The 139,833-nt window shown below is 47.5% G+C and overlaps 7 protein-coding genes and 1 non-coding gene across 9 annotated transcripts; 4 read left to right on the forward strand and 4 right to left on the reverse strand.

The window, feature by feature from the left end:
• Window positions 1–11,614: 11,614 nt before the first annotated feature.
• VAMP8 (vesicle associated membrane protein 8) lies at window positions 11,615–14,865 on the forward strand. Its single transcript, XM_068982146.1, has 3 exons — window positions 11,615–11,763; window positions 13,040–13,195; window positions 14,449–14,865. The coding sequence occupies exons 1-3, from the start codon at window positions 11,761–11,763 to the stop codon at window positions 14,590–14,592; spliced, it is 303 nt and encodes a 100-aa protein (XP_068838247.1). The 5' UTR covers window positions 11,615–11,760; the 3' UTR covers window positions 14,593–14,865.
• Window positions 14,866–17,411: 2,546 nt separating this feature from the next.
• RNF181 (ring finger protein 181) lies at window positions 17,412–31,426 on the forward strand. The gene is made up of 6 exons (XM_068974441.1): window positions 17,412–17,454; window positions 28,645–28,799; window positions 29,432–29,562; window positions 29,749–29,858; window positions 30,056–30,130; window positions 30,408–31,426. Exons 1-6 carry the CDS (start codon window positions 17,452–17,454, stop codon window positions 30,465–30,467), a joined length of 534 nt encoding a protein of 177 aa, XP_068830542.1. The 5' UTR covers window positions 17,412–17,451; the 3' UTR covers window positions 30,468–31,426.
• Window positions 31,427–31,524: 98 nt separating this feature from the next.
• TMEM150A (transmembrane protein 150A) lies at window positions 31,525–35,679 on the reverse strand. Of its 2 annotated transcripts, XM_068978828.1 has the most exons (8): window positions 35,634–35,679; window positions 34,926–35,107; window positions 34,455–34,502; window positions 34,051–34,137; window positions 33,150–33,217; window positions 32,722–32,849; window positions 32,436–32,613; window positions 31,525–32,212 (listed from the first exon to the last, which is right to left on the reverse strand). In XM_068978828.1, exons 2-8 carry the CDS (start codon window positions 34,988–34,990, stop codon window positions 31,971–31,973), a joined length of 816 nt encoding a protein of 271 aa, XP_068834929.1. In that variant the 5' UTR covers window positions 34,991–35,107; window positions 35,634–35,679; the 3' UTR covers window positions 31,525–31,970. The 2 variants fall into 2 exon arrangements, with proteins under 2 accessions (XP_068834929.1, XP_068834921.1); XM_068978820.1 differs by having other exon boundaries at window positions 32,722–33,217.
• Window positions 35,680–41,766: 6,087 nt separating this feature from the next.
• Window positions 41,767–43,878, reverse strand: C1H2orf68 (chromosome 1 C2orf68 homolog). The gene is made up of 4 exons (XM_068977177.1): window positions 43,772–43,878; window positions 43,570–43,688; window positions 42,256–42,407; window positions 41,767–41,889 (listed from the first exon to the last, which is right to left on the reverse strand). Exons 1-4 carry the CDS (start codon window positions 43,876–43,878, stop codon window positions 41,767–41,769), a joined length of 501 nt encoding a protein of 166 aa, XP_068833278.1.
• Window positions 43,879–47,249: 3,371 nt separating this feature from the next.
• USP39 (ubiquitin specific peptidase 39) lies at window positions 47,250–84,122 on the forward strand. The gene is made up of 13 exons (XM_068971011.1): window positions 47,250–47,517; window positions 51,575–51,644; window positions 54,781–54,875; window positions 56,312–56,448; window positions 58,345–58,497; window positions 62,886–63,111; window positions 64,453–64,530; window positions 65,540–65,607; window positions 66,489–66,677; window positions 73,865–74,007; window positions 80,982–81,117; window positions 82,614–82,700; window positions 83,649–84,122. The coding sequence occupies exons 1-13, from the start codon at window positions 47,250–47,252 to the stop codon at window positions 83,694–83,696; spliced, it is 1,698 nt and encodes a 565-aa protein (XP_068827112.1). The 3' UTR covers window positions 83,697–84,122.
• Window positions 80,349–80,421, reverse strand: TRNAG-CCC (transfer RNA glycine (anticodon CCC)). Its single transcript has one exon. It is a non-coding gene; the product is annotated as a tRNA-Gly (tRNA).
• Window positions 84,123–100,912: 16,790 nt separating the features above from the next.
• Window positions 100,913–110,903, reverse strand: SFTPB (surfactant protein B). Its single transcript, XM_068982699.1, has 10 exons — window positions 110,840–110,903; window positions 110,137–110,264; window positions 109,687–109,758; window positions 109,220–109,345; window positions 107,448–107,600; window positions 107,147–107,236; window positions 102,929–103,112; window positions 102,626–102,786; window positions 101,735–101,815; window positions 100,913–100,975 (listed from the first exon to the last, which is right to left on the reverse strand). The coding sequence occupies exons 1-10, from the start codon at window positions 110,901–110,903 to the stop codon at window positions 100,913–100,915; spliced, it is 1,122 nt and encodes a 373-aa protein (XP_068838800.1).
• Window positions 110,904–132,700: 21,797 nt separating this feature from the next.
• LOC138074939 (antimicrobial peptide NK-lysin-like) lies at window positions 132,701–136,443 on the forward strand. Its single transcript, XM_068966794.1, has 5 exons — window positions 132,701–132,752; window positions 133,695–133,798; window positions 134,276–134,377; window positions 135,768–135,936; window positions 136,391–136,443. The coding sequence occupies exons 1-5, from the start codon at window positions 132,701–132,703 to the stop codon at window positions 136,441–136,443; spliced, it is 480 nt and encodes a 159-aa protein (XP_068822895.1).
• Window positions 136,444–139,833: the final 3,390 nt, after the last annotated feature.

Genomic DNA, 139,833 nt, shown 5'->3' on the forward strand with positions numbered 1-139,833 from the left:
AAGATCATGGCATGTGGTCCCATCACTTCATGGGAAATAGACGGGTAAACAGTGGAAACAGTGTCAAACTATCTTTTTGGGCTTCAGAATCACTGCAGATGGTGACTGCAGCCATGAAATTAAAAGACCCTTACTCCTTGGAAGAAAAGTTATGACCAACCTAGATAGCATATTCAAAAGCAGAGACATTACTTTGCCGACTACGGTCCGTCTAATCAAGGCTATGGTTTTTCCTGTGGTCATGTATGGATGTGAGAGTTAGACTGTGAAGAAGGCTGAGCGCCGAAGAATTGATGCTTTTGAACTGTGGTGCTGGAGAAGACTCTTGAGAGTCCATTGGACTGCAAGGAGATCCAACCAGTCCATTCTGAAGGAGATCAACTCTGGGATTTCTTTGGAAGGAATGATGCTAAAGCTGAAACTCCAGTACTTTGGCCCCCTCATGAGAAGAGTTGACTCATTGGCAAAGACTCTAATGCTGGGAGGGATTGGGGGCAGGAGGAGAAGGGGACAACCGAGGATGAGATGGCTGGAAGGCTTCACGGACTCGATGGACGTGAGTCTGAGTGAACTCCGGGAGATGGTGATGAACAGGGAGGCCTGGCGTGCTGCGATTCATGGGGTCGCAAAGAGTCAGACACGACTGAGCGACTGAACTGAACTGTGAAGAACTGGAAAAGTTACAGAGGAGGAAACAAATGATTCAGTTGTGGCCTCTGTCATAAAAGAGTGTAATAATAAAAGCATACAGAAATAATAAAATAATAATAGAATATAGGAAAGTTTTAAATGAGGTTCAAATTGCTGTAAGAGCACTGAGGAAGAAATGAATTATGACTGGAGAAATCAGAAAATTTTTTTTTGAAAGCTTGGGCCTTAAAGCATGAGTACAATTTTGAGAGGAGAGGGAAGTCAAAAACTCTGGGTGAACTGAGAGCATTCTCTATAGAGAAATGCAGTTAATAAACGAGATGTATTAACTCTCTACCTCTCCATCCCATGATCTTAACTTGTTTTTGTTCAAGCTGTTGATTTCTGGTTTACCCTTTCAGGACCAAACTTTGGAGACTCGTGGCATTTAGCATTCACTTATCCAAAAATACTCCAAAATTTGTGGTGGCTCAGTGGTAAAGAATCTGCCTGCAAGGCAGGAGATGCAAGTTTCATCCCTGGGTCGGGAAGACCCCTGGAGGAGAGTATGGCAACTGGAGAATCTCAGACAGAGGAGCCTGGTGGGCTCCAATCCCTAGGGTCGCAAAAGAGCCGGACACTACTTAGCAACTAAATGACAAACAAAAGTAATTTCTTCGTGGTTCTTTCCTAATGAAAAATATTTCTGTCTGCACTGTAGAGAAAGAAGCCCCCTTTCAGATTTTTCAACTCAATACCCTAAACTTTTAGTGAGTGCCTACTAAGTACAGGATATATGTTATTTTCCACGAGGGGTACCAAGGTAAAGGCATAGCTCCTGCCTTCACAGAACTTAAGAGTCTTGGAAAAGTCAAATTGGGAGATTGGGACTGACACATACACACTACTATATATAAAATAGATAACTAATAAGAACCTACTGTATAGCACAGAAAACTCTACTCAATACTCTGTAATGACCTATTATATGGGGAAAGAATAAAGAATGGATATATGTATAACAGATTCACTTTGCTGTATGGCAGAAACAAACAACATTGTAAATCAACTATATTCCAATAAAAATAAATTTTTTTAAATGTGTATGCAGGGGACTTCTCTGGTGGTACAGTGGATAAGAATCTGCCTGCTAATACAGGGGACACCGGTTCAATCCCTCGTCTGGGAAAATTCCAGGGTAACTAAAGCCCCTGGGACACAATTATTGAACCCGAGTGCTGCAAACTGCTGAAGCCCTTGTGCCTAGAGCCCCTGCTCCACAACAAGAGAGGCCATCGCAATGAGAAATATGCACCGCAACAAAGAGTAGCCCCCACTTGCCACAACTGGAAAAAGCCTGCGTGCAGCAACAAAGACCCAGCACAACCATAAATAAATACATAATTGTGTATGTATTTTTTAAAAAAATCCACCTTCCAATGCAGGGGACTTAGGTTCAACCTCTGGTTGAGGAACTAAGATCTCACATGTTGCGGGGCAACAGATCCCTTGCTGCAACTACTGAACCCACAAGCCATAATGAGAGAGAAGCCCTTGATCTTCCAGGAAGATTCCATGAGCCAAAACTAAAACCGACCACAGCCAAATAAATATATTTTTTAATGTGTCTGCAGTTTGAGGCTTCCCAGGTGGCGCTAGTGGTAAAGAACTGGCTGCCAGTGCAGGATAAGATACTTGGGTTTGATCCCTGGGTGGGGAAGATCCCCTGGAGGCAAGCATGGCAACCCACTCCAGTGCTCTTGCCCGGAGAATCCCATGGACAGAGGAGCCTGGCAGGCTCAGTCCATAGGGTCGCAAAGAGTCAGACATGACTAAAGTGACTTAGCACACATACATGCACATGCAGTTAATGGTAAAGCTTATTGTAGATTTTATAAAAGATACGGTGTGATGGTGATCAGAAGAGGAAGAAATTGAATTTCAGTGGGGAAATCTGGAAGACTTCATGGAAGCAATGATGAATGAAGCAGGATATTGTCTCAATGAGGCAAGTCCACTTGAGCAAAGATGTAAAAAGGGATGGTTTGTTTTGGGAAGGACAGGTAATTTAGTATGGCTAGGGGGCTGGAAGATGAGTCTCTTGAGAGATAATCTTCAAAAAGCAGGTTTAGAACAATCTTGGCATACCAAACTAAGGAGTTTAGGCTTTACCCTGGGGGTAGGGTGCTGCATTCTCAGATTGGTGTTTTAGGAAGATAAGGAGCAACCATAGAAAGAATGGATGGGAGAAGATAGTCAGTTTGGAGGTGGATCAGAGAAGAGATCATCCTGGCATTACCTAGGAAGCAGAAGCTGGTATGAAAAGGATGGTATATTTGAGAGACTAAGACTTAGTGGTGTCTCAGATATGGAGATGACACCATCCTTATGGCAGAAAGCGAAAAGGACCTAAAGAGCCTCTTGATAAAAGTGAAAGAGTGAAAAAGCTGGCTTAAATCTCAACATGCAAAAAACTAAGATTATGGCCCCTGGTCCCATCACTTCATGGCAAATAGATGGGGAAACAATGGAAACAGTGACAGACTTTATTTTCTTGGGCTCTAAAATCACTGCAGACAGTGACTGCAGCCATGAAATTAAAAGACTCTTGCTCCTTGGAAGAAAAGTTATGACCATCCTGGACAGCATATTAAACAGCAGAGACATTACTTTGTCGACAAAGGTCTGTCTAGTCAAAGCTATGGTTTTTCCAGTAGTCATGTACAGATGTGAGAATTGGACCATAAAGGAAGCTGAGCACCGAAGAATAGATACTTTTGAACAGTCATGCTGAAGAAGACTCTTGAGAGTTGCTTGGACTGCAAGGAGATCACATCAGTCAATCCTAAAGGAAATCAGTCCTTAATATTCATTGGAAGGACTGATGCTGAAGTTGAAGCTCCAATACTTCGGCCACCTGAGGTGAATAACTGACTCATTAGAAAAGACATTGATGCTGGGAAAGATTGAAGACAGGAGGAGAAGGGGACAACAGAGGATGAGATGGTTGGATGGCATCACCAGCTCTGTGGACATGAATTTGAGTAAACTCCGAGAATTGGTAATGAACAGGGAAACGGGCATGCTGCAGTCTATGAGGTTACAAAGAATTGGACATAACTGAGCGACTGAACTGAACTGAACTGATTGATTGTGTGTATAGGATGGCTTAGGGGTTCCTAACTTGGGACAGTGGTATAATGGGAGTACTATTCAGGAGGAGGAACATGGGAAAAAGATAAAGGGTTTGGTTTGGCTGTCGGATGTGTCTGTGGACTGTCCAGGACATTGGAGAGGCAGCAGTGGCAATTAGAGAGAGGTATGGCATTTGGAGGGGGACGGTCCTTCTCAGGTAGCTCAGGGCTTCCCAGGTGGGCGCTAGTGGTAAAGAACTTGCCTGCCAATGCATGAGACTAGAAGAGATGAGGGTTCGATTCCTAGGTCGGGAAAATTCCTTGTAGCAGGGCATGGCAACCCACTCCAGTATTCTTGCCTGGAGAATCCCAGGGAGAGAGGAACCTGGTGAGCTACAGTCCATAGGGTTTCAAAGAGTCAGACACGACTGAAGCGACTTAGCATGCACGCACTCACAGTCCTTAAATGGCTGTTGAAACTGTAAAGACACTGAGTACACTTCCCTAGCAAGAGCAAAGTTTCTAAACCTTGGCAGTATTGACATTTGGTCTGTATATTCTTTGTCTTTGGGGTGGGGGTCATGGGCTATCCATGACATTGTAGGAAGTTAAGCATCCTTGGCTTCTACCCACTAGATGCCAGTAGCACCACTACCCCCATCAGTTGTGTCAACCAAAAATGTGTCTAGACATTGTCACATTCCCTGGAGGGCAAGATCAACCCCAGAGAGAACTATTGCTCTAGGAGAGAGGAGTCAGAAAATAGCCAAGGGCAGAACCTTCCAGTTCTAAGCGCAAGGTCAGAAAGAAAGAGAGCACCTGGGGAGAGATGGGGGTGACTCGTTGTGTAACAGTCTATAAAGAGGGAGACAAAAGAGGCCTTGGCAGCGGTGAGAGGTTTATGATCTTTCAGGAGCAATTCCAGTTGAGCCTCCTGAATGTGCTTCCTCATTCTCTAGCCTTTCCCCTGAAAGGTACAGGAGTCAACTGCCCACTAGGGCCATAAATGAGACTGGGGTATATGCCAGTGTACAGCCAAGCTTGCCTGATTGCTTTGCAGACTGTTTATATTCCTCTTCCCTTCTGTCATTCCATTTGTTCTACTAGTCTCCTTTTTCATTTGTAATATGCTTTAGCAGAAATATAGACATATATACCCATACTATTTAATCCTAACAATAATCCTGCAAAACAGCTTTCATTCTTGTTCCCATTTTGCAGATGAAGAAACCAAAGCTCCCAGAGGGAAGTGATTTGCCTAAGACTCCACAACAATCGGCTTCCTAGGTGGCTCTAGTGGTAAAGAACCTGCCTGCCAGTGCAATAGACATAACAGATTCTGGTTCGATCCCGGGGTCAGGAAGATTTTCTGGAGAAGGAAATGGCAACCCACTCTAGTATTCTTGCCTGGAGAATTCCATGGACAGAGGAGCCTGATGGGCTACAGTTACAAAGTTGGGGTTGCAAAATCAGACACGGCTGAATCGACTGAGCACACAAGGATGCATGCCACAGCCAGGCAGCAGGGGAACTGATGCCCAAATCCAATCACACAGGGACTGAGAAGACTCTTCAGCATACTCCAATTGCTTCTTTGGCTGCAGCTCCTATCACATAGCGTCTTTTCCTTACAAAGTGACTGACACTCCCCTCCTCCTGGAACAGAGCCTTCCTTGACTAAAGGAATCAGTGACTTCTGTTCTCTTGTTCCCTGCCCACAGCACTATTTCTGCTCATTGAGTACCATTCAGTACCTTCTGAATGTCTTACCTTGTGAGGGTGGTAGCCAGATCCTCTTCCTTTTTTTTGGCCACACTAGCTTGTGGTATCTCAATTCCCCAACCAGGGATTAAACCCAGACCACAGTAATGAAAACCCAGAACCCTAACTACTAAGCCATTTGGGTCCCCGTTACTGTGCAGGCTTTTCTCTAGCTGTGGCTCATGGGGGTGACTCTGTCTCAGTGGGCAGGCTTCTCATTGCTGTGGCTTCTCTTGATGCAGAGCATGGGCTCTAGGACTTAAGAACTTCCATAGTTGTGGCGCCCAGGCTCTAGAGCCCAGGCTCAGTAGTTGTGGCTCACGGGGCTTAGTTGCCCCAAGACCTGTGGAATCTTCCCAGGCCAGAGATTGAACCCACATCTCTGGCATTAGCCGGCGGATTCTTTGCCAGTGAGCCACCAGGGAAGCCCCCAGATAGTTTTCTGATAAAGGATCACAATGCAGTGTTTGTACAGGTGAGGCTAAGCCTGCAGCAGTTCTGTAAGGTGAAGACGAGGACACAGTTCTGTAAGGTGAAGATGACGATGAACGGGTTACAGGCCCAACCATAGGTGCTGCTGAATCTCCCTGACAGTTGCTAGATCTAGGCTAAGGGTCAGCTCCCTCAGGGACATCAATGTATGTGCAAGGTTTGGGGTGGCATACCAGACCCGATAGCTCAACCGTTGTAACTCTCCTTACAACAAGGAACATCCAGGGAATTCCCATCCAGGGAACCCTCTTCCATTTCTTCCTGTTCCCCTCAAACATCCTACTCTGGTCTTTGTTTCTTGGCATCTCTCATGTTCCCTTACCTACCAATTCACTTAGCTTCTAGAATTCTGAGTAATCACAAAAGCCACCATTTACTGACAATTTTTTAAGTACCAGGCACAGAATGGAGCTTAGAGATGTTACATAAATCTGTCCAATGTCACAAAAATGTTAAAGTATAGATCAGTGTGTCTGTAGAAATATAATTTGAGCCACACTGGTAATTAAACATTTTCTATTAGCCAAATTAAAAGAGAAAAGAAACAGGTGAAATTAATTTTACCAATATTTTTTAAGTTAACTCAATATATCCTAAGTGTCTATTAACATATAAATGGATAAGGAAGATGTGGTATGGACGATAGCCCACCAGGCTCCTCTGTCCCTGGGACTCTCCAGGCAAGAATACTGGAGTGGGTTGTCATTTCCCTCTCCAAGGGATCTTCCCAACCCAGGGATCAAACCTGGGTCTCCTGCATTGCAGGCAGACACTTTATGCTCTGAGCCACCAGGGAAGCCATGTATATATATATATATACACACACACAATGGAATATTACTCAACCATGAAAGAGAATGGAATTTTTCCTTTTAAAACAACATGAATGGACCTCAAGGGTATTCTGCTTAGTGAAATAAGTCAGACAGAGAAAGACAAATACTGTATGATATCATTTATATGTGGAATCTAAAAAATATTAATACAAAAAACTACTGAATTTAACAAAGAAGCAGATTCATAGATATAGAGAACAAACTAGTAGTTAGCAGTGGGGAGAGAGAGGGGAGAGGAGATTAAGAGCTACAAGCTACTATGTACAAAATAAGCTAAAAGGATATATCACACAACATAGGGCACCCAGCCAACATTTTATAGTAACTATGAAAGTGAAAGTGAAGTCGTGTCCGACTTTTTGCAACCCCATGGACTGTAGCCTACCAGGCTCCTCCATCCGTGGAATTCTCCAGGCAAGAGTACTGGAGTGGGTTGCCATTTGCTTCTCCAGGAGATCTTCCCAAGCCAGGGATCAAACCCGGGTCTCCCGCATTGCAGGCAGACACTTTACCATCTGAGCCACCAGGGAAGACTCTATAATAACTATAAATAGAGTATAACCTTTAAAAATTGTGAATCATTATATTGTATACCTGTAACAGTGATCAATACAAAGCAATAGAGGAAAACAACAGAATAGGAAAGACTAGAGATCTCTTCAAGAAAATCAGAGATACCAAGGGAATATTTCATGCAACGATGGGCTCAATAAAGGACAGAAATGGTAGGGACCTAACAGAAGCAGAAGATATTAAGAAGAGGTGGCAAGAATACATAGAAGAACTGTACAAAAAAGATCTTCACGACCCGGATAATCACGATGGTGTGATCACTCACCTAGAGCCAGACATCCTGGAATGTGAAGTCAAGTGGGCCTTAGAAAACATCACTACGAACAAAGCTAGTGGAGGTGATGGAATTCCAGTTAAGCTATTTCAAATCCTGAGAGATGATGCTGTGGAAGCACTGCACTCAATATGCCAGCAAATTTGGAAAACTCAGCAGTGGCCACAGGACTGGAAAAGGTAAGTTTTCACTCCAATCCCAAAGAAAGGCAATGCCAAAGAATGCTCAAACTACCTCACAATCTCACATGCTAGTTGGAGAAGGCAATGGCACCCCACTCCAATACTCTTGCCTGGAAAATCCCATGGATGGAGGAGCCTGGAAGGCTGCAGTCCATGGGGTCGCTGAGGGTCGGATATGACTGAGAGACTTCACTTTCACTTTTCACTTTCATGCATTGAAGAAGGAAATGGCAACCCACTCCAGTGTTCTTGCCTGGAGAATCCCAGGGACAGGGGAGCCTGGTGGGCTACCGTCTATGGGGTCACACAGAGTTGGACACAACTGAAGTGACTTAGCAGCAGTAGCAAACGCTAGTAAAGTAATGCTCAAAATTCTCCAAGCCAGGCTTCAGCAATACGTGAAACGTGAACTTCCAGATGTTTAAGCTGGCTTTAGAAAAGGCAGACGAACCAGAGATCAAATTGCCAACATCTGCTGGATCATCAAAAAAGCAAGAGAGTTCCAGAAAAACATCTATTTCTGCTTGATTGACTATGCCAAAGCCTTTGACTGTGTGGATCACAATCAACTGTGGAAAATTCTGAAAGAAATAGGAATACCAGACCACTTGACCTGCCTCTTGAGAAACCTATATGCAGGTCAGGAAGCAACAGTTAGAACTGGACATGGAACAACAGACTGGTTCCAAATAGGAAAAGGAATATGTCAAGGCTGTATATTGTCACCCTGCTTATTTAACTTCTATGCAGAGTACATCATGAGAAACGCTGGACTGGAAGAAGTACAAGCTGGAATCAAGATTGCCAGGAGAAATATCAATAACCTCAGATATGCAGATGACACCACCCTTATGGCAGAAAGTGAAGAGGAGCTAAAAAGCCTCTTGATGAAAGTGGAAGAGGAGAGTGAAAAAGTTGGCTTAAAGCTCAACATTCAGAAAACGAAGATCATGGCATCTGGTCCCATCACTTCATGGGAAATAGATGGGGAAACAGTGGAAACAGTGTCAGACTTTATTTTTGGGGGCTCCAAAATCACTGCAGATGGTGACTGCAGCGTGAAATTAAAAGACGCTTACTCCTTGGAAGAAAAGTTATGACCAACCTAGATGGCATATTCAAAAGCAGAGACATTACTTTGCCAACAAAGTTCCATCTAGTCAAGGCTATGGTTTTTCCAGTGGTCATGTATGGATGTGAGAGTTGGACTGTGAAGAAAGCTGAGCACCAAAGAATTGATGCTTTTGAACTGTGGTGTTGGAGAAGACTCTTGTGAGTCCCTTGGACTGCAAGGAGATCCAACCAGTCCATTCTACAGGAGATCAGTCCTGGGTGTTCTTTGGAAGGAATGATGCTAAAGCTGAAACTCCAATACTTTGGCTACCTCATGCGAAGAGTTGACTCATTGGCAAAGACTCTGATGCTGGGAGGGATTGGGGGCAGGAGGAGAAGGGGACGACAGAGGATGAGATGGCTGGATGACATCACCCACTCGATGGACGCGTGAGTTTGAGTGAACTCCGGGAGTTGGTGATGGACAGGGAGGCCTGGCGTGCTGCAGTTCATGGGGTCACAAAGAGTCAGACACGACTGAGCGACTGAACTGAACAGATAATATTTACATCAACTATAATTCAATAAAAAATAAAGCACTTGGCACTTCCCTGGTCATCCATTTGTTAGGAATCTGAGCTTTCACTTCAGGAGGTATGGGTTTGATCCCTGATTGAGGAACTAAGATCCGGCATGTCATACAGCATGGCCAAAAGTATAAATAAATAAAGCAAGTTACAAATTTTTAAAAAAAGGAGAAAAAAGAAAAAGATCCAAAACATTATTTCAATTTTATATATTGATGAATACATAAAATTACTAAAGTGATATTTACAGTCTCTCTCTCATAATAAGTCTTTTAAATCTGGTGTGTTTTACATCTCACCTCAGTCAGACGAGCCACATTTCACATGTTCAACAGCTACTTGTGGTCAGGGGCTACTGTACTGGACAATGATAGTATATATCAACAGGGACTTCTCTGGTGGTCCATTGGTTAGGACTTCTAGTTTCCAATTCAGGGGATGCAGTTGTGATCCCGGGTTCAAAACCTAAGATCCCACATGCCAAGGGTAACTACTGAGCCCGCACACTCTAGATCCCATGCACCGTAACAAGAGAAGCCTGAGCACTGCAATGCAGAAGTCCCCGCATCCCACAACGAGAGAAAGCCCACTCGCCCCAAGGAAAATCCAGTGTAGCCCAAAAATTTAATAATAATTTTAAAAAGAAAGAAAGGATTCTTCCCTTTCTTTGACCCACCTCTGCTTCACTTCATTGTTGCCTTTTTAAGAATGATGAGGAGTGGGGTACCACGTTCTCTGTGAAAGCAGGCTGATACTATCCATCAAAATTCAGGTGTGTGCATGCTAAGTCACTTCAGTTGTGTGTGACTCTTTGCAGATCGTGGACTGTAGCCCATCAGGCTCCTCTGACCATGGGATTCTCCAGGCAAGAATACTAGAGTGGGTTGCCATGCCCTCCTCCAGGGGATATTCTGACCCAGCGATGGAACCTGCATCTCTTTATGTCTCCTGCACTGGCAGATGGGTCCCTTACCACTAGCACCACCTGGGAAGCTATAATAAAGGGTCTTTAAATGCTACGGAGGTCCAAAATTTATTAAGGTCTTTAAAAGTTTGTCCAAAAAAAAGAGAAAGCATTTGTCAAGAGAAGCTGCCATTTCCCTCTTGGAACTTTTACTTCTGGGATGGGACAGGAATGTTTGTTTCCTTCTGAACGGGTCTGTTATTGTTTTTCTGTCTTGATAAACACGATCCGGGAAGGGTGGATTTTCTCTGGCCTGCAGCCAGGTCAGTGGAAAAATCCTTTGCCCTGGGCCCCCTCTCTGGTCCATAGGGCAGTCATCTGCTCATTTCTGTTGGGGTTCCCTAACCCTCGAGGTGGCCCCTGAAGGGACGTGCAGGACGGTTGAACTCTAGAATAGGAGAGTTGGTGACCCAGCATTTCCTGATTTGAGCAGTGGGCAGCCCTTTGTTCCAGGCTGTGCTAGGTACATGGTGTAAGCTTTTCTTTTACTCCATACCACCACCCTCTGAGGTGGTGGATCAGCACCTGCAGGATCAGCACCTGCAAAGAACAGAGATGTGAAGAGGTTCACTCAGGGTCTGAAGCTTCTGACACCAGAGCCCAGGATCACAGCATTTCAGACTTTGGGGGTTTCAATGCTTTCTGCACTAAAAAACTTGGGAACAAGGGTTGTCCAGTAAGAAATGTTCATACCTGCATTCTGTTTCCACGTGAATAAGATCTGACAGAGTGCTTAGGGTTGATTTCATTCCTTTAACAATTGGGGATCAGATACTGAGGACATTAAAAAAAGTTGTTTTTTTTTCAAAGTGAGAGACTTCTCTAGCCCTGCAGTGGTTGACTCTTCGCTTTCACTGCAGGGGACGCAGTTCCAGCCCTGTTGGGAAACTAAGGGCCTGTATGCTGCGTGTGCGGCCAAAAAAATAATAATAATAATGACAAAAAATTTTAAAAAGGAGACGACTGCCCTTTCTACATCCGGAAACCTAGGAGGGCTGCCTGATCTTTTCTTGTTCCTAAGTTAGAAGAAATGTGGTTCCTGGGAACCCTGTCGCTTTAAGCCTAAGCCCCGGCTCCGGAGGAGACTGGGAGGGCAGCGCGGGGTGCCTGCCTACCTGGAGAACCTGAGCGAGGTGTGGCCGGAGCCGCTGGGATGCGAGGTGGACGGGGGCGGGCTGAAAGTTGGACAAGCAGGAAGTGAACCGACCGCCGCCTGGGAGGAAACCGAGTAGTCAACGAGTTCAGCTGCCGGCAGGCCCGAGCCGCTTGGAAACATGGTGAGAGAGCTGGAAACGAAGAAGGGGTCGGGGATTACCCAAGGAAAGTTGGTTGGCAAAGTCGAAGGGCTGGGCCAGCGGCTGCCAGAGAGGTCTCTTCTTTGACAGCTTGGAGGCAAATAGGTCTGAGCTGCCTGCGTGGGTGTTCCTGCTCTTTCTCTGCTCCCTCCCTCTCCTGACCCCTGAGCTGATCTGGAGTGGGCTTCGGTGCTTCGGGTGGCTGGAACCTAATTCATCTCCTCCTCCAGCCGCTGCCGGCCTGCGGGTTTTGTGACATTCCTGGGCTGTGCCTGTGCGGTTCCGAAGGCAGAGCCCAGCCTGTCGGCTGGAATCCCCCCTCTGCTTCTCACTTTATCCCTGTACAGAAACCCAAAGAATTTGTCTCCCTACTGAGTCCAAGGAATCTGCCACCCCAGGGGAAGAGAGCTGAGGATTTGTAAAAGACTCAGAAATTGGTTCTCTGTGATTATCTATCAATAGTTTCGACCCCCACCCCTGATCTGTTTTTGGAATTCGAGTGGGTCAGGGAGGGAGGAGCTTAACAGTGTTTTCCCCTCCCTGTTCAAAAACCTTATCATGAAGCCTGGGGACGAGGCTATAGCCTGGGAGGACTTGCCCTCCATTTCCCCCAACGCCAAGGCTGTCTGTTTTCTTTTTATACTTGCCTGAGCAGGCCATGGCCTGGTGCTTGCGCGTGGTGCTAAGTGGTGGGGAAAGCAGAAGTTTGTGGCCCAACTGTTCTCTCTCCTGGGGCCTTGTGAGGGACTTGGAGCCTGGTTGCCACAGCCAGGCTGCCTGGAAGGCCAGAGCAGCTCTCCAGCCACTGTCTGAGAGGGAGGGTGGCCTTGGTGAGGGTGGTCTGCGCCCAGCACAGGCATTTTTAAAGAGGACCCCTGGGACCTGGGAATTTCGTACATAGTGGTGGAGCTGTGCATTGGGAGGTACTGGCTCAGCTGTCTCCTCTGACCCTCTCTGAGGAACAAGGAAGCAGTGGAGAGGGGTTTGATGTTACTTCTTGTTTTGTGAAGGGCCCTGAGAATCCACAAAGAAGTTGGGTCCTGTCTGTCTTCTACCATGGATGGCTCTCACCATCTGGGGCTTATAAAGGCATTTGGTTTTGATTATGCGGTTCTACAGAAAAACATTTTCTTTGCAAACAGTTCAAGCATTGCAAAAAGCTAAAGTCCACCTCAGGCCTCCCCCTCCTCTGGCCTCTGAGGCTGGGTCTCAGTCCCTCCAGCTTTTGGCCTAATTAACCTGTTGTGTGGCTGTCCAGGAGGCTAGTGGCGGTGGAGGAGATGACCGTGTGCGGAACCTCAGGGATGAAGTGGAAGGGGTCAAGAATATCATGACCCAGAATGTGGAACGGATCCTGGCCCGGGGAGAGAACTTGGACCACCTTCGCAACAAGACAGAGGATCTGGAAGCCACAGTGAGATGACAGGGAGCCCCTCACCCTACCCCCTGGGGAGCCCCCCCACCCCCCACTCACTCCCAGGGGATGAGAGGAAGAGGGGGAAGGAAGATTACTGGGGGCGTGGTGATCATGGTGGCAGAGTGAAGGAGGGAAGTCTGTCTTCATGTGTGCTGGGAATTGATGTGAGCTGAGTCCCACTTCTGATTCTGCTGTACTCCACTGATTGGAATTGGGTTTAAGGACAGATTTGGGAGTGCGGGGGTGGATCCATGGAGGCATTTTCTGAGACAGACGGCTCAGTCAGCCTGTGCTTTCTTAAGTTTCTCTCCTATGAAACTGACTTTCCCTTTGAAGGCTGCCCTTGACTCTCATTTGGATCTGGCCATCCCAGGGCAAAAATATTGGCCCCAGAACATCCTCTTAGGGCCGCTGGCCTTCCCCAAGGTTTTTAGAGAGGTGGTGAAAAACTGTTAGAGTCTTGCTGAGCCAGCTTTAAAAAGAAGCTGGGAAGAGCAGTATCTTTGATCCCAGACTCTTCTGCTAGCTGAAGGCTAGAATAATATCTCCCACACATCTAGCTAGATATTCTCCTGTCTCTCCAGCTAGAGGCCAAAGCCAGCTGCTCAGGGAAGGAGTGACTCTAAAGTTCAGCAGAGGTCTGGAGCCTAAGATTCCATGTCCACAGGGAGAGACTGGCATGGCTTTTGGAGTCCTGCGTGTAATCTTGAGTGTTGCTCGTTTAACTTCTGGAGACTTAGTGTTTCTGTCCTCAGCCCGATCTGGGGAGCAGGGCCCAAGGAGACAATTTTTGCAGCTCATGCTGGGAGAAGGAAGGACACTTGCCCTCAACTCCAGCCCCTGTACTGCCCTGACCCTCTCCTCTGGCTTCAGCAGTCCTCGTGGGGTCAGAAGCCATAGAACCAGGAAGATATGTGCCCCCTGGAGCCTGCGCCCCCTCAGCCCGATTGTCTGCCCTCCTAAGGGCAGGTTGTGCTGCCCTTGTCACAAGCCTGGGTGGAAGCATGTTTTAAAAGCCCAGTGTGGAAGGCAGGGCAAGGCAGGGGTGAGAAAAGAAGGGGGAGGGCAGGGGGACCAGAGGGAGCCCCACGAATTCTAAATTTGAACTTGGCCCACCAGATGGTTCTGAAGGTACATTTGTCAAGATAGGAGGACATAAGCTGTCTTACTTAGCAATCTGTTACCTCCACTTAGCACTTCAATATTTAGATGGATGGCATGTGGGTCTCTGTCTGCCTTATCCCCAACAGTCAGAGCACTTCAAGACGACGTCACAGAAGGTGGCTCGGAAGTTCTGGTGGAAGAACGTGAAGATGATTGTCCTCATCTGTGTGATTGTTTTTATCATCGTCCTCTTCATCGTGCTTTTTGCCACCGGCGCCATCCCAACTTAGGGAACCCCTCCCTCCCTGCCCTCCTCCTCAGCCGCCACCTTCCGTGGTGCATGCCAAGGGGGGCCCTCTCTCCTGTCCTTCTTCATGTGGAATGCTGCTCGGTCCTGCCGCCCTGCACTCTGAAGCCCCCTGTCTACCCCAGGGAACACCTTGGTCTCCAGAAAGAGAGAGCTGGACTGTGGCTGCATTTCAGGGGTCCTCAGAGTTGGTTGGAGAGACCCAGAGGGCCTAGCACATGGCTGGAAAACTGATGGAACTGAGGGTGGCCAGTGGGCAATAAAGACCGTTTGGTATCCCTACGCGTGTGAGGTCCTTTCTCCCTTTCCACTGTGCCTTTGGCCCTTCTATTTTGTTTCTTCCCAGGACACTCTCTGGCAGAACTCTCCCATTGGAGGCCCAAGCTGTTGGACGGGTAGAGAGCATAGGATTGGAGAAGAAAGATGGAAACTGTTTGCTTGTTTTTTATCGCCCCTCGTTCCATCATGGGTCTCAAGAGCAGGAATTTTCTGGAACTCTTGGAGTATGGAAAATTCAAGGCCTTCCCAGCATTTTAGGGTGGTATATAAGACTCCTAAGTGTCCTCTCTGGGTCTTGCCATTGTCTTTCATTCTTTTTCTTTTTTTGAAAAATTTTGGCTGTGCTGGGTCTTCATTGTTGAGTGGGCTTTTCTCTAGTTGTGGCAAGCAAGGGCTATGCTATAGTTGCAGTGTGCAAGTTTCTCATTCCAGTGGCTACTCTTGTTGCGGAGTATGGGCTCTAGGGCCTTTGGGCTTCAGTAGTTGCGGCTCCTGGGCGCTAGAGCACAGACTCGATAGTTGTGACACACAAGCTAAGTTGTTCCGTGGCATGTGGGATCTTCCTGGCTCAGGGATTGAGCCCGTGTCTCCAGCATTGGCAGGTGGATTCTTTACCATCAAGCCACCAGGGAAGCCGCTTGCCATTTTTTAAAATTACTTTTTGCAGGAAATGTTAGCTGAGACATTCAGTGTTCCTAGGCAGACTATTTAGAAATCTAAATCCTCCCCTCCTCCCACCCCACCATCATTGGCATTTCTCTTCCATGGCCCTGTTGTAGTCTGGAAGGGAGGGGTGGGGGAGGATGGAGGAACTAAATTGCTCTTCCTTCTCCTGTGGTTCTGCAAGTTCTATTTGTCTTTTGTCTGCCACTGTCCTTCTGGAACTTAGCAGAGCCTCTGGGTCTTAGCAGTCCTGAGAGGGTGAGCATCTCTCACCGTGTCGCGTGGCTGGACACAGTCAGTGTCACAGGACAGGGCCTGTGGCTTTCCTTCCCCTCCTGGACAATGGACCTCTCTGTCTTTGGGCCTCCCTCCTCCCCACCAGGTCCCACCATCACTGTTACTCTTTCCAGTGCCCAGTGCATCTTAGTTTGGGGGGAGGGTTCTTGTCATCTCTCTGCCCTGTTTGGGGGAAGAAGTCTGGAAGGGGCGGGGTTGGGAGACAGGATTGGGGCCTAGTACTGGCCAATCCAGTTCTAGAAGCATACTCTGAAAACTAGGAAGGGAGGAAAGCACCGAAGAGCCCTTGGGGGGTCACTCTTGGTCACCATCATGTCCATCCTCTCCCTGCTCGGTCCACTCCTAGACTCAAAGTCCAAGCAACTGGGGTGAGTGGGACCTAGACCTTCCAGGGTGAGGGTGGGGACTGTGCTCACAGGGGCCTCAACCTGGGAGAGGGAAGTCAACACCCTCTTCCTCAAGAGGGGCCACATTTGAGATGTTGGGTTGGTACGAGACCGGGTAGAGAACTGGTTGGTGTTGGCTTCTGTGCAGCAGTGAAAGGAGAGGGTGAAGATGGACAGATTCAGCTCAGGAAGGCTCTGGACAGACAGACACGCCAGCCTCCCTCATCTTCCAACTGAGGAAGCTGGTCCTATCAGGGCAGGGCTGCCATGGCCCATGCGGTGAAGAGGAAATAAAGAAAAAGCTGGGGCTAGCACCTTCCCCACTGGAGTCTGTCTTATTGAGGTGAAATTCACAAAACATACAATCAACCCTTTTCAAATGTACTATCTGAGCTTGCCTGGTGGTTCAGATGGTAAAGAATTTGCCTGCAATGCAGGAAACCTGGGTTTGATCAGTGGTCAGGAAGATCCCCTGGAGAAAGGAATAGCTAACCACTCTGGTATTCTGGCCTGGAGAATCCCACAAAGGAGCTTGGTGAGCTACAGTCCATGGGGTCGCAAAGAATCAGACACAGACTGTGTAACTATCACACACACAAATGTACAATCCAGTGTCAGGCAGTGCATTCATGATATTTATTGTGAATAAACTTTATTCAGTTTCAGAACTTTGGAGGGGTGGGGGTCGGTTTTTGGTTATGGGTGAGTTGCAGCGACACTGGCCAGGCTGTTCACTGCGTCTGCAGTCCCCTAGCGCAGCGCGGGACAATGGTGCTCCGTCGAGCGCCTGCCTGTTGAATGAACAAATGATGCCTGTCCAGATGAACTCCAGGTGAACTCGTCTGCCTGATTTGGATGCAGTTCCAGAGAGGATCCGCTGAGCTCGCGTTCGCGAGCCCACTCCACTGCGACTGTTTCATACACAGGACTCCTGAGGTGTAGATCTGGCACCAAGCTGATTAGGTGGAGACCCCACTTCACGAGGCTGGGGAATCCTCCCGAGCCGGGCGCCGCCAGCACCGCAAGAGGCGCTGTGTCCGGATCCCGGGAGCCATCGCCGGCAGCTTTCGATTTGGCCGGGTCTCGGTTGCTGCTCAGAGGAGGCGCGCCCCCCGCCCCCTCCGGGCAGGCCCCGCCCCGCCCTCCGCTTCCTCCCGGGCCCCTGGCACTGCGGCCACTTGGGCAGAAGAGCCGGAGCGGGCGAGGCGGCTGCGGCGATGGTGAGGGCCCGGAGCGGGGCAGGGGGCAGAGGGCGAGCGTGGGGGTGCTGGGCGGCAGTCCGAAGTCCAAGGGCGGGGGCATCCTTCGCGACCCGCGCCCGTTCCCCGGCGAGGTGACGACGGCCGGCCGGGAGCCAGGACCCGTCCGGACCCTTCGCTCCCCGCGCGCATCCCGGGAGGGAAAGTACGGAACTTGCCGGTCCTGGCTGCCCCTCGCCCTGTGAGTGAGCGGGACTTGCCGGAGCCGAGCAGTTACGCACCAGCTTTCTTCGGAGTGAGACTCTGTGCTGAGGTCCTGGTGGCGGCCACTTACACACTCTGTGACCCCGGGGCAAGTCACTTAGCCTCCCTGAACCTCCTTTTCCGCATGGTGAAGTGGGGTCAGCAGTACCTGCCTGGCTGGGTCCTCAGGAGGTTGAAGGAGATACAATGGCAGAGATCTGTCTGGCGCTCAGAACCTGCTTCTGAGAAGTGGTGGGTAATATGATGACCTCTGTAGCCCTTCCTGGGGCGGTGAGGAGCCAAGTCTGGCCCAGGAGTTGGAAACCTGAGCAGATGGGGTGGTAGAGGCCAGGCCAGCCCTGTGACAGGGTGTTGGAGGGCAAACTCCTTCTCCTGGGGAAAGAGAAAGGAAGATGTTTACAATAAAATTTCCACTGAAGTTATCAGTGGGGCATAGCTTGACTCCCGTCTAAGCCTTACCTAAGGACACATTCTTGAGTTGAGTCATCCCCTACTCCGTGCTGTAGACTCTGGCCTCTGTCCCTGCTTGTCATTTCCAAGGCAAAGGTGTTAGAAGCAGGTGGTGTCAGTCGCTTCTCCCCTTCCCTGGAACTCAGGGGAAGTTGTGTCCAGCAGGAAGCAGGCTTAGTGCTTTAAAATTCTGCCATGCAGGGACTTCCCTGGTGGTCCAGCAGTTACGACTCTGACCTCCCAATGCAGGGGGCATAGATTCGATCCCTGGTCAAGGAACTAAGATCCTTGCATGGTGCAGCCAAAAAAAAAAAAAAAAAAAAGATCCTGCCATGGAGAAGCAGCAGAGGTGTGATGGATGTGGTCTGGCTGGAGGTTGAGATGCCAAGATGGCCTCATCTCCAGGGAACTGGAGGCAGGAAGAGGAAGCCAGGCAGGAAGGTAGCGATGAGCTCTAAGGCTGGGCCAGGAAACCGAGGGAGGCCTGGAGAATGGGATAGAGCCTAGAGCCCATTTTCCAGCATGCAGAGCAAGAAATCAGGCAGGGTTAGGATGGGCTTGCAGCTGGCCCTTAGTACTTGGTGAGAAGAGGAAACTCCTGAAATGAAGGCTGAGGATGGGATCATTTATTGGGGAGTACTGGAAAACTCTGGGACTCTCACAGGTTCATCTCAGGCAAATAGTGGATCTGAGCCTGAGATTTGATCTCTCTCCCAACCATCTCCTGGCCCCTTCCTGTCTGTGTTTTCTCTCACTCCTGCCCCTTTGTCCACCCCTAGCATTTTCCCTTTCTTCTTCCCATCTGGTCCTTCCCTACCTGGTCCTTCTTCTTCTTCTTTTTTTTTTTTAATGTTTATTTATTTATTTTCGCTGCTCTGGGTCTTTGTTGCTGTGCTCAGGCTTTTCTTTAATTGGGGAGAGCAGGGGCTACTCTCTAGTTGTGGTGCACAGGCTTCTCATTGTGGTGGCTTCTCGTTGTGGAGCACAGGCTCTAGGGTGTGTGGTGTTCAGTAGTTGTGGTGCATGGGCTTGGTTGCTCTGAGGCATGAGGAATCCTCCCAGAGCAGGGATTGAATCCGTGTCTCAACCACTGGGCCACTAGGGAAGTCCTTTTCTTTGCTGATTCATTCAGCTAACAAGGGTTTCTTGGGCATTTCCTTTGCTAGTCATGGTGACAGGTACAGGGAATAGAGTAGGAACAAAATACTGATGGGAAAGGTAGAAACTGAGTGGGGAATGACTTGATTTATTCATCTTGTAGATGGTCCTCACTTATGCACTGTGCAAACCATTTGGGTTTTTGAGCCACAGGCCTTCCTCATTTGCACATAAATTGAGTTGGCAGCATCAAAAGATCTGGTGGGTCTTTAGCCAGTCAGCTAAAGCATTTGACCTCCCTTTAACGCCATCCAGTTTAACACAAGGGTTAAGAATGTGATCCTTGGAGTCTAAGTCGGTTCAACTCCCAGATTTTCTGTTCACTGACTCTGTGACCTTGGCTGGGTGATTTAACCCCTCTGAGCCTCGGTTTCTTATAAAACTGAGATAAGGGTACTTTTCTCAGTGTATTGTTGTGAGGCTTTAATGAGATAAAGTGAGCAGTCAGCTAGCAGCTCAGTGCTTAGCTCAGAGTATGTGCCCATTGATTGGGAGCTGTTATTACTGTCAAGATGTAAAACCTTCTCAATAGCCTGCAATGCCTAATGGAAATGCACTAGATGTAAGTTATCAAAGGCCCATGTCAAATTCTATATATAGGTTAGAAACAATTATGTGCACAAGTTGGCCATAGGGAAGAGCTTGCTTGGCTGTGTATTTTGTAAAAATATTTGAGTTTTATTTAAAACATTTTTTTAGATTCATTTATTTATTATTTTATTTTATTATTTATTAAAAAAACTTTTTTTGAGCATGGTGGGTCTTTGTTGCTTCACGCAGGCTACTCTCTGGTTGCGGCGCGCGAGCTTCTCATTGTGGTGGCTTCTCTAGGCGTGTGGGCTTCAGTAGTTGTGGCTAAGAGGATTTATTAACCACAAGTATTGTGTGGTTCCTGGGATCTGACAGCTAAAAAAAAAACACTAGGGAAAATTGGGCTATAGCAATATATGAAATGTTCGTCTCTCAGCTGTGTCTGACTCCTTGAGACCCTATGGACTATATCCCACCAGGCTCCTCTGTCATGGAATTCTTCAGGTAAGAATACTGGAGTGGGTTGCCATTCCCTTCTCCAGGAGATCTTATAGCAATAATAATGGCTGTTATTTATTGAGCATTCAGGAATTGTGCTAGGCATTTTATTTCTCATACATCACATGCCTTAGCTAATGTGGGAGATGTTACCACTTTATAGATGAGAAAGTGGAGGGTCAGAAAGATCATGTCCCCAGTCTTTAGTCGCTCAGCTGTTGAGCAGCAGAGGCAGGATTTGAAGGTGCTGGGGGCTATAATGCAGGGTGCATCTCTTAAGCTCTGAGCTCAGCTGTGAACTGACCCAGGAAGGAGTTGATACACCAGGTCACTGCCTGGGTGGGTCTCTCTAAGGATGACAACGGTGACAGCTGGCCTAGTGTTTCGTAAGCACTAACCAGGAAAAAAGGGCAGACAGGAGCATTTGAACGGGAGGTTTTTTGAGAGCTTTGTCTTTCCGAGGAACCAGCTGTTCTGGCCAGAAAAACCTGAGGGGAGATTTGAGAAATGAAGGAGGCATGTTCTGCACACAGGAAAACGGTCTGTCGATTTCCTGTGTAACTACCACCCTTTGTCCCTCAACCCCCACCCCTTCCCCCACTCTCGGAGGTGCCTCTCACCCTTCCTTCCTCTCTCACTCACCCTTCCTCTCTCTCCTTCCACCCTCCCCCAGCCTCCGGACATCTCCACATACCCTTGCTGATGGCACTTCTACATGCCTTCTAGTGGCTTCTGGCCTGAGTTATCTCACTTTCGTCCATGCCAGTCTACCACCAACACAGAAATTCTCCTCCAGGCTCAGAAACCTACACTAGTTTTAGGTCCATCCGTCTCTCCCTTTTCGAGAGCGTCCTTGTTTTATTTGGCTACTTCACACTGCATGTGAAATCCTAGTTCCCAGACCAGGGATCAAACCTGTGTCCCCTGCAGTGGAAGCGTCAAGTCTAAACCACTAAACTACCAGGGAAGTCCCACTTCTTGACTTTTTGCTGCTTTCTCGGGCCCCACCCTGCCCCTCCACCCTTACTACCTCTGTCTGGAGTATGTTTCTGTCTGAGTGTGGCAGAAGTGTCCAAGCTCTACCTTACCTGGTCCATCTCGGTTCTCAGGAAATCACTTGTCTGTCGGCAACTCCAACACTCCCTATTTGTATCTCATGGTGTGAAGTGATCCCTCTCCTCTGATTGTACCATATACATCTCTTTCCCCCAGCCTATAGCCATCTTTACAAGAACAGCCCCAACTCATTCGGAAAATATTTTCCATGCATCCACTGTGTGCCGAGTGTGATGCTGAGTTCTGTGTGGCAGGAAAGCCTGCCCTCTGGTCTCTTATCTCCTTTTAAATCCCACAGTTTTTTATTTTAATCACTGCTGGCAGAGACTCATGCATATAGTGTCCTTTCTGCTCTGCTTGAGAGAGGCCAAGGAGGCCCAGAGACTTGAACCTTGGGCCTGTGTGTTCCCTGGAATGAATGTGTTCTTTTAGGCCTGGGCCCATCTAGGCTCCAGACAGGCCTGGCTTTGCCATTGGAGGATGGAGAGTGCAGCTTGCAGTGGGAGGCACAGCCAGCTCCCTAGAAGAATGTGACCCAACATCACCCCATGCTGGAGAATAAGATAACAACAGCTGTAGCATTTAGAGTAGGAAAAAAAAAATGACATGCAGTGTTCCAGTTTCTAGCAGTGGTTCTCATTTTTTTTTAATAGTTTTAATTTATTCATGTCTTTTTCTTTTTTTTATTTATTCATTTATTTTTCTTTCGGCTGCACTGGGTCTTCGTTGCTGTGTGTGGGCTTTCTCTAGTTGCCAAGAGTTGGGGCTACTCGAGTTGTGGTGCGCGGGCTTCTCAATGCAGTGTCTTGTCTTGTTGCGGAGCACAGGCTCTAGGGCACGTGGGCTTCAGTACTTACGGCTCATGGGCTCTAGAGCGCAGGCTCAGGAGTTGCCCCAGGGCATATGGGATCTTCTTGGACCAGGGATTGAACTCATGTCTGCTGCGTTGGCAATCAGATCCTTTACCAGTGAACCACAAGGGAAGCCCTGGTTCTCGTTTTTGAATCCTTCCCAGGTTTTTGTCTTGGACTATTTGAATGTAGGCATGCCTTGGACTATTTGAATGTGAGAGACTCCAAGTAACAGAGTGTGAGTCACTCAATTGTGTCTGACTCTTTGCGACCCCATGGATGATGCAGTCCATGGAATTCTCTAGGCCAGAATACTGGAGTGGGTAACCATTCCCTTCTCCAGGGGATCTTCTCAACCCAGGGATCAAACCCAGGTCTCCTGCATTGCAGGCAGATTCTTTACCAGCTGAGCCACAAGGGAAGCCCAAGTAACGGAGACTTGCTGATTATTCATATAGTTGTAATAACAGTGGTGATGGTGGTTGACTCAGGAAAAGATAGAGATGAGTACAACTTCCCAGCTTTCTTCATGATATTTCCTCGTTCCCCAACTATGGCTTCCCCCAGTCCGAATGTACCCTTCTATTGTGGTTTGCTGGCCCCCCTTTCGAAACAGGCTTTTCTAGCTCATGAGTAAATATTGACCTACTTGGGTTACAGATGCCTGCCCCCTCGAAACTCCTGCTGGGTTAGAGAAATACACTGGGGTAACAAACTTGAACATCAGTTGCATTTGGATAAGTTATAATTGGCCCACTCACTGACTCCCTGTGATGGTCAGCATTGTGCGCTGGCCTCCTGGGTCCCCAGGCTGGTGGCAGACAAAGGCAGGGCACTGGCCCCTGCCCTCCCCCTGGGAGCTTGTGGTCCAGTTGGGGAGAGAGGACTCATATACTGGGAATGCTTGGAGGTTATGTGCAAGGCAGCTGCGAGGATCCTGTATGGGGATTCTTGCCTGAGTAGGAGGTGGCCCTCTGTGACCAGCAGATCCCTTTCCTTTTTCTGGTTTTAAGTGGAATTTAGTCAAATGCTGAAACGTCTGCTGCAGACAATGGGCAATATAGTCTGGCAGGAAAGTGAGCTTGGCCCATGCTCTGCAGGGAGGAGATGAGAACAGGGTTGGGCTCTGGGGGACTGGGCTGGGAGAGTCGCTGTGGTTTGTTAATCCGCTGGGATTTATCTCATCCTGGCAGTGTGTCTCTGGACTCCAGCCTCCTGCCATGGGTCTCTCCCGGTGCATGTATCTGAAGCCCAGTTTCTTCCTTGCTTGTGACGCATGCTTTCTTCCTCTTCCTGACCTCTCCTCCAGCCTGGACCCTGAATCTCCCTTCCCAGTCCTCTGAAATGAACCACATTCTTTTGTCAGATGAGGCTGCTGCCCCGGCTGGGAAATCCAAGAGCTGAATCCCAAAGAAGACCTCGGCTATAGCTGAACAGCTGGAGGTCAGAGGCCAGGAAGGCCAAGGCTCCCAGGCAGACAGGGAGTCAACTCTGAGCACTGATGCAGGAGCAGGGTCAGGCCAGGAGGCAGAACTGGCCTGACCAGTCAGAGGCTGGGGCAGGGAGGAAGGGAGATCTAATCTGAGTGTGTGTCTATGGGGTTAGGCAGAGGCTATATGAGATGTGGTGGTCCAAAATGACCTCTCTAGCTCTGTGGGCTGGATCTCCTCCCTGTCTGGCTGTGGCCAAGTAGCTCAGTTGCTTGTTCTTCGGTGCCTCTTTAGGCCAGTGGAAAACCCCAAGGCAGGTGCACACTGAGTTGAGGCCATCCTGAACAGGTGGGGCTTCCCTGATGGCTCAGACAGTAAAGAATCTGCCAGCAGTACAGGAGACTCAGGTTCAATCCCTGGGTGGGGAAGATCCCCTGGAGAAGGGAATGGCAACCCATTCCAGTATTCTTGCCTGGAGAATTCCATGGACAGAGGAGCCTGGTGGTCTGTAGTCCACGGGGTCACAAAGAGTCAGACATGACTGAGTGACTTTCATTTCACTTCACTTCGAACACGTGAGCCGAGTGTCTGCTTTGTGGGAGGGTGGGCAGGTCCTGGGAAGGTCTCATCCTGGGGCACCTTAGACGAAGCTGAGATGCTGGAAGTCAAGGCTGACCTAGGACCTGCCTTGATGGGTATGGGGGGGGGAGCCAAAGGCGAGCCATACTCCCCAAGAGACCAGCCCTTCATTCAGCACATATCAGACCCTTATGTGAATAATGCCGTTATAATGCTGTTCCCCTTACTCATACACTGCGCGCGTGCGCACACACACACGCGCACACACACACACACACACACACACACACATACATATACATTAGGGGCAAGGACGGCCTCTGGGTCTCATGGCCAAATGAGGGCCATGTGGGGGCATCACGTAGCCCTGACCTTGGGCTTGGTGCCCAGGCAGGGAAAGAGTTGGAGCGATGCCAGCGGCAGGCGGATGAGGTGACAGAAATCATGCTCAACAACTTCGACAAGGTCCTGGAGCGTGACGGGAAGCTGGCGGAGCTGGAGCAGCGTTCAGACCAACTCCTGGACATGGTGTGAGGCCTGGGGAAGCAGAGAGGGAGAGGGAGAGGCTAGAAGGGACCCTCAGAGGGAGCACTCAGACTGTGCCCGGGGCTCTCCAAGCCATGGGTGGGGCCTGACGCTTACCCAAAGGCCGGTGTGGGTTTCTTGAGGGCCCCCTAGCCCAGGTGGCAATGGGTGGGGAGGCCTTGTGAAGGATGAAGGGCTTGGTTTGAAGCTGTGGATTGTCCTAAAAAGTTGAAGACTGGCATTGTTAACTGAGAGTGAACCCGCAGGGCTGTGAGTCGAGGGCTACACCAGTGTCTAGACCAGGAGTCAGGCTGGGAGGGTCCCAAGACAGGCTTTGTGGAGAAAGGGAGCTGCCAGGTTGGGGAGGCTGAGCAAGGAGATAAGGAGACCCTTTGTGGGGACGGGGTTGGTAGAAGCTGGTCTGGGGCTCTGGGGAAACCCCTAACTCCCACCCTGTGTCTGGGGGGTGTCTGCAGAGCTCAGCCTTCAGCAAGACAACCAAGACTCTGGCCCAGAAGAAGCGCTGGGAGAATGCCCGGTGCCGGATCTACGTGGGGCTGGCAGTGGGCGTTGCCCTGCTCATCCTCCTGATTGTGTTGCTGGTCATCCTTCTCCCACAAAGCAGCAAGGGCGGCAGTGCCCCATAGGTCCAGGATGCAGGCCCTGCCTCGGGGCCTGGGGAATGACCCAGCAGGGCCTGGAAAGAGGCTGAAGAGCCACACTGGCCAGTTCTGGTCTTCAGAGAACCCTGGAGTTCGCTCCCCTCTGAGCCACCCCAGTGAGCATGGAGGGCAGCCTCAATGTGTGCACCTTGGTTACTTCCTGTCATACCACAGACTGGCCCTTGAGGGCAACCTGCTGCACTGGCCATGCCAAGCCAGCCCCCACCTGGAGCTTAGTAAAAACCACTGTTTGGGTAAAAACTGGTGTATGTGTATGTGTGTTTGAGGGCTTCCCAGGTGGTGCGGTAAAGGGCCTGCCAGCCAATGCAGGAGACAAAAGAGATGCGGGTTTGATCCCAGGGTTGGGAAGAATCCCTGGAGGAGGGCACAGAAACCCACTCCAATATTCTTGCCTGGAGAATCTCATGGACAGAGGAGCCTGGCGGGCTACAGTCCATGGGGTCACAGAGTCGGACATGACTGAAGCGACTTACATGTGTGTGTTTGAAGATCCTCAGATTGGTTCATCCTGCTCTGCCTCCACCCCCATGGCTGCTTATAAAATAGAAAGTTCCAAAGGACTTCAGCCCTGGGAGATGACATCTTCTTCTCCCTTCCCCATTGATCCAGTCTTACAGACAGATCCCTCTAGGGTGCAGGTGTAAAGATACAACAGCCCCCAAACCAGAACCTTCAACTGGTGCCCTTTAAGTCTGTCTTCCTGAGGATGAAATCTGTTATTCTTCTGAGTTTGGGGCTGTTCAGAGGACCCATAGGATGACAAAGAGGAAGGCACTCCCGTGATCTTTATCTCACAAGGCTCTCACCTTCAGGGAGACTCTTCCCCCTTGGGTACCTTCTCTAGTTTCTGCCCCCAAGTTCTTCCTCAGGCTCTACACCAGATTACAGATGCAGCATGCCTGTATTTCCAGTTGTTCAGGTGTGTCTGACTCTTTGCTACCTCATGGACTCTAGCTAGGCTCTTCGGTCCATGGGATTTTTTTCCCCGAAAGAATACTGGAGTGTGTTGCCGTTTCCTACACCAGGGGATCTTTTCCCAACCCAGGGATTGAACCCAAGTCCCCTGCATCTCCTACATTGGCAGGCGGATTCTCTACCACTGGGAAGCCCATACAGATGTAGCAGGTGGCAGGAAAAGGGAAGGGCTTTTTTCTATGTGATGCTGTAAGGTGCAGAGTCACAAAGGATGGCCTGGAGTTTGCCCTGTGGGAAAGAGCTTTTCAAAGCTCTAGGACTTCACAGGGCTAGGGAGGCAGTGTCTTCAGGACACCAGGAAAGAGCATTGGGTAAAGGCCAAGTAAGAAGGAAAGGTCCTACCAAGAACTGGGAAGCAGGGCAGCCACTGCTTGAGCTACTTAACTGCATCTCAAACTCAAGTGTAGGTGGGAAGAGGAACTCAGGGTCAAGTGTGTAACAGAAGCAGTTCCTTGTTAGGGGGACTGAGGGCTACTGACAAAGAAACAAGAACAGACCCTCCAGTTGTGTGGAGCTGTACCCTCACGGAGCATGTTACTTCCGCTAGGCTCATCACCATCAGCCTTTCCTGGGAAAGATGAAGGGAAGCCCCGGGTATTGTACTTAGGTCTGCAACACTGCTTAGAGGTCCTGTGGAATTGGACTTGGGTTCTTACATATGTAAAAAGCAATGATACTTCTTGTTGTTCAGTCACTAAGCTGTATCCAACTCTTTGTGACCCCATGGACTGCAGCATGCCAGGCCCCACAGTCCTCCACTGTCTCCCAGTGTTTGCCCAAATACATGTTCACTGAGTTGGTGATGCTATCTAACCATCTCATCCTCTGCCACCCTCTTCTCTTCCTCCTGCCTTCAATCTTTCCTAGCATCAGTCTCTTCCAATGAGTCAGCTCTTTGAATCAGGAGGCCAAAGTATTGGAGCTTCAGCAACCAGTCCTTCCAATGAATATTCAGGGTTGATTTCCTTTAGAATTGACTGGTTTGATCTCCTTGCAGTCCAAGGGACTCTCAAGAGTCTTCTCCAGCACCACAATTCAAAAGCATCAGTTCTTTGGCACTCAGCCTTCTTTAAGGTCCAACTCTCATAGCCATCAGAGAAGGCAATGGCAGCCCATTCGTGTTCTTGCCTGGAGAATCCCAGGGACAGGGGAGCCTGGTGGGCTGCCGTCTGTGGGGTCACACAGAGTCGGACACGACTGAAGCGACTTAGCAGCAGCAGCAGCTCATAGCCATACACGACTACTAGAAAAACCATAGCTTTGACTATAATGATACTAGCTCCTGGATAATTGTGAGGAGTATTTATATTTATACCCTGTGTACAACATAAATGGAATGATTCTAGTTGCCAAATAAATGATAGCTAGCAGCCAAATCATTTAGCACACATACACACACACACACACACACACAGGCCTAGATCAGTTAAATTTGATCTTTGAGACTAAACAACAGTTGTGGAGTTTTTTGTTGTTGTTTTCCCCCTAAAGCTGCAACCTCTCCTTTCTTCCTCCAAGAGATTCCTGGGTGCCAGAGATGCAAACTACTTATTAAATTCAAGCCACTAATTTTACAGAAGCTAGGGGAAACGCTGAGCAATGGGCTAAAAGATCACACAGACATATAGTTCCCTGAGCTGGTAAGGCCTCTACTCGGGTGGGGGAGTTTACCCCACCTTCTATTATTGTGCCTAACACAGCAGAACTGAATAGGAAAGTTTTATTTGTTTTGCGGGAGTCGAGGTGGCGTCAAGTGTCTAGTCCTGAACCGACTAGAGCGCAGCGGGTGCTCAAGCGCTCGGCGAGGATGCGGCAAAGCAGCGAGAAGCCCCGACTCCAGGCTTCCCCAGGCTCGCAGAACCCTGACCCCTGAGTCAGCGCCGCCCTCTTTCTGAGAGGCCTGTAAGATCTGACCTGCCGAGATCCTCTGAGCCGCAGAGCGGATGGAGGACCCCTATAGCTCAAACACTTGGCTTCTCAAGATTATGCGATCCGCTCACGTCTCCCAGAAACCTACCCTAGACGAGGGGTCCAAGAGGACTGTTTTCTGACCCACCTCAGTACCTGCCATTGGCTTTAGCCCTTGGTCACCTGACTTATTCGAGCCAATGAGAAGTGACAAAATGAATACTTCCTCTTCCTATGTGGCGAAAGAGCCACTGTGCCCGCCTCTTGGGGACTCTGATTGGTCGCCCTCCCTCAACTCGCTAGTTTATTGGCCAGCGCCGCGAGACTGAGGTACGGCCGGGTCTGAGGGCTGTGTCAGACAGCCCGGCTGCCATGGCGTCCTATTTCGATGAACACGACTGCGAGCCGTTGGATCGTGAACGGGATCCCCGAACAAACATGCTGCTGGAGCTTGCAAGGTGGGTGTGCGGGTCTGGGAGGTAGAGCCCACACAGCAGGTGTCTGGGCTGAGGCTGGCTGGAGAACGCGGATTATGTGGGGCAGCAGTTTCTGGGTAAAACGGATAAATAATGTGCAGAGTTAATTCCGCAGTGAGATTCGGGGGGAAGTCGATAATTTCGGTCGTCCTTGGACGGACTAGAGCAAGGGAATTCTGGAAAAAGCGATCTGGAGTGTGGAAGAGGGGGTGTCCAGACTGGAGGGCAGTGGGCTTTAGGAGGTACTGAAGTAGGCGGGTCATGGGAGCAGGGTGGAGGCCATGTGACTGTGAGGAGGTATATCCGTTAGGCACTTCAAGCATGGAAGCTACACTGCCACTTGGAATTTGGCTTTATCGGGTCATTCCTGAGTGGCCCGAATAATTTCTCTCTCGTGTAAAACTGGAATAAAAAACCTGCATGCTTGGGGTTGTCTGATGGCCTGGGGTTGTCTGATAGCCACTGTAAGCCATTTCCCACTGTGCTTTTTATCTAGAGCACTACTGAGGGGTAGCTATTAGTATGACTAGTCGGGCAGAGTATTTGTCTGTTAATGTTTAGTGGATTATGGGGGCAAAGATTCTTTGGTTCTGACCTTGCATCCTTCTTCCCAGGTCCCTTTTCAATAGGATGGACTTTGAAGACTTGGGGTTGGTAGTGGATTGGGATCACCACCTGCCTCCACCTGCTGCCAAGACTGCAGTTGAGAACCTTCCCAGGACAGTCATCAGGGGCTCTCAGGCTGGTGAGAACACTAAGTCCTTCCACTAATTCTTTGGGGCAGGTCTGCCAGACTGACCAACTCTGGAAGCCAGATTACAGTCTGGCCCTTCAGTTTTCCAGGTCAGGCTGGGGCAAGTGTGTCCTTCAGGAGTGGGAGCTGGGAGGTAGGGCCTGTGGCAGCTCTCCTGATTAGCACTCCCTCCTCAAGAGCTCAAGTGCCCCGTGTGTCTTTTGGAATTTGAGGAGGCGGAGACCGCCATTGAGATGCCTTGCCATCACCTCTTCCATTCCAACTGCATTCTGCCCTGGCTGAGCAAGGTACTGTTTCCTTTCTCCCAGCCCTCACCCTGCCTTGGGCCTAGTCCTCAAGCCTCCTCTTTTTGTTGATGGACCTTTGGGGTGGGGTGTGGGGTCAGAGATGGGAGAGGGGTAAGGGTAGGGAATTGGGAGCTGGGGATGGTTGTTTGGAGTTTATGAAAACCAGACGGGCTGGTACACTGCACTGCTTTTCTCAGACCAATTCGTGCCCTCTGTGCCGCCATGAGCTGCCCACTGATGATGACACTTATGAGGAACACAAGCGAGATAAGGTAGGGGGCTGGGCAAGTGGAGGGGGTGGTCACAGGGCTCCCTGAGTCCCTGTTCCTGATGCCATCATTCCCCACCTTAGGAGGCCTGAGTCGGCTCACAGTCCATGAGTCTGGCCACCTTCCCAGTGACTGTGGTGAGGGGCAAGGGCCTTGGCAATGTTCCTGCCCCAATGTTAGGGGCCTGAAAACAGTGAGCCAGCCCCACGATGGCTGCCCTATCCCTTCACCCACAGGCCTTTGGGGATGGCCCCCGACCAGTGTGCACTCTTTGCTTCAGGCTCGCAAGCAGCAGCAGAAGCACCGCCTCGAGAACCTCCACGGAGCCATGTACACATGAGGCGGCTAGGGCTGGACACTGGTCCTCTGCAACATGTTCCTCTTGCATCTCAAGTTCTCATTAAAGGTTTCTTCACTCATCCTGCTGCTGCATTGCTCTCAGGCCTGGGAAGGGGCTCTGTACCCTCCATTGGGTCTCTACTGGGATGGGGTCCTAAGCCGTGGAAGGTCCCAGGCTGGGTATCCCTCCCTACCAAGCCTGCTGGCCCGAGGATAATAGGGCCCAGGTCAAGAACCTGGCTACCAGACCAGCCACAGCCTGGGCCTACGTGTCTGTGGTTGGAAGACAAAATGTGTCAGGCAGGGCACCTAGTAGTGACTTAAAAATGGTAACCAAAAACTAGCCAACATTTCTCCCTCCCCACTGCAATCTTTAGTCAGTGTTAGAATCCCCAGGGCTTTCTTTAGCTTCATTGCAGATTGCTTCTAACATTTTCAAGTTATTCTCTGTACCCCGCCCTTCATCATATCCCTTAGTGTGGAATCAGTCTTCAAGCCAGACAATTGAGCAGGGTGAAAAAAAGTGAAAGTGTTAGTTGCTCAGTCATATCTGACTCTGGGACCCCATGGACTACAGCCCACCAGGTTCCTCTGTCCATGAATTCTCTAGGCAAGAATACTGGAATGGGTGGCCATTCCCTTCTCCAGGGGATCTTTCCAGTCCGGGGATCGAACTGGGGTCTCCTGCACTGCAGGCAGATTCTTTATCATCTGAGCCACTAGGGAAGCCCCTGAGCAGGGTAGGAAGTGTGAAATAATCAGGTCAGCTCTTCAGACTGTTTAGAGGCCCAGAAAGGGCTTCAGGCCCTTCAGGGGTGCTTGGATAGCACTTGGCATCCTTTGTTCTTGGCAGCTTTGCTCTCAGTGGGCACTCAGGACCCTCCCTGTGGGCAGGGGCTTTCTCCCATCCTTTGTCCAGGGAAGCTGTTCTGCATTAAGGCCCTCTTCCTTTCTTCAGAACAGACTACAAACATGCAAATTAGAATTCTTTTAATAGATATATATATAAAAAAAAAGTACTAAAATACCCACGTGGTTCTGCTGTGTTATTTGCCCTAAAGAAAGGGGCAGAGTGAAGAATCCCAGTGCAGTTCAGTGGGCCCATAGGGGGCCTTCCCATAGACTAAGGAGTGCTCACCCCCACCCCCGAGACTGGTAGCCCTCTCGCTGTTCCCAGCCCCCAATTCCTGCAGCAGGAAACCCCAGTGGTCCAGCCTTGGCACTGAGGGAGTAGAAGGCACCTGAAGGGGTGGCTGGGTGAATGACATGTGACCTTTAAAACAAAGATAACACTGCAGTGTGGGGAGTGGGCTGTGTGGCTTGGGCAGCCTGCCAAGAGGCCCGCTCCTCTATGGCACAGGTGTGGGACGGCCCCTCCTCCAGGAGTGAGGCAGCCTGTGTCCCAACAGAATACTTTTCGCAAAATCGGGTTTTTTTGGTACAAAAGAAATGCAAAGGAGATGCGGGGAGCTGCGGAGGCAGGGCCAGCCACCCTCCCCAGACCTCAGATCATGGCGACGCTCTCAGGGCTACAGTTGAGGTGGGTGGAGGTGCTGCTGCTCCCGGAGGACTTGCAGGCCCGGCCGGGGGTGGGCTGCAGCGCGGCCACCAGTGTGTCCAAGGAGACCGCCCCAAACTCGTAGCTGAAGGTGCCGTAGAAGATTAGAATGTCAATGACGAACACCCACTCACACAGGGCTGCCCCATGCTGCAGCTGAGAGCTCTCATGGATGAAGAAGACCCCACCTGGGAGGGGGCTAAGGAAACGTCCGGAAGGAGGTATGGGAGCCTGGTGACACCCTTCCTGGATATAGGCTGGGGCAGAGGACCAAGTCTCAGCTCCCAGGAGTAGGGGGCAGAAGACCAGACTGGGCAGGGGTGTCTGTTCCCCCCTCCCCCCCAGCATCCTGGGTGGTAGAGGGTCTGGGCTACAGGAGGCGTTCTTGGCCACCCCATCCTGGAAGGATACTGAGGATCAGAGTGACAAAGGCGATGGTTGCCAGCACAATCCGCAGGTAGGCCACAGCCAGGTCCTGGGGGGCCGTGGCCCCGTGGTAGGAGAGGGCACAGTGCAGGCAAACGAAGAGCAGGCCAGCAGTGAAGGCCACACCGGTTCCGACATAGTGCAGAGACTTAGCGTGGTCCACCTGGGCCCGGAGAGCAAGCACATATCAGCCTCTCCCCTCCACCCCTTCATCCCCCACCCACCTCGCTGTCCCTCTAGAGGAAGCTGAAAGGCGGGCAGGCGGGCGTACCTGGAAGTTTCCCACCACCACCAGACCCGCAGCATTGGTGCAGCCTGTGATGAGCGTCGTGGTGTTGACCCAGGAATGACGGCTCTGCTCCAGGAGCTGCCCATAGCGCAGGAGGCAGATCAGGGCCACTGGGGGAGGAGAGCACAGCGGGGGCCGGCTCTGGCGCCTTCTCTGGCCCCGATCCAGCCCAGCTAGCTTTCCCCAGATGCTCTGAGGGCCGGAAGAGAATGGACAGGCAGGGGGTGTTCTATACCAGGGTGGCTGTGTGGGAGTCAGCCTTGGGCCTTCATGGAATGCAAGTGAAGTGGCCCCGCTGGCCTTAGCCCTTGGTGCAGTGGGCTGCACAAAGCCAGGGCTTCCTGGGGAGTGGAGGTGAGGGTAGGCTGGACTGGGTGGGGTGGTGGTGGGGCGCCGAGGGCACAACTCACCCATGAAAGCACCCAGGTTGCCAATGAGGCTGAAGAGGCAGCTCTCAGGGGGGTACGAGCCACACTTGCTGAGAGGAGGGGGTGGGGACAGAGTGAGAGGGGCAGAAGCACTGGAAAGCCCCCTCCTGGCCCACTTGCTCTCTCTAGCCTTATCTGCACCTGTTCCTTTGCAGGCCAGACCCTGATGGATAAAGGCCAGTGTCCCTTACAAACAAGTGGCCCCAGGCTGACCACACCTCCCCCCCCAAGGCAGAGTGCTGGGTGTTTGCTGGAGTTGGGAGAGCCCAGGATTGCCTAGTGGACCCCAAGGCTCCCTGGGATCCCTGAGACTGTTAAGGTCCACAGTGGGTCTGACTTCCCTTATGCCAGGGCTTAGGCTGGGCAGAGAAGTAAAGTAAGTAAGTAAAGTCACTCAGTCGTGTCCGACTCTTTGTGACCCTGTGGACTGCAGCCCACCAGGCTCCTCAGTCCATGGGATTCTCCAGGCAAGAATACTGGAGTGGGTTGCCATTTCCTTCTCCAGGGGAATCTTCCCGACCCAGGGATCGAACCCGGGTCTCCCACATTGGAGGCAGACGCTTTAACCTCTGAGCCACATCTAGGTGCCTCCACTCACTAGCTGAGGGAGCTGGATGGATGACATAGTGCAGTCTCAGTTTCCTTGCCTATAAAGTAGTGAAAACAGTAGCTGCCTCAATGCTGGGAAGGTGAAATGACCTTAGGCGGGTAAAGGATTCAGTGCAGGGCCTGGCTCATCCTAATTGGTAAGCAGTGTTGGCATATGTGCTCTTAACGGAATTATTATTTCTGGGACCCAGGGATATGCCTTGGCTTGAGACACTTGGTTGGAAGTTTAGCTGGGCCTTGGGTCTCTGTGACCTGCCAGGTTTCTAGGCCTCACCTGATGAGGGGGATGTCATCCAGGGTGCAGCAGGTCTTGGGGCCCCCTTGCTTCGTGGGGTCAGGAGAGCAGGATTCATTGTAAGACCTGGCAGGTAGGACAGAGCATAGCCTGGGGGGGAGGGGTTCCCTCAGGTTTCTGGGAGATACCCTCCCAGACCTCCCTTGGCAGGGGCAGAAGAGCCCACTTCCCAGGACCCCCGAGACAGAAGCCAAAGGGGCAAATGAGGGTGGGAAGCAGGTAGGTGGGCACGAAGCCATGCCTGGGGAGGAGGCAGGCGCTGCCAATGTCAGAGAAGAGCAGTGAGGCCCAGTGTCTCCATCTGGCTCGAGGCAGCCCCGGCCCAAGAGGGAACAGAGATGAAGGGAGCTTTAGAGTGAGGCTGTCTGCAGAGTGCGCCATACCAGTTCTCCACGGGGCACACGTGGTGGTTCATCACGGCCATGGCATACCTGCGGGAGCACAACTGTCACCCCGCCCCACAGCGCGCCCAGCCTTCCCCCACCGACTCTTCCTTCATTCAGTCTCACTCTCCTTTCTGGGGACTTGAGTTGGGGTGGCCCTGTGGCCCGACGCTACTCTAGAGAACCCACAGCCTGGTCCCAATTCTGAAAGTTGCCCTGGCTAGAAGTGTGTCTGTCTGCACCACGCTGCTGGACAGCAGTGGTGCCAGCTTGTCCCAAGGGGCTGTGGGCCCAGGCGCCAGGCCAGGCTCTGGAGACAGCCAGAGTGACCCTGGGTACCACCCTGGAGCCTGCCACAGGACAAGGGGGCTTTCTGTGTGCCATCAGGCTCCTGTTGGGTCCTGGCTGGGCCCTGTCCCTCCTCACATTTTGTCCCCTTGTTGCCTTCCCCCCATCCCCCTCCGTACTCACACAGTCCATAGGCCAGTGATGGAGAATGCTGACAGGCTGACAGGAAGGAGGATCCAGGCGGTCATGAGGGAGGGAGGCCAGGGTGGTGGTGATGGGGAGGGGGGAGGACAAGAGGTAGCAGGAGAAGAGGGGGTGGGCCGGCAACCTTAAGATACTTCGTCAAAACCATCAGCTGCCCGGGCCTGGTGAAGAGAGACAGGTCAAAGTCCAGGGTCTAGTGACTGGCCAAAGCCGGTGCGGGGAGAAAGGTGGTCAGCACCAGACGCAGGGCTCCCTCTGCGGCTCTGAGCGCCCACGCTTGGGGCTGAGACCCCACCACAACGTGGACACCCTCCGGCATTCACCGGGGGTCCTCCGCGTTCCAGCCAGATGTTCAGACACCGCGGGGCCCTAAGCTCTGGAAAGGAAGCCACCCTCCCTGGCCTGAGGGTCCCGGGCTGGGAGAGGGTCTGGAGTCAGGACAGTCCGGAGCGAGTCACGCCAAGAAAAGCCTGCGAGGGGGTCCGGGGCTGGGCGGAGAGGCAGCGGGGCGCAGGCAGCTACCTGAGCGCCGGCGCCGCGGGGAAGGGGCGGGTTCACGCGGTAAGCCCAGCCTGGTCCCCTGCCCGCCCGCCTGGGCACCCGCAGCCCATGGTCCGCAGCCCCCAGCACCTGTGCCTTCGCAGGTGATCTCTGGAGGTCTGGGGGAGGAAGGGGCCCCGAACGCACCTCCCCGGAGCGTCCCGCCGCCGCGTCCTGCTCGGCCCCCGCGTGGCGCCGTCCCCGGCTGCGGCCCTCGGAGCGACCCTGAATGGTTTAAAGGGCCGGGCGACCCCGCCCCCAGCGCCCGGGGCCGAGTCGCGCCGCCCGCCGGGACTTGGAGTCCGCACCACCCCCGCCCCGGCGCCGCAGATCGAGCCGGGAACTACAGTTCCCGAGTCCCCGCACCCGCGTCATGCCGGAACGGTGGGCGGTGCCCCGACGTGGGGGGAACCTGGGATTTGTGGGCGGTGGCGTGGGACCCCAGCCGAGGAGCATCTGATGCGGAGATATCAAAAGGATAACCCCATCTTCCCTGCTCCTGTGGTGGAAATTTCCGGAGGCGGGAAGCTCCGGGCTCTGCACCTCCTTCCAGCTGCACCTGTGATTGTCACTGCACACGTGGCTAAAGGATGCCTTCCTTTGCCGCCGCCGGGCACATTTTGCAACCTGGACTGGCCGACGGGGACTTCGGACAGCCTCCCTCAGTGTGACGCCCCTTGCCTGCCTCTGTCCAAGGCGAGGCCGGTCTGCAGAGCAGAGAGCACAAAGACCTGGCTGTTCCTTAAGAAATTCTAGCGCCCTACATTTGGCTTCTGCTTTCCTCGGACTCAGCAAAGTCTGGAGGAGAGCTACTTTCATCAGATATATTTTATTTTCAAGGGTACAAGTACACAGAGTACCGTCCAGAAGTCAGCGTCCAAAACATGTTTCCTGACTGCTGAGCACTGGCTTGAAACATCCAATCTAAGCACACCCCCATGGCCAGGGGTTAGGAGGGAAAAGAGAAGAGGACGGCTGGAGACCCAGAGCAATCTGGGAAAAAGCAAACAGGATAGTGTGAGGATAAATTACCCAACAGCTTCACCAAACTTTAGGTTGACTGGAAGAAAAAAGCACAACCCAAAAGCTGAGAATTGTGTTTTATTTGGCAAACTTTCTAAGGATTCCAACCGGGGAGGCAGCCTCTCATAGCTCTGTGGGACTTCTCCAAAGAGGCAAGGAAGAAGTGAGGATATAAAGATTACAAAAAGCTGGTAGTTGGAATATCAAAAGCTTTACTCTTAATTAAAGACTAGTAACCAGACATAATGAATGTAGTGTTTTTCTTTGTATGGGAAGATACAAGAGTCTGGGCACACTGAAAGCATTCCTTTGATATGCACCTCAATTATCTGGGGCCAAGAGCCAGCTTTTCTCCACCTTGAATCCCCTCAGGGTGCAGCCGGGGGTGGCTACAGTGGCTACTCCCTTGATGGCCACATCCTTTGTTTACTGATAGGGCAGGTGACACTCCATACACACTTTAAGGCCAAGGGTGCCCTCTTGGACATTGTTTTCATGATTACAAGAGCAGGAAAGTACTCAAACTGGCAGTCCAGCATCTGTTGGAGTCCCTGTGAAGCAACACCGGGGCCCACAGACCTTTACTGAAAGGAACATTGTGCCCACGCTGCCAGGAACCGGGGAGCTTAAATTCACCAGGACTGGTGAGGCAAAGGTAATAGGCAGAAATGGCCTTGGACTGTGGGGGAAATGGAGTAGATACACTAACCAGACAATGGGGGTGTGCTTCCTTGAGGAAGAAGAAACCTTTCTGAACCTAGTGGAAGGTAAAAATGGAACCAGGAAACCTGTTGGAGGACCCTCTTCCAAACTGCTTTAGGGTAAGTAGTTAAAACCGGGTCAAGAAGTATGGCGGTACAGAACGACCCTGTACAAGAACACCTGGCTGAAGAACCAGGCAGGTATAAAACCAGTCCGCCTTCTGCTGGCCAGGCTTTGTGCCCCAGGACAAAGGAGTGCCTCTGTCTAATTTATGGAGATCACCATCTTCTTGCCCAGGGGTGTTCCCCTGGGAGCAAGCACTTTTTCCCATCTGCCCAATAGTGCTGTGAGCCCTCAGCATTTCCTACCTCTTTGGAAGCCTGGCGATTCTTAATTAACACTTACTATCGCCTGTTAAGTTGCGTTTGCGTTCCTTTTTAGCCTTGATTGTGGGGAAGGCCTGGGAGGACTACTCAGGTTCTAAACTGGCTGTTCTATCCTAAAGTGGGGGTAAGGCAAGCACTCCAGAGCCTTGACAAGGAGGCAGATTTGGCTTAATTGCTGGCTTAATACAACAATCTGAGTAGTCCCTAGAACAGAGAATTAGACCGAGACAGAAGGGCTCTTCAAGGGATGCTGAGAGGGATGAGTTGCATATCAGTAGAAAGTAGGACCAGATGTCTTTAAAAGGCCCTTCCAGCTCCAATGCCATGTGAATCTACTTGTTATGCTCCAACCAGGACAGTCCTTAAAATAGTCAGGCAGAACAAGAGATGAGATTTTCAGTGCTGATTCTGTGCTGAATGACTTTAGGGCAACACGTAGTCTTCACTTCCCTATGTACACAAGTGATTTCACAACTCTTGGCAAAAACAGTACTTATAAAAATAGTACATTTATTGGTTAAAAAGAATACTGTATTTGCAAAGTACCTTCCTTCCAGGATTTTCAAATAAATTTGCAACATGTCATTTTATTCATCCACACAGCAGGAACATTGGAAATGAGAAAACAGAACAAAGTATGGCTTCTGATACGTTATACAACCAGTGCAACCAGTTCTTCATTCTGGTGGCTCTGGGAAGGCAGAGGGGCAATTCACTCTCTTCCCTTCTGGCATCACTCCACCTCCTGGGGAAATTTGGGGTGGGTGCCTGTTTCTTGGTCATATGATTCCTCAGGGACAGGTTAGGAATTCAATGAGGGAACTTAAAAGGTTTCAGATAACTGTCAACATTCCATGATGCTCCTCCCCAAAGAAGGCTCATAGGTAGGAAAGCCACCTGTCCTTACGCTTCTGTCTGCAAAAGGCTGCATTTACATTTGCGAACCAGTTGGGGGCCCTACCTTACCACCAACAGATGGTGCCACATGCACAGTAAGCTGGATACCCACCACTCCACAGGGTTTCTTCTAGTTTCATGGGCTAATCTCTGCATGGCAGCGCCCCTGGGAGTGGAGCAGTGGAGATGGAATGTCCCTTTAAGGCTTGTCCAGAGAGAGAAGCATTTCTTATTGCCCACGCTGGTCCTGCTGGCCGGTTTCCTACTCTCATTCAGGACAGAAAGCTTTATGTTCTCCTTTCCCATCTTGTATTACATTCTTCAAAGACTTTCATCCTTGCCAGCTGGCTGGAACTCAAGTGTTAGTGTTTACTCTCGCACAGCCCCAAACCCCTGCAAACCCAGCTTCCTTCTGTTAGTAACATCACCCACTGTGGCCCGGGACACACAATGCCTTAACATCCAAGGCTTAGCCTCAGTAAATGAAGAACACTTCATTTTGGATGAACGTGAAATATGCTTATTAGGCTCCCAGACTTTTTTTTTCTCCTAGGTGGCTGAGACTATATCTAATCAAATAAGTGCTGATTCTGAAGCAATCTGCCAGAAAGCTAGTCTAATGCTGTAGCCAATGCACGAAACAGCAGGGACAGTCCTCTTTTGAGACAGCTCTAGGGCCTCTGGGAAAAGCCCTGGAAACTGCTCCTTGAGGGCAAGGCACCAACAACTGAAAATAGCTGAAAAGACAGCAGGAGGCAAGTCCAGTAAATATACTGGAGAGTAGGACACCATCTTGGACTGCAGTGAGGGGTGAGAAGCAATGAGTGGAGCTGTCAATGGGCTGAGAGCTGTCAGTAGAGAAGCATTTCGGACACACCTGGAGCCATGGCAGCATCAACACCACTAGGCCTGCCCTGAAGGACAACCTCTCACTTAAGTACCAGGCTTAGTGCTTCCTATAGTTGTGCAGCATAAACTAGCTAAGAATTAGAATGCTTTCTTGGAAGATATTTTATATCCACTCAATTAGCAAAGCGCCTCAACAAGTTTATACGTGAGATGTTCCCATCAGTCTCTTACCTGAGAGTGTGAGGATTACACAATCAACACACAGAAGGACAGAATTGGTACGATTCTCACAACACAGGGTTGGAGGCTAAACTCTAGAGGTCATGCCCCCATGGACTTGTTTCTAAATTCTATAATAATTCCAGGAAAACAGGCCATCCAGCTATGAGAAGACAAACCCAAAAAGTATTTCCAGACTAGGAAGCCTAAGAGTTTCGGTGAAATCCTATGTCCAAGTGAGAAAATCAGCTGAAGATATGCAAGACGAAAATGTCTGGTGCTCCGAGGTGCAGGAAGACAGGGGACAGAGTATGGCACAGTCTCCTCAACCTGGGCGGCTCTGGAGGGTAGTTAACCTTAAGAGTCAAAAGGCACTTCCAGCCGGGCCGAATGGGGGCAGACTTGCTCCCCTGAAAGAGAACTGAGCCCAGGACCGGCCGGTTTAAGGCACTGGCTTTGGGCCAGCTCTGGGAGTCAGGATCATGCTGGTCCTTGTTTGCCTTCACAACCAGGCCCTTCTAATTTATCCACCTCACTCACCTTCCCAGCGAGCTGTGACTTGCTGCATTTTAATGATGTAGTTGAAGTAGCTGCCTTGCCCCATTTCTGAGCTGGTAGATTTTCAGGGCTGTAGGGCACAAAGCAAAAATGCCCTTAGATGTCCTTTATGAGAAAAGTTGCTGAGAGGGACCAGCTAGACTTAATCTTGAGACCCTGAGGTGAAACCTCTGGGGCAGGAGGAGTGTTGGTCTGAAGTCCCAGTGCTCATGGGCTCACTTAAATCACCCACTTCAAGTCACTGAGGTTAGGCCCATTTGCTTGGAACCGTCGTGTACGGGATAGCTGGTGGATTTCTCAGACCTTAGTCCAACCCTTGTTAAGAAGAATGTTCACTTCAGTGAAAGCAGTGATTTCCCGGGATCTTTGGTATTAGGATCTCTTAGGAGTTTTATGTACTCTTGGGAGGTAGCACAGGAGAAAGAGAGCAGGGAAGGGAAGATAAAAGAGGCTTGCTTAGTTCCCTCCAGGACACTTTTCAGGCTCCCCTCCTTTTCCCAACTAGGGCTCCAAGTGAAAGAGAAACTGTTAGTTGCTAAGTTGTGTCTGACTCTTCTATGACCCCATGGACTGTAACCCGCCAGGCTCCTCTGTCCGTGGAATTCTCCAGGCAAGAATACTGGAGTGGGTTGCCATTCCCTCCTTCAGGGGATCTTCCTGACCCAGGGAATTGAATCCGGGTCTGCTGCATTGCAGGCGGATTCTTTACCGTCTAAGCCCTAGGGCTCCAAACAGGCAATAATTGCTCAAGTTGAATTTGCCTTTGTATGGACATTCAAGACTGTTAAATCACATCTGGAAACACAGTTTCTGGCTTGTTTTGATAGTTCTCCTTTAGCCTGAGCACAGATGGCCTGTTCACAGCTAGGGATCAGGTGGGAAGCTGGAATTATGTAGTCCTAGCTCAGGCAGGTTTTGCGGCAAAAAAACCTCACAGTTGAGTTCTGGCATCATCTTTCGAGACTGGGCGAAGTGTGGAGCATGGGAGAAACCTGCAAAAGCCATGTAAGGGGAGGGAGACATGCTTGCAAGTAGGCATCAAAGGAGGTCTCCCTTGACTGGTATCAGAATTACAGGCAGAGCTTGCCAGAAAGGCAGAGGCCAGAACCCCCACATCCAAAATCCTTAGCAGCTAAAGGTGGGAGGTGGGGGGGAATGTGACCGATGCATTGGGAGACAAAAAGATGAATGAAAGAAGAGAACAAAGAAACGCCAGAAAAGATCTAGGAAACCCATAGAAGTGAACAGAAGGTACAGAAGTAAGGATCCATAAATAGCAAAGAGGGCTCACGGAGCTGGGTGGAGCAGCAGCGGCCAAGTGCCCTGGGGGATATGACCTTGGTGAGAAAGCAGCACTTTGGCACAGGGTTTCATAAACCTCAACTCTCCCCAGAGTCTTTGCTTCCACAAAACCAAGCTAACCAAACAAAATTCTCAAAAATTTTCAGAATATTAGGGTGGTCAAATGGGCCAGCATGTAAGAAAAAATGGCTACAAGGGAGATGGCCAGGTCCAGTCCCTGTGACACCCTTTTCCTGTGGATGTGGCAGCTTTGGTGGGGGTACAGGAGTGTCTTAAGATCAGCTCAGACTGGCCCCAGCACCCCCAAACTAGGGATGGCTCCCTGGGCAGCGACTCCAGTCTGTTCAGTGTCGGCTCTGGCGCTTTGCAATCTCCTCCTGGATGCGCAACTTGAGGGCTTCTCGCATGAGTGGCTCCAGAGGCGTGTGGGCTGACACCTCCTCGCTCACCCTTCCTGGATCATCATCCTACATGAAGGAAGAGTCAGGAAGCTCAGGGCCCAGTCTCTTCTGGAAAGGTGGCCTGCCCTGTCCCTAGACAACACTCTCACAGATCTCCGTGGGACTCACAACTTCTTGCCAGTGCCTGTCATTGCCCAGGTGTCCCCTTAATAGTGATTCTCGACTGTGGGCCACGTGCCCTTCCCATCGCCCGCTGAGAATCACTGTGTGATGGGAGTGGCTTGTGCTCAAAAGCACCGCCCAGCAGTCTGTGCTCCCATGTGAGACAGATACTTCCCACCAGTCCCTGAGGAAAACAGTGGCTCCGGGTGTCACAGTGATTTCTACCACGGCCCAGGACCCTCAGGCTGCAGCTGTTTCCACCAGGCGTACCTGATACACGATAACTGAGGTGATGTCTCCGCTGTCCGCCTCATACTCTAAGCAGAAAAGCTGATGGCCAGGAGGCTCTGGCTCAGAGCTGCCACTACTGCTGCTTTCACCGGACTCCTCACAGTCTGGGTTGCTTGGATGGGTAGAACCATCTGGAGGGATGAACCAGAATGAGAGGGAAGAAAGGAAGGCTGCTGGAACCCTTGCCCAGAGATGATACAGGAAAACAGACTGTAAAGAAAACCCGGTGATCCAGTGGTTGGGAATCTGTCTGCCAAAGCCGGGGCAACAGGTTCGATCCCTGGTCCGAGAAGATCCCACATGCCTCAGGCCAACTAAGCCTGCGCACTCCAGAGCACAACTACTGAGCCTGTGTTCTCGAGTCCGGGCCCCAAAACAAGAGGAGTTACCGTAATAAAAAGTCAAAGCACTGCAAGTGGAAAGGAGCCCCTGCTCACTGGAACTAGAGAAAGTCCGTGGGCAGCAACGAAGACCCAGCACAGCCAAAAATAAAAAAAGAAAAAGCTGAATTTAGGGGAAAAGAAAGCACCAGTCTTCTCATGGACCCAGAATGTGTGTGTGAAATGTGCTGCCTATCAGGGATTTTATTCACCTTTGCACAGTCACATCACACAGGAGGTACACAACGCACATCTGTCTACAGTGTTGGAAGGTGGTAGAGAGGTGGACTGCGCTCTCCCCGGGTTCAAATCCAGGCTCTGCCATTTACTTCCCTGAGATTTCAGGCAAGTTGCTGAACCTCTCTGTATCCGTTTTGCAGACTGTGAAACACAAATGATAATGGGTTCCCATCTTATGGGGTCCTCTGAAAGCTAAATGAATGAAATGTATACAACCTCTAAAGGCACTCTTAGGGAAGATCAACAAATTTAGCATCATATGTTATCTACTGTAATTGCTGGGTCGAAGGGGAAAAAAGGCCATTAAGTTGGTTTGGGCTTCATTCCACAAGTATGTCCTTGTCGCCTAGAGCAGTGCCAAATTTTTTTTTCTGTTAGGTGACGGGAATACGAAAATAGTGTGGCGGAGAGGAAGCGAAAGACAACTTGCAGACTCCCAGCTTTGTCCGGTAATAGTGATGCTTCACTTGAGCCCTCTGTGTTCTACGGGGAGAACCACTAGCGGCGACTGGGGACCATCGAGGTAGATGTTCCGAGAAGGGACGAGACGAACTGAGCCTTGGGGGCTAAGAAGTAGCTTTTTCCCATATAGGAAAGAAGAGTGCACTGAGGCTGAGCCGGCGCCAAAAGAGCGCGCGCGGGCTCGAGGAAACAGGCGGGTGGGCGGCCTCACCTCGGTGTCGCGGCAGGTACACTTGCAGGTCGGGCTTTCGGGGCCGAGTGGGCGCAGGCGTGTGCCGCCTCCTTGCCTTCTCCTTGGCCGCCTGCTTCACCTTCTTGTCGTAGTCGTCCCTGCGGGGAGCCGAGCGGGAGTCAGGGACGGCCGGGCCAGGCCAGGCCGGGGCCGGCGGCGGTGGCGCGGGGCGGGGCGGTACCGGGCGAGCTGGTTCCGTCGGATGTGGTGCACGAAGCCGTGGCTCATGTCCAGTCGCCCTCCAGGCTTGTAGCAGAGTCCCGATCCGGGACTCGGCGCCGCTTCCATCTTAACCCCTGTGCGCGGAGCCGCCGCCGTCCCTGCCTAAATGCCCCCAACGGCCACCCTCGCGCCCCGAGAGCTCAGCACCGCCCCTCGCTCGACTTTCGGCCTCTAGCCCTGACGACGGGAAAAGGAGGGCAGGGCCGAGCTTCTCTGCGCGCAGAGTTCCAGGCGCCGGCGGGGCGGGGCGGGGCGGGGCGGGGCGGGGCGGGGCGGAGGGACGGGACGGGGCGGGGCAGGGCAGACGAAAATACTACAAGCTCAATTTCCTCTTCCTGGCCGGGGTTTTCCTTTTGTGACACTATCAAAAGGAAAAGAGGATTTAGGTTTAGTGCTGATATATCAGAAAATCCAGAAAAACACAAAGCACCCATCACACCACTCAGAATTCGCTGTGGAGCCTTCCCTTCCTTTTTCTTCTGCTGGGATGTGTGACACTCTATCACCAGCCGTGGCATAGGCCGACTGTTGAACCCAGCCGTGCCTCAGTTTACTCATTTGTAAGTGGGGGCACTGACAGCAGCTACCTTCAAAGAGATCCTGAGGAGGTGAGTGCCCGGGCTGGGCACACAGCGGCGCCCTGGCCTCGCAGCCCAGCCTCCGGCTCTCCAGGGACCACCAGCGGCTGACACTCCTCCCATCCCGCCCAACGCCCGATTTCTGCGTACTTTCCCGCCGCCCGGTTCATCTCGGCACCCACCGGATCGGTGTCTAAACTCTCCCCGTGGGTGGCCCCAGGGCCTTTCAGATATCTGAGCCTGTGCCATTTTTGGATCCTCTTTAAAAAGAGACAAAACTGGGAGTTCATGAGTAGAACAGGGACAGACTGGTACATACACACAGTTGAATGCCGCTGAGCAACCAAAAGAAGTGAGTTGTTATATACCCAACAAGGTGGATGAATCGCAAAACAAATAGGGGGAGAAAAACAGGCCAGGGATTAAGAAGAGGACTCGAGTGTGCTTCCGTTTGTATAAAACTCTAGAAAGTGACACTGATCTGTAACAACAGAAAGCAGATCAATGGTCAGGGCAGGAAAACACTTTTGGTGAATGGTGACTAAATTCGTTTTATATATCTAACTATATATATTTGGCTGCACCGAATCTTAATCGCAGCCTGTGTGATCTAGTTCCCTGATCAGGGGGTCAAACCCAGGCCCCCTGCTTTGAAAGCTGAATCTTAGCCACTGGATCACCAGAGAAATCCCTAGGTTCATTATCTTGATTGTGGTGGTGGTTTCAGAGTGTATACATATTTCCATCAATACTCAGCAAAATGTACAACAAAGTTAGTGGAGGTGATGGAATTACACTTGCGCTATTTCAAATCCTGAAAGATGATGCTGTGAAAGTGCTGCACTCAATATGCCAGCAAATTTGGAAAACTCAGCAGTGGCCGCAGGACTGGAAAAGATCAGTTTTCATTCCAATCCCAAAGAAAGGCAATGCCAAAGAATGCTCAAATTACTCCACAATTGCACTCATCTCACACGCTAGTAAAGCAATGCTCAAAATTCTCCAAGCCAGGCTTCAGCAATACGTGAAACTTGAACTTCCAGATGCTCAAGCTGGTGTTAGAAAAGGCAGAGGAACCAGAGATCAAATTGCCAACATCCGCTGAATGATGGAAAAAGCAAGAGAGTTCCAGAAAAACATCTATTTCTGCTTGATTGACTATACCAAAGCCTTTGACTGTGTGGATCACAATCAACTGTGGAAAATTCTGAAAGAGATGGGAATACCAGACCACCTGACCTGCCTCTTGAGAAACCTGTATGCAGGTCAGGAAGCAACAATTAGAACTGGACATGGAACAACAGACTGGTTCCGAATAGGAAAAGGAGTACATCAAGGCTGTATATTGTCACCCTGCTTCTTTAACTTATATGCAGAGTACATCATGAGAAACGCTGGACTGGAAGAAGCACAAGCTGGAATCAAGATTGCCGGGAGAAATATCAATAACCTCAGATATGCAGATGACACCACCCTTATGGCAGAAAGTGATGAAGAACTAAAAAGCCTTTTGATGAAAGTGAAAGAGGACAGTGAAACAGTTGGCTTAAAGCTCAGCATTCAGGAAACTAAGATCATGGCATCTGGTCCCATCACTTCATGGGAAATAGATGAGGAAACAGTGGAAACAGTGGCTGACTATTTTTCTGGGCTCCAAAATCACTGCAGATTGTGATTGCAACCATGAAATTAAAAGACATTTACTCCTTGGAAGGAAAGTTATGACCAACTTAGGCAGCATAATAAAAAGCAGAGATATTATTTTGCCAACAAAGGTCTGTCTAGTCAAGGCTATGGTTTTTCCAGTGGTCATGTATGGATGTGAGAGTTGGACTATAAAGAAAGCTGAGCGCTGAAGAACTGATGCTTTTGAACTGTGGTGTTGGAGAAGACTCTTGAGAGTCCGCTGGACTGCAAGGAGATCCAACCAGTCCATCCTAAAGGAAATCAGTCCTGGGTGTTCATTGGTAGGACTGATATTGAAGCTGAAACTCCAATACTTGGGCCACCTGATGCAAAGAGCTGACTCATTGGAAAAGACCCTGATCCTGGGAAAGATTGAGGGCAGGAGGAGAAGGGGACGACAGAGGATGAGATGGCTGGATGGCATCACCGACTCGATGCACGTGAATTTGAGTGAACTCCGGTAGCTGGTGATGGACAGGGAGGCCTGGTGTGCTGTGGTTCATGGGGTCGCAGAGTCGGACACGACTGAGCGACTGAACTGAACTGCACACTTTAAACGCGCTTTTTATTGTATATCAATCACACCTTAGTAGAACTGTAAAGTAATTCAGGGTTGTGGAAGGGGTCATGAAAATCACAGGTCCTGAAGCTTCAGCTTTATTGGCTCCACTCTCTAGTTTCTCTCTGCTCGTCATTCTCATTTTTCTGTGATTCCTCTAAATGTGGAATTAAGAGTCGCCAGGTTGCTCCAAGAAGGGTATGACTTGGGAATGTCGCCTGGTTCTGTGCAGGGGTGTTGATCTTTGAGTCCCGGAGACTGTGGAGACGACCTCCCTATTCTCGTTTCGGGATACAAAGTGTCTTGAAGACACCGGGCGTCCAACGACAGCTTCTGTTATCCAGAAATCCCCAGTCAGTAAAAGGTTCTTGCCTCTTTAAACCGGAAAAGGGTAAAGTGTAGTAGATCCGCCTACTGGTCTCCGGTGCGCACGCAGCAGCAAAGAAGCCACAAAAGGCACAGTACTTCCCCGAAGTTCTCTGCGGCGTGATTTGTCCCCGTCGGCGACTCGTAGAGAACCTTGGCCTCCATAACAGCGCCGCTTCTGATTGGCTGCTTGCCGCGCGCTCGGTCTTGTCTGGAGGCTGCGCCCGGTGACTCGGCCGGTAGTGGCGATGTCCAGCCGGTCCAAGCGGGAGTCTCGCGGTTCGACCCGCGGGAAGCGCGAGTCCGAGTCGCGGAGCAGCTCGGCTCGCGTCAAACGGGAACGAGATCGGGAGCGGGAGCCCGAGGCGCCGAGCTCCCGAGGCAGCCCGGTGCGCGTGAAGCGGGAGGTCGAGCCGGCGAGCGCGCGCGAGGCCCCGACGCCGGTAGTCCCGGCGGTGAGGGTGAAGCGGGAGCGCGAGGCCGACGAGGACTCGGAACCTGAGCGGGAGGTGCGAGGTGCGCGGGGCCGGGCGCGGGCTCCTCTCTCGCGTTCTTCTTTTTCTCTCTACAACCTTCTCTCCCCGCGGGAAAGTCACACTTTACACGCGATCCGACTCGACTGCTTTTTAATGAGGACTTTACTAGTCTTGGTAATCGTAGCTCTAATGTTTCTAGCAACTTTAATAATAACAGCAGCTTTCGTTTATCGGATGCCTAGCTTCGGGGCCAGGCTCTTTGTTTTACAGGTGTTACCTCCTTGAGTTTTTACAAAACACCTGAGGAATGAGCCCTGCTGTAATTTTGAAATCAGACCATTCAGAGTGGAGCGCCTGAACTCTGGGCACTTGGACTACACTGCTCTGTCACTTGGGGTTGTAGCTGCCAGGAGGTTTGGATTCTAGTCTGGCCTCTGAGACTGGGTCACTGGTTTGGGAATCTGGGTTTCATGTGTCTGTCTCTCTTTAAGTCGATGGAAGGAGTACTGGAACCCATGAGCTTTGAGAGCCCTGTCAGTCACTTCTGTGACTGTACCCTCTGCCTTCTGCTGGACTCATTGTGCTTCTCCTGGTAATTGCTGTAGATCTTTTGTCCCAGCCTTGGTACTCTGAAGTGTGTACACTGTTTTCCGACTTGCTGATACCTTACCAGTCACTAAGGAGGTTTCTATCACGTCTGAAGCTTTTCCTGTTTAAGCTCAGTTAATCTTTTCCATATCTGAACTTGGAACTTCTGATTTGAACATGTTTCCTATATACTTGTTTTCTGGTGAGTTAGCAGGTAAACATATCACTAGGCTACACTGTAGGGGCAGTGGTCTTTGTTCCGGGATTGTTCATTCTCCAAGACTTTATGATTCTGTCTCTGTGCCTGTTTATCTGTTTAAGATTATATTCTTGGGGAGTTCCCTGCTGGTCCAGTGGCTAAGACTCTACCCTCCCAATGCAGGGGGCCTGGGTTTGATCCCTGGTCAGGGAACTACATGCCACTAGATCCCACATGCCACAGCTAAGAGTTTGCATGTTGCAGTGAAGATCGAAGAGTCTGCGTGCCGTAACTAAGACCTGGCACATCCGAATAAATAAAATAAATACAAGATTATACTCTTATATTAACTCTTAAATTTCTTGCTCAAGGTTTTGCATTTGACATATTTTTGTATTATGCACAGAGTCTAGGATCGCACCTTGCTCATGAAAAGTACTTGATAAACATTCTTTGAATAATCTAGTAATTTCAGGGTATTCTTTGGTTTCTTTTCTTATATATTCTGTCAGCCTCAGGTTTCCCTTTCTCTGAAAGAGAAATTGTTTTTCAGATATTTTGCTTAGTTGTGGTCAGGAGATTGTTTTCTCTGGGACAGATTAGGATACCAGTTGTGGTTACTGTCTTATTTCTTTTTTTCCTTTTATTTTTATTGTGAAATAGATCATAGGTACTAAGATAGACTAAATGTCATGCACATGTATAGTTTAAAGAAGAGTGTGAGTATATAGCCTTAAATCTACCACTTGTCAAGGATTGTGAAGGGTCTGACCCTATTTGTACACTACCAAGTTAGCCTGGTAGTGGCTAACTTGGATGGATGGTAGTGGCTAATGGTTTCATGGGTGCTGTTAGAAGACTTTGAACTACTGGGCCTCAGACAGCATTCTGCAGCAATAACAGTAGCCAGAATATAGCATTGTCATGGTTTCCTAAGTTAGTTCCTATAGTGCAACATGATGAGAATCCATACTCACGGGGAGTGGGTGCACAAGACAACAACTCCGAACCTAGAGAACCTGAATCTTCTACAATGGGCCTTGAGCTTGCCTCGCCTTTGTTCTGTAAGGACACACGATCTCTGACTTCCAAGGCTGTACAAACAAACTTCACTATGCCAACATCTTTGGCAAGATAGTCTGGAGGCGGTCTATACCTCTGGTCACAGTATATGCAGAAACAGGAGAGAGCAATGCAGAATTGCCTCCTGACACTGTTCAGCTTCAGAAGCGGTGCTTAACTAGTACCCTGTTGTTGTTGCTCAGTCGTCTCCGATTCCTTGCAACCCCACGGACTGCCGCACACCAGGCTTCCCAGTCCTTCACCATCTCCCGGAGGTTGCTCAGACTCATGTCCATTGAGTCGGTGATGCCATCCAACCATCTCATTCTCTGTTGCCCCTTTCTTCTCCTGCCCTCAATCTTTCCCAACATTAGGGTCTTTTCCAATGAGTCGGCTCTTTGCATTAGGTGGTCAAAGCATTGGAGCTTCAGCATCAGTCCTTCCAATGAATATTCAGGGTTGATTTTCTTTAGGATTGACTGGTTTGGTCTCCTTGCTCTCAAGGGACTCTCAAGAGCCTTCTCCAGCACCACAGTTTGAAAGCATTAATTCTTCGGCACTCAGCCTTCTTTATGGTCCAACTCTCACATCTGTACGTAACTACTGGAAAAATCATAGCTTTGACTACACAGGCATTTGTCAGCAAAATGATGTCACTCCTTTTTAATATGCTGTCTAGGTTTGTCATAGCTTTTTTCCAAGGAGCAATCATCTTTTAATTTCATGCTGCAGTCACCTTCCACAGTGATTTTTGGAACCCAAGAAACTAAAATTTGCCACTGTTTACACTTTTCCCCCATATATTTGCCATGAAGTGATGGGACTGGATGGCACGATCTTAGGTTTTTGAATGTTGAAGTTTAAGATGATACCTTAGAAGGTCCAACAGGCCCCTTTCCAGTTGCATCTGCCTTCCTTGCTTACTGGGGTAGTCACTGTTCTGAAGTTTTTCTGCTTTTACTTTTATTGTTTTATAGTTTATATATATGTAAAACTATAGATATAAACTATAAACCTGTATAGTTTATATATATTTACCTCATGTATATATGAGGTAAATTATAGTTTCACCTCATATATATCCCTAAGTAGAGCTGTATTTTATTTTGTATTTATTACAAGTGAAATCATACTATATATAGTCTTCTGTTTTGCCTATTTTTTTTTTTTTAACTAGTCATATTGTTGAGGTTCATTCAGGTAGATGTTCATGGCAACAAAGTGTTCTATTGATATGTGTGTGTATGCTTAGTCCTGTCCAACTCTTTGTGACCCCATGGACTGTAGCCCACCAGGCTGCTCTGTTCATGAAGTTTTCCAGGCAAGAATCCTGGAGCAGGTTGCCATTTCCTCTCTTCCCAACCCAGGGATCAAACCTGATTTCTCCCGTTTTTGGTATGTGGTAAGCATTTTGCTTGTTTCCAGTTGGATCTCTTTCAAATATTGTAGCTATAAATATTTTTTAGTAAAATATTCTTAATTCACCTGGGTGAAAGTTCTCTAGGGTAGATATAAGTATTAATGGAAGAGAGATTGCTGGGTCAAAGGGCCTGTGTATTTTCAGCTTCAGTCTAGCTGTACTATTTTCTAAGAAATTGTCAGAGTTTACATTCCCACCAGCAGTCTACAAGCCTTCTCATTGCTCCTCATATTTGCCAACACTTGGAATTGCTTGATTTTGTTTTATCCTCTCTGGTAGCTGTGAAGTGGTATATTATTGAGCAAGGGAATTTGCATTTTCTTGGTGAGATTGAGCATCTTTTCATATGTTTGTGGGCTGTCTTCCTCATTTTCTGTTGGGTTGTCTTTTTATAAAACTCTTCACCGGATTTCTTTCTGTAATTGCAAGCAATTTCTTTGTTGGTTTTATGTGTTTCAAGTATACTGTCTCAGTTTGTAGCCTGGTGGCTCAGGCTATAAAGAGTCCGCCTACAACGCAAAAGACCTGGCTTCGATCCCTGGGTTGGGAAGATCCCCTGGAGAAGGGAATGGCAATCCAGTCCAATATTCTTGCCTGGAGAATCCCATGAACAGAGAGTTATAGCCTATGAGGTTGCAAACAGTTGGACACGACTGAGCAACTAACACTTTCACTTTCCGTTAAAGTGGGCATTTTGGGGTGTTTTCAGGCTATTTGTAACGGAACTCGTCCTGATTTGTTTTTCCCGTTTTTGTGTTTGTTTGTACTGGTAGTTGACCCTGAGTATGGGTTTCCCGTTTTCAGAGCTTTTGATGATTTTCCTTTCAGCAAAGAATGGCCGCGTGGATTCTGAGGACCGGAGGAGCCGCCACTGCCCATACCTGGATACCATTAACAGGTGGGTAGCACACGGATGCCTGGGACAGCCGACATACAAGGGAATCTTTGTAGAAAGTTCTTTGTATTATATGATATGTTCAGAAACTTTCTCTCTCCTAAAGCTTTCTGCCCAGAAAACTGTGCTTCTTGCCAAGTTTTTTTAATCTTTCCCCTCAGTTTAAAGTGTCATCAGAGGGCATGTTGTTTTAGGGTGGCACATGCAGAAAGAGCTTTCAGCTTGTTTTGAAGTTGTATGAGGAAATAAAAGCATATGTGGTATCAATGGCAATTACCAACTTACATTTTTATTGAGCACTCAGTATGTGCTCAATAAGATGATGCTATGAAAGTGCTGCACTCAATATGCCAGCAAATTTGGAAAACTCAGCAGTGGCTACAGGACTGAAAAGGTCAGTTTTCATTCCAATCTCCAAAAAAGGCAATGCCAAAGAATGCTCAAACTACTGCACAATTCCACTCATCTCACATGCTAGTAAAGCAGTGCTCAAAATTCTCCAAGCCAGACTTCAGCAATATGTGAACCGTGAACTTCCAGAAGTTCAAGCTGATTTTAGGAAAGGCAGAGGAACCAGAGATCAAATTGCCAACATCCACTGGATCATGGAAAAAGCAAGAGAGTTCCAGAAAAACATCTATTTCTGCTTGATTGACTATACCAAAGCCTTTGACTGTGTGGATCACAATAAACTGTGGAAAATTCTGAAGGAGATGGGAATACCAGACCACCTGACCTGCCTCTTGAGAAACCTGTATGCAGGTCAGGAAGCAACAGTTAGAACTGGACATGGAACAACAGACTGGTTCCAAATAGGAAAAGGAGTACATCAAGGCTGTATATTGTCACCTTGCTTATTTAACTTCTATGCAGAGTACATCATGAGAAACGCTGGACTGGAAGAAGCACAAGCTGGAATCAAGATTGCTGGGAGAAATATCAATAACCTCAGATATGGAGATGACACCACCCTTATGGCAGAAAGTGAAGAGGAACTAAAAAGCCTGTTAATGAAAGTGAAAGAGGAGAGGGAAAAAGTTGGCTTAAAGCTCAACATTCAGAAAACGAAGATCATGGCATCTGGTCCTGTCACTTCATGGGAAATAGATGGGGAAACAGTGGAAATAGTGAGAGACTTTATTTTTCTGGGCCCCAAAATCACTGCAGATTGTGATTGCAGCCATGAAATTAAAAGATGCTTACTCCTTGAAAGGAAAATTATGACCAACCTAGATAGCATATTCAAAAGCAGAGATATTACTTTGCCAACAAAGGTCCGTCTAGTCAAGGCTATGGTTTTTCCTGTGGTCATGTATGGATGTGAGAGTTGGACTGTGAAGAAGGCTGAGCACCGAAGAATTGATGTTTTTGAACTGTGGTGTTGGAGAAGACTCTTGTGAGTCCCTTGGACTGCAGGGAGATCCAACTAGTCCATTCTAAAGGAGACCAGTCCTGGGTGTTCATGGGAAGGACTGATACTGAAGCTGAAACTCCAATACTTTGGCCACCTCATGAGAAGAGTTGACTCATTGGAAAAGACCCTGATGCTGGGAGGGATTTGGGGCAGGAGGAGAAGGGGACGACCGAGGATGAGATGGCTGGATGGCATCACCGACTCGATGGACGTGAGTTTGAGTGAACTCTGGGAGTTGGTGATGGATAGGGAGGCCTGGTGTGCTGTGATTCATGGGGTTGCAAAGAGTCGGACACGACTGAGCAACTGAACTGAACTGAACAGTATGTGCCTGGGCTTCCCAGGTGGCTCAGTGGGTAAAGAATCTACCTGCCAGTGCAGGAGATGCAGGAGACTTGGGTTCAATCCCTGGATTGGGAAGATCTCCTGGTGGAGGAAGTGGCAACCCAGTCCAATATTCTTGCCTGGCAAACCCCACCGACAAAGGAGCCTGGTAGGCTACGGTCCGTGGAGTCGCAGAGTCAGACACCACTGAGCACGCACACACATGATGTGCTAGGTACTGCTCTTGGTGCCTGGGATTCAGGAAAGGAAAAACAGACAAAGACATGTCCTAAAGCAGAGGTGGTCATCTCATCCCAGTGCATTCTTTGATCCCCCAGATGCGTTACAGGATGGTTTTTCACTTATGCTCTAGTGTAGCCTTGACTACTGGACTGCTTTTGCAACATTGGAATTGCTCTTCACAACAGTGGAATTGTCCGTGTGGTAGGCATAAACCACTTGTGGCTGTTGAGCACTTGAAATGTGGCTTGAGGAACTGAATTTTAAAGTTTATTTTAATTATTTTACATCAATAGCTGTGTGTGGCTAGTGGCCCCTTTAGTGGACAGTGCAGCTTTCCAGGGACCATTAACGATTAATGAGAGTTAATGCTTGAGAAGGAAAACCCTTGGCACCTGTGGATTTAGTAGAGGTAACTTTTTTTAAATTACTTAACTTGCCTGGTACTCACCGTGACTTTGCAGTTGAACAGATAGATCTTTTTGTAGGTATTCTCGTACAATTCTTCAGGCTTCTGACTTTATTTAATGGACAGAAATAAACTTTTCTTTTATGAAAGGGGTTATTCACTCTTTTTATGTCCTTCATTTTATGTCTTTTACTTTGGAATGTTGTTAGCACCCTGTGACTTTGGTCCTACTTGTGGCTTTTCCTCCAGAGAAAGTAATGGGAGATTCTCAACTGGTTGTGGATACTCAAAGAGGGTCATTGGTAGAGACACCTTTGCACTACTTTGGGGGTTGGTGGTTTGGGGCTCTATATTAAATATCTAGGTGAAAGTATTAGTTGCTCAGTTGTGTCTGACTCTTTGTGACCCCATGGACTGTAGCCCACTAGCTTCTCTGTCCATGGAATTCTCCAGGCAAGAATACTGGAGTGGGTAGCCATTCCCTTCTCCAGGGAATCTTCCCAACCCAGGGATTGAACCCGGGTCTCTTGCACTGCAGGCAGATGCTTTACCATCTGAGCCACCAGGAAAGCCCGAATGTCTAAGTAAGGAAGAGTTAATGTTCCCCATAATTTGCATGTGATTGTTGACCTGTTCTTGGAAGGATGCTGCATGACGCTGGGGAGCATGGAGCCAACGGCGCTGCTTTACTCAGGTGCTCGCCTGGGCCACCATCACCTTTAACTGTTTCTGTTTTGTTTTCATCTTCTTAGGAGTGTGCTGGACTTTGACTTTGAGAAATTGTGTTCCATCTCCCTCTCGCACATCAATGCGTATGCTTGTCTGGTGTGTGGCAAGTACTTTCAAGGTAAATAAATATTTTGCATTGTGTTTTCAGCACTAGCCACAGGTCTGTGTGCTGACTGTGTGCTGTGTGCTGGCTAGCCACAGGTTTTTGTTGTTGTGGTTTTTTTTTAAGAGAGTAAGTTGCTGTTAAGAGTCATGTCTAATAAACTTTTATCTTTGTTCCCAGGAAATTGGAATACTCTTAGAAAATCCATAGGAGGTTCTCTATTTGTAAGAATCTGAATACATGTGAAAGGGAGAAAGAACTTGCCACGTGTGAGACTGTGTGGGAAATCTCAGAAGTTCTAGTTTTATTATTATTTTTTTAAGGTGGTGGCTTTCTCTGCCTAATGCTGGTCGTCACGGGTGAAGGAGGACAGGCAAGGCCACTGAAGCCCTGCTGTCTCCAGCTCCACTGCCTCTGGCCCTGCTGCTATTTATTTAACTTTTCTGTTTGGTTGTTTGGCCTGTGGACCGACCACGGGGGAGAGCTCTGGGATTGGCTGGCCCCTGGTGCTGACTGGCACTGGGTTTTTGAATCTCTGATATTTTTCTGTACTCAATGTCTTTTTCTGAGAATCCTTTTACTGTAAGGAGTTTTTTCATTCTGTTCTTTTCTGAAAATTAACTGTATCAGTTTATTCAGACCAAGCTAGTGCTATTTGCACAGTATAGTGGAGGATTTAGAAGAAATGTAAAGTACATTCCTTGCTCTTATAAGGATCTGATAAATAGTCAAGGGTAACACACAAAACAATCAGCAAACTCTCTTAAGACCATAAAGATTACTACTGGCCCATGTGGCACTGAGTGTAAATAAATAAGGACAATAGGAGTTGAAATATGCAAAGGTCACTGTTAGCTGGAATGTTTATGTCAAGTTCATGAAGGAGGTGAAGGAGGAACTTGTTCTCTGTATGCAGGATATACAGTTTGAATGGGTGAAGGGTGAAATATTCTAGAAAGGAGTGGTAACATGAACAAAAGTTACGTAGATATGAGATTGTCCTGAATGTGGTCAGCTGGAAAATTAGGACTAAGTAATGATGGAGATACGTACATATGTGTATGTACGTGTATTATTTATAATATATGCATGCATATCCCTAGTTTCTGATAGCACATGAGACTAGCTTGTATACATACACATATACATACTCGCACATGTATATATACACATATGCACATACTCACAGATACCCACACATTTTCCATATTCATGTATATGAAATTAGTCCCCCTATGTTTTATGTTATATAGAGAATAAAGTGCTATTCTTTCTTGCTGACTTGGTTGATGAGAGGAATTCATGCGGAGATGAATTTTCAGGAGTGGTGTAGTACTTTGTTTTTGCTGATATTAACATGTTCTGGTACAAAATGAAGAAGGGAAAATTACACATGATCTGTGTGCTTGTGGAGTCTGTGCTTCGCTCACAGCCTTTCTTCCTTCCTGCAGGCCGGGGTTTGAAGTCTCACGCTTACATTCACAGTGTGCAGTTTAGTCACCATGTCTTCCTCAACCTCCACACCCTCAAGTTTTACTGCCTCCCTGACAACTATGAGATCATCGATTCCTCACTAGAGGATATCACGGTGCGTGTCCAAGAGGGTTGCTTTGGAACTAGTTCTCTTGGGAGCTACCCCAGGGCTCCTGGGGATCTTCCCCACTCAAGGTCAGGAGAGAGTCTCAGGCCTTTGGACTTGGAGAATCTCCTTTCTCTTTGGGAGGAACCAGGGAAACTGAAGAAAGAGGTCACGTGTGCTCAGTCGCCTAGTCGTATCCGACTCTCTGGGACCCCCACGGACTGTAGCCCACCAGGCTCCTCTGTCCATGGGGTTATCCAGGCAGGAATACTGGAGTGGGTTGCCATTTCCTCCTCCAGGGGATCTTCCTGACCCAGGGCTCAATCCTACTTCTTCTGCATTAGTAGGCAGATTCTTGACTACTGAGCCGCCTGGGAAGCCCCACAATTTGTAGTCATGGCCCATGGTCTGCAGCTTAGCTATTGTTTCTGTTTTTAGTTAGGACTGAAGAAATAGGGCGCCGTTGTAATTGGGGTGAAAGCATTTTTATGAAATAAATTACCCTTCCACACTTTCGTGTAGTGATGTGAATTGAGCCTGGTATAGCCAGGTATAGGACAGAGATTTTATACCAGCTCACAGCTCCTTTTTGGACTTCCCAGGTGGCCTTAGTGGTAAAGAACCTGCCTGCCTATGCAGAAGACTGAGAGACACGGGTTTGATCCCTGGGTGGGGAAGATCCCTGGGTGGGGTTGTTATTCCATGCATAGCAACCCATTCCAGTATTCTTGCCTGGAGAATCCCCATGGACAGAGGAGCCTGGTGGGCTATAGTTTTGCGACTCTATACTCCATAGAGTCATAAAAAGTTGGACACAACTGAAGTGACTTAGCACGCATCCATGGCTCCTTTTGACATGATGTGGCCAAAATGGCCAGCATGTTCCACCTGCAGGGTCTGATTTGTGCCTTATGCCAGGAGTCCCTGTACTTAAGTGGGGAGCCTAGGAAGTCCTCTTGGGCTTTGATTACTATTGGAACTGTTGATTATTGTTTTCCTTTTTAGCAAGGGGCTGCATGTTCAGTAGAGTGGAATGTTCTATTTAAGGAAAGCTTGGTGTTCAGAGTGTTTAAAACACTAACCCCACTTCCATAAGTTTCATAGTCTTGTTAAAATTGAAGTTTTAAGTGGTTATGCACAGAGGGAGAAACTGAAAGGAATTCAAGCCTTTTTTTTAAATTCAAGCTTTCAAAGTGAGTCAGTGGTGACTTCCCTGGTGGTCCAGTGGTTAAGACTATGCCTTCCAATGAAGAGGGTGCAGTTCGATCCCTGGTCTGGGAGCTGGGATCCCACATGCCTTGCAGCCAAAACAGCAAAACAGAAAACAGAAACTAAGTGGGTCAGTGGTGCCCTCTGACCAGCCTGTGACCTAATGACCCTCATAGCTCTGGGATTGGGAAGGGTCTGATCCCGCCCCTCTAGTCACAGGGAATCACAGCAGACCTCCACAGAGAGGGGGAACGACATTCTTGCTTATGCAGCAGCCCACATGCTGACCCTGCATAAGCTCCTACCTGGGACTCAGACTCCCACCACTTGCAGACTTGAGTATCCTGCAGTTTCTTGCTGTTGTTTGTTATGGGGTTGGCCAGACATGCTCTCTGAGGGAAGGCCTGGGACTCAGTGATTTTGGGTTGTTGCTAATCACCTGGCGTGCTGCGATTCATGGGGTTGCAAAGAGTCGGACATGACTGAGCAACTGAACTGAACTGATAGATGAGCAGTGTGTAGTGGGCCCATTCCATGTCACCTCCGTCCTTAGACCTACTGTTGGGAACCCTTTGGGTGGCTGTTCGTGGCAAAGTATTTTTTGCTTTTGCAAAAATTGCTGTTGCAAATATGTCTTGTCAGCTCTATAGATATAATTGTCCTAAAACAACTTGGAATTTTCTTTTGTTTTTGCAGTATGTGTTGAAGCCCACTTTCACAAAGCAGCAGATCGCTAACCTGGACAAGCAAGCCAAGTTGTCCCGGGCATATGACGGCACCACTTACCTGCCAGGTATTGTGGGCCTGAATAACATAAAGGCCAATGACTACGCCAACGCCGTCCTTCAGGTAGGGTAGAATGGGAACCGTGTGGGAGGGGGCAACCCAGGAACACTGAAGGTCAGCCAGGAAGTGACTGTTTTCTGGTGGAGTCTAGTGGTCCTCAGATCCTGATTCTTCGCTGGGAACTCTGCTGGCCTATTTGTTCTGCACCAAGCAGAACACTCCTGTGTCTGCTTGAGGGCTGCTGCCAAATGGTGGGCCTGTTTTAGCCTCTGGAGTGTACAGGGAGTGAGGGGTAGAATCTGCATGTGGCCTGGAGGACCCAAAAAGAGACATGTATGCTAGGTGATGCGTTTTTTTCCATGGTGTAGATGTTTACTATGTTGGCTCTGAGGTGTCTCTTTCTGCCCCTGTGTGTAAACCCTGAAACGGGAAAAGCAGAAAGCCAAAGTTGTCCTGTTTGCAATTAAGTTTTGCTTTAAAAAAAATTACATGAGTAATAGTTTACATTGTAGAAAACATCGATAAGCGTAAATAAGAAAATTAACAGTAATTCTGCTTCACTCAAAAAAAAATGATTAAACTGTAAATAAATTGCGGAGAGTAGGGAAGAAAGATACAGAAAGTGTAACAGGAGAGCTTTATTCCTTTCCCTAGTGCTCTGCCCTGGGGTAGTTAACAGTACAGAGAGCTCCAGAACTATTCTAAACACACACACACACAGGCATAATGTCATGTGGCAATATTATGGTTTATTTTGTTATTCCTCAATTGATAGATAAAATTTCACTTGTCTCAGGGTTTTTTCTGTTACCAGTGTTGCAGTGTGTATCCATCTTGCACTTTTTGTGACACTCTTATATTTTGTTTTATTTCTTTTTTAGACTTTTCAAATACTTGGATTTTTAATCTAGAAAGTAACATAGTATATGTGTGTATCTTTGTATATATTTTAACTTAAAAGCCTATTGTGAGATCAATAAATATTCTTGTGCAGCATCCTTAATGATTACATGTCATTCTGTTTTGTTGAATTTGATTCATTCAGCCTTCACTTCTTGTATTAATACACTGTGAGCCTTGATTCTAGGCTATAGGGGAGTTGTAGTAGTTTATAAACCCACCAGCCACAGAAAAGTCTGCTCTTTTTTTTTTTTTTTAATTGAAGTATAGTTGACTTACAATGTTGTGTTAGTTTCTGCTAAACAACAAAGTGAATTAGTTATATTTATTTTCCTCTTCATATTCTTTTCTCTTATGATTTACTACAGGATATTGAATATAGTTCCCTGTACTATACAGTAGGACCTTATTGTTTATTTTATATATAGTAAATTTTATTTGCTAATCCAAAATTTCTAATCTATCCCTTTTGGTAACCATAAATTTATTTTCTCTGTCAGTGAATCTGTTCCATAGATAAATTGTGTTGTGTATTAGATTCCACATGTAAGTGATATCATATGGTAGTTTTCTCTTTCTGGGCTTACTTAGTGTGATAATCACTAGGTCCGTCCATGCTGCTGCAGATAGCATTGTTTCATTCTTTTTTTTTTTTACAGCTGAGTAGTATTCTGTGTGTGTCACGTCTTTATTCATCTGTCGATGAACATTCGGGTTGTTCCGTATCTCGGCTATTGTATATAGTGCTTTCATATACACATATATAGTGTATATTAGGGTGCATGTATGCCCAGGAGTGGAGTTGCTGGATCTTATGGTAACTCTGTTTTTAGATTTTTAAGAAACCTTCATGCTGTTCTCCTTAGTCGCTACACCCGTTTATTGATAATTCCTACTAACAGTGTAGGAGGATTCCCAAAGGGATGTTGCATTGTCACTGTTAGCATTAAATAGAAGTTCTTCCATTTTGATAGGTATCTCCATTTAATTTACTTTTAAAAAATTCACTTCTAAAGTTGATTCTTATTTTTTTTCATGAGTTGTGGGCCTTATGTGCTCATTTTTCTATTAGTGTTACACTATATTGAGTTTTAAAAGTATGTGTATATTTATATATATATGTGTGTGTGTGTTGCACATATTCTGGTTCTTATTTGGTTGGCCTTTAAAATTTGTGTATGGTGTTTTTGCATAAAGAATTGGGTAAAACATTGCAAAAACATATCTCTGAGTTTTGCTGTCTGCTCTTGGTGTCATGCCTGGTCCCTTGTTGTTTGGTCGCTAAGTTGTGTCCGACTCCTTGTGACCCCATGAATTGCAGCACGCCAGGCTTCCCTGTCCTTCACCATCTCCTGGAGCTTGCTCAAACATGTCCATTGAGTCGGTGATGCCATCCAGTCATCTTGTCCTCTGTTGTCCGCTTCTCTTCCTACCTTCTATCTCTCCCAGCATCAGGGTCTTTTCCAGTGAGTCGGCTCTTTGCATCAGGTGGCCAGAGTACTGTAGCTTTAGCTTTAGCATCAGTCCTTCCAATGAATATTCAGGGTTGATTTCCTTTAGGATTGACTGTTTGGATCTCCTTTCAGTCACTCTCAGAAGTCTTCTCCAGTACTGCAGTTTGAAAGCATCAGTTCTTCGGCGCTCAGCCTCCTTTATGGTCCAAGTCGCACATCCATACATGACTGCTGGAAAAAAATATCATAGCTATGACTATACAGACCTTTGTCAGCAAAGTTATGTCTCTGCTTTTTAATATGCTGTCTAGGTCTGTCATAGCTTTTCTTCCAAGGTGCAGGTGTCTTTTAATTTCATGGCTGTAGTCACCGTCTGCAGTGATTTTGGAGCCCAGGAAAATAAAGTCATGCACTGTTTCCAGTGTTTCCTCATCTATATGCCACGAAGTATTTGGACCAGATTCCATGATCTTAGTATTTGAATGTTTCTGGTCCCTGGAAAGGTTGAATTCTTAGATGGAGAGAGATTTTGCTGACTTTTCCTCTTCCAGCCTCTCATGGCTTTGTGAAGACTGTTCGAGGACAGATAGGGTTTTGAATACAGTCAGGGAAGTTGTGACTTTGTGATGGGTTTTAGCCCCCATAGGAAGTTCTTTTTATTTATACATGTAAGTAGATGAACAAATCCTCTGTGATGTTTCCACTAAAATGTTATTGAATGGACCAAGTACTCCACAGAAGCTGATGAATTTCTCTCTGAGGACACCTGCTATTTGTGTTGTCACTGAAGCTAGGGAGCAACCTCTGTCCACAGTGGAGCACGGATAACAGAGCTAGGATAAACTTTATCCACACGCTTTTCCTTTTGAGAGTAACTTGTAGCAGGAAGGGCTTCCCTTGTGGCTCAGCTGGTAAAGAACCCGCCTGCAATGCAGGAGACCTGGGTTCGATTCCTGGGTTGGGAAGATCCCCTGGAGAAGGGAAAGGATACCCATTCCAGTATTCTGGCCTGGAGAATTCCATGGACTACAGTCCATGGGGTTGCAAGGAGTTGGACATGACTGAGCAACCTTTACTTTCAGTTTCTCAGCAGGAAATCCTTGTTTCTTTAGCTGAGCTAAACTTGTAGGCTTTCAGGCTGTTGCTTCAGTCATGTCCAGCTCTTTGCTACCACATGCTGTAGTCCGCCAGGCTCCTCTGTCTATGGGATGCTCCAAGCAAGAATACTGGAGTGGGTTACCATTCCTCCTCCATGGTATCTTCCTGACCCAGGGATTGAACCTGCATCTCCTGCGTTGCAGGCAAATTCTTTGCTACTTGAGCCATCAGAGAAGCCCCAAACTTGTAAAGGCTTTCCTGATCACCTGTATCATTATCCTGAGTTGCCTCCTGAATTATTTTCCCCAGAGATGCCTGGGTTTATATATTTAGCAGCATCTTTCCTTACTCCTTGCTAAAGGAATTACCTTGTCAAAGAAAGTTGTGCACATGGTAAGCACAGCGCTGATGAGGATTCATGACCCTATCAGAAAAGACCTGAGACTGTTATTTATGTAGGATCTGTTCTGTGGTCTCCTTCCCAGTTGCATATATCACATTAATAAGCATGTGTTTCTTTCTGAACTAACATGGTGGGTCTTTATCTTTTTGCTTAATGAGATAAAATTAATTTCTATTCTCTTAAAGTCTTTGACTATTTCCATCATAACAGAGTACATTCATTTTTATATACAGTTGTATGGCTTTATTCAGTTCAGTTCAGTTCAGTCTCTCAGTCGTGATCGTCTCTTTGCGACCCCATGAATCGTAGCACGCCAGGCCTCCCTGTCCATCACCAACTCCTGGAGCCATCTCATCCTCTGTCGTCCCTTTCTCTTCCTGCCCTCAATCCCTCCCAGCATCAGAGTCTTTTCCAATGAGTCAACTCTTCGCATGAGGTGGCTACCACCCTCTTAATACCACATGTGGGAAAGACACCTTTACTTCTGATTCTTTAAGGTGTAACAGTTTTTAGAAGAGCTTAAGTAGGTGAGCCTAAGTCCCAGGGGTCCGGCAGAAGGGCTGTGGATTAATCGGAATCGAATGTTTGATTTCCAGGCTCTGTCTAATGTTCCTCCTCTCCGGAACTACTTCCTGGAAGAAGACAATTATAAGAACATCAAACGTCCTCCTGGGGATATCATGTTCTTGTTGGTCCAGCGTTTCGGAGAGCTGATGAGAAAACTCTGGAACCCTCGCAATTTCAAAGCACATGTCTCTCCCCATGAGATGCTGCAGGCTGTTGTCCTCTGCAGCAAGAAGACTTTTCAGATCACGAAACAGGGTAGGGAAGGAGTAATTCGTGTCTTCTGACTTTTTGGCAATAGCACCAGTTTGGTGAGCACATTTACTGCTACTTTGCAGTGAACTCTGCAGTAGCTGGAACGAGTGTCCAGTGCATAGCGTGTTCAGGTTCCTCACTCTTCCTTCATCAGCCTGCCCTGCCCAGAGTCCCAGGGGTTGTCAGCTGGATAGGAGGTCTGTCTGATTTGCTGAACTAAACTACGACTTGGGAAAACCAGGAGGCTGGAAAAGGCACCAACCATTATTAAGTGCCTGCCATTTTTGCTTCTCATTTTGTCATGTCGCAGACTGTTCTATTCTGACTATTTTTATCCCTCCAAACCCAGTGATTTATTGCCACATGAGTAGCTCATAGTAGCTCATAGGATGTGATATGATACTCTCTAGTTTCCAGGTCAGTTGATTGACCATTCACTCATGGTGCTAGGTTTTAATGCTGCAGGGTTAAAAAATAGTTTTTTCCTTCCGGGCACTCCTGTTCTAGTGGGGAAGATAGTTCTGTAGAAAGATGATTACACGTGTTAAGTGCTGTGATAGCAGAAGCACAGCATGCTGTGGGAGGGTGCGTAGAGCAAAGACGCCCATTGAACACATGGGAGGTTCAGAGAGAAGGAAGAGACACCTGAGTTTTAGGTAGTGGGGAGACACGCTGGGGGTGGGCATTCCAGGCAGAGAGGACACTAGACAGGAGCATGGAGGTGCCTGGCACAGAGACTGCTTGTAGCTGGACCTTTGGATCCAACAGTGAGTGCCGAGATGGACCAGGTGGTTGGGTTTATTTTCCACTGCTATAAGGAACTTGGATTACATCCTGATAATAGTGGGGAGTCAGTGAAGGCTCTTAAGTGAAGTTATTCTGTCACATGTTTGTTTTAAAACATTCTTGTTGAAGAGTGACTTAGAACTTCAGTAATGACTATTATTATTATTTTAATATTTTGACTGAGCTGTGTGCCTTTCAGGATTTCAGTTACCTGACCAGGGTTGGAACCCGGTCCATGGCAGTGAACATGCCAATTCCTAACCACTGGCCCCCAGGGAACTCCCAGTAATGATTTTTGATGGGTGGTGAGACTCAGTGTTGGAATAGAGCTGATAAGTGAAGGTTCTGGTTGAGCCACATTGTCTAGGGGGTGAGTAAGGTCAGAAGACTAAGATCTTGGCCTTGAGGAGTGTCAGTGTGTAGTGGCCAGATAGAGGAGGTTGCCCACAGGATGGGATGGCCGGAGAGGAAGGAGGAAAACTGAGAATGTGGAGTCATGTCGAGCAGTGTGTGGCTTGGACTTTCATTCAGTCTGATGTCCCACCTCTCCTTTTCCAGGGGATGGAGTTGATTTTCTGTCCTGGTTTTTGAATGCTCTACACTCAGCTCTGGGGGGCACAAAGAAGAAAAAAAAGAGTAAGTCGTGTTATTTTGTGAAGGCGAGCACTTTTTTGTTTGCTTCCTTTTGGAAACACTTTGCAACCTTTCATCCTTTCTTCTTACCTGTGTATTTTTTTGTGTTAGGGTATCTTGTTCCTGAATAGTTTCCTTTCCATTTTTCTTTATTAGAGCATGCTTGTATATAATGGCATTTTTAATAAGTAGAAATGGATATGATTGTGCTCTTGAAATCCTGACCTAGTTTCAAACTGAGGGGCTGGGCAATGTGTTGTAGACATGCTGGTGGGCTCGTGGTGCCAGAGTGAAGACTTAGTGGATAGTCCTCAGGCCTGGCTGTTTCTTTGGAATAACAGACTAAAAGCTAGTTTCTTGCCTTGAGCCTATACTTGGAGAGATAGGCTTGCCTTCCTATAGAGGCTCAGACCTTGAGTCCCTATGTTCTTAGCATCCAGGTTGGCTTAGCAGTAGTTGGACATTTTTCATGAATGCCTTAAATAACTTAGAGACTGCTGAACCAGGTAAGTTGTTTTGGAGACCTAACGCAGTTTTCTTCTCTCTGCGTTCTGATGGTGTTGGTTTCTTGATGTGGGATTGTAGCCTGGTTCTCTTTTTACCAGGTGGCCCTGCCCCCTCTTTAGGTGTCTTCAGCCAGTCTGTCCCATCCATCTTGGGGAGAAGAAAGACATAGAATAATTGTTAAAAAAAATATTTATTTATTTGGCTGCACTAGGTCTCAGTTGTGTGTGGCATACAAACTCTTAGTTTTGGTGTGTGAGATCTAGTCTCCTGACCCGGGATCGAACCAAGGCCCCTACATTGGGAGCACAGAGTCTTAGAGATCCCCTAGAGTAATTATTTACACAAATAAGTAAAAAGGTATAATTTGGTGGTATATGTCTGTTTTTAAGTGAGAGCTTTGGATCTTATGCTGGAAGATGCTGATTTATTTCAAAAATGTAGGAGTTAGGACTGAATTTTGGAAATGCTTTCAACACAGAAGTTGCATTTTGATTTGTTTGTACAGCAATTGTAACTGACGTTTTCCAGGGATCCATGAGGATCTTCACTAAAAAACTGCCTCATCCTGATCTGGTGAGTGGCTTAGACTGGTTTATATTGCCCGAGAGGATTCGTAGTTGACAAAAAGATGCTTAGATAACTGGTACAGCCTTTTGCTCCAGGAAGAGGTTCTGCAAGGCGCCTGCCAAGTGGCATGTCCCTTAGGTTCCTGTGTACCAGTGTGCTAAGTTTGGGAGGTGGTGGTTGATTGTACAGTTGACCTTCGAACAACACAGTTTTGAGCTGCGCTGGTTCACTTATACACAGATTTTTTTCAGTATATAAAAGCACTCTATTTACATTTAGCAATTGGTTGAGGCTTGATCATCCATGGAATTTGGTATCCAAGGCAAGTCCTGGAGGCAACCACAGATAAGGAGGGATGACCGATTTCAGTGTTCTGGCCGCTAGGTGGTGCTAGTGTGTTTCTTCCTAAAGCTCAGATAAACTTTCTAGATTTCAAATAGTCTGGTATTTAAATAATATCTCTATGAAGATGAAAGACCAGTGTTTACATTAATCTATAGGGATTCCCAGGTGGCTCAGTGGTAAAGAATCTGCCTGCCAATGCAGGAGACACAGGAGCTGTGGGTTCAGTTCCTGGGTTGGGACGATCCCTAGGAGAAAGAAATGGCAACCCACTCCAGTACACTTGCCTGGAAAAATCCCATGGACACAGGAGCCTGATGGGCTACAGTCCACAGGGTTGCAAAGAGTCAGACACGACTGAGCACCCATGCATGCATACAGGTTGTGCAGGTGCCTGTGGAATTGCACAGTCTCTTGGGTACCCCTCCTGCCTGCAATATTAAATGAAGTAAATATAAGCGTCCCAGAACTCTCGTTTCTTTCCAGCTGTGGTGTTCTATTTTGCTCACACTGCTTCCCTCCTTTTCCTTCTCCCTCACTTCTAGCCAGCGGAAGAGAAAGAGCAGCTGCTGCATAATGACGAGTACCAGGAGACGATGGTGGAGTCCACGTTTATGTACCTGACCCTGGACCTGCCTACCGCCCCCCTGTACAAGGACGAGAAGGAGCAGCTCATTATCCCCCAGGTGCCTCTCTTCAACATCCTGGCCAAGTTCAACGGCATCACTGAGAAGGTAACCCATCTGCACACCTGCCCTGCTCATAGCCCTTTCTCTCTCTTCCTCTCTCTTTTTTTGCTATATCATTTTATGAGGGGGGGAGGTTGTGCTGGGTCTTTGTTGCTGCCTGTGAGCTTTCTTTGGCTGTGGGGAGTGGGGGCTACTGTCTTGTTGCGTTGCGCGGGCTTCTCATTGTGGTGGCTTCTCTTGTGGAGCACAGGCTCTAGGCCTATGGACTTCAGTAGCTATGGCTTGTGGGCTTAGTTGCCCTATGGCATGTGGAATCTTTCCAGATCAGGGATCGAACCCGTGTCCCTTGCATTGGCAGGTGGATTCTTGACTGCCATGAAAGTCCAACCTTTTCACTTTGATGTTTTTCTTTTTAAACTTGAAAATTCCCACTTGTGGGTAATGCGTGTATTTTAAAGTGTATGGTGTTTATTGAGCCTCCCAGACTTTCTGCTGTTTTACCCTCAACTCAATTTGAATTGAAAGTGTAGTGAAAGTGTTAGTTGTTCAGTCATTTCTGACTCTTTGTGCCCCCATAGACTGAGGCCCACCAGGCTCCTCAGTCCATGGGATTTCCCAGGTGAAAATGCTGGACTGGGTTGCCATTTCCCTCTCCAAGGGATCTTCCTCACCCAGGGATCAGTCCCAGGTCTCCTGCACTGCAGGTTGATTCTTGACCTGGGGGCTTCCCTAGTGGCACAGCTGGTAAAGAATCCACTTGCCAAAACAAGAGATGCAAGAGATGTGAGTTTGATCCTTGGGTTGGGAAGATCCCCTGGAGAAGGAAATGGCAACTCACTCTGGTATTCTTTCCTGGAAAATTCCATGGATAGAGGAGCTTGACAGACTACAGTCCATGGGGTCATGAAGAGTCAGACATGATTGAGCTGCTAACACTTTCACACTTCAACTTGAATTAAAGTGCCTCTGGGTGGTATGGAGAAAGGAGAGGGTATTTAGGAGAGTAGAAACTCACAAAGGTATGAAAAACTCCCATCTTTAAAAAAATATAATGTAGATATTAAAGCAGAAGAAAATCACTAAAATATAAATAAAATGAAAAAATTATTCTTACTATAACATTACCTTTCATCAAGTTGAAAGTTTCTTTTTATCTGCGGAGTTAACTGTTTCTTGGTTTAATTCCTTTCTTCATCCTAGATAAATTTAATCCTTTTTCATTCTTTTAAACTTAAAAAAAATTTTTTTTTTTACCTCGATGCCTCATTCTGAACCCTTTTCCCTCTCTTTTTTAGACTCATTTCATTTGGGGGAGGTGAAAGACCTTAGGGCTTATCTAGATCTGTTTATTTTATTTGGCTTTATTTTATACTGATTTTATGTGACAGAGCTGGGCATCTAAAGTCAGATTTTTCTCTGACTTTTTCAACTATACCACATGGTCCCTATTATTACTGTTTGTTCACATATAAGTAATATTGAGATTCCTGTGGACCCTCAGTATTGGTTTACGTTTATTGTTACGATAGTATTACTTAAATCAGTGTAAACATCAATGTTAGTATACACTTTTCATACCTATAGCTTTTAAGGAAAGTACTAAATTATGACTAACTTTTATGTAAACAAAACTTTGAAATCAATAAAACTGGTTAATAGCACTGTTGTAATGTGAGTTTAGCTAAAACCTTGCTGTACTGATGTCCAGTGTGAAATTCCTTCCCTCCCTCCACCCCATGCTCCCAGTGTTCCCTTGTAAATTTCAGAGAAACCTTTTCATGTTAGGTTGTGATGGTATTTAAGTGTTAAATCTGTCCTTCACTACTCTGAGATAATTAAAAATAGTGCCTCATGATGCCAGCTTGTTCATAGACACAGACGTGGGCAGTGAAATCTCTTGGCGTTTACTTAAGAACATATCTTTTCTTTTCTTTTTTTTTTTTTTTGCGTTTAGCACAATATTTTATTTCAACCACAAAGAAATGAGTTACTTCCTATCACCAAAAAGACATTTATTTCCTTAGGTTATACCCACAGATGATGAGAAATTTACCAGAAGGAAGGTGTGGCTCTGGTATGTGTACTAGAGATGGAAAGTTTTTATTTCTCCAGTGCTCTCAGATTATTCATCATGTGGCAGGGAACTTAGTTGTTTAAAAAGGAACAGTTTTATTGAGATATAATACACAGTAGCATACAATTAACCTATTCGAAGTTTACAGTGCAGGTTTTTTGTTTGTTTTTTTGCTTTACTATATTCACAGAAATGGGCTACCACAGATCTGGTCAACTTTAGAATACTTTCATCATTGATTTTTTTAAAAATCACCCTTTAGTTATCATTTTAACCCCTTTGTGTCCCCCTGCCCTAGACAGCAACTAGTCAGTTTTGAATGACACTTGATGCTTGCAAATTTTGAAACAAACTTTGAGATCACGGTCAGTCTATAAGTTTTTGTTATGGACATGTTTTCATTTCTCTTGGCTGGATATCGGGGAGTGGAATTGCTGGGTGGTAACTCTTACATTTAGCCATTTGAAGAACTGTTTTCCAAAGTGACCGCACTGTTATATTCCCACCACTAGTGTACGAGTGTTCCAGTTTCTCTACATCTTCACCACCGTTTGTTATTGTTTATGTTCGGGTTTTAGGCATCCTAGTAGGTGTGAAATGGTATCTCATTATGGTTTTAATTTGTATCTCCCTGATGACTAATTTCATATGCTTATTTGTATATCATCTTTGGAGAAATGTTTGTTTAGATCCTTTGTGCATTTAAAAAATTAGTTTATCTTTTTATTATTGAGTTGTAAGATTTCTGTATATAGTCTCGATACCAGTCACTCATCAAATTGTATGATTTGCGAATATTTTTTTCCCATTCTGTAGGTTGCATTTTTACCCTCTTGATAGTATCATTTGCAGCATAAAGGTTTTAACTTTGATGAAATTGCTTAGTTTTTCTTTTATAGTGTGGGCTTTTGCTGTCATATGTAAGAATCCATTCTTAAATCCCAGGTCATGAAAGTTTACTTCTGTGTTTTCTTCTAAGACTTCCATAGTTTTAGCTTCAGGCCTTTGCTGTTGTTGTTTAGTCCCTAAGTCACGTCCAGCTCTTCTGTGACTCCATGGACTATAGCCCATCAGGCTCCTCTGTCCATGGGATTTTTCTAGGCAAGAATACTGGAGTGGGTTGCCATTTCCTTCTCCAGGGGATCTTCCCAACCCAGGGATCAAACTGGAGTCTCCTGCATTGGCAGGTGGATTCTTCACCATTTGAGCCACCAAGGAAGTTCCATTGATCGGGGGATTTTTGCAGAAACTAACTAATGTGGTCAGTAAGTTTATTTTGATTAACCTGAAATTAATTCTGTTATTTCACTAACACTTTGTGAATTATTACATTGAATAGTTACACCTGACACACCTGTAGAATCTTCTAATTGAATTGAAATGTTGTCTTCAGTTCACTTTTCTGTAGGAGCAAAGGAACCCTCTCCAGCACCATGAGTTTCATTTATACTTTCTGTATCAGAATCATTGACTAAGTTTTTTTGTCTTTTTTTTGATCTAATATTCGCATCATCTGAATCAGAACAATAGTCCGAAGAACTGTCATCTTCTAAGACACTAGTATATATATCCCTCAGGCAGTCAGAGAAAATATCTTCATAAAATTCACTGAAAAATTCTTCTTCACTCAGAATTTCATGATGCATCATTTTTGAAAATTTTTCATTGGAATGAATAACAGAGCAAAATTTTATAAATAATAATGACAATCATAAGTTGTGTAATGAACCCTTCATCAATTTTAAGCTCTAACAACTTCACATAGTGGTATTTATTGTATCACTCTCTAGAAAAATACTGATATGGCTCGTGGGCTCAATAGTGTATTAAGTTAAATTTTAGTATATGGTGTAAAGTACAAAGTCTAGTTTTATTCTTTTGCATATGACTGTCTAGTTGTCTTAGCACTGTTTGTTGACAAGACAGTTCTTTTCCCATTGAATGGTCTTGGCATCCTTGTTGAAAAATCATTTGACCATAGACACATGGGTTTATTTTTGGACTCTCAATTCTGTTCCATTGATGTATATGTCTAGAACACAGTCTTGATTATTACTACTTTGTAGTTAGTTCTGAAATTATAAACTGAGTTTTCCAACTTTATTCTTTTACAAGATTGTTCTGGTTATTTTGGGTTCTTTGCAATTTCTCAAATTTGAGGATCAGCTTGTGGATTTTTACAAAAAAGCCAGCTGATATTCTGACAGGGATTGTGTTGAATCTGTAGATTAGTTTGGGAGTTATTGCCAACTTAATAATAGCAGTCTTCTGATTCATAAACATGGATTATTTTTCCATTTATTCATCTTCTTTAATTTCTTTCAGTAGTGTTGTATAGTTTTTGGAGTATAAGTTTGAACTATTTTAATATAAATTTTTATTATTTTAATTTTTGGCCGCACTGGGTCTTCGTTGTGGTGCGCAGGCTTCTCAGTGTAGTGGCTTCTCTAATTGCAGAGTGCAGGCTCCAGGGCTCATGGGCTCAGTAGTTTTGGCTCATGGGCTCAGTAGTTTTGGCTCATGGGCTTAGTTGTGATCTTGTGGAATCTTCCTGGACCAGAGATTGAACCCATGACCCCTGCATTGGCAGGTGGATTCTCAATCACTAGACCACCAGGGAAGCCCCTGCAGTTGATTTTTGTATATTGATTTTTGTATATTGATTTTTGTAGCCTGCAACCTTGCCAAACTTTTAAAGTGGATTTCTTAAGATTTTCCATATGCAAGATCATATCATCTGCAGACAGAGATAGTTTTACTTCTTCCTTTCTAATCTGGATGCTTCACATTTATTTCAGTGTTACTGTCTGATTGCACTGGCTGGAATCTCTAGTACAGGGTTAAATAGAAGTGGAAAATGCAGATATCCTATCTTGTACCTGATCTTGAGGGATAGCATCCAGGCTTTTACCAGTAAGTTTGATGTTAGCTGTGGATAACATCACATATCTGTTTTTCATAGATACCCTTTATCAGGTTGAGGAAGTTCCCTTCTGTCTCTATTAGTGTTTTTCTCATGATAAGGTGTTGGATTTTGTCAAATGCTTTTTTGTATCTACAGAGATGATTGTGTGTTTCAGTTATTGCTATGTGTTGTCTTATTTAGCTATTTATTGCCTTATTATTATTATATGATACAGTACATTATATTAATTTATTTTTGGATGTTAAGCCACCTTTGTATTCCTGGATAAATCATACTTAGTCATGTATAATTGGTATATAATTCTTTCTTGTTGTTGTTTATGTTGGAATTGGTTTACTAGTATTTTGTTGAGGAATTTTGCATCCATATTCATAGAAATACTGATCTGTAGTTGTGCCTAGTTTTGGTATCAGGGTAATGCTGGCCTCATGAAAGAGGTTGGAAAGTATTCCCTCCTTATATTTTGGAAAAGGGTTTGAAAAATTGGTGTACTTTCTTTAAATGTTTGGTAGAAAATACCAGTGAAAAAATTTGGGCCTGGACTTTTCTTCGTGGGTAGGTTTTAATGACTAATTCAATTTCTTTACTTGTTGTAGGTTTATTCAGATTGTTTCTTTTTAAGTTTTGGTAGTTTGAGTCTTTCTAGAAATTTATCCATTTCATCTAACTTATCTCCTGTTTTGGCATACAGTTGTTTATAGTGTTCCTTTATAATCATTTTTATTTCTGTAAATTTCCTAGTAATGTTCCCTTTTTCATTTTTGATTCTAGTAATTTGAATTTTTTTTTTTCTTGTTCAACTAACTAAAGGTTTGTCTTTTCAAAGAAACAGGTTTTGTTGATTTTTCTGAAATGTTGTTTTTCTATTCCGTGTTTTTTAACTTGTGGTCTGATATATTTTTTTTATTTTTTCTGCTTGCTTTAGGTTTAGTTTGCTTTTTCCCCAATGTTTTAAGATGGAAGGTTATTGATTTGAGATCTTATTTTTCAATTTAGGTATTTATAACTAAATTTACCTCTTGACCACTGCTTTAGCTACATCCCATAAGTTTTTATATGTTGTGTCTTCATTTTTATTCATCTTGAATTCTTTCCTAATTTCCCTTTTTATTTCTTTTTTATTTAACCGATAACTCATTAAGGAATGTATTGTTTAATTTCCATATATTTGTGAGTTTTGCAAGTTTCTTTCTGTTGCTGATTTCTGTTAATAATTTCATCCCATTGTGGGCAGAGAACATGCTTTGTATTGTTTCTATATTTTATGTTTGTTGGTTTGTTTTACGGGCTGGCGTATGGTCTTTGCTGGAGACCATTCCATGTGCCCTTGAGAAGAGTGTCCATTAAGCTGATGGCGGTGCAACTTTAGGCCTAATTATAATGCTGCTCAGGTCTTCTGTTTCTTCTGCCTGGTTGTCTGTCCACGGTTGAAAGTGAGATATTCAAGTCCTGAGTGAGGCCTCAGTTAAGTGTTGCTCAACAGACTATACTTGACCTACGAGTCTTAGGGCCTTGGAGGAGGAAGGAACGTGGAATGTCAGTTGACAGCTCTTCTGGAAAACCCTCACTGTTAAAGTGCTCCTTGTTGGTCACAGGTGCCTGTTCCATGGTGCATGTGTCTGATGGCCAAATGGTCAGGACATTCTTCTTTATTTTGAATTAAGTAAAACTCTTATATATTTTTTTAGGGGCTTCCCAGGTGGCTCAGTGGTAAAGAATCTGTCTGGCAATGCAGGAAACATGGGTTCGATCCTTGGATCAGAAAGATCCCCTAGAGAAGGATGTGGCAGCCCACTCCAGTATTCTTGCCTGGAAAATCCCATGTACCGAGGATCCTGGTGGGCTGTAGTCCCTGGGGTCACAAAGAATCGGATACGATTGAGGGAGTAAACAAAAAACAACTCATGGTTTTTAAATTCTGAACTTTTAACAAATCCTCTTTTTCACTTGACATTTTTGTTTTCCTTATAGAAACAAATACCTACATTACTACAGTTAGAGTTGAACAGTTTGGTCACGTGCTGTCTGAAACACAGCCCACAGATGAGGTATTTCAGCTTTGGCCAAACAGCTGTTCTTACCCCTTGCAGGTGGTTGCTGGGGTCAGGTGTCTTCTGGATTCTAAGTGGAAGACAAAATTCTATTAAAAAACCCAAACCAAGCCAAGATAAAACTTGTGTTCCTGCTCTAATGCTCCAACACTAACTTGATCATTTTCTTTTCTCTCTCTAGGAATATAAGACCTACAAGGAGAACTTTCTGAAGCGCTTCCAGCTCACCAAGCTGCCTCCATATCTAATCTTTTGTATTAAGAGATTCACTAAGAACAATTTCTTTGTGGAGAAGAATCCGACTATTGTCAACTTCCCGATTACGTGAGTGTTCCCCTCCTTCACTTTCATTAGGGGCGTGAGCTTGAGTTCCTTTTTTATTTCTTTGTGCCACTCTTAATATTGGACCGTCTTAGTTGGAGATTGTAAGGAACCTACCTACACTATATAAGTTAAGGTTTCTATGGGAAGGATACAAACATTTTAGGGACCTCAAAGATGAATGTTTCAGTTCAGTTCAGTTCAGTCGCTCAGTCGTGTCCGACTCTTTGCGACCCCATGAATCGCAGCACGCCAGGCCTGCCTGTCCATCACCATCTCCCAGAGTTCACTCAGACTCACGTCCATCGAGTCCGTGATGCCATCCAGCCATCTCATCCTCTGTCGTCCCCTTCTCCTCCTGCCCCCAATCCCTCCCAGCATCAGAGTCTTTTCCAGTGAGTCAACTCTTCACATGAGGTGGCCAAAGTACTGGAGCTTCAGCTTTAGCATCATTCCTTCCAAAGAAATCCCAGGGTTGATCTCCTTCAGAATGGACTGGTTGGATCTCCTTGTGGTCCAACGGACTCTCAAGAGTCTTCTCCAACACCACAATTCAAAAGCATCAATTCTTTGGCGCTCAGCCTTCTTCACAGTCCAACTCTCCCATCCATACGTGACCACTGGAAACACAATAGCCTTGTCTAGACAGACCTTAGTTGGCAAAGTAATGTCTCTGCTTTTGAATATACTATCTAGGTGGGTCATAACTTTTCTTCCAAGGAGTAAGCGTCTTTTAATTTCATGGCTGCAGTCACCATCTGCAGTGATTTTGGAGCCCCCCCAAATAAAGTCTGACACTGTTTCCACTGTTTCCCCATCTATTTCCCATGAAGTGATGGGACCAGATGCCATGATCTTCGTTTTCTGAATGTTGAGCTTTAAGCCAACTTTTTCACTCTCCTCTTTCACTTTCATCAAGAGGCTTTTTAGTTCCTCTTCACTTTCTGCCATAAGGGTGGTGTCATCTGCATATCTGAGGTTATTAATATTTTTCCCAGCAATCTTGATTCCAGCTTGTGCTTCTTCCAGTCCAGCGTTTCTCATGATGTACTCTGCATATAAGTTAAAGAAGCAGGGTGACAATATACAGCCTTGACGTACTCCTTTTTCTATTTGGAACCAGTCTGTTGTTCCATGTCCAGCTCTAACTATTGCTTCCTGACCTGCATACAGATTTCTCAAGAGGCAGGTTAGGTAGTCTGGTATTCCCATCTCTCTCAGAATTTTCCACAGCTTATTGTGATCCACACAGTCAAAGGCTTTGGCATAGTCAATCAAGCAGAAATAGATGTTTTTCTGGAACTCTCTTGCTTTTTCCATGATCCAGCGGATGTTGGCAATTTGATCTCTGGTTCCTCTGCCTTTTCTAAAACCAGCTTGAACATCAGGGAGTTCATAGTTCACGTATTCCTGTAGCCTGGCTTGGAGAATTTTGAGCATTACTTTACTAGCCTCTGAGATGAGTGCAACTGTGCGGTAGTCTGAGCATTCTTTGGCATTGCCTTTCTTTGGAATTGGAATGAAAACTGACCTTTTCCAGTCTTGTGGCCACTGCTGAGTTTTCCAAATTTGCTGGCATATTGAGTGCAGCACTTTCACAGCATCATCTTTCAGGATTTGAAACAGCTCCACTTGAATTCCATCACCTCCACTAGCTTTGTTACTTGGAGGCAGTTCCCCTTTTGTCTTCTCTCCTGTTGCCTGCTGGGAATTGTAGTCTTTCAGTATAAGGATGAACAGTTGGTAAAAGTAGGACAGGTAGGATTCTCCTGGCTTTGAAGGTAATCTTGAATAGTTCATCTGTATGTCTGTCTGCCTATCACTGTATCTTGTGTGCTATAGTTAGTTAAGTGTAGACAGTGGGGATGGCTCTAGATTTGCCTTACTCTCTTGGAACCCTACTATCTTATTTTTTCCCTAGAGGATAAAGTCTGGAATGTGTTCAGTGTCTGCCTATTGATGAGAAAGTTATAAAATTTGATGTATAGTATTATTTTTAATTGACCGTGCAGTTGTCTTTTTGCAGATATTTATATGTGTCCTCTATTTTTTTTTTATTGGAGTATATTTGCTTTACAATGTTGCATTAGTTTCTGCTGTACAATAAAGTGAATCCACCATGTGCATACATATATCCCCTCCCTCTTGGACCTTCCTGTCACATCCCACTCCATCCCCTGCTCTAGGTCATCACAGAGCATGGAGCTGAGCGCCCTGTGCTATAGAGCAGCTTCTTACTAGCTGTTTTACACATGACAGTGTATTTATATCACCAGTCCTAATCTCCCAGTTCATCCCACCCTCTCCTTCCCCTTCTCCCCCAACGCCCGTGTCCACATGTCTGCTCTCTGCGTCTGTGTCTCTGTTTACGAGTATTTTAATGGGGAATTTGGAGGAGCTGTAGAAGGCTCCTGCAAGAACCTTTTGGGGGTAGACAGTTGGTTTTTAGTTCCCAAGAGATGAGACCACAGAGAGGCTTGGTGGTGGGGCTGGCAGGAAGAAAGGTGCATCTGTGTGTGGGCATTTAGATAAGGTAGGAGCCCTAACATGATTTCTTACTGGAAGGATTTGAATGGTTAGAAGATAGGATTACCATGCTGTTTAGCTCAGAAGTGTGGTTATTTTTAAACCTCAGAAAGTCTGGGGGCTGTAATGGGCAAATGGTCATCTCCTTCTCTTGTCTTTCTCCCTCCATCCCCTCCAGTTGCCCAGACTGAACTGCCAGTGTTTTCCTTTGAAAATAGTACCAATTCTTAATTCTGTGTAGTGTTTAAGAGGGTAGCAACTTAAAGAAGTCTTGAGTTCTGTGTTGTCCTAGCCGGCTGGCCTTGTGCAGGTCATTTGTATACCCTCTCCTGGATTAAATGAGAGGCCTGGACTAGACGAGCCCTAGGGATCCTTCCAAGTGTAACATTTTATTATTTCTGGTTCCAGCATCACCAAGACTCTGAGCACAGCGGTGGATGAGGAGAGAAAACCTTTGTAGTAGTTAGGGTTACAGGAGAATTTCTTTCTCTTCTTTTCATGCACTTTTCTTCTCTAATATCTTATTTGTGTGACAAGTAGAATGAAATCTGGGGATATGAAGGCCAGCTGTCTGCTAACTTGAGTAGGACGACAAAGGGGCTTTCTCTGAAAGACTAGGGGTTTTCATTCAGAGCTGGACTTCTGTGAATTGCTGCAGTCACCAGTCTGTGCCTGGAAGGAAGAAGCCCTCTTGACTCTAAGGCAGCCCCTGAGGCAGGACTGTGTATTGATGGTAGTTCCTGCTCAGTCAGCACAGAAATTTCCTTTCACTGGTAGGAAGTTTCTTTTATATTATGGACCTGGAGTGTGTGTATTTTGCCACCAGTTACATTTGGATTTTTGGTCACTGTGACTTTAGTAGCTTGTCTATCAGAAAGCTTTGGAGAAGTTGAGGAAAAGATTACTTTTCCACTAGTCCGATGGAGACCGTCACACTGTGTGACCATCCTGGAAACCTAGACTTTGATTATTAATGCAGTCGTCACTTTTAGACTAATACAGGTCTCATTATGCTCAAGTCCCCATTTGAAAAACCCTTTGTCAGATCTAATTCTTCTCCTATGTTTTATTCATAGTAGAGATCCATCAGATGTGCAGTGATTAGCAGCCCCCTGCTTGTTTGGAGATAGGGTTTCTGGGGCACAGGTATAAAGTTTCACTTCCAGCTAGTTAGGTGGTCTCAACATTGGACTGTTTCATGGGGGGACAAATAGGGTTTTCCCCGTTGACTGTTTTCTAAAGCAAAATGATTTAACATCAATTTATTCCCTTTTGCCACTGAGACAGTTTGGGTTCAGTCATGAAATTTTTGAGTATAAATACTTCTGAAGACTTTTCTAGGACTTGTTCAAAGAAGTCCAAACAGCTGTTGTTAAAGCTGAGAAGACAGTATAAGAAGCCAGTTCTTAGCAGCTGGCAGGCATTTTGGCTCTCTTGAGCCCTCATCGGTTTCCTCAGACTCCTATCTAAAATGTATTTTAACAATGGCTGTTTAGGGACTTCCCTGGCATCCAGTGGTTAGGACTCAGCACTTTCACTGTGTTCCACAGCTGGGGAACTGAGATCCTGCAAGCTGCGTGGCAGGGCCAGAAAAAAATCCCAAAAGCCCCCAAACAACAATGACTATTTATTGCAATCTATATGGGTGGCTGTCAGTTTTTGGAAATAAGTAGCTATCCTTAACACATGGAAAGCTGCATAATATAGTTAGAATAAAGTTGCCTGCTTATTAATACATGGTTTACATTGAAATTTTTTGTATTTTTGGACAGATGATATATTCATAAATTCATAGTGTAAAATTCAAAAGGAGATACATATCTAGAAATGATCCCTGGATGTGATCACTGTTACCATTTATTGTAAATCTTTCTAGAGATGATAGTGCTGTTTCATGTTATGAGTGGTAGCACAGCAGACAGTTCTAGAGATGAGAAAAAGGATATAATCTCGGGCTTCCCACGTGACGCAGTAGTAAAGAATCTCCCTGCCAGTGCAAGAGATGCAGGTTTGATCCTTGGGTTGGAAAGATCCCCTGGAGAAGAGAATGGCAATCCACTCCAGTATTCTTACCTGGAGAATCCCATGGACAGAGGAGCCTGTGGGCTACAGTCCATGGGATCACAGAGTTGGACACAACTGAGTGACTGAGCACACACATACTGTCTCTTATTCTACCATGTATTTACATTTTTATAAATATTTGTAGGTGTCAGAAGGTTATTTTTTCCTGAAAATAGTATAGTTAGCTTTCTCTTAATAGTCACGTTAACTGTCAATCTACTTCCCAATTTGAAAGTTCTTGGTAATTGTGATTGCCGTCTTCACAGTAAGCCTGTATTATAGCTCTTGACTTCATAAAAACTGGTATACATTTATACCACATTTATACATCAACTGATAGAATTCAACAAATAAAACACAAAAGGAGGTTTTATTCCAAGTACATCAAGAATCCTTCCCTGTGTTTAAAAAATGAGTGTTCAAGTGTTAAAAATAAATTTGATGTTTTTAAGTCCCAATTGAAGAAACCTAGTCAGTAGTCCCTATTGACAACCAGAACTGAGAAATTTGGAAGCTGTGGGGGAGTCAAGATGGGTTCCATAAAGGAGAGAAAGCTGGATGGGAAAAGGATAAAGCTTTTCAAAGCAGAAAAGAGGGCAGGTAACTCTTGGATCTTGCTGCTTCTGTAGTGCCTGGTTTCTGATGCGTTTCCTCGTCTGAAACTTTGAATCAATTAATCCCCCTTTTGTACTTGGGCTGCCGAAGGTAGATTTCTGTTACTTGTAACCATTTTGCCTACTTGACTAAAGGCAAAATAATCAGATAAACACAGTCTCATAAAATCAAAGAATAAAACACATCTGAATGATCTGCCTGGTTTGCCGTATGTTAAAAAGCTAATTGATATATTTATTTTGGCTGTGCTAGGTCTTTGTGGCTGTGCATGGGCTTTCCCTAGTTGTGGCAAGCAGGGGCTACTCTGGCTGCGGTGCAGGAGCTTCTCACTGTGGTAACTTCTCTTGTTGTGGAGCATGGGCTCGAGAGCTTCAGTTGCAGCTCGTGGGCTTAGTAGTTGCAGATCACAACTTAGGGGTGGCTTAGTTGCCTCGCAACTGGACCAGGGATTGAACCCGTGTCCCCTGCATTGGCAGGCGGATTCTTAACCACTGAACCACCAGGGAAGTCCTGTTTTGCCACACTGAAATTGTCACAGTGATTGTATATGGTGATAACTGACATGATCCGGTGAGCAGGCTTCTATAGCCTGAGTCCAGAGACCAGGTACCCCCTGAACACTGCCACTGCAGCCAATTTCCTGACAGAGCAGAAGGTGAGGCGGTTACCCTTGTTCTCATCTCAAAGGAGATGGTGACTCTCATTCTCATATAGAAGAGCCTTAGCTTATGTCACCTGCTTAAACTTACACACAGCTCCGAGGTAACAGAGCCTCGATTCCAGCTCAGGTCTGAATGACTCCAAGCTCTGTACTTCAGACTGCTAGGTATACATTAATTTTTATTTTTGAATATTTTTTGTCCATGCCTCGTAGCTTGAAGGATTGTAGTTCCCCAATCAGGGATTGAACCAGGGCCCTTGGCAGTGAAATCATGGAGTCCAACCACAAGACCACCAGGCATGACTCCCCTAGGCATGCTTTTATTTTTTTATTTTAAAAATTTTAATTAAAAATATTATTTATTTGGCTGTGCAGGGTCTTAGTTGCAGCATGCAGGATCTTTCAGTTGTAGGATCTTTCAGTTGCAGGATCTTTAGCTGCAGCATGCAATCTCTTAGTTGTGGCATGTGGGATCTAGTTCCCTGACCAGGGATCGAACCCGGGCCCCCTGCATTGGGAGTGCAGAGTCTTGGCCACTGGACCACCAGGAATGTCTCTGAGCATGCTTTTTTTAAATTAATTAATTTATGGTTGCACTGGTCTTTGTTGCTGCATGTGGGCTTTCTCTAGTTGCAGTGAGAGGGGGTCTACTCTTTAGTTGCGGTGGGCCGACTTCTCACTTTCGTAGTTCTCTTGCATAGAACAGGCTCTAGGGCCCCTGGGCTTCAGTAGTTGAGGCCTGTGGGCTCAATAGTTGTGGCACACAGGCTTAGTTGCTCCGCAGCTTGTGGGATTTTCCCAGACCAGGGATTGAACCTGTGTCTCCTATATTGACAGGTGGATTCTTTCCCACTGAGCCACCAGGGAAGCCCTAGGCATGCTTTTAAAATATCCTTTTCCCATAGAGCCAGTCCTCCTAGTTGGACCCATTTTTGTGGCAAACTATAAACTTCCACAAACCTGGGCTCCCTAGCTATTCAAGCCCACCTAGACCCAAGTTCCCGAAATAGGGTTCCACAGCTTCGTGGTCCATTTAGGGAGGACAGTTAACCTCTACAGGGCAAACCTTGTAGGCTTTGTCTGATCTTCACTTTATTTTCCTCATCCTCAGAAATGTGGACCTGAGAGAGTATTTGTCTGAAGAAGTGCAGGCAGTGCACAAGAATACCACCTATGACCTCATCGCCAACATTGTACACGACGGCAAACCCTCCGAGGGCTCCTACCGGATCCACGTGCTCCATCATGTGAGTAGGGCTGACTTCTCACTGTGCAGAGTGGCAGAAGCCGGTGGTGTTCCCTTGGCCTTTTGGAAGGCAGCTCCTTTCAGTTTGCTCTTTCTTGTCCTTGACTTTGGGATTCTGTGAGAAACAGAGTTGTCAGTGACCAGTTTAAGGCAACAGTTCTCAATTTTGGCTGCACGTGGGACTTCCCTGGGGGCAGGTTTTAGACTGCTGAAGCCCGGGCCATCCCAGTCCAGTTACGTGAAAACTGTAATTTGTGCCTGTTGATTTTCCATTGGGGCAGAGGCCAGAGATGCTGCTGAATATCTTCCAATGCACAGGCAGCTCCCACAGGCAGCAAAGAGTTTTCTGGTCCAAAATGTTGGAGTTAAGACTTGATTAGATTATCTGGAGGTGAGAACCAGGCATCTTGATAGTTTTAAAATTCTCAGATTTCCAGTGTGTAGCCAAGATTGAGAAGCACTGTCCTAGACTAGCACCTGCCACCTGAAGTGCCTTGGATTCACAGCACTGACATCATATGAGAACTCGTTAGAAATAGTAGAATCTCAGACCCCTCACATACCTCCTGAATCACAGTCTACCGATTAACAAGACCCTCTGAAGGGTATGAAATTAAAGTTTACAAAGCACTGGTAGAGAGGTTCCGTTTCAGCTAAAAAAAATTTTGTGAATTTGCTGAAAATGGGGGAAACGTGCTTAGGATGTATTTGGTATCATACAGATTACTGGCACAAATTGTTCTAACTTGATGAGTCTTCTGAGAATCTGGGTTTAATGATAACCAGCTTCTATCTGTCAAGCCCTTGGCCATGTGCTAGATAGTACGCCACATACTTCATGTATGTTCATCTTGTTTATATCCCTAAACACACTTCCAAGACAGGTGTTAATACCATCTTTTTACAAGTGAGGAACCTAGCTTAGAGTTGGAGTAACTGATCTGAAGTTAGAAGAGTTGACATTGGAACCTGGATACCAGGTTTCACTGTGTTCTTATTAACCAGTCCTCGCACCAGGAATAGGGATTTTCATTATGGGATCCTGAGCTTTTGTTGTGTATCCTATTTGAACTACTGGAATATCCAGAATAACCAGAATATATTTGTCTTTGGCATTTCTTGAAAGTTTGGATGGATGAGGCAGGTGAGCTTCCAGAAGTATCTCTGCCATAATCCAGGCATCTCAGGTGAGGAGTAGGGGCTTCCTCTTCTTTCTCTGTGTTATCCTTCTAGTCTCTTCCTAAAAGACAACAGTGTTTGAGACTCCACTGTGCTTTAAGGAGTCCTCAGCAGGACTTGTTTGTCAAGATCAACACCCTAAAAGCTCTTGACATTGAATGATGCCCAGCAGAGGCCTTATACTTTCTTTCTTAGAACTCTTGCTGGGTGATGGTCTAGTGACTGTTCTGACTTTTCTAGCTTTTGGCTACATCTCTTTACCTCTAAAACTATTGGTTTCCGGGAGCAAACTGACCTAGCCCTTCATACTCCTTGCAGGGGACAGGCAAATGGTATGAATTACAGGACCTCCAGGTGACCGACATCCTTCCCCAGATGATCACACTGTCGGAGGCTTACATTCAGGTGGGTTGGCTTCACTTGATGAGCGTGGAGGTGATGGGGTGTAGGGGCTGGTGAGAGAAGTGTTGAGGGTGAAGGCAGGGAGTGGGACTGAGTTAGCTTGGGTCCCTTTTGAATGCAGTGGGGAGTGAGGCGGGGCCAGGAGTGATCTTCAGTGAAGAGAAGGACAGGAAAGCATGGACGAGTTATGAGTGAGCAAGGAGGTTCTCTCTGTGTGCGGTCAGCCAGGTCAGTTTTTCAAATATGTGGTCTGATTTCAAGGAGGAAGAGCTCAGAATCATCTGGAGTCGTCTCTGAAGCTCTCCCCAGTTCCCTAGGCAAAGTCAGCACTCTTTGTGACCCCACAGCACTGTCCCATGTCTGTGGAGCAGCAGCTGCATGTTTTAACTGTCCTCTCCACTGTGTTGGGAGTTCATGGAACTGAGGGGCTCTATCTTCTCTTTCTTCTTTTTTAAAAAATTTTTACTTTTTGGCCACACCGTGCAGCATATGGGAACTTATTTCCCTAACTAGGCATCGAACCCATGCCCTCTGCAGTGGAAGTGCAGAGTCTTAACCACTGGACCTGCAAGGAAGTCCCCCTGTCTTCTCTTTCTAACTGTCCTAGTCCCTGCAGAGAAGGAAGACTGAGGCTAAGAGAAGGCCACAGCTTTATAAAAAAGGAGAGAGATACTGCTTGTTCCAAGGAGAACTCTTTGTCTGAAGTTGCAGGCCTGACTGTTGGTCGTTTTTCAGAAAAGGAGTTTGGAATGGGAAGAGAAGGATGGGTAGAAGAGTGAAAATTAAGTGAAAGGGAATTTTCTGAAAGATTATGAGTTAGTTTTAGGGGACTTAGCAAATACACAGTTGGGGTGATAGTTTGCTCATTTCCTAGGACAGATTTAGGTGCATGATAAATATTTGTGGATGGAACACAGGCTCCTAAGTATCCATTGTATTCATTTCTTACAGATTTGGAAGAGGCGAGATAATGATGAAACCAACCAGCAGGGGGCATGAAGGAGGTGTTTAGAACTTTGCTCCCAGGGGCTTTGGCTGACGTCGTTCTGAGCACAGGTGGATGGCACAAGCCCCTGAGCCAGCCCTGTGTTCTGGTTCTCACCAGAGCATCAGTGGTCCATCTGCCTCGGATGGCTCCGTGCTGTCACTCAGCTGATCTTTGATCATTTGCAGTAGATTGGTGCCCCTTTCTCCTCCCTGGCTAGCTCCCTTCTAGCAGGCCAGAACTCTTTTACAGATGTATGTAATTTATTTCCAAATAGCCAGGAATACTAAAGGACTAGATGGGTTTCTTTGAAGCATCAAAGCCTCAGGATTATAGGAATTAGAGCTTGAAGCCAGTGACACCCTTCTTCCATCATAGGTAGTTTTCCTGTGGCTCTCTTCATTTCTTGATATGTGTTTTGGGATGGATTAAATATTTTCCTGTTTTTAAACCAGCCTCTTGTTTCATATCATTCCCTTGGGCTTCTGCCTATGGGGGGATTAAAAAGAAAGTCCTCACAAACTGTCTCGTCTATGATCTTTCATCTGGTGGACATCATGCTCCTGTCAGCCTGTGCGTGGTGTGTCAGGATGCATCCATCCTCTAAGACAGTATCTGACTAAAAGAGATAAATCATCATCAGCCTTAGCTGGAACTCTGGAAGTGGGCAGTTTCAGCCTGCAGTGCAGGGCTCCGTGAGGAATGGCAGAGGGAAGGAGGGAGGAAGAGTGTCTGACCACAGTACAGTTCTGAGAACGTCTCAGCCAGGTCAGTGGGGAGCTCAGAGCACAGAAACATCAAGCAGAAGTGGTTTTCGGCCAAGCTTACTCATTGATTATGAGTTGCCTGGAGGAAGTGTGGCCTGGGGCTGGGCACTGTGGCAGACCTGAAGATACAGCGATCTGGAGATACAAGTGTGGGGGGCAGTCAGTCAGCTGCAGCAAGTTCTCTGTGTGGCAGGTCGGAGCCCTGCACCTCAGGCTGCCATTCTTTGCTTCCAGGACACAGTAGAGTCATCCCTCAGTATCCTCGTGACCTTGGTTCCAGGGCAGCCCTAGGCACCAAATTCTGAGGAACCTCAAGTCCCTTATATAAAATGGTATAGTGTTTACACATAACCTGCACACATCCTCCAGTCTACTTCATGTCACCTCTAGATTACTTATGATGCCTAAGACAATGTAAATGCTAGGTAAATAGTTATCAGGCATATGGCAAGTTCAAGTTTTACTTTTTGGAAACTTCTGGAATTTTTTCGCCTTGAATCTTTTCAATCAAGGTTGGTTGAATCCACAGGTGCAGAACCTTCAGATGTGGGGGGCCAACTGCACCATCTTTGTTTTCCTCCACCTTTTATAGCTCCAGCAACCCTTTGCAGGTTCACCAGGCCCTCTCTTCTCACTGTTTACTTTTTCCCCGGGCCATTTCAGCTATGTCTGCAGCTTTATTTACCAATTTAAGGGAGATGATCCCAGTCTTTTCTTTTTTTCTTTTTGGCTGCACCTCACAGCATGTGGAACTTCCCTGACCAGGGATCTAACCCATGCCTTCTGTAGTGGAAGCATGGAGTCTTAACCACTGGAGTACCAGGAAACTCCAGATGACTGTACTCTTAATCCGAAAGTAAGTGTAAAGTGAAAGTCGCTCAGTCGTGTCCGACTCTTTGCAACCCCATGGACTGTAGCCCGCCAGGCTTCTCTGTCCCTGCAATTCTCCAGGCCAGAATATTGGAGTGGGTAGCCATTTCTTTCTCCAAGAGATCTTCCTGACTCAAGGATTGAACCCAGGGCTCCCACATTGCAGTCGGATTCTTCACTGTCTGAGCCAGCATTGAAACCCACTCTTAATCTTAGACTCCACTAAATTCTTGAACTTCGGAGCCAACTGCCTACTTGGTATGTTTTGGGTGTCTTAAAGTCTACTCAAGTTCAGGATTGTTCAAAACTGAGCTTGTAAGTTTTCTCCTCGATCGTGACCCCTTTCTAAAAGTCTGTAGGTGAAGCGTTCCCCTGTTCATCTATAAACTGGATATTTTCCCAGGAGTCATCCTCCCTCTACCCCTACTTCTCTTGTCTAATCCATTACAAAGTCTTGTCTTTTACTTTGTATCTCTTGAATCTCCCTACTTGTATCTCTTGAATCTCCCCACTTGTTTCCGTTTTTCCCACTGTTTAGTCACAACTATGGAGAAGGAAATGGCAACCCACTCCAGTCCCTTGCCTAGAGAATCCTGTGAACAGAGGAGCCTGGTGTGCTGCTGTCCATAGGGTCGCAGAGTCGGATACGACTGAAGCGACTTAGCATGCATGCATGCATTGGAGAGGGAAATGGCAACCCACTCCAGTATTCTTGCCTGGAGAATCCCAGGGACAGAGGAGCCTGGTGGGCTGCCGTCTATGGGGTCGCACAGACTCGGACACAACTGAAGTGATAGCAGCAGCAGTCACATCAAGCCCCAGCTTAATCTAGGTCCAATCAGGAGAGAGAAACAGTGTAAAAATTTGATCGGGGGAAGTTTGATTTCAGGAATTATTAACTGTAATGGGACTGGAGTAATGAAGAATTGGCTAGAAATAAAGAGAATAGGAGGGCTTTACAGGTGGGGCTAGTGGTAAAGAACCCTCCTGCCAGTGAAGAGACATAAGAGATGTAGGTTCTATCCCTGGGTCAGGAAGATCCCCTGGAGGAGGGCATGGAAACCCACTCCAGTATTCTTGCCTGGAGAAGTCCATGGACAGAGGAGCCTGGTGGGCTCTAGTCCATAGGGTCGCAAAGAGTTGGACATGACTGAAGTGACTTAGTACGCACCACGAAAGAATAGGAATAGCAGACAAAAGGAACAGCTGCTGCCCCTAGGGGTGACATGAAGTGTCCAAGGCTGAAATCCAGACTTTGCTGAAAATGTGTCCACTGGAACCTGTCAGGAATGCTCTCTTTAGTGCACTAAGGGAAACTGTTTACAGCGAGGCCTCTTGCTGTGCTACCGAACTGCCTGGGGAGAAGGGACGTGCCCGGTGAAGCTGCTGGCTGCCGTGCACCACTGGATCCAGGCACTGGAGACTCCGCACAGCAAGAGCCTGCTGCTGAGAAAGCTGCGCACGATGCCTGCAAGGGAACCCACAGGAACCAGAAAGCCACGCCCTTTCTTCCTGTGCTGTCTCCACCACCGTCTCCTGACAGCCTCAGTGGCAGCTGGGGGTGGAAATCTAAAGGCTCCAGTCCATTCACAGAGCAGGCAGAAGGGGTGAATTTGGAGCTGGGGGCCACTACATTGATAAGTGGCCCAGCCCATCCCTTTGATGACTCAGCCACCATATGTGTTTTGGCATACCCTTGAACTTGCATACTACTGCCACTGCAACGAAGACAACTGTCTTTATGCCTTACAAAAACAGCTGCCCTTCCTACAAGAGAACAGTTACCAACCTTTCTCAAACTGAGGTGCAGCTCCAAGAGTCGTATCCATTGATAGTTATATATTTGTTGTTGTTCAGTCACTAAGTCACCTCCGACTCTGCGACCCTGTGAACTGTGGCACACCAGGCTCCTCTGGCCTCCGCTATCTCCCGAGTTTGCTTGAATTCATCTCCATGGAGTCAGTGATGCTATCTAACCATCTCATTCTCTGCTGCTCCCTTCTCCTTTTGCCTTCAATCTTTCCATTCCCTCCTCCAGTGGACCACATTTTGTCAGAACTCTTCTCTATGACCCATCTGTCTTGGGTGGCCCTGTGTCTCATGGCTCATAGCTTCAACGAGTTATGCAAGCCTCTTCGCCCCACCAAGGCTGTGATCCATGAAGGAGCTAGTTATATATATTACTCAACACATCAGTCACAGCCACACTGAATATTTGTTCCCTAAAAACTTTGGTTGTAGAGTTAACAAGGTAACTTAAAGATGGGAAGAAGAGAAAAAATGGTTAGTACAGTTTACCATGTACATGTAACAAGCAATTAGAAAATGAATAAAGCTACTTAGAGTCCTCATTTCTGTAAATGATTGATACCAATGCTTGCTTCTTCCAGCACACCTGTGTGTTTACGCTGCTCTTGGTTCACACCACAGCTATTCAGGTTATTTACCTGGTGCAGTGGCCGGAATCATCAGTCTCTAAGGGCCTGGCTCCTTAATCATGCGACCCACCCCACCCTCCCCCATTTTGCTTGCTGTAGTTTTTCATTAACCTTTGCTATTGTACATGGGCTTCCCTGGTGTTTTAGTGGTAAAGAATTCGTCTGCCGATGCAGGAGACTCCGTTCAATCCCTGGGTTGGGAAGATTCCCTGGAGAAGGAAATGGCAACACCTGTATTCCTGCCTGGGAAATCCCATGGGGAGAGGAGCCTGGTGGGTTACAGTCCATGGGGTCGCAAAGAGTTGGACATGACCTAGCAATTGAACATGCAGGCACAGTAAACAGTTCATCTTGCCTCCGTTGTGTAGAAGCAACTCAGTTTCCCTTTGGTAATCAGGATCAGTCATTCAAATACAGGTTACACTCTCCCACTGTACTCTCCCCCACCCCCTGGCCATCTGTTGGTTCACTAGCATAAAGAGCTCAAAATGTCCAGGTGGTCATCTCATCTTCCGATTCAGTGGAACCATCGCATGTTCTAGTGGGAGAATTCCTTCTTTGGGAACTAAGATCCCCAAACCAGTGGGGCTTTCAATTGTTGCAACTGGAAGCAAAAATTCAATGAGAAGTCTGTTAGGAGCAGTAGAGGAGTCACTCTGACATCCACCTATTTTCTAGGCCCATGTATTAATATTTTGGCTATGGGGGAAAGAACACCATACAGTGGTCTCTGATTCAAAGCACGTATTACATCCCGTAAAACAAGCACTGCTGCTGCTGCTGCTGCTGCTACTACTAAGTCACTTCAGTTGTGTCCGACTCTGTGAGACCCCATAGAAGGCAGCCCACCAGGCTCCCCTGTCCCTGGGATTCTCCAGGCAAGAACACTGGAGTGGGTTGCCATTTCCTTCTCAAATACATGAAAGTGAAAAGTCAAAGTGAAGTCGCTTAGTCGTGTCCGACTCTTAGCAACCTCATGGACTGCAGCCTACCAGGCCCCTCCGTCCATGGGATTTTCCAGGCAAGAGTACTGGAGTGGGGTGCCATTGCCTTCTCCAAAACAAGCACTACGGTACTATAATTTTTTTGTTTGTTTGTTTTAGGACCTATTTGCTCATTTATTTTTAATTGGCTGTGCTGTGTGGCTTGTGGGATCTTAGTTCCACAACCGGGGATTGAACCCAGGCTTTTGGCAGTAAAAGCACCAAGTCCTAAACCACTGGACCGCCAGGCCATTCTCTGGTGATTCTTTCAATTAGGCTACCCACTTTCAGATGATGACGTGTATGTGGTAAGTCCAGTTAATCCTATGGGTATGAGACCATTGCTGTGCTTGCTTTGTTATAAAGAATTCTTTGATCATATACAATGCTGTGTGGAATGTCATGTTGATAAGGCATTCTGAGAGTCCACAGATGGTGATGCTGGTAGAAATATGGGCAGGGAAGATAAATCTGTATCCAAAACAACATTTCCATTCCTCTGAGGTTGGACCTCTGCTCCTTCAATAATGGAAGATGGTAATCAGCCTGGCACCAGGTGGCTGGCCAATCCCAATAAGAAATAGTGGTCATACTGGGCACTCAGTGTTAATCGCTAGACTTGCAAATTAGATCCAGATCTGCGGACCTAGACAGCGTATTAAAAAGCTGAGATATCACTTCACCAACAAAGGTCGGTATATTCAAAGCTATGGTTTTTCCAGTAGTCATGTACTCACAGTAGTTATGTGAAAGATGGACCATAAAGAAGGCTGAGCACTGAAGAATTGATGCTTTCAAAATGTGGTGCTGGAGAAGGCTCTTGAGAGTCCCTTGGACTGCAAGGAGATCAAACCAATCAATCCTAAAGGAAATCAACCCTGAATATTCACTGGAAGGGCTGTTGCTGAAGCTGAAGCTCCAATTATTTGGCCACCTGATGTGAAGAACTGACTCATTGGAAAAGACCCTGATGCTGGGAAAGAAAGATTGAGGGCAGGAGGAGAAGGGGACAACAGAGGATGAGATGGTTGGATGGCATCATCGACTCAATGGACGTGGGTTTGAGCAAACTCCAGATGAAGAACAGGGAAGCCTGGCATGCTGCAGTCCTTGGGGTCACAAAGAGTTGGACACAACTGAGTGACTGAACAACAATACAACTCAGATCACGGTAGCCTGTATTGTTGAGCCCATGCATAGTCTCTGTCCCTGCCACCATAGCTCATGAGGTCACTGAGCAGGTGCTAGGGGCGGCTGGAGGAAGAAGCTACTGGTGACATCCACAAAGCTTCTCACTTGTATACACCTGACTATTAAGGATCTCTAATGCAGCAGATGCCTTTTGGTGGGCATTCATATGGAACACAGCTATTGCAAATAGTCTTACTCAAGTTGTCCATCCATATCCCTCTTCCCTAGCCTTCTTTTTCACTAATGTTACAATCCTGTGCCTTCTGAATTCCTGATCATCCAGCCAAATCACTGGCAAATGCCTCTGAATGAGTCTAGATCTGTTCTTCTGGCCATCTCACACTCCAGACAGTGAACAACCAAATATACTGCTTGAGGTGTGGCCACTAGAGGATTTTCCTTTATTTCTGTCTTTCAGTGTGGGGATGAAGTGCTGCAACTGACTGCTTACTGGTTGTGCCAGCATAATGTACAGATCCATCCATAAACCTGGCTTGAGTTTTGTCTTTTCTTGGCCAACTGACCTAAAAGGACACCCCAGGAGGCAATGGAACAGGAGTTGTGTCAGGAATCTGCTCAAAGACTTCTCTGGTGGCTCAGTGGATAAGAATCCACTAGTCAATGCAGGGGACATGGGTTTGATCCCTGGTCGGGGAAGATTCCATGTGCTGCCGGGCAACTAAGCCAGTATACCACAGCTGCTGAGCCTGGGCACCCTAGAACTTGTGCTCTGCAACAAGAGAAGCTGCCACAGTGAGAAGCCTGTGCAACAGCAATGGAGACCAGCGCAGAAATTTTTTTTTTTTTAAAGGGATCTTCTCATGTTAACTTGGGCCTTTGGCCCTGTCTGAGCTTGGTCTTGTGTGCTAGGTCCACTTAATGGTAGATTGCAGCTGTACATGCCCAGCATGGCAAGGTGTCAGACGGCAGCCAGTTCATGACAGGAGGGCCAGGCTGCATGGCCCCCTGATGTCCTATTGTTAGATGCTCCGTCTCTACCACTTGTATAAACTATTTCTTAAAGGAGAGTAAGTATTTGCAGAAGAGGGCATAGACTTGCTCCAAAATCCTGGAGTTCTGCACTGTGATTCTCACATTGGTCCTTGCTGGAGGCTCCATACAGCATTCCTGCTTGCGATGAACACTTCAAGATATAAATTTCCTGGGTAATAAGGCCCAAGTAGTAGAGTATCTGTGCCACTTAAATTTACTGCAGAATCTTCTCTTTTTCTGGTCTCCATGAAGCTACAGTTATACAGCTGCAAGTGACTCCTAGATCGATCAAAATAGCACACTCAAATGTGATTTATGTTGTCTCCAAAACTTAAAAATCCTACTAAATTGCCTGTGTGTGTGTCTGTGTGTTAGGTCATATGAGGTACAGCACCTTTGTGCAGCTACTTTGCATACTTTCAACCACTGACGCCAAGAAACTTCACTGAGGTGACCGTCCCTGAATTGTATTAGGGTTAAATCCCATTCTCTTGTTTGTGTGTGTCTTTTTTAAAATTTTATTTTTAATTGGAGGATAATTGCTTTACAATATTGTGTTGGTTTTTGCCATTGTGTATGTCTCACTAAGACATTTAAAAACACTTGATACAGGATGGTTGAGAATCCACCTGCCAATGCAGGGGACATAGATTTGTTCCCTAGTCTGGTAATATTCCATATGGGACACCTAATCCCTTGAGCTGCAACTACTGAGCCCACCTGCCACAACTACTGGTCCTGCATTCTAGAGGCCATGCTGTTCATTGCAGTAGAGAGTAGCCCCTGCTCGCCACAACTAGAGAAAGCCTGTGTGCAGCCATGAAGACCCAGTACAGCCAAAAATAAATAAAATGAAATAAATAATAAAATACTTGATACTTCCTGCTTATTGGACATTATGACATCCAGTGTCATCAATATAGTGGACTACTGTTTTGTGGGATATCAAGATGATCAAGATGTCTGTAGACTTTAAATGATAGAGAGTGGGAAAATTGACATCATTCTTATGAAAAAATGTGAAGGTATACTGTTGGCCCTACCAGGGAGAAGCACATGACTTCTGAGGACCTTTATAAACTAGCATGGAGAATGAGGCATACAAAGTGGCAGAGGCTGTGCTGAATTAGTAAAGATGCTAGATCAGTAGATATGCAGTATCAGTAAAGATGACGCTGTGTCAGCAAAGATGCTGATACGTCTGGGACAACATCTTCCACTGGAGTCAGCATCTGATTAAGTTTATGATTGTCTGAAGTTACTCCCTAAGATCCCTGTGACTTCTGCACAGGCCCTCTGCCACTGTCATTCTTGTCGAAGCTACTGCCAAATTTCTCCCCACATGCACTTTAGTCAGGGTAATCTTTTAAAGCACCAGTCTAACTGAATCATTTCTTCCCCACACCCTGATCTCCCTCTTAAGACACCTCTTGGCTTTTACAATACAGAATACAGACTGAAATCCTTAGCCTCTCTAGTCTCACCTCGTGGGACTTTTATCCTGATCTTGATTCCCAGACTCACTGGCTTTCATTCTGTTGCTCAAATGTACCACCAGATACCAGGCCTTTGTGCCATCTGCTTCCTCTGCGTGGGGTGCTCTCTTTGCCACTCTTCTTTCACCTCTCTGGCCCTTGTGTCTGCTCAACACCATGCATAGCTCTAATTGAGGGCACCTGAAGCTTCCCATTTTGTTTTCTGTGATTCTGCGATTAATATCTGTGTCCTCAACTAGACTCTAACTTCCAAAAAAGCAGACAGAAGCTGTTTCTTTTGTGCCTAGTCATAGGTGGCTCAGACTGTAAAGAATCTGCCTTTGATGCAGAAAGACCTGGATTTGATTCCTGGGTCAGGAAGATCCCCTGGAGAAGGGAAATGGCTCCCCGCTCCAGTTTTCTTGCTGGAGAATTCTGTGGACAGAGGAGCCTGGTGGACTACAATCCATGGGGTCGCAAAGAGTCAGACGTGACTGAGAACACTTTCACTTTCTAGGGAAATGCTTGACACCTTGGAGTCAATGATTAATAGTGTCCATTAAGCAAATGGCGTAGTGCTGAGTCTGTGTTCTCTGTAGCCTTCTTTTGCACAGATGATTTTTTTTTTTTGGTCTCTTTACACCCTTCCCAAGGTGTTGATGAGATGGTTGAATGGCGTCACCAATGGACATGAGTTTGAGCAAGCTCTAGGAGATAATAAACGACAAGGAAGACTGGGGTGCCGCAGTCCGTGGGGTCACAGAGTTGGACACAACTTAGCAACTGAACAACAATAGCAACAAAGGAGTTGACGATAGATCCAGTTGTCTGAAATGTTGGGGACCACTGTTGAGGCTGACTGTCATGTCCTGTGTACAGTAGCTTGCGGTCCTTTGTGAGGGATATGTGGCTGGCTTCCACCACTACTGTCTGAACAGGGCTCTGGGCTCATGTGTCTTTACATCGGTGATTTCAGCAGATGCTTCTTGTTTGGAGACCTCAAACTCTGGCCCGTCGGAATCGCAGATGGGAAAGAAGTGAAATCCATGCTTTCTTAGCTGGATGTCACAACACATGGAAAACACATCCCAAATTTGAAAGATCTCTACTAGGGAAAAATTTGCAGTGTATGGGACAGTAAATAAATAAATATACATGATATATTTTTACTGGCAAGACAATAAAAAGAACATCCCAGTGTAAAATCAGGCAAGGGACTTCCCTGGTGGCGCAGTGGATAAGAGTCCGCTTGCCATATAGGGGACATGGATTTGATCCCTGGTCTGGGAAGATCCCTCATGTCACAGAGCTACTAAACCCGTGTACCACAACCACTGAGCCTGCGCTCGAGAGCCCGTGAGCCACAACTGCTGCAGCCCTGTGCTCTGGAACAACAGGAGCTGCCACACTGAGCAGGCTGTGCGCTGCAACAAAGAGTAGCCCCTGCTCACAGCAACAGAAGAAAGCAAGTGGAATCAACAAAGACCCAGCGCAGCCAAAAATTAACCAATTAATTAAAAAAAAAAGAAAATCAGGCCCAAAACCCAAATAGGCATTTCATGAAAGATGAAACATAAATGGCCAAAAAAATTCTAAAAATAGTTTACTTAGTAACCAAAGAAACGCAAATTAGAATAACTAGAGATCTTTTAAACTTTAGTGAAGATTTGAAAGATTGCTAATATCCAGGGTTGATGAGAGTGGAAAAAAGGCACTTATTTACTGTTGAGGCAGAAATTGGTATGGCTGGCACAGAGCCAGATTGATGATACAGACTATCTTAGAAGTAAAGATGTACATGGTTTTTGTCCCCAGAATTTCATGTCTTGGCATTGATTCTAAGGAAGTAATTGGACTGGTAAACAAAGATATTACTGCCAGGATTTTTATTCTTCACAACATTGTTGATAATAGTTGTTTTAAAAAACAAGGAGTTTTTGTCAAAAAAAGCATGGAGCAGTGGTGATAGGTATCTATACTTATTAACATGAAAAGATTTTTTTTTTTAAATTTAAAAAATTGTTTACTTTCCTTGATTGATGTATAGTTGGTTTACAGTGTTGTGTGCCAATTTCAGGTGAGCAGCAAAGTAATTCACACACACACACACACACACACACACACACACGTATATATACTCTTTCAGTTTTCCATTCTAGGTTATTATAAGATAGTGAATATAGTTCCCTGATGCCGGGAGCCAGTGTGAGGAATCCCGCCCGTGACAAGGTCATGAGGAAGGAAGCTGACATACACAAGGCGTGCTCAGACTTCAGGGGCCCCTCTGGAAATTCCTAAGCATGTACCCCAACAAAAATCTGCCGGGTTTTGTGCTCTGCTTTTCCACTCTTCTGACATTTTCTGGAAAAAGTCAATTCAGGGCTTTAGTCTTCTGCATTTGAAAGTGTTTCAATCCAAAAACCCCTCTGATGGCTTTCTAGCCTGCCTGCAGGACTCGTACAGCTGCGCATGTGATTGTTTGAGGCCTCCTGACCGCAGGAGGCACAGGAAGCTTAAAACATCCTAGGAATGTAGGAGCTTCCGAGGATTCAAAATCTTTAGAATAGGACTGATTAAAAGTTTCATTTGTTGAGTCAATGCTTGCTGCTGAATTTTCATATCCTTTATTTTTAGATACAGTTGGTATATAGAAAAACAAGTAGTAGACCTGGTATTAGCAACATTAGATCTTTGAGTTAAGCACCTTCTTTGTTATAACCCACTGCACCTTTGTTCTATAGAGATGTAGCTTTAATGCTTTAAGGAGATGCAGATTAAAGAAAAACACTTCAGGGGAAACAAAATTAACATTCATTAAGGAAGAAAGCCAAAAAATGTTAACAAGCCTCTTGGCCAGAAGATAATGGAAATCACCTGAGACCTTTTGTATACAAAATGATATACAGAAAGAGTCTGGGTTGCGAACGCTACATAATTTTGTGTTACCCATTGATCTCCATGTTTTATAAAAAGTATAAAAGGCCTTCTGAACAATAAAGGATGGGACCAGTTTCTCGAACTAGTCTCTCGGCCTGGTTTCTTGGGAATCTGGCTCCCCCCATGTCTCTCTCTGTCTCTTCTTCTCTCCCTTTCCCTCTCTCTGCTCTTTACTTTAATTTCAGGCTGAATCTCCACCTGGGGCGCGGAGGCTCGCCAGGTCTACTTACTTGCCCTGGCTATTAAGACCCGCGCGAAAGGGAGCTTAAGGCGAGGCACCCTTAGATATTCAAGCGGGCGGCGGTGGCCCAACGTAGATGGTGCAAATTCCTTGTCTGGAATTTTATTGGTCTTCCGCGTAAACCAAGCTATTCAGCCCTCTTCCTCCACTTAATCTTCCTACTACACTATAGTTTCTTAATCTAATCTTATATCAATCAATAAACAAGTCTTTCCACGCCAACGCCGTCCACCCTTCGAATTCCCTGGATCCACCGGGGCTGGACCCCGGCACCCTGTACTATGTAGTAGATCTTTGTTGTTAATTTTAGAGGAAAGATTATTTTAAATGAACAAAGCAGTTTACAAAACAGTGTGTATAGGGTATTCCCGTATTTGTAAATCTGTTATATCTATCTTCGCACGTGTGGAGAAAGGTTTGGTATAATATGTTATATATGTTATAAATGTTATAACGATTGTGTTATAGATTTAAAACTTCAGTTATTAAGCAGGGGGACATATCCATAATTGTCTTTATTTCTCTATAACTGAACTTGTTTTGGCTTGTAAGTTCTTCCTACTTAATATTTCCATTTGAAAACAACCCAGTCCCTTCTTGTTTAAAACGCAGGCAGCTCATCTTGGGTGACCACCCACTGAGCCCTCCTTTTGTTTCCCCTGAGATTGATTGACAGATTACACTGTCTTGAGGAGAAATGTTGACAACTGTGCACTCCTGGGCCCTCCAGGTCCCCTCCCCCAAGTGTCACTCGTTTTGCCTATCTTTGCTATCTCACGTTGGCTGCACAAGTATGATTTCTAATCCTCTCCAGGTCCTTGAAATTTTCACTGCTTCGTCACCAACTGTGGGCTCTTGTGGGCCCATCCATCTTGTTAGGAAAAACCATAGAGCCCATCCTGATGGCCTCTGGGCTGTGGGGTGTGCTTGCTCTTCTGTATCAAGTCAAAGATGATGGCATCTGCCCCATCACTTCATGTCAAATAGGTGGGGAAACAATGGGAACAATGACAGACTTTATTTTGGGGGCTCCAAAATCACTGCAGATGGTGATTGCAGCCATGAAATTAAAAGACACTTGCTCCTTGGAAGAAAAGTTATGACCAACCTAGACAGCATATTAAAAAGCAGAGACATTACTTTGCTGATGACGGTCCGTCTAGTCAAAGCTATAGTTTTTCCAATAATCATGTGTGGATGTGAGTATAGGACCATAAAGAAAACTGAGTACTGAAGAACTGATGCTTTTGAATGGTGGTGTTGGATAAGACTCTAGAGTCCCTTGGAGTGCAAAGAGATCAAGCCAGTCAATCCTTAAGGAAACCAGTCCTGAATATTCATTGGAAGGACAGATGCTGAAGCTGAAACTCCAATACTCTGGCCACCTGATGTGAAGAGCCAACTCATTGGAAAAGACCTTGATGCTGGGAAAGATTGAAGTCAGGAGGAGAAGGGGGCAACAGAGGATGAGATGGTTGGATGGCATCAGCTCATAAGTTTGAGTTGGAATTGATTCTAAGGAAATAATTGGACTGGTAAACAAAGATGTTACTGCCAGGATTTTTATTCTTCACAACATTGTTGATAGTAGTTGCTTTAAAAAACAAAAGGATTTTATAAAAAAAGCAATTGGCAGTGATATGTTGGAGTTAGTGATGGACAGGGAAGCCTGGCATGCTACAGTCCATGTGGTTGCAAAGAGTCAGACGTGACTGAGCGACTAAACTGAAGTGACTGACTGAGGGGCTCCCTCTGAGGCGGCCCCCAAGCCCTCCTACCTGGGTCCCTCTCAGAGTCCACTCTGCTGTGTCCTCCTCAGGCCATACCCTGGCAACTGAAGAACAAGCCCCCCATGCACTGGGGCCCTAACCCCTCCTGGGGCTTCTCCTTCCCACCTTCTTTGGGAGTGCAGGGTGCTGAACACATCTCAGGGACTCCTGCGTCTCAGCTGGAGACAGAGATTGGCTCTTCCTGCCAGTTCTCTCCTCCCACAGCTGATCAGCTCCTGATCTTTTTTTTTTTAAACTTTTATTTATGTATTTATTTGGCTGCACTGGGTCTTAGTTGTGGCACATGGAATCTTCATTGCCTCATGTGGGCTCTTTTGTTGTGGCACATGGGCTCCAGAGCGTGTGGGCTCAGTGGCTGCAGTGTCCAGGCTTAGTTGTTCCATGGCATGCGGGATCTTAGTTCCCTGACCAGGGATCGAACCTGCATCCCCTGAATTGCAAGGCAGATTATTAACCACTGGGCCACCAGGGAAGTCCCAGGTCCTGGCCTTTTGAATGAGGCTTCCTCTTTGCTTGCTTTCAGGGTTAACAGTTAATGCCTCCTCTCCTCCAGGCTGTAGATCTTCATCTTCCCAACCAAGCTTTTTTCAAAATGTAAAACACTCTTTGTCTCAGAGAGCTTGAACTTGTAGTTGAAGTGATGACATTCAAGACAAAGGTCTGCTATAGATTTACAAGAAGACTTCTTTAAAACGTCAAATTCTGAGGCCAAGGGTTTGTGTCCATCCCTGCCCCGACAGGAGGTTGTATAATAAGCTTTCCCTGCTTGAACAGTGGAGCCGTTCAGGGTAGAACCAAAGTGTAACCAGGGGGACTGAAAAAGTCTGTAGTTCAGGGGCAAAGTCTGCATCTGCTATGGCTCTCTCCTGGGACTGGTAGGATTGTGGGTGATTCTACTCTCTTCTCATCTGCAGTTTCTGAATTTTCTACAATAAACATGTGGTTATTGTTGTTCAGTTGCTAAGTCGTGTCCGACTCTTTGCGTCCCCATGAACTGCAGCACACCAGGCTTCCCTGCCCTTCACTATATCCCTGAGTTTGCTCAGACTCATGTCTGTTGAGTCGGTGATGCCATCCAACCTTCTCATTCTCTCTTGTCCCCTTCTCTGCTCTTGCCCTCAGTCTTTCCCAGGATCAGGATCCTTTCTAAAAATGTGTATTTCTTTCATGCTAGGAGACATAATGACAAAAACTTTTATAAGTGAAGGGACACTTCCAGGCATTTAGGTCTGTAATGCTGAAGATTAATTCTGCAGGGCATATTTGGAGTTTGGGGCACCCTAGCTCATCTCAGTGGAAGGACTCTTTGGTGGGGGCAGGGTCACAGGTAGGGATCAGGCTGGAGGCAGTGACAGGAGGAAGAGGCGACATGGGCATCTCTTTCGCCAACACGGAGAAGAGTGAGGCAGCCCCCAGCCTGGCTTACCTTCAGGGAGGGGCTGCGGCTTCTGCAGCATCTTAAAGGGCAGTGTGTTTCCTTTCAGGACAAGCAGATGGCACTTTGTTGGCATTGTTACAGGCGCTGTATTACCTGGGAACCAATCCTCAGTGTGCCCAGCCCCACGCGAGCTTTGAGGAGATAAATCACAGCAGGAAATCGAGCCACCCTCACATTTCTAACAAAAGTTGGAAGTTCAACAGTGCTGCAGTCCATGGGGTTGCAAAGAGTCACACACAACTGAACAACAACCGTACAAAAAGATGAAAACCCCCTTTTACGTCTTAACAAAAAGCAACAGGAAAACATTCACATACAACGTGCCTAATTACCTTCCACCAGGATTGAGCCCCGCTGTGCCCACTTTCGACCACACCAGGGATTTCTTGATGTTTAAAAAAAGTTTAAGGATTTCATGTGTCTGTCTTTTCTGGGACTTTCTGTTCCCACTTTTATTCTTCTGAATTCTTAATTTTGTGAAAGTGTTAGCAGAGTGATTGTAAAAGCTAGTATCTCATGCACATGGAGATGGGAGCGATGCCAGGACAGGATTCTCCCCCCACTGTCCTCTTGATGCCAGGACTTGGAGAAGGACTGAGAGCCCACGACAAGGTCGCCTCAGCCCAGTGCTGGGGCTGTTGTGAGCGTTGGGCTGGCTCTGGTGGGATGTGCAGGTGGCCCTGGGCCGGAAGCCCCATCTGCATTCCTTGTCTAGAGATGAGGCCTTCGCCACATCTCACTCCCAAAGTGGATGGAAGTGCCTCTGGTTCCAGGCTGTGGTTAGAGATAAGACATACCAGGCTGACCCAGGACCGAAGACACAATCTGCAGGCCTGTGGCCTACCAGCCTCAGAGCCTTTGGAGGAAAGGAGATAGGGAAGGGGGGCATGGGAATGAAGCCCACGCTTCTTCTCATTGTGGGCAGGGCAGAAAGCCAGAGGTGGGGTCTTGTCATATGGAGAGTCCTGAAGACCACCTCACCCAGCTCCGCCTTTGTCACTGAGAAGAGTGAGGGCCAGAGAGGGGTGGTGTATCTTGGCTGGGGACCCACGGCCAGGGGCTGGCAGAGTTCAGACCAGAGCCCAGGCCTTCTGTGCCAACCACTCCTCTTCCTGTTTCAATAGGGCTGGAAGGCCCAGCTCTTTCTGGCAGCTCCCTGACCCCCACCCCAACCCCCTGGCCCCAGAAGCTGCCATCAATGGGGAGGGATGACATTAAACTTGTCCCTGCAGGGAGGGTCTGAATTGTCACAGACACTTCCTCCCCACCACCTCCCCCAGGGGCTCATGATTCTCGAGGGTCTCTGGAGCAGGCTGGACTCCCCTCGACCCGCAGATGGGCCCTGGGGCGTGAGCTCCAGGAGGGTCGGGGGGAGCTCACTGTTTTATTCACACCTCTAGCTCTTGCTCCAAGAATGTGGCCTGGTCACAGGTACTCATTGCATCGTAAAAAAAATGAGTGAAAAGAGATGAATACATGACCTTCATGTTGGGGGGCTTGCTCTGGACAGAACTGTGAAGTTGCCAGGTCTCTTCTCAGGGGTGCTTCCCTCTCTGGAGGCACCTGGCATAGAGTCTGCCTCTGACCCCCCCTCTGTCCTAAGGGGTCACCTCTGACCCAGTGACATTGAGGGAGACAGGGAGGAGTCTCAGGTAAGAGGAGTCAGGCGATGGAGGAGTTCCTGGCATCTTTGGGGAGCAATGTCTGGTGTCCCCTGAGTTTCAGGAAAGGCAGGGCTTGGTGCAAGCACATTTGGTACTGAGGATCAGTGCATGCAGAGGGTGGTCTGTGAGGTGAAAGCCATGGTCAGGCGCGGAAGCTCCCCTCTGGGCTGGGGGAGGGCCAGCAAGCTGGGAGCCGGGCCTGGCACTGAAAGCCATGGGGATTCTGGGCAGAGGGGTGAGCGGGTTTGAGAGAGGACAGTCGAGATGGTGCTGCCGGGGCCCTCAGGAGCCTTGAGTTCAGCCTGTGAGGAGGAGGATGGAAGATCTGAGGCTGCCTCTTCCTGCTTGGGGACAGAAGAGCCCCCGCCTCCCGATGGGGGCAGGGCCGTCCCCACTTCCATCAGTGGGAGTCTGGACTCACCTGCCATGGCTGTGTGTTCTCATCAGAAGTGGGGGCTGTGGATACACTGGAGAGGACTGAACGGAGTCGCACATGTCCCCAGGGCCTGCCATGGGACAGTATTAGGGCCCTGAGGCCTTGCACCCCTGATTCCCAGCTCTAAGAGGTTGGGGAGGCTCCCCCCACCCCCATAGGGGCAGCGCTCACTCCACCTGCCACCTCACGAGAGTTCTTGGTGTGACCTTGTGGATCCCTCAGGCCACCCTCCAAGACACAGGCCTTCAGGGTGTGGAGCCAGAGGGGCATACTTGCCCCAGGACACACAATATGTACCCGCCCCCACTCCCACTAAGCACACACTGTTCAGTGAACAACCCCCATCCCTGAAAACACATCAAACCACACTCGTTAAGGCTGTCCCCCCTTCCCACGCGCTCAGTCCCTTCAGTCCTGCTTGACTCTTTGCGACCCTCTGGACTGGAGCCCGCCAAGCTCCTCTGTCCATGGGATTCTTCAGGCAAGAGTACTGGAGTGGGTTGTCATTTCCTTCTCCAGGGCGTCTTCCCGACCCAGGGATTGAACCCAGATCTCCTGCATTGGCAGGCAAGTTCTTTACCACTAGCGCCATCTGGGAAGCTCCTTGCTTCCCATACTCCCCCCTTTTCATCCTTTTGTGGCGTTTTCTTGACTTCTCTGAGACTGCCTTGTCTATAGTAAAACATAGGAGGACACCTCCCAGTCGTGGGCCGGCACTCCTGGGGCTGCCCTACACTGAGAACTATGGACTAGAGCAGGGGGCTGGGGGTGGGGAAGGACTCTGGGAGCTGAGGCAAGTCCTGGAACCAGCTGGAAGGGGTGAGGATACCTGGCAGGCCATGTGGGCATCCCAGCCGCTGGACACCAGAGTCTGCAGCCGGGGCGCATGCTCCTCCACAAACTGCTCACACTGAGGGAGGAGACAGACACAGGGCTAGGTGGACCCAGGCCCGGGGCAGGGCCCTCCTGCCTTACCGTCTGGCCTCCCCACTTATGTGGATCCCCTCAGAGCTCCCTGGGCCTGGTGTAGGTCCAGCCCTCGGCCCCCAGTGAGCAGCTCTGGCTGTAAGACTGAACAAGCCACTGGGTGGAAATGGGGGTTTCCGTCAGGAAAACCAGGGACCTCAGAGATGGAGACTGAGGGGCAGAACCTGACCCCATCCTTCCCTCCCCTCTCCATTTCAGTTCTGGAAGCCACCCTGAAGTTCATCTGGTCCTAGAGACCTGATGAGGGGAGCACTGTGCGGAAAGCGGCCTTCTCCAGGAGTCAGCAGGCGCGTCACCCACTCTCAGAGAACACCAGGGCTCCGGGACCCCAGGCCCAGGCCTCTCCTGCCGGTGGCTTGGTCCCCACTGAGTCACACCAGGAGGAGCCCCGGGGCAGGGACAGGACTGGGACCTGGAGAGGAGGCCAGGCCTTCTCTTGCTCAGCTGGCCCGGCATTACTCATCTCCTGGTGGATGACTGGGCCTCTCTCCTGGTCCATGACGGAGGCCTGCTCATCCTCCTGAGCCCATGCCCCTGGGTCAGAGACATCTCCTGACCTTTTGCCCTAAGTTACAACGATGTCATTGTCCTGCGTCCTGTCTGTGTCTGAGCACCTTAAGGGCAGAAGTCCAGCCCACTCTGTGTATCTCTGTCTGGGAAACCTGTCTTGGACCCAACCCTCCCCCTTGGGCAGCTCCTGGGTCCTGAGCCCCCCTGCACGCCTGCCCCTCACCTTTTGCCTGTCCAGCCAGGTGCCCAGGCAGGCCTGGCGCATTGCCTGTGGCATGGCCTGCTCACTGCTGTTCCCTGCCTGAGTGGTCACAAACATGCAGAGCTGGCACTCAGAGTCTTGTGGCAGCCATTCTCCAGGCAGGGACCCCAGCGCAGGGAGGGCTAGAGAGAAAAAACAGCCGCGTTCCTGTCCTCACTGGCACAGTGCAGGTGGACCCAAGGAGGGGAGGGTCGTGCAGGGCTGTGGTTGGCAGGGGAGGGGATGGGAGCAGGTGATGGGCAGGGGCTGGGGCAGCAGGCTCACCTGGGCCAGCGCTGTCCTCGCTGGAGCACCGGAGGACGAGGCCGCAGACCAGCTGGGGCAGCATGCGGCCTAGCAGCGTGTCCAGGAGGATGACAGAGTAGCGCTCAATCAGGCACTGGCAGATGCCGCCCACCAGCAGGGGGACCATGTGGCACACCTGGGCCACAGTCATGGCCAGTACACCCTGAGATGGGGGCCAAGAAAGGACAGAGTGGGACCTTCCCCCGAAAGACCTGCTCAGGTGCTTTACAGACCTTCCCTGGACGCCTTGGAGAATTATCATGCTATTTGCAGACAGACGCTGAACATTAGGGAGTCCAGGGGACTTGTCCAGAGTCACTGAGCTGGTGCGAGAACCAGGCCACAGACCCCAACTCTGACTTCAAAGACTCTGGAATCGTTGAAATTCCAGAGTTTCTCAGAGAAGTGGACATTGCTCAGGCCACATGGCAGCCTGGGGCAGAGGCAGAACCAACCCGAGTCTTTTCCCTCCTAACCTGGCGGTGCCATGCTTCCCCCACAGGTGGACAAGCTCCTGTCTGTGGCTCCCAGAGTCAAGCAGTCCCTGGTTTCAGGAGCCCCATGGGGAAGTAAGGAGTATCCCCACCCCACCCCACCCTTGATTCCAAACGCAACCTCCCTGCTGAAGAGCAAGGAGAGAGGATGCAGGCACGCTTATTCCTCCACTCCTTTATTCATTCAGCCAATTCATGTAAAGAACTTTCATACGTGAAATAAGCTACAGGGATCTACTGCACGTCTCAGGGAATATAGCCAATATTTTATAATAACTATAAATGGAGTATAACCTTTGAAAGTTGTGAATCACTATACTGTACACTTGTGAGTTATATAATATTGTACATCAACTATGTGTGTGTGTGTCCCCAGTTGCTTCAGCTGTGTTCGATTCTTTGCGACGCTATGGACCGTAGCCTGCCAGGTTCCTCTATCCATGGGATTTCCCAGGCAAGAATACTGGAGTGGGTTGTCATTTCCTCCTCTAGGGGATCTTCTCGACCCAGGGATCCTACCTGCACCTCCTGAGTCAGATTTTTACCTGCTGAACCATCAGGAAGCCTTGTACATCAACTATACTTCAATTTTCAGAGAAGGCAATGGCAACCCACTCCAGTACTTTTGCCTGGAGAACCCCATGGACAGAGGAGCCTGGTAGGCTATAGTCCATGAGGTCGCTAAGAGTCAGACACGACTGAGCAACTTCATTTTCACTTTTCACTTTCCACTTTCATGCATTGGAGAAGGCAATGGTAACCCACTCCAGTGTTCTTGCCTGGAGAATCCCAGGGATGGGGGAGCCTGGTGGGCTGCTGTCTATGGGGTCACAGAGTCGGACATGACTGACACGACTTAGCAGCAGCAGCAGCAGCATACTTCAATTTTAAAAAAAAGGACCGGTATGCCGCAGGCTGGCCTGGGCCCTGTTCCTGCCTGAAGCCCCTGCTGTCCCTCAGCATCAGGACAGCCAAGGAAGGAGTAGAACAGGGGGACATGTATATTTTGGGGATGTGACACCTACCAAATGACGCATCTCACCACAGGACCCGTTTTGCTTGCATCAGATCCCAACTCATCCTCTCCTCCCGCTATGATGAGGGGCCCCAGCTCTGTCAAAGGCTGGCCATCTCCTTGTGCGCAGGGTCCACCCTGCATCCCCCTCTGTTCTGCTTCATTGCTTCTCCCTCTTGCCCTTCCCTTTCCTCAGCATGTGAACATGCTGAAATAGCTTCTGTCATTAAAAACTCTCACCCATCTTGGGGCTTCCCTGGGGGTCCTCTGGCTAAGACTGTGCTTCTACTGCAGGAGCCGCAGGTTCAATCCCTGGTCAGGGAACTAAGATCCCACAGGCCAAAAAGTTAAAAAAAAAAGAAACAAACCCAAAGTCTCACCCATCTTCTCTTCCCTTCCCAGAAAAGCTTCAAGAGTTATCAATACTGAATGCTGTAGTTCTGTCTCTGGAACTCCTCCAAAACAGCTTTCAAGGTCACCAGCAACCCCCCGGTCATGTCTCGTCGACCCGTCAGCAGATTTCACCCCAGTGACCACTCCCTCCATGCTGAAGTGCTTTCTTCTCTCAGGCTCCACATCCTCACGCTGTGATGTCCCCACCTCCCTGGCTCTCCCTCCTCAGGCTCTTTTGCTGGCTTTTTCTTCTTCCTCCACCTGGTCCACCCCACATCCCTGGATTTAAATGTTGGATTTAAATCTTGTCTGTAGCCACAACTCTCAGACTGACATCTCTGGACCTGGCCAGCGATCTGGCAGGCTGCCTGCTTGTTGCCTCCTCCTGTGTGTTATACAGGCAACTCGAACTTATCACGGCCAGGAGAGAAGTCCTAATTTTTCTGCCCAGACATGTTTCTTCTCAAATCCACCCATTTTAGTTGGGGGTGGGGGGCATTCCAAAGAGCCTGTTGCTCAAGCCAAAGTCCATAGAATCATGGCTGACTCCCCACTTGTCTTCATGCCCCTGTGGAGCCCACCTCCCAGACAGACCTCCATCACCGAGTCCTGCGGAGCCCACCTCCCAGACAGACCCCAGTCCCCCTGCTAGTTCCAGGCCCACCGTGCTTCCTGCCACGGTCCCCTAAGGACTCACCTAGCTCTCATTGTTCCCTCCCTTCTGCCTGATACCGTCTTCAAACACCGCAAGAGCGATCTTGCTAAACTGTAAATCCAGTCATGGCTCCTCCTGCCTGAAACCCTCCCCAGCTGTGTACTGCCTTCAGAAGAAAGCCCAGGGCTTTCCTGGTGGCTGAGTGGTAAAGATTCCATATGCAATGCAGGAGCCACAGGTTCGCTCCCTTCCCCAAGAAGATCCCACATGCAGCTAAGCCCATGCGCCACAACGACTGAGCCCGTGCTCCGCAACAAGAGAAGCCACCGAAGTGAGAAGCCTGAGCTCTGCAGCTAGAGAAAAGCCTGTGCAGCAACAAAGACCCAGCGTAGCCAGAAATGAATAAATAAATAAAACCGTAAGAAAGAAGAAGCAGAACAAAGCCCAGTGTCCCTTCACTTGGCCTACCCTCTGCTCTCTTCTCAACCTCTCCCCACAGGCTGCGCGCTGCAGCCCAAGCTCATTCTGCTTAAGACTCTGCCCATTGGTCCTAGTTGTTCCTCAGGTCTCATCTTAACCTCAGGGATGTTTTCAGACCAACCATCCCACCCCCATTCTCCTATCACTCTTCCTTCCCTCATCTGTCTTAATTCTCTGCTCTGAACTCATCACTACCTGAAAAAAATCTCTCCCACTGCAATGCAGACTCAGGAGGGTGGACACGCCCTCAGTGAGCAGGCGGCCATACTGGCCCCATCTGGAAGGGCCAACAAGGCAGGTCTGTCCTCACTTGGGCCTCATTTCAAGGCAGGGCTGTCGGGTGATGGTCACTACAAAGTTTGGAAGACTCCATGTTCAGGGTGGGCAAGGATGGGGTGTCTATCTAATTCTTCTTTTGTAAAATGAAAGCACCTTTTCTTGCTTTCTTCCTTCCCTCCTTTTCCTCTCTCTTCCTTTCTTCCTTTCTCTCTTTCCCTTTCCTTCTCTGTCTCTTTTTTCCTTCCTTCCTTTCTTCATTTCTCTCTCCCTCTTTCTTTGTCTCTCTCTTTTTCTTTCTTTCCCAGCAATTTGGTATAGATTTTACTGGAACAATGTTTCACTTTGTTTCTGATACATACATATCCCGACCTTCAGGATATGAGGATACGATTCTGAATAGAAAACTTGAAAGCAGCATTTCCACAAAGACAACTGAGATTCTTTTCTGTATTTTGACACCTGGCATAGTGCCTGGAGGGCTTCCCTGGTGGCACAGAGGGAAAGAATCTGCCTGTCAGTGCAGGAGACCTAAGAGACACGGATTCAATCCCTAGGTCAGGAAGATCCCCTGGAGAAGGGAATGGCAAGCCACTCCCGTATTCTTGCCCAGAGAATTCCATAGACAGAAGAGCCTGGTGGGCTACAGTCCATGGAGTCGCAAAGAGTCGGACACGACTGAGTGACTGAGAACACACACATAGTGCCTGGCACACAGTGAGGGCTTCACAATTGTTGAAGAAGCTCTAGTCCTGGCACTTAGGGGCCCAGCCCGAGGGCAGGGTGCCTCGGGTGGGAACAACGCACAAATGGCCCCCTCCTAACCTCTGAGGAGGGATGGGGGAGGTGGAACAGTGGGGAGCCCTGTGCCCTGGACGACTCACCTTGGGAATCACAGCCTGGATCCGTTTGATCAGAGTCCGGCAGAGCCAGCAGAAGGGGAGAGGGATGGGGAACTGCTGCTGGGAGAGGTCCTGGTGGAAGAATCATGCTGGAGGCAGGCTGGACAGCAGGCTCGCCCAGGCTCTGCTCACCAGCCTCGCCTCCTTCTCCTCTCCTCCTGCTCCCGTCTTAGGCCCTGTCTGTAGTTGCTAGTGCCCTTCCCGGCTCTGCCCCTCACAGGTCAAGTGCTCCCGGCCTCCAGGGCCTCGGCTGAGGCCCTGTTGCTCTGGATCCCCACCTCACCTGTGTCTGAGGCCCAGGCTTGGCCTGGAGGGCCCCTGGCAGCAGGGGGAGGGCCATCTTGTCCAGCAGAGGACCCCATGGCTCTGGCCCCTTCCCTGGCTCTGGGTGCCTGGGCTTGCATAGGCCCACGTGCTGACAGATGAACTTCGGGTTCTAGGGCACAACACAGAGTAAGGGGGTGGTTAGGGTGGGGGAGGGAACCCCACTTCTGCTCAGTCTGGCTCAAGGATTCAGATACCAGGCCACTGTCTTTGGCCTGGAATGAGGGGAGCAGGCTGGTTTGGGGTTGTGGTTTAAGATTCTGTGGAGGGGATGGGGGAGACCAAAGGCAGAGAGGGAGGTCATGTGGGGGCTTTGGGGCACTTGTCTGTGGATGTGTGTGAATGAGTGTGAGCATGGATGTTTGGGGGAATGAAGGAATATAAGTACATGAGATTGTGTCTTTTGTGTGAGTGTGCAGATGATGTGGTTTTTCTTTTTTTTCTGGAGGAGAAACTCAAATTTTATTAGACAAATTGTTATTCTTTTTGCATTTTCTGTAATAAGCCTTTAAACTACATGGGCGCTGCCTTTCCTTAACCAAGAATGTGAATTGTGAATTCAAAGGACAGAGGTCAAAATCAAAGCTTGACCAATTATTATCTGTGTATCTTTGGATATTTATGTGCTCAGTCATATCCATGGGACTGACTGTACCCCTCCAGGCTCCTCTGTCCATGGAATTTTCCAGGCAAGAATACTGGAGGTTTGTTGCCATTAACTACTCCAGGGGATCTTCCTGACCCAGGGATCGAACCTGTGTCTCTTGCATCTCCCGCGTTGGCAGATGATTCTTTACCACCAAGGCTTCCCTGGTGGCTCAGTGGTAAAGAATTCACCTGCAGTGCAGGAGACTGGGGTTTGATCCCTGGGTCGAGAAGTTCCTCTGGAGAAGGGAATGGCAACTCACTCTAGTATTCTTGCCTGGAAAATTCCGTGGACAGAGGAGCCTGGTGAGCTACAGCCCACAGGGTCGCAAAGAGTCGGACACAACTGGGTGACTAAGGACACACATTCTTGGGTGTTAACTCCTCTGAAGCAGTTGTTGGAAGATTCTTTTAATTACAGTATTTTAAGGACTTAAAGCTTAGAGCCTACTCAGAGTTAGCACAAAGTAGAATTTGTTATTCTTGTGGGATGCTGTGAGTTTTACCTGAGACTGTGGAGAAGGCGAGACTGGAAAGGAGACTGGAAAGGAGACTGGAAAATCCCATGGACGCAGGAGCCTGGTAGGCTGCAGTCCATGGGGTCGCTGGGAGTTGGACATGACTGAGTGACTTCAGTTTCACTTTTCACTTTCATGCATTGGAGAAGGAAATGGCAACCCACTCCAGTGTTCTTGCCTGGAGAATCCCAGAGATAGGGGAGCCTGGTGGGCTGTCATCTATGGGGTCACACAGAGTCGGACATGACTGAAGTGACTTAGCAGCAGCAGCAGCAGCAGCAGCAGCAGCAGTGTGTCTGTAGTATGGATTTGTGACCCAGTGTATGTTTGTATGAAGAGTGTGAGGGTGTGTGTAGGTGTTTGCAAGTGTGCAGGCCCACTGTGTATAGCTTAGTGGGTGGGGCTGTAATCTGGGCACCAGTTGAGGGGCACTGAGTTTCCTGGACTGGGTGTGGGTAGGATGTGTGCGTGTACGTGTCTGTGTGTGTGTGCTGGGGGTGACTCTGGGAAAGAGCAGGCATGGAGGCTGTGAGGGAGGCAGCCTGGAGGCGAGGTGGGCAGGCCTCACCATCTGGCTCTGGAAGTGGTCAATGATCAGAGGGAAGTAGGTGTCCAGCAGGTGGCGACACTGGGGCACCAAGAGTTTCAGCGGAAGGACATCGCACTCCTGCTCCAGGAATTTGAGCACTGTGTCCTGGGAGGCAGGCCAGAGAGAGGACTGTTAGCCTGGCCTCTCTGAGGTCTGCCCCATCCGAGCCCCTGGACATGGGGCCACTGCCCAGCTGACTGGTCACCTTCGCCCAGGGCTCTGGAGTTGGGAGGGTGCTAAAGGAGCTGGGTGGTTGGGCACAGGAAGGGTAGCTCCCCCTTGGGAAAGACTGTGATGCTGAGATCACTCCCAGAACCCTCTCCCGACCAGGAGACCCCTGGTAAACCCAGGCATCACCCCCAGCTTGGAGATGCTGCTTTAAGAGGCTCACCTCTTCTTCCTTCTCTTAACCTCCAAACTTCAGTTCAGGGTATGGGCCTCATTACCTGGAAAATGGCCTCCTTGGCCATCTTGATGAGGATGCGGGAGATGTTCTCACATTCCTGGCACAGGTCATCCTGAGGAGAGGGCCCCACGGTGGAGCACGTGATGGGGGCATGCTCCCAGCTCAGGTGGCTAAGGCTGACAGGGCACTCCAAGACACAGGCAAGTGTCCATGATCCCATCCCATCCCATCCCATCCCATCCCATCCCACCCCATCCCATTCATTCCATCCCACTCACCCTATCCCATCCATCCCATCCCATCCCATCTCACCCCATCCACCCCATCCCATTCATCCCACCCCACCCTATCCAAATCATATTCTATCCCATTCCACTCCATCCCATCCTATCCCCTACAGGGGCTCCAATCCATCAGGCACATCCAGAGTCTACCCAGGACCCTTTACCCTGAGCCCTTTTGTCTTCCTACATCCTTGGATAGTACTCACGGCTTCCACATGTCCCCAGACTTCCTGCAGGCAGTGCCCTAGGGCTCTGCACTGCAAAGCTTGCTCCAGACTTTGGCACCAGAACGTGGGGCCCTGGGCACAGGCCAGGGAGTAGGTGGTCCCCGCAGCTGCTGTTTGAAGCCAGAGAAACCCTGGGATCCATGCCACACCTGGTGCACTGGCCTCCCCCAAACTCCACACCTAATTTTACTGGGATGCACGGCTCTTAAACTTGCTAAAGTCAGACAGCTCTGGCTTCTCTTGCTCTGTGTGTATATGCTAAGTTGCTTTAGTCGTGTCCAACTGTTTGAGATCCTTTGAACTGTGATCCCCCCAGGCTTCTCTGGGATTATCCAGGCATGAATACTGGAGTGGGTTGCCATGCCCTTCCCCAGGGGATCTTCCTGACCCAGGGATCGAACCCATGTCTCTTGCATGTCCTACACTGGCAGGCGGGTTCTTTACTATAGCATCGCCGGGGAAGCCCTCTACCCGCTCTACTGCCTACCAGCTGTGTGACCTTGGACAAGCCCTGGAGTCTCTGAGTCAAGGCTCCCTCTTCTTTAAAATGAGGATAATGTCCAAACTAAGGATAATGCTTGGGACAGAGCCAGGGCTCAGCAAATGGTGGAGAAGTTTGCAATGCCCCCTGCACACCTAGCCCTGGAGGGTGGGGAGGCAAGGGGAGGCTGGGGGGACTCACCAGTGCCCAGACCACAGAGTATGGGCAGCAGCAGCAGCCACGGCAGCAGGTGTGACTTGGCCATGGCACCTCCGCAGCCTGGACACCCTGCTTGGGGCAGGGGCCCTTATAGCTGGGGGCTGGGGTGTGGGGGCAGGGCTCTGTGGGAGCAGCGATGACCTCAGTGTTTGCCTTTGCCCTAGAGAGCCCTCCAGACGCTTTGATCCCCACCTCTTCCGAGCAGTGACACCCCAGCCTGCCCCCCGGCCACCCCCACCCTGCCGTATCCTGCCCGATGACCTTCCCTGCTCCCTCTGCCGCCTTCCCACCCCCAAACACACATTCTTCCTCTCGGGGCCCCGGACTCCCTCCAACCTGGGGGCTCTTGATCCTTCACATCCAATCCCATCTCCCTGGGTTACGGAAGGGGAACTGAGACAGGACCAGAGTAGCAGGGGTGAGTCCCCTCCCTTCTCCACTCGGGGCCTCTCTGGCCTCCTTTGCTCTTGAGCAATGACTCTAAAGAGCTTCCTGCCTGGCTTTTGACCAGGGGCAAGCCCTGGAGGGGTGAGCCTGGAGATGGCCACCTACCGCGACCTTCTCCTTATTCTTTCCTCTAGAAAACTCCTCTGCTTCTCTGAGAACATGGCTGGCATCGGTCAGAAGAGCGTTTACATGAAGCAAAGAGAAAAAAAAAAACAACCCAAGTATCCCAAGTATCTGACACAAGGGGCACAGCTTGGCAGCTCAGGGGGAAGAAACTGTCCTTCACAGTTGCCTGGTCAGGTCCCCCTGGGCAGCGCACATCCAGGAATAAGCTGACCACCCATGATGGGCAGACACAAGGGGTGAGGGCAGGGAGTCAGGTGCGGGCTCGTGGCCACCAGTGTGGCTGAGTCCTCTCCAGCAGAGGATCATGGGTGCTACTTCTGGCTCAGGCAGGTGGGAATCAGTACCACTGGACTCAGGATAGCTGAATGACTCTCAAGGTCGCACAGGGGTTTGGGCAGTTTCTGTTGGACTCAAGCCTTCATCAGTATGACAAAATGTTGCTACTGCAGGAGTCAGCCAAGAGTGTGTGTAAACATGTGACAAAGATGGGTCCCTGTGGTTTGAATTCCTCCCAAGAAGGTGGGACTGGTGAGCGTTTAACAGAGGAGATGCCCTGGCACACTCAGGACTGCCCTAGCCGCAGAGGGTGGGGGCTGCCTGTGGGGCGATGGTCAGGGTGTCTAACTGTCTTCTTGCTCACAGCACACCACATGGCAGGCTGGTTCTGCAGGGAGGCTCAGGTTCATGCAGTCACTCCGGGGCCCAGGCCCATCCTTCCGCTTGTTCTGCTGTTCCTCAGGCCTTGGGGTCCGCCCCTGGTTCCTCTGTATCTGGACGGCAGAAAGACGGGGCGTGGGGAGTTGAGGATCAGGCCCAAGAGTAGCCTTCATTTCTGCTCCCAGTTCGTGGGGCAGGACTCCATCACACTGTCCCACTTAATGGCGGGAAGGCTGGGAGACCCCAGGCTCCCGGGTGCCCAGGGGAATGGGACCTAGGGTTGGACACATGGCTTGTCTCAGATCCATCATGCTAAACACAACACTGTATGTTCTAGGGGGGTTTTCTGAATAGTGTGTCCATGGCTCCCATCAAATCCTCAAAGAGCCGCTCTCGCCTTCTGAGATAGCCCATGCTCTATCTTTGGAGTATGTCTCTGTCTAAATAGATCCATTTCTTACCTTTCACTTTGTCTCTCAGTGAATTCTGTCTGCAATGAGACATCAAGAATCTGAGCTTCATTAAGTCCTGAAACTCGGCACTGTGGACGCTTGCTGCTCTGGACTCACATCCTCGTGACACAGTAACTCCAGACGAAGGGAAGCCTACATTTGGCTCTAATTAGATCACAGGTTTCCAAACCAATTGCTATGGCAGGAGGATAGAGTTGGCCTAGGCAGCTTCTGGGAGTGGAGCAGGGGTCGGGGGCAGAGAGAATTTCCATTTGGCAAGGTGACCAAATGTCTCAGACAACCACCTTGAAGTAAAGATACTGAAACTCCTTCAAGTGGGAGAAGTTAACTCGTATGCTGCCCCTAAGCACATAGACCCCAGATAAGTTGGACCTGAAGATTAATGATGCTGACTCCCAATTGCTTCACCACAAACTCATCAGAAGAAAGTCCGCGAGCTGATCACACCCTTTACTATAAACCATTGCATGCACTGTATGTAGAGTATGAGCCGTGACTATACAACTCCTCCAAGTTAAGACACACACTTTTTTGAGGCTGGAGCCCACTGTGTCCCCCCTTGCCTGGCAAAGTAATAAAGCTATTTTCTTCTGCTTCAGCCCCCCTTCACCCCCAAATCCTCAAAGAGAGATCCAGGTCACCCCACTCTTTAGAGCTGCGATCCAAGAGGATAAAATAAACACACAAAACCAGTCATTGGCTGAGCTGCCTTGGCCCAGGGCAAGGGTGAGATTGTTGGCCTCCTGGTCCCTGGGTGGGTCTCTGGTTTTTCTTGCTTTGATGTTACCTGCATCTCAATCTCTGATTAAAATTTTACTTCTCAGGGGTGGGAGGAGGGAGGAGAGGGTGGGCAGTTTGGGGTTAGCAGATGCAAACTATTATGTATAGAAAGGATAAAAAAATAAACTCCTACTGTGCAGAACAGGGAACTATCTTCCACATCCTGTGATAAACCATAATGGAAAACAATATAAAAAAGAATGTACACATGTGTATAACTGAGTCACTTTGTTGTACAGCAGAAATTAACACAACATTGTCAATCAACTCTCCTTCAATGAAAAATAGATTAAAAAAGAGAAAAACAAAAAAATAAAAGGAAAAGAAAGAAACTAATATTGGGCTTCTACAGGGAGAGGCTGCATAGACGTGCTATTCAGCTAGTTGTCCTGACCCACCTATTTTTTTTTTTTAACCTATTTATTTTGTATTGATGAATAGCCAGTTAACAAACAAGGTTGTGATAGTTTCAGGTAAACAGCAAAGGGACTCAGCCATACAAATACATGAAACCATTCTCCCCTAAACTCCCCTCCCATCTAGGCTACAAAATGACATTGAACAGAATTCCTTGCTGGTTATCCATTTTAAACGGTGGTGTGTACATGACCATCCCCAAATCCCTAACTATCCCTTCCCCCTATCCTCCCCACCCACCCAAACCCTGAAACCACAAGTTTGTTCTCTAAGTCTGTGAGTCTCTATTTTGTAAGTAAGTTCATTTCTATTATTTCTTTTTAGATTTCACCTATAAAGGGTGTCATACAATGTTTCTCCTTCTCTGTCTGACTTATTTCACTCATCATGACATTCTCTAGGTCCAGCCATGTTGCTGCAAATGGCATTATTCCATCTTTTCAATGGCTTAGTGATATTCCATTGTAGATATGCACCACATCTTCTTTATCCAGTCCTCTGTCGATGGACATTTAGGTTGATTCTATGTCCTGGCTATTGTAAACAGTGCTGCAATGAACACTAGGGTGTATGCATCCTTTTGGATCATGTTTTTCTCTAGATATATGCCCAGGAGTGGGATTGCAGGGTCATACAGAAACTCTATGTTTAGTTTTTTAAGGAACCTCCATACTGTTCTTCACAGCGGCTGTACGAATTTACATTCCCACTAAGATGGGCTCAATAAAGGACAGAAATGGTAGGGACCTAACAGAAGCAGAAGATATTAAGAAGAGGTGGCAAGAATACACAGAAGAACTATACAAAAAAGGTCTTCACCGCTCAGATAATCACGATGGTGTGATCACTCACCTAGAGCCAGACATCTTAGAATGTGAAGTCAAGTGGGCCTTAGAAAGCATCACTATGAACAAAGCTAGTGGAGGTGATGGAATTCCAGTTGAGCTATTTCAAATCCTGAAAGATGATGCTGTGAAAGTGCTGCACTCAATATGCCAGCAAATTTGGAAAACTCAGCAGTGGTCACAGGACTGGAAAGGTCAGTTTTCATTCCAATCCCAAAGAAAGGCAATGCCAAAGAATCCTCAAACTACTGCACAATTGAACTCATCTCACACGCTAGTAAAGTGATGCTTAAAATTCTCCAAGCCAGGCTTCAGTAATACGTGATCCATGAACTTCCCGATGTTCAAGCTGGTTTTAGAAAAGGCAGAGGAACCAGAGATCAAATTGCCAACATCCGCTGGATCATGGAAAAAGCAAGAGAGTTCCAGAAAAACATCTATTTCTACTTTATTGATTATGCCAAAGCCTTTGACTGTGTGGATCACAATAAGCTGTGGAAAATTCTGAAAGAGATGGGAATACCAGACCACCTGACCTGCCTCTTGAGAAACCTCTATGCAGGTCAGGAAGCAACAGTTAGAACTGGACATGGAACAACAGACTGGTTCCAAATAGGAAAAGGAGTACGTCAAGGCTGTATATTGTCACCCTGCTTCTTTAACTTATATGCAGAGTACATCATGAGAAACACTGGACTGGAAGAAACACAAGCTGGAATCAAGATTGCCAGGAGAAATATCAATAACCTCAGATATGCAGATGACACCACCCTTATGGCAGAAAGTGAAGTGGAACTAAAAAGCCTCTTGATGAAAGTGAAAGAGGGGAGTGAAAAAGTTGGCTTAAAGCTCAACATTCAGAAAACGAAGATCATGGCATCTGGTCCCATCACTTCATGGGAAATAGATGGGGAAACAGTGGAAACAGTGGCTGAATTTCTTTTTCTGGGCTCCCAAATCATTGCAGATGGTGACTGCAGCCATGAAATTAAAAGACGCTTACTTCTTGGAAGGAAAGTTATGACCAACTTAGACAGCATATTAAAAAGCAGAGACATTACTTTGTCAACAAAGGTCTGTTTAGTCAAGGCTATTGTTTTCCAGTGGTCATGTATGGATGTGAGAGTTGGACTACAAAGAAAGCTGAGCGCCAAAGAATTGATGCTTTTAAACTGTGGTGTTGGAGAAGACTCTTGAGAGTCCTTTGGATTGTGAGGAGATCTAACCAGTCCATCTTAAAGGAGACCAGTCCTGGGTGTTCACTGGAAGGAGTGCTGTTGAAGCTGAAACTCCAATTCTTTGGCTACCTGATGTGAAGAGCTGACTCATTTGAAAAGACCCTGATGCTGGGAAAGATTGAGAGCAGGAGGAGAAGGGGACAACAGAGGATGAGATGGTTGGATGGCATCACCAACTCAGTGGACATGGGTGTGGGTGGACTCTGGGAGTTGGTGATGGACAGGGAGGCCTAGCATGCTGCAGTTCATGGGGTCACAAAGAGTTGGACACGACTGAGTGACTGAACTGAACTGAACTGACTGTGTATGAGGGTTCCTTCTCTCTACATCCTCTCTGGCATTTATTGTTTGTGGATTTTTTTGGTGATAGCCATGCTAGCTGATGTGAGGTGATAACTCATAGTTTTTATTTGCATCTCTTTAATAATTAGTGATGTTGAACATTTTTTCATGCACCTCTTGGCCATCTGTATGTCTTTTTTTTTTTAGTAACAATTTTTTTTGATATCATGACTTTTTTCATTTAGTTAATTAATTAATTTTTGGCTGTGCTGGGTCTTTGTTGCTGTGTGGGCTTTCTCTAGTTGTGACCAGCAGGGGCACTTCTTTACCAATAGCTGCAGTGTGAGGGCTTCCCATTGTGGTGGCTTCTCTTCTTGCAAAGCTTGGGCTCTAGGGTCCTCGGGCTCAGTAGTTGTGGTGCATGGGCTTAATTTCTCTGTTGCCAGCATCTGGGATCTTCCCAGATCAGGGATCAAATCAGTGTCTCCTGCATTGGCAGGCAGGTTCTTTACCACCAAGCCACCAGGGAAACCAGCCATGAAATAGTATGTGGCCATATGAAGGAATAAAATTCTGATGTATGCTACAACATAGATGAACTTTAAAAACAAGATGCTCAGTGAAATGTCAGACACAAAAGGACAAATAATGTATAGTTCTATTTATATGAAATTTCTAGAGCAGTCAAATTCATAGACAGAAAGTAGAGTGGTGGTTGCCAGGGGCCGAGGGGAGAAAAAGTGAGGAGTTAATGTTTAATGGGGACATAATTTCAGCTTTGCAAGATGAGAAAATGCTGGAGGTGGACGGTGGTGATGGTTATACAATATTGTGAATGTGCTTAATGCCGCTGAACTATATGCTCAAGATTGTTACAATGGAACTTCCCCAGTGGTCCAGTGGTTAAGACTCCTTGTTTCCAATTTGGAAGGTGCAGGGTCAATCCCTGGCTAGGGAATAAAGATTGCTAAAATTGTAAATTCAATGTTTTACCCCAGTTAAAAAGAAATGGGGTGGGGTGGAGAGAAGAGAAGGCAAGAAATAAGTCAAGCTGGAGGAGAGAAAAGCTGTTTTCCTTTTCTTTTTTCCTGTGGCTCTGATGCATGTGGGATCTTAGTTCTCTGGCCATGGATCAGACCTGTACCCTGCAATGGAAGCACAGAGTCTTAACTACTGGACTTCCCTGTTTCTCTTTCGTTTTGTCTTTTGTTTTCGTCTTTTTTCCCCGTTTTTCTTTTGATTGTGAGAAACACGAGGCTCCAAAGTGGGGACCTGAGAGCCTTCAAAGCTGAGACACAAGAAGTTCAGCCAAGTGTTGTTACAGGTTGCATATTGAAATCTCTTTTATATCCTCTGAGAGATGAAAGGGAAGAGGAGAATTCCTATCAATTCCTTTTGTGGTTTCAGGCTGCACTTCCCCAACATTGCTCTTGGAGTGACTCATTAGGGTCTGTGACTTTCTTCCCCTCTCCCACTTCTGTTCTTTTATGGGGTGTGCTTTTTAAATTAATTAATTAATTACTTTCTTTTTCACTGGGCTGGGTCTTTGTTAGGGCTTCCCTGTGGCTCAGAGGTTAAAGCGTCTGCCTCCAATGCAGGAGACCTGGGTTCGATCCCTGGGTCAGGAAGATCCCCTGCAGAAGGAAATGGTAATCCACTCCAGTATTCTTGCCTGGAGAATCCCACGGACGGAGAAGCCTGGTAGGCTATGTGCGTGGACTTTCTCTAGTTGTGGAGAGCAGGGCCTGCTCCCTAATTGCAGTGTTTGGGCTTCTCATTGTGGTGGCTTCTCCTGTTGAAGAGCACAGACTCTAGAATACAAGGGCTCAATAGTTCTGATGTACAAAGTAAGTTGCCATGTGGCCTGTAGAGTCTTCCCAGATCAGGGATTGAACCCCTGTTCCCTGCACTGAAAGGCAGGTTGTTACCTGCTGGACCACCAGCGAAGTCCTAGTGGAGTGTATTTGAATATAGCTTCTGGGTTTGGAGTAGAACCCATGGGAGGAAACAAGGCAAATGCCAGGTTTCCCAGCACAGTCCTTTCTTTCTTTTTCTGCTGCTGCTGCTAAGTCGCTTCAGTCATGTCGAACTCTATGCGACCCCATAGACGGCAACCCACCAGGCTCCTCCATCCCTGGGATTCTCCAGGCAAGAACACTGGAGTGGGTTGTCATTTCCTTCTCCAATGCATGCATGCATGCTAAGTCGCTTCAGTTGTGTCTGACTCTGTGCAACCCAATGGACAGAAACCCACCAGGCTCCTCTGTCCGCAGGATTCTCTAGGCAAGAATACTGGAGTGGGTTGCCATTTCTTTCTCCCTTTTTCTTCTGACTGTCTACTTATTTTATCTTATTTTGTTGACTGCACAGCATAGCATGCAAGATCTTAGTTCCTCCACCAGGGATTGAATCTGCACCTTCTCCAGTGAAAGTGTGGAGTCTTAACCACTGAACCATCAGGGAAGTCCTAGCACAGCTTTTTCTTGTGTTTTACTTTCTTTCAAAAGAAGAAATTTATTTATTTGGGAGAGGGCAAAAGAGGGAGGGAGGACAATGGAACTTGGAGTTTAGAAAGAACTTTCATTTGTTCATTCATTTGACCAAAGAACAGTTAATGATATGGGAGCTTAAACCACAATGCTCACCGCCTTCCTGGACACCAGGGTAAGCTCAGGAACTCCTGAGATACAGAGAGTGGAAGAGACTTTGTAAGGGCTGAGATTCTTGCAGTAACTGGAAGGGAGAGATACAGGAAGTTCAAGTTATTACACTCACATTGATTCCATTTTTAAGCCTGTGTTGTGATGACTTGGGGCTTCCCTTGTGAGTCAGACAGTAGAGAATCTGCCTGCAATGCAAGAGACATGGGTTTGATCCTTGGTTCAGGAAGATCCCCTGGAGAAGGTAATGGCTACCCACTCCAGTATTCTTGCCTGGAGAATCCCATGGACAGAAGAGCCTGGTGGGCTACAGTCCATGGGGTCACAAAGAGTGGGACATAACTGAGCAACCAAGCGTGGGATGACTTGAAGAAATAATGACTCTATTTATTTATTTCACTGAATTAAGGGGACTTCCAAAGTGGCATAGCAGTAAAAGAATCCACCTGCCAATGCAGGAGATGTAAGAGACACATCTTCAATCCCTGGGTCGAGAAGATCCCCTGCTGTAGGAACTGGCAACCCATTCCAGTATTCTTGCCTGGAAAATTCCATGGACAGAGGAACCTGGCAGGCCACAGTCTATAGGATCACAAAGAGTCGGAAACAACTGAGTGATTGAGCACACACACACACTGAATTAAGAAAGGTACAGTGATACATAACTGGCAATGTGCCAGGTACTGTTCTAGGCACTGGAGATACATCTGTGAATAAACTCAGTATTGTTCTTACCTTCAAGGAGCTTCCCACCCAATGGGCGCTGTTTAGGGAGCCAGATCAGAAGAAGCCTTTCTTCTCTAAAACCACAGAAAATATCTCATATTATGTGTGCGAGCTCAGTTGCTAAGTTATGCCTGACTCTTTGTGACTCTGTGGACTGTAGGCAGCCAGGATCCTCTGTCCATGGAATTTCCCAGGCAAGAATACTGATGTGGGTTGCCATTCCCTTCTCCAGGGGATCTTCCCACCCAAGGATCGAATGCATGTCTCCTGCATTGGAGGCAGATTCTTTACAACTGAGCCACCTGGGACGCAAGGTTGAAATTGGAATACATCCCACCCCTCAGCCCATCACTGTGCCACGAAAATGGGACACAGTGATTGGTTGGGAAGAGTTAGGCTCTGTCCTGGCAGATGACTGAAGTGATGGGGGACAGGGCCCTCAAATTCGCAATAGTGACACAAAAGGAAGACAGCAGATACTGGGAGGAAACCCTGACAACTATTTCTTCACACATCAGGAGCCTCAAGCTCAGGAAATTATGACCATGAGACTCCAAAGCTTAGTGGTTTAAGACCACAGAGGTCTGTCTCATGTTCAAGTTCTTGTGCATGGTGGGTGGCCAGGGGCTAGCTCATCACAGCCCCGCCCTGGGGTACAGGCTGACACAGAGCACTGTCTTGAACATTTTCACTCACTATGCCAGGAAAAGAGAACCCTGAGGATTTCACACTGGCTGGCAAATTCTACAGCTCAGAAAGGAACACACTTGACCTCTTGTTGTTGAGTCACTAAATTGTATCCAACTCTTGGTATCTCCATGGATTGCAGCATGCCAGGCTCCCCTGTCCTTCATTATCTCCCAGAGTTTGCTCAAACTCATGTTCATTGAGTTTGTGATGCCATTCAATCATCTCATCCTCTGTAGCTACCTTCTCCTCCTGTTGTCAATCTTTCCCAGCATCAGGGTCTTTTCCAGCGAGGGTCTCTTCACATCAGTTGGCCAAAGTATTGGAGCTTCAGCTTCAGCAACAGTCCTTCCAATGAATACTAAGGGTTGGTTTCCTTAAGAATTGATTGCTTTGATCTCCTTGCAGTCCAAGGGACTCTCAAGAGTTTTTCCCAGCACCACAATTTGAAAGTAACAGTTCTTTGGCACTAAGCCTTCTTTATGGTCTGATTCTTACATCCATACATGACTACTGGAAAAACCATAGATTTGACTATATGGACATTTGTGGCAAAGTGATGTCTCTGCTTTTTAATATGCTGTCTAGGTTTGTCTTAGCTTTTCTTCCAAGGAGCAAGCGTCTATTAATTTCATGGCTGCAGTCACCATCTGCAGTGATCTGGGAGCCCAAGAAAATAGATGTGAGAGTAGGACCATAAGGAAGTCTGAGCACCAACAAATTGATACTTTCAAATTGTGTGCTGGAGAAGACTCTTGAGAGTCCCTTGGACAGCGAGCAGATCAAACCAGTCAATCCTAAAGGAAATCAACCCTGACTATTCATTAGAATGCCTGTTGTGAAGCTGAAGCTCTAATACTTTGGCCACCGGATGAGAAGAGCCGACTCATTGGAAAAGACCCTGATGCTGGGAAAGATTGAGGGCAGGAAGAGAAGGGTGTGACAGAGGATGAGATGGTTGGATGGCATCACAAGCTTGATCAACATGAGTTTGAGTGAACTCCGGGAGATAGTGAAGGACAAGGAAGCCTGATGTGCTGTAGTCCATGGGTAACAAAGAGTCAGAAACGACTTAGCAACTGAACAACAACTAATAAGGGGGTCCTGAAGACAATGTTCCATTGGTCAAGGGCTTCGGGGAGCAAAATGGAGACAGATTAATGAAGGACATTGGCTGAGAGGCTGCACTGTCAACCCCACTGGCTCAGATGGACAGGGGAAGTGGTGCAAAGGATGAGCATTCATCCTTATAAGATGATTTATCACCTCTAACACTGATCTACTCTTCAAAACTTCAGCCACATGCTTGTTAAGCATGTGGTCAAGAGTTGGCAGTTTAAACCGCAGGGTTATGAGGACAAAACTCTGTGTGTGTGTGTGTGTGTGTGTGTTTATACCACACCTTCAGGGTCCACTGAAGACATGGAGGACACAGTGCAAGTCCAGAGAAGCCTGCCTTTGGCAGAGTTCATTAGACCCTACCCACTTCTCCTCTCTTCTCTGGAAGGCTTACTGGGATTATGAAAGTTACGTCAGTCAGTGTTCAATGCCAGAAAGAGAAACATCCCAGGTAGTTTGAGAGTAGAGGACTTAAAACAGGGATTTGGGTCATTAAAAATGGTTGTGGGACTGAAGTAGCAGGCTCTGAAATGGGCTTCAAGGAATATTCCTGGAACTTTAAGAACTTGCCCTCAACGATTGTTTCTGAAGACAATTTCAAGCTGGTTCCACAGCTCAGAGTTCAAGAAGACACATCAAAAACTGCCATCCAGGGATTGGAAAGCCAATTTAAGAAGACTTCTGGTAATGGAAATGCTCCTGCCCCCAAATGTCACACTTCTATGACCTTGGTTCAGCAGCCAAAATCGTCAAAAGAGAATAGAGAGATGGTCTTGGGGTCAGTGTCCCAAATGCACGTCAGTGCATCTAATTGTAGACATGGTTTCACACCTAGACCCAAGTTGCAATGAATTCTGATAAGTGTTGGTGTAACTTTCCAACCTTGTTAGGTTAAAAGAAGGAAAAAGAGGAGGTGAGAGAGTCTAACCATAATAGCCACCCAAAGCTGTCTTTGTCTGGTTTTCCTCTCTCGCATTTATATTTTGAGTGGTAAGCTGCTGCTGAGAGGTTTAAAAGTTTTTGTTTTTGTTTTTTAAATTGAAATAGAGTTGATATGGGTTTCCCTGGTGGCTCAGATGGTGAAAAAAATCTACCTGCAATGCACAAAACCCAGATTTGATCCCTGTGTTGGGAGGATCCTCTGGAGAAGGAAATGGCTACCCACTCCAGTATTCTTGCCTGGAGAATCCCACGGACAGAGAAGCCTGGTGGGCTACAGTCCATGGGTCACAAAGAGTTGGACACGACTGAGTGACTAACCTTGCACTTTGTCAGAACTGATATACAGTGTTTCAGGTGTACAGCAGTGATTGTTATACATATACATGCTGCTGCTGCTGCTAAGTCGCTTCAGCCGTGTCCGCCTCTGTGTGACCCCATAGACGGCAGCCCACCAGGCTCCTCCGTCCCTGGGATTCTCCAGGCAAGAGTACTGGAGTGGGGTGCCATTGCCTTCTCCATACATATACATAGATATCTATTTTTTCAGATTCTTTTTGGTAATAGGTTATTACAAGATATTTAATATAAATCCTTGTGCTCTACTGTAGGTCGGAGAAGGAAATGAACCCACTCCAGCAGTCTTGCTTGGAAAATTCCATGGATTGGGGTGCCTGGTAGGCTACAGTCCATGGGGTCACAAAGAAATGGACACGACTGAGTGACTTCACTTTCTTTCTTTCTATAGTTCCTTTTGAGAGGGAAATGGCAACCCACTCCAGAGTTCTTGCCTGGAGAATCCCATGGACAGAGGGGCCTGGTGGGCTGCAGTAAGTCTGCAGTGAATCTCATATTTACATAACAGTTTGCATTCAGTAGTTTTCTGAGTAACACAAATATCAGTATATCCAAAAGTTAACTCATTTAACTTTAAAAAAGTTAAACGTTAACAAAATTAACTCATTTAACTCATTACAAATTATCATTTGTAATATACAATGTTCCTGGACAGGTATAGACTGTTTCTTGGAATTATCATGTTTTGAAAAGAAAGCATTATTTAATGAATAGTATCAAAGTCTTAAAATATGCATTATAAAGAGGTATAAAAGTTAGAGGGGAAAAGCAACAGTTCAGTTCATTTTTGTACGTCCTGTGTCTTCATTCTAACTCACTTAAAAATTATGATTTTATTGTAGTTGTAAGTTTTGATTAGCTTTAATATTAAAACTAAGTTGTTAAAATATAAAAGAATTATTACTGACTTTTCAATTTGCTCAAGATTATGAATTAAAAGTGGACAGAGCGGAGTTTCCAGTTGACAAATGGAACTGCAAATAATGTTTTCTTTCTCTCTCTCTCTCCCTCCCTCTTTTTTTTGAATGTTCTGGTTCACCATTGAAGTGTGTGGTTTTTTCTTTTTTTTGTCTAGTTGTGAAGCTCAGTCTTCTCTTATTGTGGAGCACGGGCTTTAGAGGGCTCAGGCTCAGTAGTTGTGGCCCAAGGGCTTAGCTGCCTTGTAGACCATGGGATCTTAGTTCCCTGACCAGGGATTGAACCCACATCCTCTGCATTGGAAGACAAATTATTAACCACTGGACCACCAGGAAAGTCCAGTATGATGTCTCTTAAATTAATCTTGTGACAATTAAACCAATCGACTGTAGCAGTAAGAAAACTGTTGACAAAGTAGAACCAAGAAATGTTCCTCTTCAAATATGCTGGAGTCTGTACTTTCAGTAAAAAGATGACTACCTGAAGTAGCACAGATGGTTACCAGGTACCAAGAAAACAGATAATAAGCTTGGACAAGAGTATTTTTTAGAGCTCATATTATAATTGGAGAGGGATAAAAAGGGAAAAGAGAGAATAGTCATCATTCATAGAGGAAGTTATCCTCAATAGCCTGTCCAAGGATCATAAGGTTATAAGTCATAGATAAAGTCATCACCATGGAAAATGACAGGCAGTAGCCTTGAATGCTGACAAAGACTAAAAAAACTGTGTCTTCAGATTTTAATACATAATGGGAGCTCCCAAAACAAGCAAGAACTAAATAAAATAAAATTTTATTTAGAGCTCTCTACAACCTGACCTGTCTCTTGAGAAACATATAGGCAGGTCAGGAAGCAACAGTTAGGACTGGACATGGGACAACCGACTGGTTCCAAATAGGAAAATGAGTACGTCAAGGCTGTATATTGTCACCCTGCTTCTTTAACTTATATGCAGAGTACATCATGAGAAACGCTGGACTGGAAGAAACACAAGCTGGAATCAAGATTGCCAGGAGAAATATCAATAACCTCAGATATGCAGATGACACCACCCTTATGGCAGAAAGTGAAGAGGAACTAAAAAGCCTCTTGATGAAAGTGAAAGGGGAGAGTGAAAAAGTTGGCTTAAAGCTCAACATTCAGAAAACGAAGATCATGGCATCTGGTCCCATCACTTCACGGGAAATAGATGGGGAAACAGTGGAAACAGTGTCAGACTTTATTTGGGGGGGCTCCAAAATCACTGCAGATGGTGACTGCAGCCATGAAATTAAAAGACGCTTCCTCCTTGGAAGAAAAGTTATGACCAACCTAGATGGCATATTGAAAAGCAGAGACATTACTTTGCCAACAAAGGTCCATCTAGTCAAGACTATGGTTTTTCTAGTGGTCATGTATGGATGTGAGAGTCGGACTATAAAGAAAGCTGAGCGCCAACGAATTGATGCTTTTGAACTGTGGTGTTGGAGAAGACTCTTGAGAGTCACTTGGACTGCAAGGAGATTCAACCAGTCCATTCTAAAGGAGATCAGCCCTGGGTGTTTTTTGGAAGGAATGATGCTAAAGCTGAAACTCCAATACTTTGGCCACCTGATGTGAAGAGCTGACTCATTTGAATAAACCCTGATGCTGGGAAAGATTGAGGGTCGGAGGAGAAGTGGACGACAGAGGATAAGATGGTTGGATGGCATCACCGACTCAATGGACATGGGTTTGGATGGACTCTGGGAGTTGGTGATAACAGGGAGGCCTGGTGTGCTGCAGTTCACGGGGTCACAAAGAGTTGGACACGACTGAGCAACTAAACTGAACTGAAGTGACTGAATGCTTAAAAGTACAAAATCCCTGTTTTGACCTCTCCTCACATTGTGCTTCTGGCAGCCACTGATCTAGTCTCTGTTTCTATGAGTTCTGTTTTTTTGTTTGTTTGTTTGTTTGTTTGTTTCCTTTTGTTTGTTTCCTTTCTAGATTCCACATGAAAGAGAGATCTTGTTGTTTTAATTGTAGCCATTTTGATGCCATTATTTCATGGTAGTTTTAACATAGAATCCCCTCATGAGTTATGGTATTTAACACTTTTTCAAATATTTATTGGCTATTCTTCCTTTATGAAGTGACTGTTCAAATATTGTGCCTGTTTAAAAGAATCAGAGTGTTTTGCTATTATTATTGATACAGTACTTGCTGTGATAAAGAACCTACGAACAGACCCACATTTATACAGTCATTTGATTTCTGACCCAGATGTCAAAGCAATTCAATGGGAAAATGAAAATCTTTTCAACAAATTGATCTGAAGCAACAGAATTTCAACCCAGCTCATTGGAGATGAATCACAGACCTAAATGTAGAAAACTATAAAACGGCTAGAAGAAACAAGAGGATATCTTCATGACACTGGGGAAAGCAAAGATTTCTTGAAGATTGACTTGCAATGGGCCAGTCCATGGGACCCCACGACCGCAAACGGATAGGACTTGTGGACTTGTGCTAGGTTCTTGTCACATGGGACCCCAGGGCGCCTTGTCCATACCCCTTAGCACCCCAGAAAAGGGCTTGCTCGAATATCTGATCTTACTGAATTCCCCAAAGTAAGTATATGTGTGTATTTACTGATATGTGTGTATTTACTGATATGTGTGTATTTACTGATATGTGTATTTACTGAATACAGCAAAGAAAGACATGAGTCACCTTCCTGGGCTTTTCCCCCTTCACTAATGTGGTCTCCACACATACACCATGGTCTCTTCATGTGGTGAGAAAAGAGGAGGCTTGTGGGTGGAGCTTGGGGGTAGTACCTGACCTGTTGGGCATAGGGGAAGCAGCTCTAGCCTGGAAACCTAGCTGCTGCTGCTGCTAAGTTGCTTCAGTCGTGTCCAACTCTGTGCAACCCCATAGACGGCAGCCCACCAGGCTCCCCCATCCCTGGGATTCTCCAGGCAAGAACACTGGAGTGGGTTGCCATTTCCTTCTCCAATGCATAAAAGTGAAAATCAGAGTGAAGTCGCTCAGTCGTGTCTGACTCTTCACGACCCCATGGACTGCAGCCTACCAGGCTCCTCCATCCATGGGATTTTCCAGGCAAAAGTACTGGAGTGGGGTGCCATTGCCTTCTCCAGGAAACCTAGAGGTAGGGCCAATATGGACTGGGGAGGAACTTAGACTTTGGAGTCTGAGTTCAAATCCCCAGACCTATTGGATTTGAGCTGTGTGTCCTTGGAAAATTCACTGGACCTCTCTGAGTCCTGATTTCCTTATATGAGGTGAACCAGTTTGATATCAGATGACTATGTGGACTTAGGAATTAAGGACAGATCAGACAGCAGAAGCCAGGTGGTGCTCGTGGTAAAGAACACGCCTGCCAATGCAAGAGATGTAAGAGTTTCAGGTTCAGTCCCTGGTCCGGAAAGATTCCACATGCAGGGGCGACTAAGCCCAAGTGCTGCGCCTACAGAGCCTGTGCCCTAGAGCCTGTGCTCCCCAACAAGAGAAGCCACTGCAATGAGGAACCCACGCACCAGGCTTTGCTTACCGCAACTAGAGAAAGCCCACACGCAGCAATGGACACCCAGTGCTGTCAAAAAATTTAAAAGAAAATTTAAAGAAAGCTACTTAAAAACCATTTTATGGTTTAAAATTATGCATAAACATTTATGTATCTATAAATACATGCATTTAAAAGTGTAAATGGGTATTTCTACAAATCTTTTATAATTAGTTAATTTCCAGTTTTATTTAGATCTCAATTGACATATAGCATTATATAAGTTTAAGGTATACAACATAATGATTTGACTTACATTCATCATAAAATTATTATTACAACAGGTTAGTGCATATCCATCATCTCATATAAATACAACAATAAAAAAAGAGAAAAAAATTTTTATTTGTAATAAAAGAGCTCTTAGGATTTACTATCTTTACAATTTTCATTTATAATGCACAGCAGCATTCATTATCTTTATCATATTGTACCTTACATCCTTAATATTTACTTATCTTATAACTGGACATTTGTACCTTCTGACCATCTTCACCCAATCCCACCCCTTACCCTACCACCCCAGCTTCTGGTAACCACAAATCTAATCTCTTTTTTTCTAAGAGTTTGTTTTTGAAGTATAATTGACCTACAACATTATGTTAGCAGAGTTCCAAAGAATAGCAAGGAGAGATAAGAAAGCCTTCCTCGGTGATCAGTGCAAAGAAATAGAGGAAAACAACAGAATGGGAAAGGCTAGAGATCTCTTCAAGAAAATTAGAGATACCAAGGGAACATCTCATGCAAACATGGGCTCAATAAAGGACAGAAATGGTATGGAGCTAACAGAAGCAGAAGATATTAAGAAGAGGTAGCAAGAATACACAGAAGAACTGTACAAAAAAGATCTTCACCTCTCAGATAATCACAATGGTGTGATCACTCATCTAGAGCCAGACATCCTGGAATGTGAAGTCAAGTGGGTCTTAGGAAGCATCACTACAAACAAAGCTAGTGGAGGTGATGGAATTCCAGTTGAGCTATTTCAAATCTTGAAAGATGATGCTGTGAAAGTGCTGCACTCAATATACCAACAAATTTGGAAAACTCAGCAGTGGTCACAGGACTGGAAAAGGTAAGTTTTCATTCCAATCCCAAAGAAAGGCAATGCCAAAGAATGCTCAAACTACCACACAATTGCATTCATCTCACACGTTAGTAAAGTAATGCCCAAAATTCTCCACGACAGGCTTCAGCAATACATGAACTGCAAACTTCCTGATGTTCAAGCTGGTTTTAGAAAAGGCAGAGGAACCAGAGATCAAATTGCCAGCATCTGCTGGATCATCGAAAAAGCAAGAGAGTTCCAGAAAAAAGTCTATTTCTGCTTGATTGACTATGCCAAAGCCTTTGACTGTGTGGATCACAATAAACTGTGGAAAATTCTGAGAGAGATGGGAATACCAGACCACCTGACCTGCCTCTTGAGAAATCTGTAAGCAGGTCAGGAAGCAACAGTTAGAACTGGACATGGCACAATAGACTGGTTCCCAATAGGAAAAGGAGTACATCAAGGCTGTATATTGTCACCCTGCTTCTTTATCTTATATGCAGAATACATCATGAGAAACTCTGGGCTGGATGAAGCACAAGCTGGAATCAAGATTGCCGGGAGAAATATCAATAACCTCAAATATGCAGATGACACCACCCTTATGGCAGAAAGTGAAGAGGAACTAAAGAACCTCTTGATGAAAGTGAAAGAGGAGAGTGAAAAAGTTGACTTAGAGCTCAACATTCAGAAAACAAAGATCATGGCATGTGGTCCCATCACTTCATGGGAAATAGATGGGGAAACAGTGGAAACAGTGTCAGACTTTATTTTTTGGGGCTCCAAAATCACTGCAGATGGTGATTGCAGCATGAAATTAAAAGATGCTTACTCCTTGGAAGGAAAGTTATGACCAACCTAGATAGCATATTAAAAAGCAGAGACATTACTTTGCCAACAAAGGTCCGTTTAGTCAAGACTATAGTTTTTCCAGTGGCCATGTATGGATGTCAGAGTTGGACTATAAAGAAAGCTGAGCACTGAAGAATTGATGCTTTTGAACTGTGGTTTTGGAGAAGACTCTTGCGAGTCCCTTGGACTGCAAGAAGATCCAACCCATCCATCCTTAAGCAAATCAGTCCTGAATATTCATTGGATGGACTGATGCTGAAGCTGAAACTCCAATACTTTGGCTACCTGATGTGAAGAGCTGACTCATTTGAAAGACCCTGATGCTGGGAGAGATTGAATGTGGGAGGAGAAGGGGACAACAGAGGATGAGATGGTTGGATGGCATCACTGACTCAATGGGCATGAGTTTGGGTGAACTCTGGGAGCTGGTGATGGACAGGGAGGCCTGGTGTGTTGCAGTTCTTGGGGTCACAAAGAGTCGGACATGACTGAGCACTGGACTGAACTGAACACAGAGATTCAATATTTCTATAAATTTCAGAATGATCCCCACTATGAGTCTAGTGTCATCTGTCATCTGTCAATATTCCTATAAATCTGCTTGGTGAACTTATAAGTAGTCTCATTAATTGTTTCTTTCTTATCTGAGTAAAGTGTTTTCAATAAAAAATAAAAATAAGAGATCAAAAGTGCTGAAAATGCTTAAATTCCTTGCTCTTTAGTCTGACATTCAGTGGCTTCCATACAGGTGGGAGTAAAGATGGTGTGTTTCTCTGAGTGTGTGTGAATTTAGAGTATCTGAAAGTGTGTGGCTGTGAATTAGTGTGAATATACATGAATATGTGGGTGTCCAGGAGGGTGTGTGTGAGTGTGTCAATTTGTGAGTGCTTTGGAGAGTGTGTGACTGTCAGTTCGTGTAACTCTGTGTAAGTGTGTGAGTTAGTGTGAGTGTGTCTGCTTCCCCGGGGTTGGGGTGAACAACCTGAAAGGACTCAGTGGATCCCCACCCTTCTCATTTCAGTGCAGTTCATCGTAGGCTGCAGCACTGTGAGTGCTTGCCCCATTCTCGACTCTTCAAGAGGAAAAGAAGTGGCAGTGAGGAGGACCCCAGCTCTTCTCACAGAGAGGACAGTCAGGGTCCGGTCCCCCACAGTCACTAACAGTTGCAGAGAGTCAGTCACCATCTGCGGTGGTGCACGTCTGTCTGTCTCTTTCTTGTTTTCATGAAGATTGCTGCTTGGGCTTCAGAAGCTGCTAGGCCAGTGACCTTCCTGGTCACACAGGCCTGACAAGGTGGCTGGATCAGCTACCATCATTCAGTCCCTCAAATCCTTCTTGATCAAAAGATTTTGTGGCCAAAGTTGTTGGGAAAGGCTGAGAACTCAGCTCAGGATCCACAGCCCACCCTATCATGGTAAAGGTGCTGAGAAGTCCCATGGCAAGCACCTAACCCTGTGGAATCTTCTAGCCCTGCATTTTCACATGAGGACTGGAGCCCCACCTCCCACTCCCCTTGACAGCACCTATTAATCTCCCACAGAACCAGCATTTATAGAAGCCATGTTGGGGTTATCCTCTAGTTCACATTAACAGCCTATACGTGCCAGCACATCTCAGGCTACCAAGCTTCCTCAGACACACAAACACGCCGCCTTGGGGCCCTCCGAGGAGACAACACTAAATACATTTTTACAGATAAGGGGCCAGGGCAGCTAAGAGATGAAGTATCTTGCTTAAGTCACCCCCAGTTCATAAGAGGCTAGCCTGCCTTGGGACTCCATCTTGTTTCTTCTCAGTAGAAGCTCAGTGGAGAGCTTGGCCTTGCATGGGCTCAGGAAACATGCAGCATTTTAATATTTTATTTATATTTATTTTTACTTATTTGCCTGTGCTGGGTCTTAGTTGTAGCACGTGGGATCTAGTTCCCAGACCAGGGCTCAAACCTGCCCCCTCCTGCATTGGGACCATGGAGTCTTAGCCACTGGACCACGAGGGAAGTCCCAACATACAACATTTTAGAGGAAGAGGCTCAGCTGATGCCTGGGACTCAGACATTGATGGGATTCCTAGGGAGGTGGGAGGAGGTGGCTTATTAGAGATAACACTAAAGGGGGTTTGGGATTCCCCCCTAATTCGGTGGTAAAGAATCCATCTGCAGTGCAGGAGAGGCAGGAGACGCAGGCTTGATCCCTGGGTCGGGAAGATCCCCTGGAGGAGGCCATGGCAACCCACTCCAGTGTTCTTGCCCAGAGAATCCCAAGGACAGAGGAGCCTGGCGGGCTGCAGTCCATGCGGCCACAGAGAGTCAGACACCCCTGAAGCGACTGAGCACGCACACACAGGGGGATTGAGGGTGGGAGGTGCTGAAGCGGGTGCTGATTAGTCCTGGCTGGACACCTCTGCCACTCCAGCAGCTGGAGGTGAAAGGCCTGAAGGAGACGGAAGGGGGCTTCTCGCCACTACAATGCCTCCTGTCAGCCCTGTGGCTCCTGTCAGTCCCTCCTGTTCATTCAATTTCCTCATCTGAACCATGGAGAAGTTGACTTAAGGTTGTCAGACAAACTATGGCATGCCCAGTTTAATTTGAATTTCAGGTAAACAGCAAATACTTTTCAGTGTAAGTATATTCCATGCAGTATTTGGGACATATGGATACTAAGAAATTAATTTTATCTAATGTTCAAATTTAACTGGATGAAAGTGAAAGTGAAGTCTCTCAGTCATGTCCGACTCTTTGTGACCCCATGGACTGTAGCCTACTAGGCTCCTCTGTCCATGGGATTTTCCAGGCAAGAATACTGGAGTGGGTTGCCATTTCCTTCTCCAGGGAATCTTCCCAACCCGGGGATCGAACCCTGGATCTCCCATATTGCGGGCAGATGCTTTACCATCTGAGCCACCAGGGAAGCTCAAATTTAACTGGGTAGCCTGTATTTTTCTTACAGATGAGGGCCAATGGCCTTTATGACACAGATGACTATTCAGAGGCCCGGAAGTTGGGGCCAGACCCCTGGCTGGGGCTCCCGTCCTTTCCACTGGTTGTCTCTCCCCATCAGCCAGGTCACAGCCAGGCTGGGCTGAACCCAGCTCTGAGGGAAAGGCCCAGCCTCCTTGATGATGGTGAGAAGGCTGGTGTGGGTCTAGGGGACCCAGGGTGCCCATGCAGCTCATGATCAGGGTCCATGAAGCTGGAGAATGCAGGGCTGGGAGGAGGAGCTGTCAGGATCTGCTCTGAGGGCACCTTTTTCTACATCTGAATCAGGTAGTGCTACACTGGCTTAAATGGCTGGAAGGAGACCCGGGATATGAGAAGGATGATGTAGCAACAGCAGCCTGGACCTCTGGGGTGGGAGGAAGAGATGAGGCGGGGGGCACGGACGCTCACCTGGCCGAGGGCCCTACCCGACCCCTCGGTAGTGGGGACTTCTCCTCCCGTTACCACATCAGGGCAGGGTGGGCATCATGGCGGCCAATGCTCTCCATCAACACCCGGCTCTGCTCAGAAAGTTCTAGTACTGGGCAGGGCGGGTGGAGAGGGGTGTGTGGAAGCTCTGAGGTACACTCCTCCTCCCACTTCTCCACAGACTGGCACTATTTTTGTGGTAAACCCAGTGACATGGGAGATGGCTGATAAGAGGAAAAGGACCCTGCCTGGTCAGATTGCCAAGTTCCCAGACTCTATAAAACAGGCTGTGGAGGGAGGCTGGGCAGCTGCCCACCATGACCTCTTGGGCCGTTCTGCTCATCGCCTCGGTGCTCCTGGTCGCCCCAGGTGAGGATGTTCCCTCAGGGTAGATCCCGACAGCTGCTTCTCCTCCCAGCCCTGCTTTCTCAGGCTTTGTGGACCCAAGGTCACCTCAGGTCCCACAGCCTTCTCACCATCACCACAGAGGCTGGGCCTCACCCTCAGAGCCAGGTTTAGCCCGGCCTGGCAGTGACTGGGCCAATGGGGAGAGAAAGCCAGTGGGAAAGAAGGGAGCCCCAGCCAGGGGTCTGGTCCCAACTCTCCTGCTCAGGCCATGGGGCCCATGGGGCTCCCTTTCTCTTCCTGGGCCGCTGGCTCTTCGTCTGCGTCATGAAGATCACTGACCCACCAGTGGGTCTGAGGTTTCTTCTGGCCCATAATGGCCAGGGGATGACAGGGTATCTGAGTGAATGGGGACCCTCACTGTTCCAGACTCACTCCCTTGTCCCCATACCTCCTCTCTCCCAGTACCCGGGCTCACTTAGCTGAGCGTAAGGACCCTTCTGGAGGGGAGAGCTGGTTGGGCTGGGCCATCTGACATGAGGTGTTTTTTGTTTTGTTTTGTTTGTTTTTTGAGAAAAGAGAAAAAGAAAAACAATCCCTTGAAAGAAGATGAGGGAAGTTTCCTTTGAGACGGGCCCCAAATCTGTGTGTGTGTGTGTGAGAGAGAGACATACACACAGAGAGACAGACAGACAAGACGGAGAAACAGACAGAGAGAGTGGTGCAATGGTGATGGCTGGGGGACTTATCCTCTTTGCTCTCCAAGGAACTTGAGAGTGTGTGTTTCTCTTGACAGTGGGTCAGAGCAGCCCCAGGGCAGAGCAGGGCAGGAGGTCCCTGGGTCCCCTCACAAGGCCGCCTCCCCGTCCTGGGCACCAGCTGCCTCCTGGGCTCTCCCCAGCCAGAAGCAGTGACTTCTCCTCTCCCTCTGTCTGTGGAGGGCTGCTGATGCTGTTTCTTCCCCAGGGCTGGCCTTTTCCGGTCTGACTTCTGAGTGTTACGACCAGGCGATGGCCCATCTGTGTGATGGAGACGAGTTGTGCCAGGGCCTGGCCCCGGAGGATCCCCAGGTACGTGGATGGCTTCCTGCTGCCCCCCCCCCCCCAACCGTCCCTCTCCTTTTTCTCCTTCCTGGGCAGTGCCAGGGGCGAGGGTCTGGAGACCGAACTGGTCGGGGTGGGGAGGCAGGGCGGGAGCTGAAGATGCTGGTTTTGTTCACACTGGTGCCTGACTGCGGGGTAGCGGCTACACTGGTGGCTGGGCCCTCCCCAAGAGCCTCCTCCTTGTCTGATGGTAGAACAGCAGAGAGGCAGATGCTGGGCTGGGGAGGGTGCTGTGGGTGTGGGGGCAGGTCGTGGGGTCTCTCAGCCCCTCTAAGACAGGCAGAGAGATGGGCAGGGGCCAGCCAGTCTGGCTCAGGTCCTCATATGGACAGATAGGTCATGGGTCATCCTACTGGCTTGAAAGCTCCCAGGGCACCCTTCCTGGTGCCCTTCCAAGGTTGGGGTGTCTGAGAGACCACTCTGAGGGACTTCCTTTTCTAATAGGGTGACCTGGCGCTCCAAGGAGAGGAGCTGAACCCTTTCTGTGATCTTTGTCGGGAGATAATGCAGATGTTGGAGTACATGGTGGGAAATAAGCCCAGCAAGGTGAGACTGGAGGCTTGTGGAGCCTGGTGGGTGGAGAGGTGCCCCTGAGGGGGTGGGGAGGGTGGGGGATGGTGAGGAGGGCTGCCAGAATGGCTGCCAGTCTGTGGGCTCCTCAAATGTGTGCCAATGGACTTTGGAGAATTCCCTCAACTTGTGGCACTCTGGGAGTATGAAAATGGGAGGAAGGGTGTGTGGTTTCCATCAAGTTCTTGAAGGGAACCTGTCCCCAGAGCAGGTAGGGACCTCCCATTCATGTCCAGGATATGGCTCTAGGAGGCTGGTTCCAGATCAAGCCTGAGTCAGGAAAGGTAAGTCCCAGGTTCTCCACATCTGAGCTGTATGGTTTGGCCAAGTCATAAACACTTAGTGATCATCAGTTTTCTTACCTAGGCAATCCAAGTTGCCTAGGGCTTTTTTTAAACAGACGATTTCATTAATGTATTTATTTGACTGTGCTGGGTCTTGGTTGCCTCTCAGACTTTCTCTCTAGTTGCTCTGAGTGGGGGCTACTCTGTCACTGGGGTGCTCAGGCTTCTCACTGCGGTGGCTCCTCCTGTCGCGGAGCGCTGGCTCTCGGCATGTGGCCTCAGTAGCTGAGACGCGTGGGCTCAGCAGTTGTGGTTCCCAGGCTCTAGAGCACAGGCTCAGTGGTTGTGGCACACCAGCTTCCTTGCTCCCCAGCATGTGGGGTCTTCCTGGATCTCAGGTCCTCTCCTGCACTGGCAGGCGGATTCTTCACCATGAGCCACCAGGGAAATCCTGCCTAGGTCTTTTAAAGAGCAGAAAAGTGGGATGTACTTAGCTCCAACTTAATCCTTAAGAAGTGGATGCATCATCACAAGAATCAGTTTCACTCTCCCCCGGCCCCCCCTTAGCTCCCTCGACCTGCTCAGCCCTCTGTCTTCATCCCGGGATCCTCAGATTTATCCTCTTCCACTGGGATGGCAGGATAAGATACTCCAAAATCAATGAACCAAGGCTTCAAGTTCAGATTCCCTCCTAACCCACTGCACCCCACCCCCACCCCCAACCCAGCACCAGTCAGGCCCTGGACCCAGAAGCTATGTAGGCAGAGCCTTTAAAGTGGGTCTGGGCACCACTCTCCACCAGAAGACAGGGCCCGGTTATATAGGAGCTGAGACTCGGCAGTACCAATTGTCTTTTCCGGAACCCCTGCCGGTCAGGTTTGGGCCAGGACTCAGGAATGAGGAATAGGGGCTGAGACCTGTCTCTCCAGTCCCTGCTCGGGTGGCCACCAGGCACCAGCTCCCTGGCCACTGGTCCCATTGCCAGACCTGTCTGGGGACCAAAGCTGCCAGGGGCTGCAGAATGGCAATGCCAGGCAGGGTTCACCTGAGGCCTGTTTCCTACCACGGCACTGCTGCTCCAGAATGTCATCGTCCGTGCCACCTCCAAGGTGTGCAGCAAGATGGGGCTGCTGAGCAGGCGTTGCAACAAGATCATGAAGAAGTTTCTCCATCGCATCTCTGCAGACATCATAGCTACGAAGAAGCCTCAGGCCATCTGTGTGGACATCATGCTGTGCAAGCGCAAGGCAGGTACGCGCAGAGGGAAGAGCAGGGAGTTATTTCCTGACAGCCTCCCCGTGAATGTGCAATAGAGGTTAAAATCACAGGAAGGCACCTGTCAGAGAGAACTTCCTAAGCAGCTCACACCTGCCCCTCCCAGCTTTCTTGCCACATGGCACATGACTCCGACCACTCCCAACAGGGACTGCGTGGAGCAGATGGGTAGGTGGACTTTGGCTCCTACCAAAGTCCTTTCTCAAACATTTGAGAAAAACTCCTAACAGCCTGAGGCAACCCCGCCCCCCCCCCCCCCCCCCCCCGCCACCGCCGCTCCCCACGCTCCTGCAAACAGTCCTAGAGTAAAATCAGGTCCCCATTTCTCCTCAGCTGTGTGATCTTGGGCAAGTAGCTTAACCTATTTGAGCTTCAGTTTTCTCACCTGTGAAAGGGGGATAATGACTCCTGTTTCTGAGCTTGGGGTGAGGACTGAATAAGACCATCATGTATGACAAGGTTGACGCCAAGGAAATGGCCTGAGACTAAGATACTGGAGACATCAGAGCCCTGATCAAACTCCAACCTCCCAGCCCAGTCCTGACCCCAGAATGGGAACCAAGGCCACATCCTTCTCCATGTCACAGGGGCCTAAGAGCTGGGCTGGAGGAATCTCATGGGGTTGGGGGAGGGCTAGGGCTGCCCAGGCCATGCCTGGAGATTTCAGGCAATGGCTACAAGAGATGGGCCAGGGAAGTGATCCTCAGTTCAGGTCTGGCAGCTCATCCACTCTCACTGATGCTTTGCAGCCTGATGCTTGCAGATCGCCCATTAGTATGAAGTCCCCACCATTTCCTGTGGCTTTTATCTTCAAAGCCCCACCACCCACACAGGCTCCTGAAGGGCTTCCAGGAGGGGACAATGCATGTGTACCACAAGGACAGGTGGCTCTAAGTCCCCATCCCCTCTAGAGATCCCACACACCTGCCCATTGCTGTCTCTTCTCTCCACACCAGGTCTCATCTGAGCTGCTGGGTCCCCCAACCCCACCCTGGGGAAGAAGCACAGAAACTCCAGCATCCTTCATCGGCTCCTTCCTTCCTGAATCCAGGAGTCTTCCCTCTAGTTTCTCTTATCTAATTCCTTCCACTGCCTTCCCCGCTCAGGAGAATAAAATATCAAGCAAGAATTTTTGCAGCTTCTTTTCCTTTGCTGGGTTTCAGATGAGGGGCACGCTCATCTGACTCCTGAGTTCATTCAATAAACATGCTGTATGTCCACCTGTGATTCTAGATGTTAGGGATTTAGCGGTGAACAAGACAACTTAGCAGCTCTCACACATATGGTCATGAAATACTTACTGTGCTGCATGTCACTCCAAGCACCTGGAGCACATCACGAATACACCCCCAGGAGCTCTCAGACCAGCTGGGGAAACCAGCCAGGTTAGGGTTTTGCTGTTGTTCAGTCGATCAGTTGTGTTTGACTCTGACATCGCACGGACTGCAGCATGCCAGGCTTCCCTGTCCTTCACTATATTCTGGAGCTTGCTCAACTCATGTCCATTGAATCAGTGATGTCATCCAACCCTCTCATCCTCTGTCATCCCCTTCTCCTCCTGCCCTCAGTCTTTCCCAGCATCAGGGTCTTTTCTAATAAGTTGGCTCTTTGCATCAGGTGGTCAAAGTATTAGAGCTTCAGCTTCAGCATCAGTCCTTCCAATGAAAATTCAGAGGTGATTTCCTTTCAGATTGACTGGTTGGATGTCCAAGGGATTCTCAAGAATCTTCTCCAGCACCACTATTTGAAAGCATCAGTTCTTCAGTGCTCAGCCTTCTCTGTTGTTCAACTCTCACATCTGTACACGAGTACTGGAAAAACCACAGCTTTAACTATACGGACCTTTGTCAGCAAAGTGATGTCTCTGCTTTTTAAGATGCTAAGTTGGTCATAGATTTTCTTTCAAGGAGCAAACATCTTTTAATTTCAAGCCTGCAGTCACTGTCCTCAGTGATTTTGGAGCCCAAGAAAATAAAGTCTGTCACTGTTTCCATTTTTTTCCTCATCTATTTGCCATGAAGTGATGAGACCAGATGCCATGATCTTAATTTTTTGAATGTTACTTTTCAAGCCAGGTTTTTCACTCTTAGGGTTAGAGTTCTTCTGGATATTAGGAACTGAAACTTAGCCTTTTACTTCACAGAAGGCAGCCTTCTCCTTTATTTTTTGGCTGTGCCTTGAGTTTGGGTGAACTCCGGGAGTTGGTGATGGACAGTGAAGCCTAGGGTGCTGTGGTTCATGGGGTCACAAAGAGTCAGAGATGACTGAATGACTGAACTGAACTGAACTGAACTGAGGCTTGCAGGATTTTAGTTCCCCAACCAGGGTTCAAACCCATGCCCCCTGCAGTGGAAGCACAGAGTCCTAATCACTGGGCCTCCAGGGAATTCCCAGGCAGCCTTTTTTTGCTGTTTTGGGGGAGTGTATTATTTAGGGCACTTTTGCCCTCCAGCAACTGAAGTTTTAGCTCATTCTGGTTTAAATAAAAAAAGGTAATTTAATAGCACCAATACTTACCCAGTCCACAGAGCTTCAGGCACAGAATGATCCAGAAATCTGTGGTGTCACCAGAGCTTCGTTCCTGTGGTCCTACCATTTTCTTTTTTCTTCCCACCTCTGTATACTAAAATTGACCTCAGGCCAGCTTCCTTCTTGGCAGCAGGAATGGCTGCATTAGATCAAAACTTGTCATTTTTCCAGTGTGTCAACAGGAGACAGAGAGTTCTTTAGTAGCCTCTCTTTTAATAGCTCCCTTGGAAGGGAAAAGAAACTTCTTTCCCGGAAATCCCATCAGACGTCTCCCCGTTTTTATCCACAAAGGGGTCAGCTGCCCATCTTGAACCAACCACTGTGTCCAGGGGCATGGCATACAATGGTTAGCATAAGCCAAGTCAGGGTACATCCCTGTGGCTGAGATGGAGTCCAGCCCACCCGAATCATTTGGTTGAGAATGGACATGAAAATTTGGGAAGAGATTGAGGCTCAAAGAGGGAAAAATAAAGAGTTCAATCAGAAAAAGAGTTCAAATGATGAAATCTGGGGCAATTTGAGTATCAAAAAAGACAATGACAATAATAGATTATAACCCACTGAATAAGTTAGAATCCATGAAAGTGAAAGTCTCTTAGTCATGTCTGACTCTTTGTGACCCCATGGACTGTAGCCTGCCAATCTCCTACGTCCGTCTAGGCAAGAATACTGAAGTGGGTAGCTGTTTCCTTCCCCAGGGTATCTTCCCAACCCAGGGATCGAACCCAGGTCTCTTGCATTATGGGCCAATTCTTTACCATCTGAGCCACGAGGGAAGCCCAAAAATACTGGAGTGGGTAGCCTATCCCTTCTCCAGCGGATCTTCCTGACCCAGGACTCGAACGGGAGTCTCCTGCATTGCAGGAGGATCCTTTACCAGCTGAGCTCCCAGGGAAGCCCAATGAAGTCATAGAAATAATAAATTAATAAGCAAGGGAAAATGGAAAATGTTACCCTATAGTAGAATGCCAATGAATAAATGTAGACATAGTTATAAAGTCTATCTCACAAAATATTTATTAATTAGACTTTTTTTTTTTTTTTGCCACACCATGCAGCTTGAGGGATCTCAGTTCCTGAACGAGGGATAGAACCCCCACCCTCAGCAATGAAAGAACGGAGTCCATTATTAATTAATTTCTGGGTTTTCCTTGGCAGTCCAGTGGTTAGGACTCAGCACTTTCACTCCAGTGGGCCTGAGTTTGATCCCTGGTCAGGGAAATAGGATCCTGCAAACCTTGAGGCATGGCCAAGGAAAGAAAGCAACTTCCATTATTAGTTAACTTGACAGCAGAGAAACTTAGCAGACAGGGGATGCTACTAATGGACAAGTCAGCATCATGG

Source organism: Capricornis sumatraensis, chromosome 1 (genome assembly GCF_032405125.1).
Source record: "Capricornis sumatraensis isolate serow.1 chromosome 1, serow.2, whole genome shotgun sequence".
Lineage (NCBI taxonomy): Eukaryota > Metazoa > Chordata > Mammalia > Artiodactyla > Bovidae > Capricornis > Capricornis sumatraensis.

What these genes read in the sequence shown, in the direction of transcription:
- VAMP8 (XM_068982146.1), top strand. An exon ending in CAGAGGATCTGGAAGCCACA is followed by an intron (nt 13,196 to 14,448) that starts GTGAGATGACAG and finishes TATCCCCAACAG; the next exon opens with TCAGAGCACTTCAAGACGAC.
- RNF181 (XM_068974441.1), top strand. An exon ending in CATCAGGGGCTCTCAGGCTG is followed by an intron (nt 29,563 to 29,748) that starts GTGAGAACACTA and finishes TCCCTCCTCAAG; the next exon opens with AGCTCAAGTGCCCCGTGTGT. An exon ending in TTCTGCCCTGGCTGAGCAAG is followed by an intron (nt 29,859 to 30,055) that starts GTACTGTTTCCT and finishes TGCTTTTCTCAG; the next exon opens with ACCAATTCGTGCCCTCTGTG.
- TMEM150A (XM_068978820.1), bottom strand. Translation starts at nt 34,990, where the DNA reads ATGACCGCCTGGATCCTCCTTCCTGTCAGCCTGTCAGCATTCTCCATC. An exon ending in GTGTGCCCCGTGGAGAACTG is followed by an intron (nt 34,138 to 34,454) that starts GTATGGCGCACT and finishes CCTACCTGCCAG; the next exon opens with GTCTTACAATGAATCCTGCT. An exon ending in TGGTGGTGGGAAACTTCCAG is followed by an intron (nt 32,614 to 32,721) that starts GTACGCCCGCCT and finishes CTCCGGGCCCAG; the next exon opens with GTGGACCACGCTAAGTCTCT.
- C1H2orf68 (XM_068977177.1), bottom strand. Translation starts at nt 43,878, where the DNA reads ATGGAAGCGGCGCCGAGTCCCGGATCGGGACTCTGCTACAAGCCTGGA. An exon ending in GTACCTGCCGCGACACCGAG is followed by an intron (nt 42,408 to 43,569) that starts GTGAGGCCGCCC and finishes TCATCCCTCCAG; the next exon opens with ATGGTTCTACCCATCCAAGC. An exon ending in CCTCAGTTATCGTGTATCAG is followed by an intron (nt 41,890 to 42,255) that starts GTACGCCTGGTG and finishes TCCTTCATGTAG; the next exon opens with GATGATGATCCAGGAAGGGT.
- USP39 (XM_068971011.1), top strand. Translation starts at nt 47,250, where the DNA reads ATGTCCAGCCGGTCCAAGCGGGAGTCTCGCGGTTCGACCCGCGGGAAG. An exon ending in TACCTGGATACCATTAACAG is followed by an intron (nt 51,645 to 54,780) that starts GTGGGTAGCACA and finishes TCATCTTCTTAG; the next exon opens with GAGTGTGCTGGACTTTGACT. An exon ending in ACGCCAACGCCGTCCTTCAG is followed by an intron (nt 58,498 to 62,885) that starts GTAGGGTAGAAT and finishes TTTGATTTCCAG; the next exon opens with GCTCTGTCTAATGTTCCTCC.
- SFTPB (XM_068982699.1), bottom strand. Translation starts at nt 110,903, where the DNA reads ATGGCCAAGTCACACCTGCTGCCGTGGCTGCTGCTGCTGCCCATACTC. An exon ending in ACTCTGTGGTCTGGGCACTG is followed by an intron (nt 110,265 to 110,839) that starts GTGAGTCCCCCC and finishes TTCAAACAGCAG; the next exon opens with CTGCGGGGACCACCTACTCC. An exon ending in CGAGGACAGCGCTGGCCCAG is followed by an intron (nt 102,787 to 102,928) that starts GTGAGCCTGCTG and finishes TTTTCTCTCTAG; the next exon opens with CCCTCCCTGCGCTGGGGTCC.
- LOC138074939 (XM_068966794.1), top strand. Translation starts at nt 132,701, where the DNA reads ATGACCTCTTGGGCCGTTCTGCTCATCGCCTCGGTGCTCCTGGTCGCC. An exon ending in TGGCCCCGGAGGATCCCCAG is followed by an intron (nt 133,799 to 134,275) that starts GTACGTGGATGG and finishes CTTTTCTAATAG; the next exon opens with GGTGACCTGGCGCTCCAAGG. An exon ending in TGGGAAATAAGCCCAGCAAG is followed by an intron (nt 134,378 to 135,767) that starts GTGAGACTGGAG and finishes CTGCTGCTCCAG; the next exon opens with AATGTCATCGTCCGTGCCAC.